The sequence below is a fragment of the Gobius niger genome (assembly GCF_951799975.1).
Source record: "Gobius niger genome assembly, chromosome: 10".
Lineage (NCBI taxonomy): Eukaryota > Metazoa > Chordata > Actinopteri > Gobiiformes > Gobiidae > Gobius > Gobius niger.
Genome location: NC_136861.1, coordinates 5,797,396 through 5,941,574, shown reverse-complemented (window position 1 = coordinate 5,941,574; position 144,179 = coordinate 5,797,396). Strand labels below are relative to the sequence as shown.

Sequence of the window (144,179 nt, the reverse complement as noted above, 5' to 3'; positions counted from 1 at the left end):
CTTGGCTGTAGATACTGTTTAAAGTGACGTTAGCCCGCAGTTAGCTTTGCCCGTTAGCCTGTGAGGGAGGGAGGGAGGGGCCTGGTGTTACCGAGGATGGCCTGGACCTTTCTCCCCATGCACCTCTCAACCAATGCCTCAGCAGAGTTTAAAACCGGTGGCCTGTTCCTTTAAGGGCCTGATCTTCCACCTGGTGCAACAACAGCATTGCTCAAGACGAAGTTGGTATATTGTGTACAAACAGCGGTGCCCCAGTGGTTTCGCCGGCACAGCACCGACTACAACGAGCGCTTCCTCTTCGCCGTCTCCATCTTTAGCATGAGGTATTTTGCATGAGGAGAATGAGCCACCCAGACCTAAATAAACCCTGAATTCATCCAACGTTGGAATCGTCTGTTTCACTGGGAAAGCATTGAAAACATTCGTCTATAAACTCTGCTGCCGATCGATCGCGGCTCTCTCTCTCTCTCTCGAATGTGGGTAAAACCTAAAAGCAGGTCAGGGAGGGGCCGGACCGGGGCGGAAAGCAGGATTAAAAGTGGACTAAGCGAGAGCGAGGTTTTAGTCTGGACTCCGCACAGAGAGCGGGAGAGGGTTTACTTGTCGAGTTAAGCTAAAGTCGATTATGCGGGAGCAGTTTCTGAGCTGAAACACAGAGTCTGTGACAAAACCAGGACTGGATCATGGAGCTGGAGGCTTTCATTGTTGTTCCGGTCAGTGAGTACGATACGCTGCAACGATCAATACATTGCACATAATAACCCGCCTGTGTTCTCGACCTCTGACTGAAAGCAGACGGGCGGGGCAACAGTAAAAAAAAAGTTTAGGTACGACTGGTTTAAAAGATATATGGTGTCTTTAGATCGAAGTTTTGATGCTGTCGTTGTTAAAGGAAGTGACTTTTTTCAGCTGTTTTCTGGCTCTAAATGACAAATATTTTAGCATAGATTTCGAAAAGGTTTTGTTCAGAACGGTGCCTCCTCCACAAGTGAAGCTGAACTTCCCCCAAAATGGCACAAAAAAATTGCAGGATGAAATAAATGTTATATTATAAATCCACTAGAGTGTGTTAACCTCTTAACTTCCACCTGAACGGATCCCATTTTCTCCAGTTTGGCTTTACCCTAATCAAAAAGCTTCTTGGGGAAAAAAGCACCAAAATAGCCACAAAAAAGGAGAAGAAAACAAGGATGTAACGCAACAAAAATGTGACAAAAACTCAACAAAAAATGTGACAAAAATTCAACAAAAATTCAACAAAATGTGACCAAAATTCAACAAAATGTGACAAAAACTAAACAAAAATGTGACAAAAACTCAACAAAAATGTGACAAAAACTCAACAAAAATGTGACAAAAATTAAACAAAATGTGTTTGGGATCTGTTCATTTCAAAGAGCCGCTCAAAAGATTGGCTCTTTTTAATGTTACATTTTAAATAACACCAGCCCAGATAAGTCACAATATCCAAGATGTGATAGACAAAAGGCATTTCTTTATTTAATAATCTAAAAATACATGGGGCTGATATTTCGCTCTGAAAAACCACTTATAAAAAGAAGTTGCAACTGTTGGACAAATACTTTTTTAAAGGGGGGGTATAAAGGATGGGTTGTAACACCCACCAGCTGGATGCTGATTGGCTGCCTCCACAACAAATGGGAAACAGCTCCTCCTCCTGATGCTCCTGCTCTGTATCTGACAGCAGCTTTAGCATTAGCATTAGCTTTAGCATTAGCTTTAGCATTAGCTTTAGCATTAGCTGCTGTCGCTGTGAAGCTACTCGAGGAAACTGAAGCTGCTGAGGCCAAACATGACAGGACTATGTTTCAGTCATGGAAAAGAGACTTTTGTGGAGACTAGCAAGTGTTTTCTGGAGTTAGCTCCTCCTGCTTTAGCTGCTATTAGCCACATACAGCTACATCATGACACAAACAGCTGAGAGTTAGTCCTGATGTGGACCTGGTTTCTTTGTTCCGTCCCAGTTTTGGGCTTGGTTTAGTTGCTGATGTAGGAATAGCCCACTGGAGATAAACTCGATATTGTAAATCTGCATATCGTCCAAACAGAAGTTCCGATGTGATCTTGTTGGCGATATATTGGAGACGTTCTGGTTTGTAAACCGTCTCCTCTCTCCAGGTGCTGTCCCTGGGCGCGGACGTCCTGCCCGAGTACAAGCTGCAGGCGCCTCGTATCCACCGCTGGACCGTCCTGCACTACAGCCCCTTCAAAGCCATGTGGGACTGGCTCATCCTGCTGCTGGTCATCTACACCGCCATCTTCACTCCGTACTCCGCCGCCTTCCTGCTCAACGAGGTGGAGGAGCAGCGGCGCAGGGTCAGTCACGGAGTCACGTTTACACAAGAAGCCACTGAATATCACAACATCTGAATATTTCCTGTGAGACGTGCACATGTGCTGCAAACTAAACCACATGGACAGTTTATATTAGTCTTTTTCCACAAATGTCTGCAGTGATCGATGATGAGACTTTTAGGTAAAGTAGACTCTGGAAAAGTAGTTCCGTTACTGTACTACTTTATTGTGAAAGTAGCGCGTTAGAGACTCATGCGTTACCACTAATAAACATCACATATGGCCTTCACTTTTTCCGATGCTAAAGGCCCTAACTGAGTAGCAAGAAAATCAAAGAATCTATAAATCTAGTATCCAATAAGTTTCAAAATATTCTAACCTACTCATTATGGGTTCTATAGGATCGTAAGGAGACTGGTAGTGATCACTCAATTATGAGCTTTAAGAACCCTCCAACCACAATTGAGACACTGACAACGACATAAGAAAGAATGAGATCTTGTATTCAACAGGTTGACTGCCTCAAAAAAACATGGGCATGAACAAAAATGTTTTTGTAAATCCCTCAATAATAATCCCAATACCTTCCCTTTAAGTGTCCACAAGTGCACTGAGAAAACTGTCCATTTCAGCTGCACCTAGTGCTCACTAGTTGGATGGTGATTCAAAGTTATTTGTTCAGTTTTTTTGTGTGGTGTCAGGCCTGACCCCAAAAAAAGTAGCAACACAAAGTGTCTGAGAAAAAAATAAAATAAAAAATCCTCCAAACAGCGGGAAATCCTTTTTGTCCTACCACCCCTCAAGGAACCAGGTGGTCTTCGGACTTGGAGCGCCCTGCGTGGACATCTCGAGTGGCATCCAGTCCTTAGATGGCACCTTAGCAGATCCTATCATAAAAAAACAGCCAGGATTTTCTTCAACAAACACACATATTCAAAATCCACTGCTCAACAGGTTACAGGACTCCACACAACTTCCACAACACCGTTGTGCATCTCGCTCCGTGCAGATGCCGTGAAAGAACACTACCTAGCTTTGAGCAGGGAGTTGCCGTGAGCAGCGCGGTGGTGCATTCACCGTGCATGGGAAAAAAACAATACTCCAAAAAACCTAACATTCGCGTAAAATAAAAAATAAAATAATAGTTTGACTATAAAATAACCATGGGTTACATGTGCAATAATCACACAATAAATCAATAATGTCTGTGTCGCTTCTTCATTCACAAATACTGACTGTTTTGGTATCCACGTGTAGCAAGAAAGGCTGTGATCGAGACGACGCTGTAATCCATATTTGGTCATTTCCTTTGTGGGAGGCAGCAGCGGCTAAAGACGGGAGGACTAAATAAATAAATAAATAAATAAAAGAAATAAACAACATCTGCACTTTAGTCGCTCTATAAGACTCCACACTTTACAGCGGGGTGGGCAAGTTTGTTCTTCATTGTAAAAAGACCAAGGGCCGAACCTGACAATTTTAGCCAAAAGTAAAGCTCACAAATATACAATATATGACCTCATTTGGTGTTCTGTTTGGAATTTTTTAACTATTTGACAGTATTTTTCATATTTTTCCAGTACTTAACCCCTTAAAGTAATAGGCCACCGTTTTTACATACTGAGATATGTTCTTACCTGAGCTTAGACGAGTTCTTTAGGACCTGTCTGATCTTCCCCCGTGCCTTCAGTCACGTAAACACAGCGCAGACGGCGTTAGCATTTAGCCTCTCCCTCTCTCCACTATAGCTCCAAAACAGGTCAAGATAGAAGCTACCAAGCTCTTCCACGTTTTCCCTATTTAAATATGGTTACGTGAAGTGTTCCACTACAAAGTATAATTACACAAAATTAAACAATGTGGATTTTCTAAGCGGATAAAAGGGGGGACTATATTGTAAGGCGTAATAATACCAGGAGTAATTTGGCATCCGCACAGTAATCTTCACTTTACTGCGCGGATGCCAAATTACTCCTGGTATTATTACGCCTTATATACGCCAATATAGTTTATCTTGACCTGTTTTGGAGCTATAGAGGAGAGAGGGAGAGGCTAAATGCTAACGCCGTCTGCGCTGTGTTTACGTGACTGAAGGCACGGGGGAAGATCAGACAGGTCCTAAAGAACTCGTCAAAGCTAAGGTAAGAACATATCTCAGTAAGTAAAAACGGTGGCCTATTCCTTTAATGTCAGTAATTGATCTCATCTCTACATGTAATATTTCCCCTGTTCTCCTCGCCTCACCTGAAAGCCTCCTGACGTTTGACTTTGTTTCCTGTTGTTGTTGCCAGGTCTGCGGTTACACCTGTAACCCGCTGAACGTGGTGGACCTGGTGGTGGACGTCATGTTCATCGTGGACATCGTGATCAACTTCCGGACGACGTACGTGAACGAGAACGACGAGGTGGTGAGCGAGCCGGGCCGCATCGCGCAGCACTACTTCAAAGGCTGGTTCCTCATCGACATCGTGGCCGCCGTCCCCTTCGACCTGCTCATCTTCCAGTCGGGCTCCGAGGAGGTGAGAGCCGGGGGGGGGGGGGGGGCATTTCCACGAAGATCTGTGCTGTACTCGCGTGTGAAGGGATGTGAAGGGAAGTGGGGGCGCATGATGATTTTGGAGACAATATTTTTGGATATTTTTGATTGAAAACAGCATACCCTAAATTCTCTAATACTGGCCTGTATTCCATTAGAGGCCGGGTCTCTGACAGAGGCCGGGTCTCTGACAGAGGCCGAGACTCTGACAGGGGCCGGGTCTCTGACAGAGGCCGAGACTCTGACAGAGGCCGGGTTCGCGGCTGGCGGAGGCAAATTAAAGCCGGTCTCTAAAACAGGCCGGGGCTTTTATTAGAAACTATAGCAGTAGAAATATTCCCCATGTTAGGAATTTGTCTCATACTGGTGTAAATGAAAACTCACGTGCAGGAAGTAACAAACGGGAACCCGGGCCGAGGGGGACGCTGCGGAGGAGCTGATCCGAGCGTAACTTTGACACAGATTTAGCCACTTTTCAAACCTCCAGTGACGAGATTTTGGAAACAGGGCAAACAAATGTTTCTGACCCTCCAGGGTTTTAATAAAGTCTCCATCACGTCTTCAAAGCACGTCCAGCTGCTCCGTGTGCAGGTCAGTCTCACGCCTCAAAATAACTCCTCCGATCAGCGCGAGCGTCTCGTCTTCTCTCGGGTCAGTCTCATGATCGATCACAAACACAAACGCTCCGTCTAAACTCGCCTTTTACACAAGATAACAACAAATAATCCGGTCTGAGGTAAAAACGAAACAGAAACCTGCAGTGACACTGATGTCAAAGCTCCGCTAACAGCAACGAAACACTTCCTGTTGTCCCGACAAAATAAAAGGCGTCAATGTTCCAGCCGCTGGGAGAGGGTTTGAAATGTTAATTAATAAATGAAACTAATATTTTAGGTGCAAATGGACACAAATCTAGTTTTTCTTCGTTTTCCTGGTCGTCCATTTTGCTCAAAAGGAAATAAAAGCCTGTCTCTAATTGTGGCCTGGTTCCAATAAAGGCCTGGTCCTAGATGCCCTTGAGTAAATAAAGGCCCCGAGCCTTAGAGCATTTACGGTACTTTATTTGTATATTCACCATACAGTATCTAAACCAACTCAATAAACCTGACTTTAAATGTTTGCGCCCTAACTTATTACATAATGCTAACTACATGTTGCAGACGGGGGTCCAGAGTTGTTGGTTGAGTGATTCTGGGGGTCGTGGCTTGAAAGGTTTGGGAACCCCTGGTGCACAGAATAATCTAAATCAATGCATTTAATTCTAACCAGGTTTATTTTAACATAGAATTGAGTTTCCCGAACATAATGATGATGTAATATTGCACATTTTCAGAGAAGACACATCATCCTTCCCTCGGCTGTACTTCCTCCAGAGACTAAGGTCTTAACATCTGTCAGAAGCTGCTGCTGATGTTTCCAGACTGTCCTCTCCATGGTCCTCTTTAAAGGGACTATACGGAGTTTAACCTCTTACCACCCGCCTGAACCGAATGTATTCTGTCCTCTTTGGCCATTATATAGGTCTGTGTAACACCTCATTTGAAAGCTAAGACCCACAAAACTGATCTTTTTCCTGCTGTGTTGTGTCACCTTTTTTATGTTTTTTTTTTTCTTTTTGGTCATATTTTAGTTGAATTTTTGTCACATTTTTGTTGAATTTTTGTCACTTTTTTGTTGAATTTTGTGACCAAAATTCACCAAAAATGTGACAAAAACTCAACAAAAATGTGACAAAAATTCAACAAAAAGTGACAAAAATTCAACAAAAATGTGACAAAAAATCAACAAAAAGTGACAAAACTTCAACAAAAATGTGACAAAAATTCAACAAAAAGTGACAAAAATTCAACAAAAATGTGACAAAAATTCAACAAAAAAATGACAAAAATTCAACAAAAATGTGACAAAAATTCAACAAAAAGTGACAAAAAATCACCAAAAATGTGACAAAAATTCAACAAAAAGTGACAAAAATTCAACAAAAATGTGACAAAAACTCAACAAAGAAATGACAAAAATTCAACAAAAATGTGACAAAAATTCAACAAAAAGTGACAAAAATTCAACAAAAAAATGGCAAAAATGTGACAAAAATTCAACAAAAATGTGACAAAAAATCAACAAAAAAATGACAAAAATTCAACAAAGATTCAACAAAAATGTGACAAAAACTCAACAAAAATGTGACAAAAATTCAACAAAAAAATGACAAAAATTAAACAAAAATTCAACAAAAAAGTGACAGCCTTGTGATTGGCCAGGCTGGAGAGGAAGGCGGGCTCTTTCACACCGCACTGACCGCTCTCTGTCCTCCCCAGCCTCAGACGACCACGCTGATCGGGCTGCTGAAGACGGCGCGGCTGCTGCGTTTGGTCCGCGTGGCTCGTAAGCTGGACCGATACTCGGAGTACGGCGCCGCGGTGCTGTTCCTGCTCATGTGCACCTTCGCTCTGATCGCGCACTGGCTCGCCTGCATCTGGTGAGGACGCCACAGGGAGTCCGTCACAGCGGGGTTCTCATGTTTCTTATCCTCCGCGCAGGTACGCCATCGGGAACGTGGAGCGCACCTCGTCCGCTCGCGTGGGCACCATGAGGATCGGGTGGCTGGACAACCTCGCGGAGCAGATCGGGAAACAGTACAACGACAGCGACATGAGCTCGGGCCCCTCCATCAAAGACAAGTACGTGACGGCGCTGTACTTCACCTTCAGCAGTCTGACCAGTGTGGGCTTCGGAAACGTGTCCCCGAACACCAACCCCGAGAAGGTGTTCTCCATCTGCGTCATGCTCATCGGCTGTGAGTCACACTCTCTTTCAATAGGTTGCATTCACGTGACATCACAACAGTTAACTTGAAGTATTGGTGACTGTGAAAATGCTGGTGTTTTTGGATTTGGTCTCCAGGTGATTCTAGTCCTGTACAAAGCGACATGGTAGAGTTTGGAAAGTTTTTAAACAGCGTAAGGAAGTCTAGGTAAGGCAACAACAACATCTGACCCAAATGCTGTTTGTTTATCCATCAAGTAGGTAAGAGGTGAGCTGGAAGCACGACCCTGTTGTCACGGCAACATCAGACAGACCAACATGGCGGCTCTGAGGGAAAGTTTAGACGGAGGAGGTTGTTTCAGAGCAAAAGAAGGAAGGAAACTGCTGGTTTATGAGAAGAACAAAATTCTAGAGACCTGACGTTGATGCCGTTCGTTTAACCCCTTAACTCCCACCTGAACCGAGCACATTTTCTCCAGTTTGGCTTTACCCCAGTCCAAAAGCTTCTGGAAAAAAGCTGTGAAAATAGCGACAAAACTGAGACGAAAACAATGATGGAAATGTGACAAAAAAGTGAGAAAACATTGATGAAAAAGTGACGAAAAATTTATGAAAAAGTGGCAAAAATGTCACTAAAATGTCACAAGAAATTGACCAAAAATTGACGAAAAAATGACAAAAATGTGACAAAAATGTGATAAAAATTTGACAAAAAATGACAAAAAATTAATTAAAAATTCACAAAAAAATTACAAAAATGTGACAAAAAATGACAAAAAATCTGATTAAAAAATGACGAAAAAAATGACAAAAACATGACAAAAATGTGACAAAAAATGACAAAAATTTTATTAAAAAATTGAAGAAAAAATCTGACAAAATATTGACGAAAAAATGACAAAATTGTGACAAAAAATGACTAAAAATGTATAAAATATTGACGAAAAAATGACAAAATTGTGACAAAAAAATTACAAAAAATGTACAAAAACATGACAAAAATATGATAAAAATTTGACCAAAAAAATTGACAAAAAAGTTACAAAAATGAGTTGAATACCCAACAAAAAAATGATGACGTGAGGAAAAAGATCCTCTCGGTTCAGGCGGGAGTTAAGAGGTTAAGAAATGGCTTTGTCGCAAAAGCAAAGCTCACATAAACAAACCTGACATCACAAATGAATAAAACGCTTGTTGTCATCATTTAGTGTTATCATTATCTTTCAGTCATTTCCAGTTCTAATCTTTCATAGGATTGTACTGACATTATGACATCATCACATCTGAGAACGTGAAGGCAGCCTGTTAATGAATGGAAACCCCCTTCACATTTGGCCTTGAGTTTTAGCAGATACTTTCTGACCCTGGTCTGGTCCGTCCTCAGCGCTGATGTACGCCAGCATCTTCGGGAACGTGTCGGCGATCATCCAGCGGCTTTACTCCGGCACGGCGCGATACCACACCCAGATGCTGCGCGTCAAAGAGTTCATCCGCTTCCACCAGATCCCCGGAGCTCTGAGGCAGCGGCTGGAGGAGTATTTCCAACACGCCTGGTCCTACACCAACGGCATCGACATGAACGCGGTCAGTGCAGAGGGCGAGGGTGCAGAGGGAGAGGGTGAGGAGGGAGAGGGTGAGGAGGGAGAGGGTGCTGAGGGAGAGGGTGAGGAGGGAGAGGGTGCAGAGGGAGAGGGTGCAGAGGGAGAGGGTGAGGAGGGAGAGGGTGCGGAGGGAGAGGGTGCAGAGGGAGAGGGTGCAGAGGGAGAGGGTGAGGAGGGAGAGGGTGCAGAGGGAGAGGGTGCAGAGGGAGAGGGTGCAGAGGGAGAGGGTGAGGAGGGAGAGGGTGCAGAGGGAGAGGGTGACGGAGGGAGAGGGTGACGGGTGTAGAGGGTGTAGAGGGAGAGGGTGCAGAGGGAGAGGGAGAGGGTGCAGAGGGAGAGGGTGACGGAGGGAGAGGGTGACGGGTGTAGAGGGTGTAGAGGGAGAGGGTGCAGAGGGAGAGGGAGAGGGTGCAGAGGGAGAGGGTGACGGAGGGATGCAGAGGGAGAGGGTGCAGAGGGAGAGGGTGCAGAGGGAGAGGGTGACGGAGGGAGAGGGTGACGGAGGGAGAGGGTGACGGGTGTAGAGGGTGTAGAGGGAGAGGGTGCAGAGGGAGAGGGAGAGGGTGCAGAGGGAGAGGGTGACGGAGGGATGCAGAGGGAGAGGGTGCAGAGGGAGAGGGTGCAGAGGGAGAGGGTGACGGAGGGATGCAGAGGGAGAGGGTGCAGAGGGAGAGGGTGACGGAGGGAGAGGGTGACGGAGGGATGCAGAGGGAGAGGGTGCAGAGGGAGAGGGTGACGGAGGGAGAGGGTGACGGAGGGATGCAGAGGGAGAGGGTGCAGAGGTAGAGGGTGCAGAGGGAGAGGGTGACGGAGGGAGAGGGTGACGGGTGTAGAGGGTGTAGAGGGAGAGGGTGCAGAGGGAGAGGGAGAGGGTGCAGAGGGAGAGGGTGACGGAGGGAGAGGGTGACGGGTGTAGAGGGTGTAGAGGGAGAGGGTGCAGAGGGAGAGGGTGCAGAGGGAGAGGGTGACGGGTGCAGAGGGAGAGGGTGACGGAGGGAGAGGGTGACGGGTGTAGAGGGTGCAGAGGGAGAGGGTGCAGAGGGAGAGGGAGAGGGTGCAGAGGGAGAGGGTGACGGAGGGAGAGGGTGACGGGTGTAGAGGGTGTAGAGGGAGAGGGTGCAGAGGGAGAGGGTGCAGAGGGAGAGGGTGCAGAGGGAGAGGGTGTAGAGGGTGTAGAGGGAGAGGGTGCAGAGGGAGAGGGAGAGGGTGCAGAGGGAGAGGGAGAGGGTGCAGAGGGAGAGGGTGACGGGTGCAGAGGGAGAGGGTGACGGAGGGAGAGGGTGACGGGTGTAGAGGGTGCAGAGGGAGAGGGTGCAGAGGGAGAGGGTGCAGAGGGAGAGGGTGTAGAGGGAGAGGGTGACGGAGGGAGAGGGTGTAGAGGGTGTAGAGGGAGAGGGTGCAGAGGGAGAGGGAGAGGGTGCAGAGGGAGAGGGAGAGGGTGCAGAGGGAGAGGGTGACGGAGGGAGAGGGTGACGGGTGTAGAGGGTGCAGAGGGAGAGGGTGCAGAGGGAGAGGGTGCAGAGGGAGAGGGTGTAGAGGGAGAGGGTGACGGAGGGAGAGGGTGTAGAGGGTGTAGAGGGAGAGGGTGCAGAGGGAGAGGGAGAGGGTGCAGAGGGAGAGGGAGAGGGTGCAGAGGGAGAGGGTGCAGAGGGAGAGGGTGACGGGTGCAGAGGGAGAGGGTGACGGAGGGAGAGGGTGACGGGTGTAGAGGGTGTAGAGGGAGAGGGTGCAGAGGGAGAGGGTGCAGAGGGAGAGGGAGAGGGTGACGGTGCAGAGCCAGGCTTTTAAGCAGTTTAAAGGAGGTCCAAAGCCATGTGGGAGCTTGTTTACCAAGTGTCTTTTGGAGTTTTTTGGCCACCAGGGGGTGGTATTACAGCAATGTCAGCTCCACTCACCCTCACCTGTTTTTTTATTAGAAAAGTATGTTCTGATTGGGTTTCAAAGATAATATCCACTGATACCAGAGAGTGTCCTCCGTGCTGTTTCATTGCCTTTACGAACCAGCTGTAAACCTCAGCGTGTCACTGATGAGGAGGGGGTCAGATGGAGCACAGGAGGACGGCGGAGTCTAAATGTAGTCCGCGTCCGAGCTGTAGCCCTGGGAGAGCGGGCCGTGCGTCACTGACTCTGCACATCGTCCCAAAGTCAATCACAAAAATCAGTACGAGCCGAACTCTGGCCCCGGCCCATCGACCCCGACTGCTCTCACGCGAAGGTCCGGCCTCGCGCTATCAGCGGCCTTTCAAAAACAAGCGCCGTTTGTGCTTCCTGGAGAATCACGGGCTCCACCTCATGACATCATCAGGTGGGACAGAGCGTTGGGGTCACTCATGTTTATTTGATGATGTTTTTGGCCGTGCTCCACAGTGTTTCCCTCGCCTGTTTTCTCAAAATAAGGCTTTTATTCCACTCTTCAACAACATCTCCACTTTAGTCGCTCGTACAGACTTTTGGGGGGAGATTATTCAATATCTAAATCCTGCCTGATGCAGTGAGTGTTGCTATTTTTGCAGATTTTTCCCTTAAAACTAGCGTGTGCGCGTGTTTTACAGTTCGAAGGTCCGGGGTCGATCCCCGGCCTGAAGAGGTTTTTCTGTGGTGTTCGTTCTCCCGTGTCTGCATATGTTTCCTCCTGTTTCCCAGACAACTAAAAACATGTACAATAGACCAGAGTGAATGAGAGTGTGTGAGTGAGTGGTTGGTGGTATAAAGATTATTTATAAAGAGCTTTTCTGTCACGGTTGTGGTGGAGTGAAGAAAGTAAAATCCAAAATGCAGGACTGCAACAAAACTGGTGAAGTTTAATAGACGATGAAAACCAAAATAACTAAAACCGGGGCTGACGAAGACATTAGGTGTGTTTAAGATGAAGTGCGCCTCGCCTCGATTCCAGACGAGACCTGGCGGTGGCGTCCGAGGGCGGAGAAAGGCGCCTCTAATCAAGGCAGACACATCTCAGCCCCGAGAACAGAGAGGAGCCTCAGATCACGCAGCGTCTCGCGTTTGTTAGAAAGAGTTTGGGAATAAAACTATTTTAAAAGTTTGTGACACATGTCTGCTTCTCCCACACACCAGACAGACCCATCACTACAGCTGAAATAACAGACTCTCCTCTTACAGATTAGAATAATAAACTTATGCATATTTAAAATGTAGGCCATTTGTTGAACACACGGCACTTTCTGTCAAACATGAAGACTCTGAAGCATTTCTGCAGATCTGAGTAGATCTGTGATGAGAAAAGATGAGGCAGGAGCTGCGGAGCGTCAGGGCAACACGTCTCCGATCTAAACACAACTCATATCCAATCATCTGTCAGTCCTCTGTCAGCGTACGTGTTTACAGCACTTCATTTCCCACAATCCCTTTGGCCTTTGTAGTTCAGGCAGCCGAGCGAGGCGGAGAAAAGCAACTTCGCTCGCCTACCCAAGGCGCTCCAGCCGCCTCGGTCTCTCGAGAATACGGGCACCGTCGCACAGGTGGCGTCAGAGCGATTCTGACCGGCCTGCACCGCTCGCCTGCAGCCGCCTGCAGCCGCCTGCAGCGCCTCGCCTGCAGCCGCCTGCAGCGCCTCGCTCATCTTAAACACACCTAATGACGCGACAAAGGACAAGGGAAACACAGGGGTTTAAATACAAGAGGAAACGGGGCACAGGTGAAACACATCAGGGCGGGGCAGGCAGGTAATGAGGGAAGTTAAGCAAAATCACAAGGACAGAACACATGTCAAAATAAAACACAGGACTAAACCAAACACAAGAAAACATACAAAAACAGATGAACAAAAGACGAATCATGACATTTCCACAGATAAAAATCACAAAGTGCTTCACAGAACATGGGTGAATCAAAACAGCAGAAGAAATAGCACAAAATGACAGACAATAGTAAAAAGTACAAAAGTATCAGCCAAAAGCTTTGCTAAATAATAAAGTCTTCAAATGCTTTTTTAAAAGAGATCTCTCCGGGTTTTGGATCTTCTGGAGACCCAATGATGTAATGGTCAAAGTTGTCTTACATTGTCGAGCTACATAAGGCACCATGGACAAGTAAACAATTGCCAATGGCCATGAGTGAGAGAGATAAGCTGAGGACAGAAATCCTCCGCCCTATCGCACCAACTCATACACAAACATGCACATGAACTCTAGTAAATGAGGTAATGCTCACTGAATATAGGTCACTGTATGTAATGCTCAAATTTCCATAAAGCATATGTGACATGATGAGAGGAATAAACAATTAATGGTTCAGATTTCCATAACAGACCGCAGGTGCGTCCTGAGGTCCAGGGGCACGACAGGTCAGTGGTGTCGGTCAGAGGGGCTGATTGGCAGCCTCGCTTTCCCCAATCAGGGGCGACTGTGGCTCTTTGAGAAACTCAGTAACACAGTTTATTTGTAGAGCACAATTCATACACAAGGCAATTCAAAGTGCTTCACTGTTGCATAAAATTACAATAAAACATCAACATAAAAATGAATCAATCACAGTAAAAGGCAAGTTTCAGTGTCATATTCACGGGTAAAAAGAACTGGATTTGAACATTGTCCGAGTTGAGGCCCGTCTCACATCCTCGTGAAGACTGTTCCAGATTTTAGCTTTAGCCTCAGCGTGTTTAGTCCTGACTCTGTGAGCCACCAGGAGGCCCCTCCCTGAAGTTCTCAGGGCCTGAGATGGTTCATACGGCTGTAACATGTCAGAGATGGACTTTGGTGCTAAACCATGAAAAGACTTGTATCAAGCAGAGCTGTTTAAAATTCTATTCTCTGAGTGACTGAAGCCAGTGCAGAGACCGGAGCACTGGACTCTGCACTGATATAGTGTCTGATATAGTGTCCATATAGTGTCCAGAACTAGGAAATACGACCGTATTTCCTAGTTCTGGATGTTCTGCAGCTGTTACAGTCGTCTAACCTGCTGGAGACAAACGCATGGATAAGTCTCTCTAAGTCTGGTTTTGACACTATATCTTTGTAACTAATATGTCACAAATAAAACCAGACATTTACACCGGGATCTATCCATTATTTAGATTTGTCGAGGTGGGATTTGCCCCTAATCCAAGCGTTCTCTGTGCAAACGCACCTGAAAGCGCCTGAACAACATCGATAATATCAGAGTTTTGTGACTGTGCAGGTGCTGAAAGGCTTCCCCGAGTGTCTCCAGGCCGACATCTGCCTCCACCTGAACAGAACCCTCCTGCAGAACTGCAAGGCCTTCAGAGGAGCCAACAAGGGCTGTCTGCGCGCCCTGGCCATGCGCTTCAAGACCACGCACGCGCCCCCTGGAGACACGCTGGTGCACTGCGGGGACATCCTCACCGCGCTCTACTTCATCTCCCGCGGCTCCATCGAGATCCTGAGGGAGGACACGGTGGTCGCCATCCTGGGTCAGTCTCTCTCTCTGATCTGTCCAGCACATTTGGCTTGAATGTCGTCTGAAAAACCTCTTCTATCACCGGTGCAGAAAGTCTGATTTCACTGAGTTTAAGTCCAGGCGCTGCAGCTGAAAACGAATCCATATCTGGTCATTTCCTTTGTGGGAGACAGCAGCGGCTAAAGACGGGAGAAATATACACATTCATACGCATTTTAGGTCAAATACACAGCAATATCAACTTCTTTCTCGCATAAAAAGTTTAGTAATGCATCTTTAAAGCAGTGCTAAGTAACTTTTTTTTTGCTGGATTTTTGTCATTTTTTTGCTGGATTTTTGTCTTTTTTTTTGCTGGATTTTTGTCATTTTTTTGCTGATTTTTTGTCATTTTTTGCTGGATTTTTGTCTTTTTTTTGCTGAATTTTTGTCTTTTTTGCTGAATTTTTGTCTTTTTTGCTGAATTTTTGTCTTTTTTGCTGAATTTTTGTCACTTTTTTTGCTGAATTTTTGTCTTTTTTGCTGAATTTTTGTCACTTTTTTTGCTGGATTTTTGTCTTGTTTTGCTGGATTTTTGTCATTTTTTTGCTGGATTTTTGTCACTTTTTTGCTGGATTTTTGTCACTTTTTTGCTGGATTTTTGTCATTTTTTTGCTGGATTTTTGTCACTTTTTTTGCTGAATTTTTGTCATTTTTTTGCTGGATTTTTGTCACTTTTTTGCTGGATTTTTGTCATTTTTTTGCTGGATTTTTGACACTTTTTTTGCTGAATTTTTGTCATTTTTTTGCTGGATTTTTGTCACTTTTTTGCTGGATTTTTGTCTTTTTTTGCTAGATTTTTGTCTTTTTTTGCTGGATTTTTGTATTTTTATTGCTGGATTTTTGTCACTTTTTTGCTGGATTTTTGTCACTTTTTTTGCTGGATTTTTGTCACTTTTTTTGCTGGATTTTTGTCACTTTTTTGCTGGATTATTGTCTTTTTTTGCTGGATTTTTGTCTTTTTTTGCTAGATTTTTGTCTTGTTTTGCTGGATTTTTGTCACTTTTTTGCTGGATTTTTGTCACTTTTTTGCTGGATTTTTGTCATTTTTTTGCTGGATTTTTGTCACTTTTTTTGCTGAATTTTTGTCATTTTTTTGCTGGATTTTTGTCACTTTTTTGCTGGATTTTTTTTCTTTTTTTGCTGGATTTTTGCCTTTTTTTTGCTAGATTTTTGTCTTTTTTTGCTGGATTTTTGTCACTTTTTTGCTGGATTTTTGTCTTTTTTTTGCTGGATTTTTGTCACTTTTTTTGCTAGATTTTTGTCTTTTTTTGCTGGATTTTTGTCACTTTTTTGCTGGATTTTTGTCTTTTTTTTTGCTGGATTTTTGTCACTTTTTTGCTGGATTTTTGTCACTTTTTTTGCTGAATTTTTGTCATTTTTTTGCTGGATTTTTGTCACTTTTTTGCTGGATTTTTGTCTTTTTTTGCTAGATTTTTGTCTTTTTTTGCTGGATTTTTGTATTTTTATTGCTGGATTTTTGTCACTTTTTTGCTGGATTTTTGTCACTTTTTTTGCTGGATTTTTGTCTTGTTTTGCTGGATTTTTGTCACTTTTTTGCTGGATTTTTGTCACTTTTTTGCTGGATTTTTGTCATTTTTTTGCTGGATTTTTGTCACTTTTTTTGCTGAATTTTTGTCATTTTTTTGCTGGATTTTTGTCACTTTTTTGCTGGATTTTTTTTCTTTTTTTGCTGGATTTTTGCCTTTTTTTTGCTAGATTTTTGTCTTTTTTTGCTGGATTTTTGTCACTTTTTTGCTGGATTTTTGTCTTTTTTTTGCTGGATTTTTGTCACTTTTTTTGCTAGATTTTTGTCTTTTTTTGCTGGATTTTTGTCACTTTTTTGCTGGATTTTTGTCTTTTTTTTTTGCTGGATTTTTGTCACTTTTTTGCTGGATTTTTGTCACTTTTTTGCTGGATTTTTGTCACTTTTTTGCTGGATTTTTGTCACTTTTTTGCTGGATTTTTGTCACTTTTTTGCTGGATTTTTGTCTTTTTTTGCTGAATTTTTGTCTTTTTTTTGCTGGATTTTTGTCACTTTTTTGCTGGATTTTTGTCGCTTTTTTGCTGCCCTTTTTTCACCTTTTTGTTGAGTTTACATCCTCATTTTCTTTTTGTCTTTTTTATCGCTGTTTTGAAGAAGCTTTTAGATTTGGAGAACTTGGAGAACAGGAGAAAACATGTTCAGGTGGGAGTTAAGAGGTTAAATATTATTTTGTTTTTAATTTACATTAAAATGTGGACAGGAAGTAGTTGTTTCCCTACACTGGCCAACAGGAAGTTCCGTGCACAGAAACGGTATGAGCGGTTCGGCTTCAGCAGAACAAGAAAACATGAACGCTCAAAAGGAGACGGCAAAAGCAATGTGTGTTTAAATGTGTTTCCTTCAGATGTTTGTGATGATTTACTCTTTACTCTCCAGGTAAGAACGACATCTTCGGCGAGGCCATCAGCGTGTTCGGGCGCCCGGGTAAATCCAGCGCCGACGTGCGAGCGCTGACCTACTGCGACCTCCACAAGATCCACAGAGAAGACCTGCTGGAGGTGCTGGACATGTACCCGGACTTCGCCGAGAGCTTCTGGATCAACCTGGAGGTCACGTTCAACCTGAGAGACGTGAGTCCCACACACAGGCCTGGGAACATGAACCAGATCTTAACCTCTTAACTCCCGCCTGAACCGAGAGCATTTTCTCCAGTTTAGCTTTGCCCAAATCCTGTAGGCCAGTGTAACGCCTCATTTGAAAGCTAAGATCTACAAAACTCATCTAAATGGATCTTTTTCCTCACGTCATCAGATTTTTTCCCCATCATTTTTTTGGGGGGGTTTCAACTCATTTTTGTAACTTTTTTGTAATTTTTTTGTGAAATAGTAAATTTTAGTAAACTTTTTATCACATGTTCATCATTTTTTTGTCAATATTGTTTTGTCAATTTTTTGTGATATTTTTGCCACTTTTTCATCATTTTTTTGTCAATTTTTTATCACATTTTTGGTCATTTTTGGTCATTTTTTCGTCCATTTTTTGTCACATTTTTGTCATTTTTTATCACATTTTTGTCATTTTTTTTGTCATTTTTTTGTCATTTTTTGTCAATTTTTTGGGATATTTTTGCCACTTTTTCATCAATTTTTCGTCAATTTTTTGTACATTTTTTTGTACATTTTTTATCATTTTTCCATCATTTCTTTGTTGGGTGTTCAACTAATTTTTGTAACTTTTTTGTCATTTTTTGTCATTTTTTCCGTCATTTGTTGGTCATTTTTTCGTCAATTTTTTGTCTCATTTTTCGTCACATTTTTGTCACATTTTTTGTCATTTTTTTATCACATTTTTGTCATTTTTTGTCAATTTCTTGTGACATTTTTGCCACTTTTTCAGCAATCTTTCGTCACTTTTTTGTCACATTTCCATCATTGTTTTCGTCTCAGTTCTGTCGCTATTTTGTCACCTTTTTTCCAGAAGCTTTTGGACTGGGGTAAAGCCAAACTAGAAAATATGTGCTCGGTTCAGGTGGGAGTTAAGGGGTTAACATAGCATCAATTTTTCCCTTTTTCTCCCATTATTCCCCCTCCATTTTTCTCCCTTTTCCTAATTTTTTCCTCTATTTTTCCCCCCATTATCCCCATATTTCTTCTCAATTTGTTCGCCCTGTTTTCGCCCTTTTTCTCCACTTTTCTTGACAATGGAGATGAACTCGTTATAGCTTGTAGATCTTGTAGACGACACATTTCCCGGCTCTGCCTGGAGTGTTTCTGTGTGTTTGTTTTTGAGTGTTTTTGTGGCTTGACTGGCGCTCGTGTGTCTCAGGCAGACGGGGTGGACCTGTCGACTCCCGCTGCCTCCGAGTGCGACCCGCCCCGACACAAGGAGCGGCCCAGGAGGAGGCGGGACTCTCTGCGCCGCCGCAACCGACCAGGTCAGTCCGGGTGACGTGTGCTTAAAAAGAAGAACACCTGAGGAATTTCCCAGGGCACTGAGGGGGGGAATGGGTCATACACAGACTTTAAACACTGAATTCAATTAAAAAACTATGGTCCAAAATTTGAAAAAAAAAAAATCAAGCAAACAAGCATACGGGGTAAATTCAAATTGATATGAGGATTTGTCAGCCTTTATTAGATCTAATAATAATTACTGTGCTGAAAATAAAGCAGTGCAGTGAATCTTATTACCATATGTTCCGGACTGTAAGTCGTTCCTGAGGATAAGTCAGCCGTGGGAACTACCAGGGCACGGAGGCATAACAGCACAGTTGACAAGCCTCTCCTGGCAGCACGTTCTTTCAAGCTCTCCTTTGCGAACTGAAACAGGTATTTCAGTCATTTGCAAGTTCGTTCCTTTAGCTGTGGCCATCTCGCTTTTACCTCTGCTTTTCGCTAGTCCCTCACAAGTTTCTCACTCACTCCACACTTATTTCTGCTGCTCCATTACCGTTTTTTAAATCTTCAGTGGTTCAGGAGTAGTAGACATAGGTATCATATAATAAAGCTAGATGTCTTGAGCCAGAGTCACACCGGCGGCCATCTTGCCACAGGGAAGCTTTCTGGCGAGCTCAAGTGAGTGAGTGATCAGCACGAACACAAATCCTCTTGTCTCACTTTTTGTTTGTTTGGTTACTTACAAACGTTATTAACGTGGCTATAATTGTGAATGCTGGAACATGTTGAAATTGCAGATTTTCTTTTTTTTTTCATGTGTTTGCAGTGTCACACCTACATTTCTGACGTTTATAACAAACCAAACCGTTTGAAAATCGGTGGAAAATTGAGCAAGTTATGGTTACCGTAAATGCTCTAATACAGGCCGGGGCCTTTATTTACTCAAGGGCATCTCGGACCAGGCCTTCATTGGAACCAGGCCACAATTAGAGACAGGCCTTTATTTCTATTTGAGCAAAACAGACGACCAGGAAAATGAAGAAAAACGAGATTTGTGTCCATTTGCACCTAAAATATTAGGTTCATTTATGAATTAACATTTCAAACCCAGAGGCCGGGTCTCTGACAGGGGCCGGGTCTCTGACAGGGGCCGGGTCTATAACAGAGGCCGGGTCTCTGACAGGGGCCGGGTCTATAATTTAGAAACAGGGAAAGCAACAAATGTTGTTTGACCCTCCAGGGTTTTAATAAAGTCACCGTCGCGTCTTCAAAGCACGTCCAGCTGCTCCGTGTGCAGGTCAGTCCCACGCCTCAAAATAACTCCTCCGATCAGCGCGAGCGTCTCGTCTTGTCTCGGGTCAGTCTCATGATCGATCACAAACACAAACGCTCCGTCTAAACTCGCCTTTTACACGAGATAACAACAAATAATCCGGTCCGCGGTAAAAACGAAACAGAAACCTGCAGTGACACTGATGTCAAAGCTCCGCTAACAGCAACAAAACACTTCCTGTTGTCCCGACAAAATAAAAGGCGTCAATGTTCCAGCCACTGGGAGAGGGTTTGAAATGTTAATTAATAAATGAACCTAATATTTTAGGTGCAAATGGACACAAGTCTCGTTTTTCTTCATTTTCCTGGTCGTCCGTTTTGCTCAAATAGAAATAAAGGCCTGTCTCTAATTGTGGCCTGGTTCCAATAAAGGCCTGGTCCGAGATGCCCTTGAGTAAATAAAGGTTCCGGCCTATATTAGAGCATTTGCGGTATGTACACAATGTACCAATGCTCTGCTGTGTTTCTCCTCTGCTCAGTTCAACACTAAGCCTTGTTTCGTCCTGGTTTAGTCCTGGTTTAGTCCTTGTTTAGTCCTGGTTTAGTCCTGGTTTAGTCCTGGTTTAGTCCTGGTTTAGTCCTGGTGTTTCAGTCATTTTGGGGCAGTTTCTACAAAAAATAAAAAGTGTGAAGGAGCTCAGGGGCAGCGTTTTCTCGTTTTGTTCATTTGTGCTGCAGTTTACGCTCTGCAGCCGTCAGAGAGAGAGAGCCCACACAGTCGCCCGTCTGAGGGGATTCACCGCCGGGTCCAAAGATCGGATCCACGGTTCGGGTCTGGACGGGTTTGCGAGTGGGTCCCGGATCTGGACCATGGTCGGTCATTTAGTGACCACTGCTCTAAACTTTACTGATTTCTGCTGCTAGCTTTGAGTTCGGCAGCTCCTCTTGAAGCCAGTGCTGTTTTCGTCAAAGATGATGATATTATTTTGTTGACGGACCTTTTTATAACGATCCGTAACAGTGACGAGCTAAAAATAGCCCTTTGGCGACTTAAACATAACAAGACGTTTGAGAGTTTTTGTTGACGAGACGAACAGTTGTTTGCCAGATGTTCAAAATCAGGGCTTGAGTGCAGAGTCCTCATTCCACATTTTAAACCTCCTCTAAACGGGACATGTCTGCTTTAAACTCTCTTGTTTCTGTCCTCAGACGGCATGGACCGTGAAGACCCGGACCAGCCGTGCCTGGGCTTCACCCTCTGTGCCCGGCCCTCTCACCCCGCCGTGCCCCCCTCGCACCCGCCCTCTCAGTGGGACGACCTGTGCAGCAGCGGCAGCCTGTACTCTCACTCCAGCGACGACGACAGACCGGGGCGCCACCCGCCGGGGAGAGACTGCCCCCCGGTGGTGACCCCGCGGCAGCACAGCGGGCCCTCGGTGGGACGTCCCATGGAGATCCAGGGGCCGCAGTGCACAGGTACAAGAGTGACAGGTCTTACGTCGTGGTTTTATTTACAGATGTTAATTTGAAACTTTCGCTGTAGATTAGTCACATGAATCTGTGTGTTGTAACAATACTAACATTACTGAAAATGAATATGTACACTATATTTGCTGTAGGAAACTTTTGTCTCTTTTTCCATCTGCCTTCATAGTCTGTGATGTTTTCTTGAACTATTCGTTGATTTGTGCAAGACATCGCTGATCCTTACTGGATAAAATAATCGCGACCTCCGGCGATCGCACTCGGAGTCACGTGTCACTCGCCGCATAGAGCCTATTGCATTCTTCATTAGGACTTAGGGATTAAGTAATTACAAAAGGTTTTATGCGATTAAAAACATCAAAATCACTCATTTACTTTAGCGGCACAGTTTCTTTTGTCCTGTAGATGTTGCTTAGATGAAAAAAGCCATTAACAATTTTACTGTCAAACTTGGTTATTCATGTAGTTAAAATGATTGTCTCTAAGTTTGCAAAATGAGGAGAGCAGGAACAGAATTTTCAAAAGTTAATGATCAAGCTCCTCCAGGGAACAGGCTGGTTCACAGAAAAGCTCGTCTCATTGTCGATGCGGAGGATACTAGACTCTGATTGGCTGCTGAGATCCGGGAAGGAGGGACTTTACAAAAAATGCTATATATACCATGGTCTGGGTGAATACTCGATTCTGATTGGCTGCAGGGTGTCCGCTAAAAAGTGATAATGTAAACCTATGCTGCGTTCATGTGGTCCTCGGGAACTCTGGCGAATTACTTCCACTCGCTCAGCTGAGGAAAACGACTGGGGAACTCGGGTCAAGACGAGATTCCCGACTTCCGCACCTGATGCGGAAATCAGCTGATTTGTTCTTTTATCGTCTAATGTGAGCTTTTTAGTTAAACATTGCTACTTTTTTGAGTTAATGTTAGCTGTCGTCATCCTCTTAGTAACAAAATTGCGAGTGAAATACCCGACATCAATGTTGAACAAAATTAACAAAACAGCAAACTAACGTTTAGCTTTTGCGATACTAACACATTTAAATGATTATCTCAACTAAGCGCTAGTCAATGATAAAAGACCGTTTTTATTTGATGACATCAAAATCCCCACTTTCCCACATAAAACCACATGAACATAAACCAACTGGGGACAATGACGTCACATCTCGGGAAAACGAGCTCCCCAGTCCACATGAACGCACCACTAGTTAAATCACGTTCTACATCACTCCACTGCAGCTCTTTCCATAGTAACGATAAACAATAGAGCTGGAACTACCTTCAGGTAACTCAGATTAAAAATTGAACAGTTTCAGTTTGTGGGACCATGTTTTAAGCGGGATAATGCACGACGATGTGTCCATTATTAGAATAACTGGACTGCGCGGACACTTCACATCTCTGCGTCGTCCAGTTATTTCTGATAATGGACACATCGTCGTGCATTATCCCTTACTTACCTAATGTGAAAATGCAAGACCACGTGGTCGATTTTGCACATTTTATAAAATGCGTAAAACATTTTGTAGCACGTGCGGTGCAGGTTAAATGCTACACATGTAATGGATCGTATAGGCGAGTGTCAGAAGGTATAGACTCGGCTCTAGAAGGGAGAGGCAGGAGACTGAAATTTAGTGGGCTTTTCTTTGATACCATATATTTGCAAATAAAAATGACATACAGTTGCAGTGCACAATATTTACAGTGAATAGAAACCTAATTAATAAACGTGGGCCCTTCAATAAGATCAATGAGCTCAATATGTTGACAAAAGTAACTGGAAGCTGTTTCACAAATACAGTCTGCGTTGTAGCCGCCACACAACCAAATCAACCCCACCCCGCCCAAAGTTCAATACAGAACCCTACGTCTGAGGTTCTGTGAGTATTGTCCAGGGGAATTGAGTGAAAGTTCGGGGAGGGAAGGTTTGCGTGTGTGTGGTGGACAAGGGGAAAAAGAGAGTTTGTGGGGTGAGAGGTTTGCGGCTGCAGAGCGCCCCCTACCAGCCTGGCAGGAATGAGTGATGCTTCAGCACAACGTGCCAATCTTTAGGTTCAGTTCAGTAGGCTAGGCCTCCTTCATAGCTCGCCATCAAATCTTGGGAACCTGGCCTGTAGAACAGCACCAAAGTCCCAATAAATCAAAAATGTACAGTATTATCATTATTATCTTCAGTGTGCACAACTCATAATTAAATAGCACTAATTGCACTACATTAGTTCCAAACAATAAACATATTTACATCTTATCCTTTATATTCACATCATACTAAATAATATGCGCTACATTATTTAGCAACCAACACATTGTTTACAAACCATGGTCAACGGCTCACAGCGTATCGCACATTCACTTAGAACAACAAACAATCAATAGGCAATAAGCTTCCTAACAAACATGGGGAATCGACTTTGACTTTATAGATTCCCTTTAACAGTCACCATTTTGGTAGAAACAGGCATTTTGTTGACGAACAGATTAGGCTAATAGGTGAGCTAACCGCACCCATATGAATGAATGAAGTGCGGCTAAGCAAATGCTAATGCTACGGCTAACACAACAAGCTTACCAGTTCCGCGCTTCCTATCTATCCGAAGCGCTTTCCTCACGGTCCCCCAAGGCACGGCGGAAGTTTACAAGAGAGTTTACAAATAACCGGGTAAGAAACAATACGATAGCAACAACAAACAAAACAGACCTGCAGCTCTCTCTCGTGTGGCTTCCCCACGGCTCCTACTCGCACTGACTACAGCGGCATATTTGAACGTAGGCGACTGGTGGCGCTGACCCACGTAACCGCGTGACGTCATACGCACAGCGAACCGTGATTGGCTTAGACAATACAATACAGGGATGGGCATGGCTCAGGTTTCCCACCTGGGTTACAATTTACTTTAAAACATCACTTTAAACTAATTTTAAAAGGTCATTCTCCAAAATAAACTGCTATTGTCTGTGAAGTGTTTCAAATTATCACATCTCCACCAAAAGATGTAGTAAATACAAAGAAGCATCTAAAATATACTTAATAAATTATGCTGAAATGTGTTTTTAAAAATGTCCATATTTTGCTCGGAGGGGTTGTGGATCATGCTGCTCTCCATCTAAACAAACTCCGCTGCCTCCGACCCCGTGGATGTAGTCGCCTGTCGGACATCTGCGCTCGTATCAGAAGAGACTGTTGTTTGTCGTGGTTTGTTCCTCTTTAAGCTTTAAGTGTAAAGGTATTCTCTGTTCTGTTCTCTGCAGCGGCCCCTCCTACTATGAGCGCGTCCGGCTGCTGCGGTTACCTGCCGGAGCGTAGACCCTCTCAGTTCTCAGATTGCCTCCCCAGACGTCTGTCCACCACGCGGGGCGGACTGTACCACCTGGACCGCCCTCCCACAGAGCTCCACACCCGCCTGGAGCTGCTGCAGTCTCAGCTCAACAGGTTTGAGAAGACACGGACCACGGGCAGCGGGCGCAAACAGCCTCACGGGCGCTAAAGCCGAAAACACATTAACAAACAAATAAAGCCTCTCCGGAGTTTCCAGACAGTGCATGAGTGCTCAAGAGCTGCACAGTTACATCTTCCTACATTATATTATTAAAGCAGAACTAAGAGGCCCTAGAGGACATAAGTTACGTTTTTTTACTCATTAATTGTCGGTGAGAGTAAATACTACGCTGACAGAAAAGACAAAGGGACAGAGGGATATTGTACATCCAATTTCACAACAGAGATATATTTTTTTACTCCAACTTGGCTGTAAATACTGTTTAAGTGGTGCTAGCCCACAGTTAGCTTTGCCTGTTAGCCTGTTAGCTTCTTCTTCGTGATTCCATTGGTGTGTATTAGTGACTCCGACCCAGTGGCAGCGAAGTTGCAATTGGGGTTTTCTGGCCAGAGACACCAGGGGGAGATGAAAGACCCCTCAATCATCCCATTAACACTTGTATTACCCCCAGAGGGACTACGAAGAGGATTTATTTAGGTAAACAAGTTACTTAGTAATGCTTTAAGCCGCTTTTACAAATTGGAAAGCATTGCCACTTATATTTGGAGATTACAAATACTGCATAATAATGAACATTATTATTTATAGTGCACTTGCACTGTGAGAGAGCTGCAGCGTCACACCCCTCACCCCTTGATCAATGTTGACATTTTTAGGGAGTTTTTGTGAATGTACTGTATGTGTGTGGGAAATACATGTTGGAGTGATTTCAGGCAAAATCCCAAGTCGACAAAACGTTACAAGAACTAACTTTGTAAAGGCAGAGGCTATTTTTTACTCTGAAGTTACAACTAATAAGAAGGTGCTTCCCCTCTTCAGGGCGGTGGGGCATTGTTACCTTAAGTGGAGGAGTTCAGGGGTCGAGTGAGGGACGGATTGGCGCCGCGTCAGCAGTGATGCGGTCGCTGTATTGGCCTGTTGTGGTGAAGAGGGAGCTGAGTCTGAGGCCCTCGATTTACCGATCGATCTACGTTCCCACCCTCAATCGGCCGAAATGAGTTTCCTTCACAGGGTGGCTGGGCGCACCCTTCGAGATCGGGTGAGGAGCTCAGTAACCCGGGAGGAGCTCGGAGTAGAGCAGAGTGGCTCGGGCATCTGTTTCGGAGCCTCCCTCAAGTGTTCCAGGCGTCTCCTATTTAGGGCTGTCACGGTATGAAAATTTTACCTCACGGTTATTGTGACCAAAATAATCACGGTTTTCGGTATGATCGCGGTATTTTTTTTAAATGTGTGTTAATATGTTCAGAAAGCATTGATAGTCCTACACAAACTGAAATAGTTTCAAAAAAGTTTAACAGTGCTTATTACGTTTAAAAAAAATACAGACAAAACCTTTTCACATCAAAGTTGTAGCAGCCATTTACTACAGAAAGCAGGTAAGTGTTGTACAGGTTCCAGACGCGCTGTGTGTGCCTTCCATTGAGTCCAGGAGAGCCGGGTAAGGTTACGTTAAAATAAATCTTTATTATGCAGTGCAGTTAACGTTACATAAATGCATAAAAACAACCTTCTTCAGTGCATAAAATCCTTCTCAAACTTGTACACACAAGCGGTTGAAAACCTGTTTGCTCTCGTAGGCTACCTGCTCACCATGGCCTGCGTGAGCCCCGCCTATATAACCTCCCCTCTATGCATCACGCTCATTCATTCACAGATTGGCTGTAACACACCGGCCCCTGAATTGTTGCCACGGGTTACCAACAATTCACAACATAAAATACATACAGCCAATATATGTGATGCAAATAACTAAACCTTTTAGACAAGTTCAATAGTCCATCAGTAGTTCAGTCCTTTGTTCACTCTTCTTTCCTTTGCTGATTCAATTGATAATACTAGGAGGTCCAGCATTTCATTTCTTTAAGCAATTTATCCGAGTCCGAGTGGTGTTCTCACCGCCTATGGTCCTTTGTCTCCATCAGGACAATTTTAACATGCAATGGTTCCATCAATTCTGTTACAATATTCCCAATTAGCAGTTCCACCTTGGCGTCAATACTGGGCACGTGTACTTGCTGTCCATTCCCTAGAATGGTTATGAAGAACAGTTGGGTGCTTCAGTCTGCACACTTCACAGGAGAGGCGATTACGACATTCTTTGCTTCGGTGTCCGACATTTAAACAGGCAAAACAAACACCGTTCTCTTTGATGAACTGAATTCTGTCATGATATTCCATTGTTTCCAAGTTGGGACACATGTTCAACTTATGATGTTCTTCACACAGCAGACAGGTCTTCTCATGCGAGTCCTCTCTACTGTGTCCGTCCGGTTCACACGTTTCAATTGATGTAGCAAAACTGCTTTAGTAAGGAACTATAACGATGTGTTGTTGATCGTTTCTAGGGTATTACATGTACTATTTATAGCGTCAGAAACGAAGATAAACCGTCTATATCAGGAAAATTGTTGTTGTCCTTCCAGTGAGCTTTCGCTTTGCAGATTTGGGAAAATGCATCATTCTAAAATTCATAAAACTGCGGCGAGAGTGAATCTATTGCAATCTGCCACTGGGAGCCCTGTAACGCATTGTGCCATCGTGCGGAGGTATCCGGACACGGCTTATGCTTTCGGTGGCGCTGCAGCCGCACTATGAGGCGACTCGTTACATTCTCCTCAGCCCAAAGTCCCACATCAGCATTTCAGCTAAAGCGCTAACGTTAGCTTCCTGCTATAGAGCTGTGGGAGACGGTCACGCTAACGTTAGCTTCCTGCTATAGAGCTGTGGGAGACGGTCACGCTAACGTTAGCTTACTGCTATAGAGCTGTGGGAGACGGTCACGCAGGAGAGTCAGAGGTTCGAAGTCTTGCTGCATTTGCTGACACTTTTTCCTGCACGCTCCGCAAACTGAACTCTGAGGCTGATCCTGCGCTGTCGTGTCGGACATGATTCCAGCTTCGAGAAAGTTTTGTTTGGGTTGCAAACAACAAAGTGCGCATGCGCGGAATCTGCAGCAGATGAGACGGTGGCTGGTGAGGCTCACCGTGCCTACACCGCGGGCGCGGTTATTCACCAAGATAATAATAAAAACACAAAACAAGACGGTCATTTTCACCGTCAACATTTTTACCGGGGTTTACCGCTACACCGGTTACCGTGACATCCCCAGTCCTATTGGGAGGAGGCCCAGACCCAGGACACGCTGGTGGGACTATGTCTCCGAGCTGGCCTGGCGTCGCCTCAGGGTCCCCCCAGAACAGCTGGAGGAGGTGTGCGTGGATCGGGAATTCTGGGCGTCTTTCCTCAGACTGCTGCCTCCACGACCCGGCCCCGGATAAAGCGGAAGAAAAATGGCTGGATGGAAAACAACTAAGATGTGACGCTCTTGGGTTTGTTTGTCCTGTTGCAGGTTGGAGAGTCGAATGACCGCAGACATCACAGTGATCCTGCAGCTGCTCCAGAGACAGATGGTTCCCCCGGCCTACAGCGCAGTGTCCCTGTCCCCGCCCAGCCCCCTCACCCCGGGGCTGTACGGCTCCGCGGCGCCCCCTGTGCTCTCCATGCCGACACTGCAGCCCGGGAAAACCACCGCCACCCAACAGGTGAGAAACAGTCGGGCGAGTACAGGGCGGAGCTGAAGTTATTAATCCTCTTCTTCCCTCCAGAGCGCAGACCCGAGTTTCCCGCGCAGATCCGGGGATTCTCTGTCGAGCGGCGGCGGCCTCAGCGATGGCTCCTCCCCCCCGACGCGCCTCCCCTCCGCCCCGAACGCCGCTGACCCCGGGGAGATCCACAAGCACCTGTCCGACCCCGTCCTGCCCGGGAGCTAGTGCGAGCGGCGGGGGGGGGCGGGGCCAAAGCGTTACGTGCAATCAGGACTTTACTACGAAGTGCAATGGACGGACTCGAGCCAGAGTTTACGACGAAACTGAGGAAAAGGAACTGCCTTAAAACGACTCACAGCCAAACGGGATTGACATGAGAGCGGAGAAGTGTCCGTGGGCATTACATCGTCTCAACAAACTTTCTATGCACTAAAAGATTCGCCCCCTAGTGTTCATTTCAGGTTCACGCTTCTATGTGGGAGAAGAAACATGACGCGCACAATGTCATTCAATATGATTAAATATGATGAAATTAATTAGGATTTAGTCGACTGAATTTGCATGAATTTTCCATGAAATAGGCTCAATGCTCGATGTAAGTGACGCCTGACTCCGAGTACGATGTCCTGAGGTCGAGGTCCTTCCTCTATATCGTTCCTCCAATTAGAACTAGTGATGTCTTGTATAATTCAACTAATGGTTCAAGAAAACATCACAGACAGTGAGATACTGATATTGTTTTTATATGAAAATGCTATTTTTTTCATATGAAAACATCAAATGCAGAAAACTTGCAGTACATTCTTCTCAGATTTGTATCAGTAACGTTCAGCAAAAGTTTGACATTCACATTACCTCTAAGTGTAATTTTTTCCATATTCACCTGCATCTCCTCGCCTTAAATGGACTATACAGAGTTTAAAAATGTTAAAATGATGTATTTTCCTCCCCCTACATGTCCTAATTCGAGCGATCGCTGTTATTTGTTTACTTCAGCAATTTTTGCCGGATGTTTTGGTTTGAATGGTCGGCAACAGCTGATGCATCCAGGCCTCTATCTCGGTTTTATAAAATGATAGCTCTGCTAAAGCGCAAGAGAAGCAATGCCCTGTTTATGGACATTGTTTTTGCTGATTATAGGATTTTAATAAAATGTTAATCAAATATGAAAATGTAAAATGCCGACCACGGCCAACGGATGTGACGACATCGCGATCGCTCGTATGTGTAGAATGAGCTCAGACCTGTTCACCACAGCTGCCTCTAAAATCCTGCACTGTCACTCAGAAAGGTGTCACTACAGGTCTGAAGCGCCGTCATGCACGAGCTTAATATAGAAGCTGCAGTTACGCGTATGACCTAAGGTGGCAGTAGTGAGTATAAAATGGTAGTCTGATAAACCACGCCCACCTCTTTCTGCGCGAAAGAAAGTGGGTGTGGCCACACACAGTAAACAAGTTGTTGATTGGCGGCTAAGGCCGAACCAATCACGACCGTCACAGAGAAATGACAAATCACTCGCTGCACCACAATGTTGTTAGTTCAATTAACGTTAACATGAGCCAAAACTAATCATGGATGAAGTAGTCGAGGATTTTGCCTCGCGTTCTCCGCGTGACTTTATATTCACTTCATATTTGTTTAATTGGACACAGCTGTCGTCACGTCCGCTAATCGCTAATTGGTTTATTTCACTGACAATCTGTGCGCGTTAGGCCCGCCCCTTTAAAGAGATTATTTTATGCTCACTACTGCCACCTCAGGTCATACGCGTAACTGCAGTCTCTATACATGACGCCACTTCAGACCCGAAGTAACAGCTTTCTGAGTGACAGTGCAGGATTTTAGAGGTAGTTAGGCTCATTAGGACATTTTTAAACTCTGTATAGTCCCTTTAAGTGTCTACACTGCACATTCATTTTTTACAGCTGTATGAACTGGGGTCCCACCGTTAAAGCTTTACAGACCCGCCCAACAATTTTGAGACAATCGACCTTGACAAACCAAATGCATTTTGTAGTTTTTCGTCTGTCAGATAAATAGAACTGCCTCCTGAGGATCCGCTCAGAGTCACGTGACGCTCGCCTGCATTTTGACAAATTTACCTCAGAATATATGTTTTTTTTTACTCTTATTCTTGGACAATCACAAAATGGAACTGGTGGGAATGTTCTGGGAATCTCGCTCCGCGCTCATGTCAATCCTGCACCTCTTCAGGCCTCACAGCGCCCCCTGCTGACGGACCTTCCACCATGTAAGAAACCAGCAGAGTGTGATGAAGACAACAGGGTGTTTTTTTTTTTTTTACGGAGACAAATCACAAACTTCAGGAGCCCACGCTGAGATGTAGCGCCACCGTGTGTTGGAATTGCAGTATTTCGGTAGAGTGACGTAGCTCTTTCACCGTTTCATGTAGAGTTTTATTTTTTATGCAGTAAATGTTGAGTGCATCTGGAGACGACTGGATGTGCGCCGACTGTGAAACGCACTGAAACGCGGAAGGACGGGCTCCAAACATCAACAAGCCGGAAAATAATGACGTGACTCGACTGTTTTGACGAGCTGTGTGAAGATAATCCCCCCAGAGTGTCCGACTCGCTCCAAAATGGCGTCTTAAGTTAGTGCTTTGTTAGTGCGCTTTCACACAATAATCCTAGGAAGCTCCTTCTCCTCATCGTTGACCCGGAGGTGCCTCATTGTCCACCGTGACAAGGAGCATCCAAATGTGTCAGTTGGAGTCAGGAGGTTCCTCAGATGTTTCAGCATAGTCTTTTTAAAAGGACCGGGAGACAGTGTGGTTCTGATGGTGAGGGGGATCTCGCTCCAGGTCCTGGTGAGCTCACAGAAACGTGACCTTTGGTTTGGGTAAGATTTGGTTTGTGGTGGATCTGGTTGAGCGTGCGGATCGAGAGCTGGGTCTTGGGACCAGAGCAGACAGTGAGGCCGTTGGGCAGTTGTTGAGCAGATGGAAGTAGAGCTTGATCCCATGGCTCAGGGCGTAGTTCTGGAAAGTCGAAGCCCCAGACTGTGATGAAGCCATGAGTGTAAACGATGTGGAAAATGGCTGAATCGTAAAATGGCGTCCGCCGCTCCATGTCCTCCATGTCACTGCAAAAAGTATTTAACTAGATCAGTATAAACATCTCAATTTGAGCATAATAATCCAAATTTTAGTTGTTTTGACTAGTTAAGAAGTTGTTGGGCATTTGTCCTGGATTATTTCACTTGTTCAGAGATGACTCGTTTCGAAACATTTCGTCCTTATTTCAAGTCATTTTCTTTGCCAATGGGGTAAGAAAATTGGTCTGATCTCATTGGCAATTTTACTTTCTTATTTCAAGCGAGATTTACCCTAGAACTGGTGTGAAATGTCCTCAAACAAGCAAAGTAAACTTGGTCCGATCAGGAAAAGTGTCTAAATGAGTGAAAACCGCTCAAAACAAGATACATTTCCTCAATTCAAGTCATTTAAGCCAATGCTTGATATTATGTGGAGAACCAATCGACTTTCTGATCTCTGCTGCTTTACAAAGGCCGTGTGTTGTGTTTTCGGAGAGCGTGATGGAGTTTTCTTCCATTAAAACAAAGTTTCCCCTGAGTCTGATCGTCTGTGTTTCTCCCACTCAGAGCGGAGACAAACATGGCGGAGCCAAAGCGCCATAACTCCTCCCCCTTGAGTCTCCATGGAGACGGTCACAGCAGAGCTCGAGGCATGAGGATGAGAAAACTAAAACTCTTTTGAAAACTCCATAAGAAGTTTTCCTTTTGAGAGCAGACAAGGAATATTTGAAACAGAAATGATCATTTTTAATGGGTCTAATTTTTGGCTATATTATGAATCTAAATATTAATGAAAAGAACTCATTTCATAAGAAAGATCAGGAGACTTTTTAAAGTTTATTTCCAATAAAATCGATTAAAATCGTGTGTAAAAAAATTGAGAATTTATTTTTTGGCCATTTCAGATTCAAAAATGAAGGTGACATTTTTAACCCCTTAACTCCCACCTGAACCGAGCACATTTTCTCCAGTTTGGCTTTACCCCAGTCCAAAAGCTTCTGGAAAAAAAGGTGTGAAAATAGCAACAAAACTGAGACGAAAACAATGATGGAAATGTGACAAGAAAGTGAGAAAACATTGACAAAAAAGTGACAAAAATTGATGAAAAAATGACAAAAATGTGACAAAAAATAAATAAAAAAATGATAAAAATTTGACAAAAAAATTACAAAAATGTAACAAAAAAGTGACAAAAAATGACCAAAAAAATTGACGAAAAAATGACAAAAATGTGACAAAAATGTGACAAAAAAGTTACAAAAATGTGACAAAAATGAGTTGAATACCCAACAAAAAAATGAATGAAAAAAAAATCTGATGACGTGAGGAAAAAGGCGGGAGTTAAGAGGTTAATTAGCTCACAGGAAATCATTTTGATTGATGTTTTTCAATAACAGGCTTGACTTTGAGGGCGTTTTAGCTTCATTTTAAACACAACCCTCGACTAAACACTGAAAAGTCCTCGAGGTGAAGGATGCTTGGAGTTTAAATGACAGGGCTGGGGAACCACTGAACTAAAAGTCAGGATTTAGTTGAATATTTGGCCAGAGCAGGTTATTTCCGTGACAGAGCTGAGGACAGCGTTTGCATCATCAGTCTGTGTAGTTTCATATCGATGTGGTTCATATTTGAAACATTCAGAGTCAGTGATTATTGAACAGTGTAGTTTATAAAGAGTTGTTTATTTCACATATTCTGACATTTGTGCAGGTGCTCAGATTATAAGCGGTTGGTGAATGTTGTTGCAGGAGGATTTGTAGCGTATATTGAGGTAACTTCCTGGTTGTTCCCTCCGCTGAGTGAGGAAGGTTCAGATTATCCTTGCCTGAAACTCATGTTCCTCACTGCAAACGGTTCCTCAAGGTCGGCCTCAGAGGTTTACCTTCACCACTGTGCCGATAACCGAGCGCCAGGGAGAAAACACAGAAAGAAAACACTTGCTGTAAAGTGAGAAGAGCACCGTCAACGAAGCACTAACACAGGACACCATTTTGGAATCATTATGGGGGGCTAACTTCACACAGGTACACAAGTTTTGGCTGAAATTTTATAAATGCTTTGGCTCAAAAGTTGCCTGTCGTGTCCAATTTGCTTTTAATATCAGCATTTTCTCTGATGGAATGAACTCTCAAAAATGCAAACATGCAGAGATTCTATGTTTTGTGTGCATTAAATATAGTGTATTGTATAAACACTGCTGACGGAGAGAAAACTTCATTGGTTTGATGAAGGACTAAACCAAAACTATACAAGGGCTGGATAAGAGTTTAACCTGGAGTAAAGCTAAAATAAGTTTAACCCCTTAACTCCCACCTGAACCGAACATAGTTTCTCCAGTTTGGCTTTACCCCAGTCCAAAAGCTTCTGGGAAAAAAGCTGTGAAAATAGCAACAAAAATGTGATAAAAAATTACAAAAATGTGATAAAAAATTTACCCAAAAAATGGCAGAAATGTGACAAAAAGTGACAAAAATGTGATACAAATTTGACAAAAATGTGACAAAAAAGTGACGAAAAATTGATGAAAAAGTGGCAAAAATGTCACAAAAATGTCACAAGAAATTGACAAAAAATGCACGAAAAAATGACAAAAAAATGACAAACATTTGATAAAAAATTTACGAAAAAATGACAGAAATTTGACAAAAAATGACAAAAATGTGACAAAAAAATTACAAAAAATGGACGAAAAAATGTCAGAAATGTGACAAAAAATGTAGAAAAAATTGACAAAAAATGACAAAAATGTGACAGAAAAATTACAAAAAATGGATAAAAAATTGACAAAAAAATGGCAGAAATGTGACAAAAAGTGACAAAAATGTGATAAAAATTTGACCAAAATGTGACCAAAAAAATTACAAAAAATTGATTTAAAAAAATTGACGAAAAAATGAAAAAAATATGACAAAAAATGACTAAAAAGTTACAAAAATGAGTTGAATACCCAACAAAAAATGATGGAGAAAAAAATCTGATGACGTGAGGAAAAAGATCCTGTCGGTTCAGGCGGGAGTTAAGAGGTTAAAAAAATAATCCGGTCCAAGCCAAGATTTGCGCTGGATGTTGATGTTGAGCCTGTCCGGACGCCGTTCACAGCTGAATGTAAACTGTTTATGAAGCACAAACTACTGTTATTTATATTTTATAGAATAAACGCCTCACTCTTCCGTGGTGTCTGTGTCTCTGTGGCAGAGTGGTTTTCTTCTTTCTCCTGTCCGTGATTTTCAAGCTGATTTTTTTCACCAACTTCTAAAAATGACCGGCTTATTTAGTGGACTTTGTTTTCCTGGATGACTGAGAGTTATTCTTCGATAAGTTGCAATGACATGAATCTAAACAGCCTTTTATTTAAAATGAAGTTGGTGCAGGTAACAATTCTACTGTGGTGACCATCAAAATGCTGAGTTTTCTGCTTTGTTTTTGGTTATTACCTCTGACTGGAGCGGGTCGTCTTATGATCGGGCGGTTAGAATCCCACAGGTGCACACTGATATTGTATCCTGGGGCAAGACACTTCACCCACATTTCCTCCAGTCCCTGCGTACACTGGTGTACGAATGAGCGAGTGAATGAGTGAGTGGTTCCTGGATGTAAAGCACTTTGAGCAGCGTTGAGGGTAAAGTATTACAAAAGTAACAAGTTACACAAATATATTACTGTTTTCTGTAACTAAGGAATTTCACAATTTCTCAATTTTCTCCTTAACCTCTTACCCCCCGCCTTAAAGTGATAGTCACAATGTCACAAAAATGTCACAAGAAATTGACAAAAAATGCACGAAAAAATGTGACCAAAAAAATGACAAAAATGTGATAAAAATGTGACAAAAAAATGACAAAAATGTGACAAAAACTGACAAAAATTTGATTAAAAAATGACAAAAAAATGACTGAAATGTGATAAAAATGTGACAAAAAAATGACCATAATTGGACAAAAAAATGACAAAAATGTGACAAAAATTGACAAAAATGTGATAAAAATGTGACAAAAAAATGACAAAAATGTGACAAAAACTGACAAAAAATTGATTAAAAAATGACAAAAAAATGACAGAAATGTGATAAAAATGTGACAAAAAAATGACAAAAAATGACAAAAATGTGACAAAAATTGACAAAAATTGACAAAAATGTGATAAAAATGTGACAAAAAAATGACAAAAATTTGATAAAAATTTGACAAAAAATGACAAAAATGTGACAAAAAAAGTACAACAATTTGATAAAAAATGGACGAAAAAAATGACAGAAATGTGACAAAAAAATTACCAAAATTGTATTAAAGCGGACTGGCCACATGTCCATTCTGGAAGAGCACAGAAGGGCCACTGGCTCTAGGGCCACCCATCTGGCCCCTCAATTTTCTCCTTAACCTCTTATCCCCCGCCTTAAAGTGATAGTCTGTAAGTTTGCAAAGTGAGGAGATTGAAATTTGAAAGTAAATTCCTCCCTTCTTGGACCAGAAAGCCCTTCTTAGTTTGCAAAATGAGGAGAGCAGGAACAGAATTTTCAAAAGTAAACCATCAAGCCCCTCCCCTCCCTCCTGATTGGCCCTGACAGGCTGGTTCACAGGAAAAGCTCGTCTCATTGGTCAACACGGGAGGATATTTGACTCTGATTAGCTGCAGAAATCTGGAAGTGTAACCTGTGAAAACTTTACAAAACCAGGCGGTCGATTTTGCACATATTAAACAAAATGCAAAACATTTAGACTATCACTTTAACTGAGCTTTACCCAAATCTAAAAGCTTAAAAGAAAAGCATCAAAATAGCAACAAAAACTATGATGAAAACGGAGCAAAAATGTGCCGAAAGAGCAACAAGAAAGTAAAAAAAAACATGACAAAAATACAACAAAAAAGTGACAAAAACGTGATGAAAACATGGCGAAAAGCCAGAAAAAAAAAGAAATGAAAAAGCAACAAAAAAGCCACAAGAAGAGTGACAAAAATGCGGCGACAACATGAAAAGAAGTTACAGTCGCTTGCTCTCAGTTGCTCTACAGTCGAGAAGCTTTTAGTTTTGGGTAAAGCCGAACTGGAGAAAATGCAGAGCCGTGGGAAGATATTTTAGTTAGGGGGAGCTGAGGGACAAAATTTACCCCCAAAATACTTTTTCTGTGTATAAATCCTATTTATTAACCTCTTAACTCCCGCCTGAACCGAGAGCATTTTCTCCAGTTCAGCTTTACCCAAATCCTGTAGTGCCGTGTAACACCTCATTTGAAAGCTATAGACCTACAAAACTAAATTGATCTTTTTGCTCACATCAGATTTTTTTCATCCCTTTTTTTGTTGGGCAGTCATCTCATTTTTGTCAAATTTTCGTGACTTTTTTGTCACTTTTTCATCAAATTATTCGCATGTTTTTGTCAAATTCTTATCACTTTTTCGTCCATTTTTTTCTCAATTTTTCGTCACATTTTTGTCCATTTTTGTCATTTTTTGTCATTTTTTTGTCACTTTTTTGTCAATGTTTTCTCACTTTTTTCCAACCCCCTGGAGGGTCTCACAGACACTACAGGCCCCCCCAAAGCTGTCTATAAAACAAGTACATTGAAAAAAGTACTATAGTGAACCAGATTTGATCTACAGACATTGCTATGTTGCTTTTTTATTTAATTTTGACTATAAAATTATGAGAAAATGCCTTTGCCTTTTCAATTATTATTGCTTGGGGGCCCTGAGAGAATTTAACATAAGTTAATGAATGAATAATGACGACAGTGTAGCACTTTAAGAAAATTATTATTATTATTATTATTATTATTATTATTATTATTATTATTATTATTATTATTATTATTATTAAAGTTACTTTTTAACAAATAAACGTGCATTTCCTTTCCAAATGTATTTATTTATTTTTTATAATTATTAGCATTTGGGAAGTGTGTGTGTCATGTTTGTAGCGGCCAAAGGCGTAAACAAAGCGAAAAAAACCCTGAAATTTCTCTATTCACTGGAACAAATGCTTTATTGTGAACACATAGAAACATGATGTTTCTAATAAATGAATGTTCAGCAAAATGGCGAGGAACAAAATGGTTTGACAATCCTTAAAAACAGACAACGCTAACAGGAAGCTTACGTTAGCTTTATGCCACGCTATGCTAACGTTAGCAAAGTGCCGTGTTTTGCTTCTACCGAACAATTTGCTGTGACAAAGCTCTCAAATGGACTCGGCTTTGGCCCGACTTTATTGGTGTGTGACAAATATGTTTATAGTCCGCCAGAAAACGGCAAAACGAGTGAAAAATCGTGATTTCAGTGAGATTTTCCTTCAGTTGTATGACGGTTGCCGTGGCAATAGCTAATTTAAATAATTCCATGTTTTTGATTCTAAAGATGACGGCATGTATGTGTATCTATAGCAACTATCAGATCCTGGCCAGCTTTACTCTTCAGGTGAGAGTAAACATCGCACGGTGGCACAGAAGTCGTTTTCCTGCAAACAATCTCAACAAAACATCGAAATTCAACCTTCAGAGGAGCCATGGACGGTAAGTGTCAAGTGCTAATAAGCGTTTGGCTTGGTTTTTCATCGAGATTTAGAGGGAAAGACGTCAAAATATGTTGTAGCATCGACCAGACCATAGTTTCTGGGTTGTATCTGTTAGCCCTGTTTCTAGAAACTATTGATAGTGTCAAAACATGACCTTGAATGATAGCAGAACTCAAGTAGGCAACTTTCCTTCGCTTTTATCAATGTTACCTCGACAAAAACATACTTTAAGATGATGTTTTGTGGTTTCACTGTCACTAACTCCATGGTGTCAAGTGCTAATAATCGTTTGCTTTGGTCTTACATCAAGTGAGGGACGGAAGGGGCATTAAAATATGCTGTAACATCTACCTGACCATAGTTTGTGGATTTTATGTGGATTTTAAACTATATGTGAGCGTATCTGGCTCTTGAGACCTGTTCGTGCTATTTCCAGACTTCAAAAACTATTGATAGTGTCAAAACATGACCTTAAATGATAGCAGAACTCAAGTAAGCAACTTTGCTTCGCTTTTGTCAATGTTACCGCGACAAAAACATACTTTATGATGTTTTTTGCTTTCACTGTCACTAATAACTCCTTGTTTCTTCACAGAGAGGCGGAGAAGCCCTCGTCTTCAAGAGAACGGATACTACAACGCTGATGGGAGGCCCTCGATCAACTACAGTGACCCTCTGCGCAGGTGAGTATCTTTGCAGCCATTTTATTGATGGTAGACTATTGTTATTTATATTACGACGCCTTTAAAGTTGAGACATGTTTTTATAAACCAATCCCTCTGGAGACTTGGTGTGTTAAAACTGTATTACGATACTTAGAAATGAGTGTGAGCTACAGTTAACAGTTTAAAATGCTGAAAATACTCTTTATTTCATTGTGAGCATAAAACAAATAGGTGTAGAGCCTTTAAACTGTAAAGGAATGCAAATCTGTTGATCCAGCCCCTAATAACACATGTTTCTCTCTCCCAGGTCACCAAAAAAGAGAGTCCAGAGGCCCCCTACAGCGCCCCCAGCTGTCGATGGCTTCCTGATGTGTCATGCATTCATCGTCTTCCTCTGCGCCATCGTCTGGGGTTCCTGCCTCAGCATGATCTACATCTCGTTGATCCCGCAGCCGAAAATGAAAAGCGACGAGTCAGTCCAGCTGTCGATCCCAGACCAATCGCTGAAAACGCCGAGCGACGAGTCAGTCCAGCCGTCGATCCCAGACCAATCGCTGAAAACGCCGAGCGACGAGACAATCCTGACGCCAAAGCCGGATGGACAGCGGAACTTCCCTGGAAAATCACAAGGTATATTCAGAGTAATGTTGTACAGTATTACAGGCATACAAAGCCAACTTTTTGGAGGTTTAAGTAATGTTTTAATATAGTTCCCTCGTCTAAAACGTACCGCGTCATTCATAGTGTTTTGCGTAATCCTGTCGTGATCCTGTTTAACTCTGTCACTGCTTCTTCTGCTGTTGAAGTGCCCCAATGTGTACACATTTTAAAACCCATAATACAACATTGGATCGGTTCTGAATAGATGGTAAATCGCTCTGTCTGAAAGTTTGTTTTTAGATTAGTTAAGTTATTCCTACTGCTGCCTGAGGGGGGAGCTCTAGACGAACGCTTGACCAGCTCAGTTGATTATAAAATATGAATTGTCTTATGTTTATTAACCCCTTGACTCCCTCCTGAACCGAGCACACACTGGCTTTACCCCAGTCCAAAAGCTTCTGGAAAAAAGCTGTGAAAGTAGCAACGAAACTGAGACAAAAACAATGATGGAAATGTGACAAAAAAAGTGACGAGAAATTGATGAAAAAGTGGCAAAAATGTGATAAAAAATAGACGAAAAAATGACAAAAAAATACAAAAATGAGTTGAATACCCAACAAAAAAATGATGGAAAAAGAATATCTGATGACGTGAGGAAAAAGATCCTCTCGGTTCAGGCGGGAGTTAAGAGGTTAAGCCTAAAGACTACACGTGTACTAATGAAAATCTTTTGTCTTCCTCAGATTTCACGATCCTGGGAACCCGCTCTTCAGACACGTACGCACGCATGGGCTACATCGAGAAAATGCTGAACTGGATGTTTCCCAAGCACGCCTGGATTCTTCACAAATGGCAGAATCTGGTGCCTGGGTTCTGCTGGCCATTCCAAGGATCTGCTGGCCAACTCCACGTCCAGCTGGACAAACCTACCCACATCAGCCACGTCACGGTAGGACACATCACCAAAGCCCAGTCCCCGACAGGAGAAAATCTCTCCGCGCCAAGACTGTTCTCCGTCTATGTAAGTATCTGAGACATTATTTAAAGCCAATGGAAAATTAATATTATGTTGTTTGTTAAATGTAATGTCTGTTTTTTTGTGCTTTCAGGGAGTGGAAAGCAGCGACAGCAGTGAGACGCTACTGGGTCGATTCGAGTTCGACGCGAGCGGAGAAGCCTTTCAGACGTTCCCCGTGGATCCCGCCGTCCAGAAGGCCTTCAAGGACGTCCGACTCAACGTGGAGAGCAACTGGGGAAACAGCGAGTACACTTGCCTTTACAACTTCAGGGTGCACGAGACCCCGGTGCAGCCTTAGGGGGCGAGTGTGACTCCAACGGCGCAGAGAAAATGGTTTTAGAGTTGACTCTGGACGAATTGGCTTTAGTCACAGAGTCGATGTAGTTTTCTGGACATGTGACAGTGAATGGACTTTGGAGGGGATGTCAGGAGTTTAGTTGGTGGGTTTATAGGTATAGGAGACCTGTGAAACCGCTTACAATCTGGAAGGATTTAGGTGGGTTTATAGGTGAAGACCTGTGAAACCGCTTAGAATCTGGAAGGATTTAGGTGGGTTTATAGGTGAAGACCTGTGAAACCGCTTACAATCTGGAAGGATTTAGGTGGGTTTATAGGTGAAGACCTGTGAAACCGCTTAGAATCTGGATGGATTTAGGTGGGTTTATAGGTAGGTTTTAGGTGTGTTTATAGGTATAGGAGACCTGTGAAACCGCTTACAATCCAGAAGGATTTAGGTGGGTTTATAGGTGAAGACCTGTGAAACCGCTTAGAATCCTGAAGGATTTAGGTGGGTTTATAGGTGAAGACCTGTGAAACCGCTTAGAATCTGGATGGATTTAGGTGGGTTTATAGGTAGGTTTTAGGTGTGTTTATAGGTATAGGAGACCTGTGAAACCGCTTACAATCCAGAAGGATTTAGGTGGGTTTATAGGTGAAGACCTGTGAAACCGCTTAGAATCCTGAAGGATTTAGGTGGGTTTATAGGTGAAGACCTGTGAAACCACTTACAATCTGGAAGGGTGGGTTTAAAGGTAGGTTTTAGGTGGGTTTATAGGTAGGTTTTAGGTGGGTTTATAGGTATAGGAAACCTGTGAAACCGCTTATAATTATGTATTGGTCTTAACGTGGTCTGACCTTTAAGTTCCATGGTACCCAAGTTTCTCAGTTTGTATCTCGGGGCGCCGTCGTACAAACAGGGAACATACAGTAGGTGCCTGGGAACGCAGGGCGGACACATTTGGGCATTTGCAGATTTAACAGCGCCGAGGTTCTCTGGAGGTTTGAGCAGGCCCAACACCTTAACTGTAGCCAATAGCGAGGCTTTGAATACTCACTGTTTGTCCCGCTGATGTATTGACCCAACCAGCAAGCGAGGTTACGAGAACTTCGCTGGCTGGTGACTCAATGCAGCAGCGGACCAACGAGTGCCGTTCCTTTGTGGATCACTTTATCTGATTCCACATCACTTTGATATCAAATTCATCCCTTGTTCACAAATGTCAATTCCACTTTGACATCATGCTGGTTGTTCGTAGCACTGTTCACATGTCCAGAAACGTACAAAATTATAGAGAGGGGTCATGTCCTTTTAATGTCATGTTAATGTCTATGTCGTGTTTACTAACGTCTTTTTGTCTCCCTTGTGTGTTTCCTCATTTCAGGTTTTCGAAGGTCCTTAACACTGTTTGTCTCTCACCATTAAGGGCGGCACAGAGGAGTTTGCATGTTCTCCCCGTGTCTGCGTAGGTTTCCTCCGGGTACTCCGGTTTCCCCTACCACAAAAAACATGCACAATCGGTTCCTCTCTGGGGCCGGGACTCCCCTGAAAAAGAGATTTAGTCGTCTCAGTGGGAATGACTTAAGGTCGAGGCGCTGCAGGTGAATAGGGAAAAACATTTATTTACTTCTCTCCTGTTTCATATAGAAATTAGACATTTAATACAATTCGTCAATATGTTTCACGTGATTGAATCTTCCTGTTTGACATGATTAGCTGTGAAAAATAAAAAGTTTATATTTTTACATATTTGACCTTGTACTGACCATTTTTTCGATTGTTCTTCATATCACATGGTAACATTCACTTTACAGCCTGATTAACGCCATGGTTAGTGCGAGCTTAACCCCTTAACTCCCACCTGAACCGAGCACATTTTCTCCAGTTTGGCTTTACCCCAGTCCAAAAGCTTCTGGAAAAAAGCTGTGAAAATAGAAACAAAACTGAGACGAAAACAATGATGGAAATGTGACAAAAAATGACAGAAAAAGTGATAAAAATTTGACAGAAAAATGATGAAATGATGGAAATGTAACAAAAAAGTGAGAAAACATTGACAAAAATGTGCTTAAAAAATGACGAAAATGTGATAAAAATTTGACAGAAAATTGACAAAAAATGACAAAGAAATGACGAAAAAAAGACAAAAAAATGATTAATAAATGACGGAAAAAAATTGATAAAAAATTGACAGAAAAATGTTACAAAAAATGTGACGAAAATGTGATAAAAAAAAATCGACGAAAAAAATGACAAAAATGTGATAAAACTTTGACAAAAATGACAAAAAATTGACGGAAAAATGACAAAAATTTGATTTAAAAATCACGAAAAAAAAATATAAAAAATTGACAGATAAATGACAAAAATGTGACAAAAAATGTGATAAAAAATTGGCAAAAAAAGACAAAAAATGTCATAAAAAAATGTGACAAAATGTGATAAAAAATTGACGAAAAAAATGACAAAAATGTGATAAAAAATTGACAAAAATGACAAAAAATGGACGGAAAAATTACAAAAATGTGAAGAAAAAATGACCAAAAAAATGACAAAGTTACAAAAATGAGTTAAATACCCAACAAAAAAACGATGGAGCAAAAAAATCTGATGACGTGAGGAAAAAGATCCTCTCGGTTCAGGCGGGCGTTAAGAGGTTAAGACCTTATGCCTCAGAAACTTACTCTGAAGCTGTTGTGTTCTGATTTGGTTGGTCTGCTGCCTCCTCTCTGTTTCCTCTTCTTTGCAGCAGAGCGGTTTGTGGCGAGGGGGCGTGGCCGACTCCTCCTGGCGCCGCAGATCAGCCTCAGTGTGATGTACCTGGATGTCTCAGCACCAGTCCGTCCTGGATCTCCTCGTCCAGCTCCCTGCCTCCGCTGCCTGCTCCAAGTCTGTGAGAAAAATAAACTGTTAAACTTACCTCTGGCTTCTGTCTCTGCTGTAGGGTCCAATAGTTAAACTCAACATGTTCTGATCCTTTCCCTTAAAATATAAACATGAAATACAATGAAATAAAAGCACTACATTAGAAAAATGGGGAAAAATGCAAATAAATGTACAGACGATAAATATTGACCCAAAAAATGTATTGTTTATCTGTCATTTGTAACATAGGGCCTACAGCTTCACTGGACTCTCGCAACACACTTTCCATTGCTATCAAAGTGCACATATCAGGCATATTTCAGGATCATTATTGAGATTTTAAGTTTGTAAAAATGTCTACTTTAGAGGAAGTGATTCATTATGACGTCGTGTTTGTTAAAAATATCAGCTTTCAGAAATGAATCGAAGCATCAGAGAAAGATCAAATATTTGAACTCATTTCATATTTATTTCTTTATTTGGTCGGGACAGTGCACGTTAATGAACACACATGGGACCCATGCATGTAAACGTGCCACACTGACCTTTACACTCTGACAACAACATCTACACTTAAGCTTCTCTAAACTTCACAAACATATAATAACGAGTTTATTCAAAAACTAAAAGAAAAAAACCTTCTGAGCAAATCTAATATGTCACAAAATAAAACATTAAAAGAACTTAACCTCATGTTTTAAACATTTAGGTCAGAATGTGATCACGGCCACAGAGTCACAATCACACGAACAAGAGAAAACACTTTGTGGGTTATTCAGATCCACAAATGTAAACTTCAGCATCAGGCTTATCTTTTCACAAAGTTGTTTTGCTGGAAATATCTGTAATTTTGTGGTATTTTTATGAATAAATGTCTGATTTTTATATGAAAAGGTAAAATGACTGAATAATACATTTTACATGAATTTACAAAACATTTTCCCTCGATTGTATCAGTGATTCTAGAAGCCAGCGGCCCTGTGCCACAAAGCCACTGGGATGCACCGGTTTGGTACAAGTTTCGGACGCGTGTTTGCTTCTTAAATGAGCCCAATACTCCAAATATGTGCAGCAAAATGTCCTTTATTTCCTCTTGTAACACGGTCAAAAGACTGTTTCTCCTCACAAGTGCAACAAATCACAGCCTATTGCACCCTTTAAATAGAGGAGGTCACACCCTTAACCCAGTAGTGACACCTATAGGCCAGGTGGTACATTTTGGCCACGACAGTTATGTTCAGGAAAAGGTTCTAATTAACCTCTTAACTCCCACCGGAACGGATCCCATTTTCTCCTGCCCTAATCAAAAAGCTTCTTGGGGAAAAAGCACCAAAACAGCCACAAAAATGTGACGAAAACTCAACCAAAAAGTGACGAAAACTCAACCAAAAAGTGACAAAAACTGAACAAAAAAGTGACAACAAAAATGTAAAAAAAAAATTGAAGAAAAAAAACAACCTAAAAAAAGGTGACACAACACAGCAACAACGCGAGGAAAAAGATCAGTTTTGTGGGTCTTAGCTTTCAAATGAGGTGTTACAAAGGCCGATAGCGAAAGAGGACAGCATGCATTCGGTTTAGGCGGGTCGTAAGAGGTTGATATACACTGCTCACAAAAATTTAGGGCACACTCAAAAAACACATCCTAGATGTCAATCAATTCGATTTTTCGGATGAAAATCTTTATTCATAGTGTAGGGCAATGTGTTGAGAACAAAATAACATAAGAATGATAAATGGAAATCAAATTCTCAGCCCCTGGAAGTCTGGATCCAAAATTATAGTCAAAATCAAAGTGACAACTCAGGTCACTGGTTGATCCAAATTCTGTAGAAATTCCTCCAAACGAGTCTGTATCATCCTCAGTCGTGTGTGTGGCCTCCACGTGCCTGAATGCACTCCCTACAAGGCCTGGGCATGCTCCTGATGAGACCACGGATGTCCTCCTGAGGGATCTCCTCCCAGACCTGGATTAGAGCATCAGTCAGCTCCTGGACAGTCTGTGGTGTGACGTGGCGTTGATGGATGGACCGAGACATGATGTCCCAGATGTGCTCTATTGGATTTAAGTCTGGGGAACGGGCAGGCCAGTCCAGAACATCAATACCTTCATCATGCAGGACCTGCTGACACACTCTTGCCACATGTGGCCTGGCATTATCAGGCATCAGAAGGAACCCAGGGCCACAGCACCAGCATATGGTCTTACAATAAGATAAGATAAGATAAGATGGTACTTTATTGATCTCACAGATGGAGAAATTGCATTCGATGAGAGAGCATCCGGCAGCAGTCAGTGCGCACAACTCTTTTTCCACTCTTTTTTTTCTTTGGTGAAAGATCGTTGTGTCGCGGCCGCCATTTTCACTGTTTTGGTCACAGGAGGAGCACTGGTTGATGGGAAATCCGTAGACGATGACCACGGCGGTGGAGCTCTTGCGCTTGGCCACGATGTTCTTGGCCACACAGGTGTAGTTGGCCGTGTGGGACAGACGCGCCTGCTTGATGATCAGGTTGTGTCCACGGTGATGTAGAAGTTCCTGTCCTCGGCCGGGTCCATGATCTCGTTGTCCTGCAGCCACTCCACCCGCATGACCTTGGAGGATGGAGAAACTGTAGCTGCCCTCTGTCTCCTCTGATCATCTGAAACGGTGCACCGCCTCCTGGGCTTGTCCCCGTTTCAGAGCGTGGTGTCCTGCACTGGTCAGCTCCACCTCGTCCTTCCTCTTCCTCCTGCACAGCTCCCTCCACAGTCTATCACCATCTCCTCGTTGGTCCCTTTTGTTGTTTCCTGTAGCTCCTCTTGTGACGCCTCCTCCGTGCTGCAGGTGTGGGGGCTCTTGGTGCCTCTTCACTGTCCAGTGTCTCAGAAGAAGATGTTCGTAGATCTCAAATGGGTTTAGCTGATAAGCTAGCAGTTTGTTTACCTTCAAAAAGCTGCTTTCTTCAGGACCATTTTGGACTCTCAAAGTAAACAAATCCATCAAACCTCCACAAAAACACGGTAAAGACGCACAAAAGTATCCAGAAAAACAACGTGGTTCGCTGACAAAGGCAAACAATTCAGCTGCACCAGGAGAGAGGGAGGTCACTTCCTGTTTTCATGTCGCCATGACGACATCATTATACCGGATCCAATAGGTCTGAGGATCTCATCCCGGTCCCCAATGCCAGTCAGGGAACCTCTGGCTCGCACATGGAGGGCTGTGCGGCCCTCCAATGAAATGCCTCCCCAGACCATCACTGACCCACCACCAAACCGGTCATGCTGGATGATGTTGCAGCAGCAGAACGTTCTCCAGGACGTCTCCAGACTCTGTCACGTCTGTCACATGTGCTCAGGGTGAACCTGCTCTCATCCGTGAAGAGCACAGGGCACCATTGGCCAATCTGCCAATCGCTGTGTTCTCGGGCCAATGCCAATCGGGCCAAACGGTGTTGGGCAGTAAGCACCGGCCCAATGCCAATCGGGCCAAACGGTGTTGGGCAGTAAGCACCGGCCCAACGCCCTCATACCCCCCTCATACCACCCTCATGGAGTCGGTTTCTGACCGTTTGAGGACCAACATGCACATTTGTGGCCCTCTGGAGGTCATTTTGTCGGGCTCGGGCAGTGCTTCTCCTGTTTCTCCGTGCACAAATGAGCAGATAGCGGTCCTGCTGCTGGGTTGATGATCTCGGTCGGCCCCCCCAGGTCTCCTGGTGTACTGGCCTGTCTCCTGGTATCTCCTCCATGCTCTGGACACTGCGCTGGGAGACACAGCAAACCTTCTTGCCACAGCACGAATGGATGTGCCATTTTGGATGAGCATCACTCCCTGAGCAGCTTCTGTGGGTTGTAGATGCTCCTCATGATCCCTCTAGTGGTGAGAACACTGGACAAATGCAAAAGTGTTCCAAAAATACGGTACAAAGGATGAAGACAGGGAAATGGTCTGTGGTCACCACCTGCAAAACCATTCCTCTTTTGGAGTGATCTTGCTAATTGCCTCTCATTTCCACCTGTTGTCTGTTTAATTTCCACAACACCAAGTGAAACTGATTCACAATAAGCGTGGCTTCCTAACTGGACAGTCTGATATCCCAGAAATGTGACTGACTTGGAGTTACATTGTGTTTTTTGAGTGTGCCCTAAGTTTTTGTGAGCAGTGTATATCTCTCTTTCACCTTAAATCACACGTGACGCGGCGCCTTCATTTTGACGCAGTTCTTATTTTCAGCTCGAAAAGCCACAAAGATGAGCTGATAAAGAGTTAAAACAGGATGTTCAGCCCAGTCCTGTTTCAGTGGCTCTTCAGACGTCTTTGAACATGTCTCCTCTCGTGCTCATCATAGTCTGTTCCCTCTGCACAGGTAAGAGCTTTAGAGTTTGTAATAACAGTTTAAAGTGTGATAAAAGGATGTGTGGTTTGTGTTGTGATAATGTGCTTCATTTGAACTCACTATAATGTGATAAATGATGACCTTTGTGAACATGTGAGAACCTCCAAAATGTTCCTTCATCTGAGCTCAGCTGCTGTGAGTCTGTTTGGTGCTTTTCAAGGGAAACAATCGGGGCAAAACTCACAGTTTGGTGTCGAGGAAATTAGTGCTTCTCAAACTAAACCATCGGTGCAGGGATTTCTCAGGAAATGTGATTTCCTGCATTCTGTTTTAGATGATAAGAAAAGTGTTTTCACCAAAAGCAACTGCAGATTACACATGAATCTACTTCTTTACTTCAGTTCAAAGTATCTGATTATTGGTACTTCAGTGTTTAGTTCTTTCTCACTTGTGAACGTCTTGTTTTGAACCGACAATAACCACAATATTCTCTGCTTTAGACGAGCTCAGCTCTAAATAACGTCTGTGTTCAGTTGTTTTTATAAATATGTGACATTTTAACAGAAATAAGACGTTTTCAGCTCAAATATGACAAAGTAATGAGCCCTGACTCGAGGTGGTAGAAAGAGGAGCAGAGTTTGTAAAAGTCCACCCTCAGAGCGATCGCAGACACACAACTTTGTTTGTTTGTTTGTTTGTTTACTTTATTGTCCCCGTAAGGAAATTTGTCCTCTGCATTTAACCCATCCTTCGATGCCGCTGGGGCGACCCGTCAGCAGTGGTCAACGGTAGTGCCGCGCCCTATTGTACATGTTTTTAGGGGTAGGGGAAACCGGAGTACCCGGAGGAAACCTACGCAGACACGGGGAGAACAAGCAAACTCCACACAGAAAGGCCCCGTCCTGGACCGTCTTCTTCCTCTTCTTTCAAAATGATGAAGTCGGACATTTTAAAACTGTGTCATGTGACCAACGGCCGCCATTTTGTGACGCCACTTTTCTGTTTCAGAAGCCGCGGCTGAAAACGGGAACTCGAGACAAACCGGTAAAAACACAGACACAGCTAACCACTCTGCCACAGACACACTAACCACTCTGTTACAGACACACTAACCACTCTGTTACAGACACACTAACCACTCTGCCACAGACACACTAACCACTCTGCTACAGACACACTAACCACTCTGTTACAGACACACTAACCACTCTGTCACAGACACACTAACCACTCTGCCACAGACACACTAACCACTCTGCTACAGACACACTAACCACTATGTTACAGACACACTAACCACTCTGTTACAGACACACTAACCACTCTGTTACAGACACACTAACCACTCTGTCACAGACACACTAACCACTCTGCCACAGACACACTAACCACTCTGTCACAGACACACTAACCACTCTGTCACAGACACACTAACCACTCTGTTACAGACACACTAACCACTCTGTCACAGACACACTAACCACTCTGCCACAGACACACTAACCACTCTGTCACAGACACACTAAACACTCTGCTACAGACACACTAACCACTCTGCTACAGACACACTAACCACTCTGTCACAGACACACTAACCACTCTGTTACAGACACACTAACCACTCTGTCACAGACACACTAACCACTCTGCCACAGACACACTAACCACTCTGTCACAGACACACTAACCACTCTGTCACAGACACACTAACCACTCTGTTACAGACACACTAACCACTCTGCCATAGACACACTAACCACTCTGTTACAGACACACTAACCACTCTGTTACAGACACACTAACCACTCTACTACAGACACACTAACCACTCTGTCACAGACACACTAACCACTCTACTACAGACACACTAACCACTCTGTCACAGACACACTAACCACTCTGTTACAGACACACTAACCACTCTGCTACAGATACACTAACCACTCTACTACAGAAACACTAACCACTCTACTACAGACACACTAACCACTCTACTACAGACACACTAGCCACTCTGTTACAGACACACTAACCACTCTACTACAGAAACACTAACCACTTTACTACAGACACACTAACCACTCTGTTACTGACACACTAACCACTCTACTACAGACACACTAACCACTCTGCTACAGACACACTAACCACTCTGCTACAGACACACTAACCACTCTACTACAGACACACTAACCACTCTACTACAGACACACTAACCACTCTGTTACAGACACACTAACCACTCTACTACAGACACACTAACCACTCTGCTACAGACACACTAACCACTCTACTACAGACACACTAACCACTCTGTTACAGACACACTAACCACTCTGCTACAGACACACTAACCACTCTGCTACAGACACACTAACCACTCTGCTACAGACACACTAACCACTCTACTACAGACACACTAACCACTCTACTACAGACACACTAACCACTCTACTACAGACACACTAACCACTCTGTTACAGACACACTAACCACTCTGTTACAGACACACTAACCACTCTGCCACAGACACACTAACCACTCTGTCACAGACACACTAACCACTCTGTTACAGACACACTAACCACTCTGCCACAGACACACTAACCACTCTGTCACAGACACACTAACCACTCTGTCACAGACACACTAACCACTCTGTTACAGACACACTAACCACTCTGTTACAGACACACTAACCACTCTGTTACAGACACACTAACCACACTACTACAGACACACTAACCACTCTGCCACAGAGACACTAACCACTCTGCCACAGACACACTAACCACTCTGTCACAGACACACTAACCTCTCTGTTACAGACACACTAACCACTCTGTTACTGACACACTAACCACTCTGCTACAGACACACTAACCACTCTGTTACAGACACACTAACCACTCTGTTACAGACACACTAACCACTCTGTTACAGACACACTAACCACTCTGTTACAGACACACTAACCACTCTGTTACAGACACACTAACCACTCTGTTACAGACACACTAACCACTCTGTCACAGACACACTAACCACTCTGTTACAGACACACTAACGACTCTGTTACAGACACACTAACCACTCTACTACAGACACACTAACCACTCTGCTACAGACACACTAACCACTCTGTTACAGACACACTAACCACTCTGTTACAGACACACTAACCACTCTGTTACAGACACACTAACCACTCTACTACAGACACACTAACCACTCTGTTACAGACACACTAACCACTCTGCTACAGACACACTAACCACTCTGTTACAGACACACTAACCACTCTGCTACAGACACACGAACCACTCTACTACAGACACACTAACCACTCTGCTACAGACACACTAACCACTCTGCCACAGACACACTAACCACTCTGCCACAGACACACTAACCACTCTGTCACAGACACACTAAACACTCTGCTACAGACACACTAACCACTCTGCTACAGACACACTAACCACTCTGTCACAGACACACTAACCACTCTGTTACAGACACACTAACCACTCTGTCACAGACACACTAACCACTCTGCCACAGACACACTAACCACTCTGTCACAGACACACTAACCACTCTGTCACAGACACACTAACCACTCTGTTACTGACACACTAACCACTCTACTACAGACACACTAACCACTCTGTCACAGACACAATAACCACTCTGCCATAGACACACTAACCACTCTGTTACAGACACACTAACCACTCTGTTACAGACACACTAACCACTCTACTACAGACACACTAACCACTCTGTCACAGACACACTAACCACTCTACTACAGACACACTAACCACTCTGTCACAGACACACTAACCACTCTGTTACAGACACACTAACCACTCTGCTACAGATACACTAACCACTCTACTACAGAAACACTAACCACTCTACTACAGACACACTAACCACTCTACTACAGACACACTAGCCACTCTGTTACAGACACACTAACCACTCTACTACAGAAACACTAACCACTTTACTACAGACACACTAACCACTCTGTTACTGACACACTAACCACTCTACTACAGACACACTAACCACTCTGCTACAGACACACTAACCACTCTGCTACAGACACACTAACCACTCTACTACAGACACACTAACCACTCTACTACAGACACACTAACCACTCTGTTACAGACACACTAACCACTCTACTACAGACACACTAACCACTCTGCTACAGACACACTAACCACTCTACTACAGACACACTAACCACTCTGTTACAGACACACTAACCACTCTGCTACAGACACACTAACCACTCTGCTACAGACACACTAACCACTCTGCTACAGACACACTAACCACTCTACTACAGACACACTAACCACTCTACTACAGACACACTAACCACTCTACTACAGACACACTAACCACTCTGTTACAGACACACTAACCACTCTGTTACAGACACACTAACCACTCTGCCACAGACACACTAACCACTCTGTCACAGACACACTAACCACTCTGTTACAGACACACTAACCACTCTGTTACAGACACACTAACCACTCTGTTACAGACACACTAACCACTCTGTTACAGACACACTAACCACTCTGCCACAGACACACTAACCACTCTGTCACAGACACACTAACCACTCTGTCACAGACACACTAACCACTCTGTTACAGACACACTAACCACTCTGTTACAGACACACTAACCACTCTGTTACAGACACACTAACCACTCTACTACAGACACACTAACCACTCTGCCACAGAGACACTAACCACTCTGCCACAGACACACTAACCACTCTGTCACAGACACACTAACCACTCTGTTACAGACACACTAACCACTCTGTTACTGACACACTAACCACTCTGCTACAGACACACTAACCACTCTGTTACAGACACACTAACCACTCTGTTACAGACACACTAACCACTCTGTTACAGACACACTAACCACTCTGTTACAGACACACTAACCACTCTGCTACAGACACACTAACCACTCTGCTACAGACACACTAACCACTCTGTCACAGACACACTAACCACTCTGTTACAGACACACTAACCACTCTGTCACAGACACACTAACCACTCTGCCACAGACACACTAACCACTCTGTCACAGACACACTAACCACTCTGTCACAGACACACTAACCACTCTGTTACAGACACACTAACCACTCTGCCATAGACACACTAACCACTCTGTTACAGACACACTAACCACTCTGTTACAGACACACTAAACACTCTACTACAGACACACTAACCACTCTGTCACAGACACACTAACCACTCTACTACAGACACACTAACCACTCTGTCACAGACACACTAACCACTCTGTTACAGACACACTAACCACTCTGCTACAGATACACTAACCACTCTACTACAGAAACACTAACCACTCTACTACAGACACACTAACCACTCTACTACAGACACACTAGCCACTCTGTTACAGACACACTAACCACTCTACTACAGAAACACTAACCACTTTACTACAGACACACTAACCACTCTGTTACTGACACACTAGCCACTCTACTACAGACACACTAACCACTCTGCTACAGACACACTAACCACTCTGCTACAGACACACTAACCACTCTACTACAGACACACTAACCACTCTACTACAGACACACTAACCACTCTGTTACAGACACACTAACCACTCTACTACAGACACACTAACCACTCTGCTACAGACACACTAACCACTCTACTACAGACACACTAACCACTCTGTTACAGACACACTAACCACTCTGCTACAGACACACTAACCACTCTGCTACAGACACACTAACCACTCTGCTACAGACACACTAACCACTCTACTACAGACACACTAACCACTCTACTACAGACACACTAACCACTCTACTACAGACACACTAACCACTCTGTTACAGACACACTAACCACTCTGTTACAGACACACTAACCACTCTGCCACAGACACACTAACCACTCTGTCACAGACACACTAACCACTCTGTTACAGACACACTAACCACTCTGTTACAGACACACTAACCACTCTGTTACAGACACACTAACCACTCTGTTACAGACACACTAACCACTCTGCCACAGACACACTAACCACTCTGTCACAGACACACTAACCACTCTGTCACAGACACACTAACCACTCTGTTACAGACACACTAACCACTCTGTTACAGACACACTAACCACTCTGTTACAGACACACTAACCACTCTACTACAGACACACTAACCACTCTGCCACAGAGACACTAACCACTCTGCCACAGACACACTAACCACTCTGTCACAGACACACTAACCACTCTGTTACAGACACACTAACCACTCTGTTACTGACACACTAACCACTCTGCTACAGACACACTAACCACTCTGTTACAGACACACTAACCACTCTGTTACAGACACACTAACCACTCTGTTACAGACACACTAACCACTCTGTTACAGACACACTAACCACTCTGTTACAGACACACTAACCACTCTGTCACAGACACACTAACCACTCTGTTACAGACACACTAACGACTCTGTTACAGACACACTAACCACTCTACTACAGACACACTAACCACTCTGCTACAGACACACTAACCACTCTGTTACAGACACACTAACCACTCTGTTACAGACACACTAACCACTCTGTTACAGACACACTAACCACTCTACTACAGACACACTAACCACTCTGTTACAGACACACTAACCACTCTGCTACAGACACACTAACCACTCTGTTACAGACACACTAACCACTCTGCTACAGACACACGAACCACTCTACTACAGACACACTAACCACTCTGCTACAGACACACTAACCACTCTGCCACAGAGACACTAACCACTCTGCCACAGACACACTAACCACTCTGTTACAGACACACTAACCACTCTGCTACAGACACACTAACCACTCTGTCACAGACACACTAACCACTCTACTACAGACACACTAACCACTCTGCTACAGACACACTAACCACTCTGTCACAGACACACTAACCACTCTACTACAGACACACTAACCACTCTGCTACAGACACACTAACCACTCTGTTACAGACACACTAACCACTCTGCTACAGACACACTAACCACTCTGCTACTGACACACTAACCACTCTGTTACAGACACACTAACCACTCTGTTACAGACACACTAACCACTCTGTCACAGACACACTAACCACTCTGTCACAGACACACTAACCACTCTGTTACAGACACACTAACCACTCTGTTACAGACACACTAACGACTCTGTTACAGACACACTAACCACTCTACTACAGACACACTAACCACTCTGCTACAGACACACTAACCACTCTGTTACAGACACACTAACCACTCTGTTACAGACACACTAACCACTCTACTACAGAAACACTAACCACTCTACTACAGACACGCTAACCACTCTGTTACAGACACACTAACCACTCTGCTACAGACACACTAACCACTCTGTTACAGACACACTAACCACTCTGCTACAGACACACTAACCACTCTGCTACAGACACACTAACCACTCTGTCACAGACACACTAACGACTCTGTTACAGACACACTAACCACTCTGTCACAGACACACTAACCACTCTGTTACAGACACACTAACCACTCTGTCACAGACACACTAACCACTCTGTTACAGACACACTAACCACTCTGCTACAGACACACTAACCACTCTGTTACAGACACACTAACCACTCTGTCACAGATACACTAACCACTCTGTTACAGACACACTAACCACTCTGCTACAGACACACTAACCACTCTGCTACAGACACACTAACCACTCTTTTACAGACACACTAACCACTCTGTCACAGACACACTAACCACTCTGCTACAGACACACTAACCACTCTGCTACAGACACACTAACCACTCTGTCACAGACACACTAACCACTCTGCTACAGACACACTAACCACTCTGCTACAGACACACTAACCACTCTGTTACAGACACACTAACCACTCTGCCACAGAGACACTAACCACTCTGTCACAGACACACTAACCACTCTGTTACAGACACACTAACCACTCTGCTACAGACACACTAACCACTCTGTTACAGACACACTAACCACTCTGTCACAGACACACTAACCACTCTGTTACAGACACACTAACCACTCTGTTACAGACACACTAACCACTCTGCTACAGACACACTAACCACTCTGTTACAGACACACTAACCACTCTGTTACAGACACACTAACCACTCTGCTACAGACACACTAACCACTCTGCTACAGACACACTAACCACTCTGTTACAGACACACTAACCACTCTGTTACAGACACACTAACCACTCTGCTACAGACACACTAACCACTCTGTTACAGACACACTAACCACTCTGTTACAGACACACTAACCACTCTGCTACAGACACACTAACCACTCTGTTACAGACACACTAACCACTCTGCTACAGACACACTAACCACTCTGTTACAGACACACTAACCACTCTGCTACAGACACACTAACCACTCTGCTACTGACACACTAACCACTCTGTTACAGACACACTAACCACTCTGTCACAGACACACTAACCACTCTGCTACAGACACACTAACCACTCTGTTACAGACACACTAACCACTCTGTTAAAGACACACTAACCACTCTGTTACAGACACACTAACCACTCTGCTACTGACACACTAACCACTCTGCTACAGACACACTAACCACTCTGTTACAGACACACTAACCACTCTGCTACTGACACACTAACCACTCTGTTACAGACACACTAACCACTCTGTTACAGACACACTAACCACTCTGTTACAGACACACTAACCACTCTGCTACAGACACACTAACCACTCTGCTACAGACACACTAACCACTCTGTTACAGACACACTAACCACTCTGCTACTGACACACTAACCACTCTGCTACAGACACACTAACCACTCTGCTACTGACACACTAACCACTCTGTTACAGACACACTAACCACTCTGCTACAGACACACTAACCACTCTGCTACTGACACACTAACCACTCTGTTACAGACACACTAACCACTCTGCTACAGACACACTAACCACTCTGTCACAGACACACTAACCACTCTGTTACAGACACACTAACCACTCTGCTACAGACACACTAACCACTCTGCTACAGACACACTAACCACTCTGTTACAGACACACTAACCACTCTGTCACAGACACACTAACCACTCTGTCACAGACACACTAACCACTCTGTCACAGACACACTAACCACTCTGTTACAGACACACTAACCACTCTGCTACAGACACACTAACCACTCTGCCACAGACACACTAACCACTCTGTTACAGACACACTAACCACTCTGCTACAGACACACTAACCACTCTGCTACAGACACACTAACCACTCTGCTACAGACACACTAACCACTCTGCTACAGACACACTAACCACTCTGTTACAGACACACTAACCACTCTGCTACAGACACACTAACCACTCTGCTACAGACACACTAACCACTCTGTTACAGACACACTAACCACTCTGCTACAGACACACTAACCACTCTGTCACAGACACACTAACCACTCTGTTACAGACACACTAACCACTCTGTTACAGACACACTAACCACTCTGTTACAGACACACTAACCACTCTGTTACAGACACACTAACCACTCTGTTACAGACACACTAACCACTCTGTTACAGACACACTAACCACTCTGTTACAGACACACTAACCACTCTGTCACAGACACACTAACCACTCTGTTACAGACACACTAACCACTCTGTCACAGACACACTAACCACTCTGTTACAGACACACTAACCACTCTGTTACAGACACACTAACCACTCTGCTACAGACACACTAACCACTCTGTTACAGACACACTAACCACTCTGTTACAGACACACTAACCACTCTGTTACAGACACACTAACCACTCTGCCACAGACACACTAACCACTCTGTTACAGACACACTAACCACTCTGTTACAGACACACTAACCACTCTGTTACAGACACACTAACCACTCTGTCACAGACACACTAACCACTCTGTTACAGACACACTAACCACTCTGTTACAGACACACTAACCACTCTGTCACAGACACACTAACCACTCTGTTACAGACACACTAACCACTCTGCTACAGACACACTAACCACTCTGTTACAGACACACTAACCACTCTGCCACAGACACACTAACCACTCTGTTACAGACACACTAACCACTCTGTCACAGACACACTAACCACTCTGTTACAGACACACTAACCACTCTGCTACAGACACACTAACCACTCTGTTACAGACACACTAAACACTCTGTTACAGACACACTAACCACTCTGCTACAGACACACTAACCACTCTGCTACAGACACACTAACCACTCTGTCACAGACACACTAACCACTCTGTTACAGACACACTAACCACTCTGTTACAGACACACTAACCACTCTGTCACAGACACACTAACCACTCTGCTACAGACACACTAACCACTCTGTTACAGACACACTAACCACTCTGCTACAGACACACTAACCACTCTGTTACAGACACACTAACCACTCTGTTACAGACACACTAACCACTCTGCTACAGACACACTAACCACTCTGTTACAGACACACTAACCACTCTGCTACAGACACACTAACCACTCTGCTACAGACACACTAACCACTCTGCTACAGACACACTAACCACTCTGCCACACTGTTGTTTCAGAGCCGTTCCTGAGGTTGGTCGATGGGAACAGTCGGTGTCAGGGGGAACTTCAGGTGCAGAGGGCGGGACAGAACTGGACTGACGCGAGACCCCGGTTCGTTCCTCGTTGGTTTGGAAACAGAGTCTGTTCAGAGCTGAACTGTGGACCTGCTCTGAGGCTGGAGTGGATAAAAGTTTCACAAAGAGAAATGGTTAATCTTGATTCTGACAGCTGTGACGACTCTTCCTTGATCGACTGTTTTGACTCTGACACACATCGCTCTGACGTCAGTCTGGAGCTGAACTGTTCAGGTGAGTTTGAAATACTACAGTAATAAATAATCCTATTCATAGTTCTCAGTGATGTAACGCCCCCATGTTCCAATCACCAGAGTACAAGGAGACCAAGACAATGAGAAATATTTGTTTATTTTGAGAAAGTATGAAAAAGTTGAATTGTTGGTTTGGGGAGTAGGAGGAGCTTGACATTGACATGGATGGATGGGCTCAGAGAAGGGCTCTTCTCCAGTGGCCAAAGCTCACACACTACAAAATACTATACAGAGTTTAATGTTAAAATGTTAAAACTAAGTATTTTCTTCCCCCTACATGTTCCTCCATGTCCTAATGTGTAGAATGAGCTCAGACCTGTTCACCACAACTGCCTCTAAAATCCTGCACTGTCACTCAGAAAGGTGTTACTTCGGGTCAGAAGTGCCGTCATGCACGAGCTTAAAGGAATAGGCCACCGTTTTTACATACCGAGATATGTTCTTACCTAACCTTAGACGAGTTAATATATCCCCGTCTGGTCTTTGTCCGTGCGCTCTGTCACGCAAACGGAGCACATACGCAGCCTCTCCCACATGTCATATAGCTCCAAAAAAGCTCACGATAGAAGCTACCAAGCTCTTCCACGTGTTCCCTATTTAAATAAAGTTACGTGAAATGTTTTCATGCAAAGTATATTTACACAGAAATGTAACATGTTGATTTTATAAGCAAATAAAAAGGGGGACTATATTGTGAGGCGTAATGATACAGGAGCACAGCGTCCGCGCAGTAACTCCTAAAGACTTCCCCCGCTCACTTCCGTCCATAGAAGCTGCGTGACTTGTAGAGAGCTCGCAGAGAACAGTTGAAGAAGCGTGGATAACTTGTGAACAAAGCCTTTTACGTGCATCGTGCCGGGCTGTGATAACAAGCAGAAAGTATATAGTGTAGTAATGTTTCACAGATTTCCAACTCACCCCGGACGACGACACAGGACTCAGGACCTCGACCATGAGGTAGGAATGCGAGAGCACTTTCCCAAAATATATTTTCTACTTGTTGTAAAAGGCTCTGTACAAGTCACGCAGCTTCTGTTGACGGAAGTGAGCGGGGAAGTCTTTAGGAGTTACTGCGCGGACGCTGTGCTCCTCGTATCATTACGCCTCACAATATAGTTCCCCTTTTTATCTGCTTATAAAATCGACATGTTACATTTCTGTGTAAATATACTTCGCATGAAAACACTTCACGTAACTTTATTTAAATAGGGAACACGTGGAAGAGCTTGGTAGCTTCTATCGTGAGCTTTTTTGGAGCTATGTGACATGTGGGAGAGGCTGCGTATGTGCTTTGTTTGCCTGACAGAGCGCACGGACAAAGACTAGACGGGGATATATTAACTCGTCTAAGGTTAGGTAAGAACATATCTCAGTATGTAAAAACGGTGGCCTATTCCTCTAATATAGAAGCTGCAGTTACACATGTGACCTGAGGTGGCAGTAGTGAGTATAAAGTGACCAACTTGCATCTAGCCCCTTCAAAGTCTGAATTTATTGTTATGAATGATGATTACTTTTGCTGTTTTGTTTAGTCTGTGCTGTTCTTGTTGTATGTTTTGATTATGTTAAAAATCCGATACAAACTTAAATACCATACTTACAATACTTTTTCATCATTACAATGTGTCACGGGTCAGCTGCCATCTTGTTTTGCCTACACACTGTAGGCAAATGTGCCATTTTTGCCAACATTGACACAAATGTTAGGAGACATTTGTGTCAATTTATTTTTCAAGAAAAGCCTTGTATGTTCATAGAAGCATATTTTAGTGTACAAAAAAAAAGGGAAATGAACGCCTGGATTTTTTCGTGTGATCATTGTCAAAAATAAAAACATTTCTACTGTATCTACAGTATATTCTACTGTACTGTCTTATTTTCCATCTCTTAGACCAGCTGGCCCCATACATTTCTTTTCTAATGTCTACATTCTTCATTACTGATATTTTACATTCAGGTGAAGACTGATGTGAGAAATTGAATTTTCGCCAAATTGTGTTGTTTTTTGCTTGTATCATGATTATTTCATTGATATGGGAACTACATGGAACTATCGTGGGAAAAAGCTGTGAGCCCACAGTTACCAAGTACTCATATTAAGTTTTTCCTCACCGTGCTGGAGAGTCTAACAACATTATGTTTATGTTTGCCTGGATACTTAATTTACCTGAACTTCATTGTCTTATTTACGGTTTTGTTTTATTGCCTTAATGTTCATGCAGTCCTGTGAGGCAACTGCTATTGTGATCTTGGGCGCTCAAACCCTCCACCACGCTGAGGTTCAAGGAGGGGCTTTTCAGAATGCATTGTGGGACATTTTGAGGGCATTAGTTTCTTCTTTCTGGAAATTAAGACTCGGACAAAATGACTTTGACATCGTCACTATAGGAACAGTGTCTCTCTCTCTCTTTTAAATGTCTTCGTAATGTCAAAGTAATGATTTTTCAATTAGTTTTGAAGTAAAATAAAAGTAACTTAAAGTAACTTACTGGTACTTTTGACTTTATTTTCCGCTGACGCTAGACCCACATCAGAGCCACTGAAACTCTAGGGAACATTATTTCTGACCTTTTCTACATAAAGGAGAGACTTACTGCAGAGCAGCTCACACTGTGACCTCATTTTCATACACAGACTCGGTGCGGCTGGTCGGGGGGCGGAGCCAGTGTTCAGGATCTCTGCAGATCCAGGACCAGTCCTTGAACCAGTCCTGGGCCGGGGTCTGTGAGGGGGCCTTGGACCGTCGCGGGGCAGAGGTGCTGTGCAGGGAGCTGGGCTGTGGGCCTCCTCTCCTCCAGGGGGCGCTCTCTCCTCTGGAGCAGACGTTCCACTGTGAGGGCCACGAGTCTAAGCTGATGGACTGTCCCCGGACCAGGACCGGCCCAGAGACCTGCCCCACTCTCAACCTCACCTGCACAGGTAAAGGGCGGGGCCTGTGAAGGGGCGTGGCCTGTGAAGGGGCGGGTTTAACCTGTGTTTGTGTCCAGAGCCGCTGAGGCTGGTGGGAGGGGCCAGTCGCTGTGAGGGGACGGTGGAGCAGAAGCTCAGAGAGTGGAGACGAGTGGTGGCCGATAACCACTGGGACCTGGAGGCGGCGGCCGTCATGTGTCGGGGGCTGGACTGTGGCTCGGCTGTTTATACAGACGAGAGACGCGGGTTTAACATCAGTGATGTGTGGAGCATCAACACTGACTGTGTGAAGGAGTACGCTGCTGTGAGAGACTGTGTCTACAATGGTTACTCAGGTGTTTCCAGCCTCTTCCTGGTTTGTTCAGGTGAATCTCTTCTCCAGAGTAATGAACTGTCAATTCATTGAATGTGGTGGTGCCCCCTAGAGGAGGAGACAGTGAACTAAAATAATCCTCTGCTCCCATTGGCCGAGGCATGGAGTACTCACTAACTTCTACTCAAGTTTTATTTAACTCATTCAACTAACTGCACATAGTGTATCACACAGTACTTTTACTTCTACAGGAGTGATTTATTTTGTGGTTACGGTGCACATAAAAAAAACACATTTCATCTTTTTTTGCTAACTATTTTCCTTGGTCTAATTTTTGTGGAATATTCTTTGCCAAAAACAATTTTCACATTGTGTTTTTTCTTTGGCCTTATTGAACCAGGAGTCACTTCTTTATAATTATAGTTTTAGTAAAATCATTTTAAAGTGACTCTTATTTCAGTAACTATTGTGGCTCCGCCTCTGCCCATTGGTCGGTTTAGTCACATGACCATAAGGTCTGAACATTTCCACGCTTTGTCTCCACAGAGCTGCTGAACGGTGTCCCGGAGGTGTCTGTGTCTGAGGGGGTGTGGGCACCGCGGGCAGAGGGGAGTATATGGGCGCCGCGGGCACAGGAGGGTGACTGGGCGCCGCCGGGAGAGGGCGGGGTCTGGGTGCAGACGGGGGCAGATTTCCGGGTCAGATGCTCTGTGGAGCCACAGTACCCGGGAGGCTCCTTCCAGCTGCTCTCTCCCACTCTCAACCTCACCCTGCCAGCTGAAAATCACTCCGCCCACTTCCTGTTCACTGACGCCGGCCCCGCCCACAGAGGGAACTACACCTGTGTTTACCTCCTGCAGATGTTCAACCACAGCTTCACCTCCAACAGCTCCCTCTACATCCATCCAGGAGGTAAGGCCACGGGTATGGGGCACCGTATGGGACAAAAATAAGACCATAATCGCACTCTGTAGTTTTCCTCTCGGGCTGGGTACACTTAAACAATACCAGTACAATATCAAAAATATAGTTTAGGCATAACTGCCATCGAAAAAATAAAAGTGAGCAGGTACAGAAAATAATCTTTAGAAACGATGTGTTCCAGTGTCTGACTCCCAGTTCTTCGTCCGAGCGCTGGTTCTTCTCCTGCTGATGCTGCTGAACTTCGTCCCGTACTTCTACTACCGCCAGGTACGAGGACACTTCCTGACTCCACTCCTCCCTAAACCTGTGTCCTCATTTCCTTGTTACCATGGCACCGCGGGTCTGATTCTTTTGTGTGGTGTCGTTTCAGGCCACCAGGGGGCGTCCGGAGACACAAAGAGCCAGGAGACGCAGAGCCCGCCCTGAAGAAGAACGCACTGACGTCGTTTTCCACCAGATGTGATCTGCAGTTCTATTGCTGACACAGGGTTCCTCCACACTTTGCACTCTTGCCTCTTACTGTTATTGATTAATTTTATGTTGATGTTTTTATTGATTCTATTTTCTTTCTTGTATTTATGCAACTGTGAAGCACTTTGAATGGCCTTGTGTATGAATTGTGCTCTACAAATAAACTTGCCTTGCCTTGCCACTTTACAATGTCACATTTAAGACTTTTTAAAACCTGGAATTACACAATTCAAGACCAAGAACCTAAAGACGAGGCACAGTTTATGCAAATTTAAATCCAACTGTATATTTAAAACAACAAAAACAGGGACAAGAAACCTACATTATATAAATTAACAAATGGGTTTGAAAATAATGGCAGGGATTCTATGTATTGCCTCAGTTTGAAATTGACATTTTATCTAAATATTGGATTGTCTCGTTCGATAAAAATAATGATAATTAAAGCCCTTGCGAGCTTCGTTGGCCGGGTGCCGCACGCCGTCGCACGCCACTGCAATAACCGGTCACTGTGTCATTTTGTATCATGTAGTGTCGCACGCAGCGAGCAGCAGGGGGCGCCAGTTGAACGAGAGCGTCGCCTGGCTCATGTTGTCATTTGGGATTTAAATACCACACGCCGATCCCGCAGGTGCTCCCGGGCTCGAGCGCCCAAATCTTTGGGCACGAGGCACTTCTGCCCTGATATCAAAATGATTGAATAGATGGCGAGTAAAGCACAAGAGCATCTCTTTCACGTCCATACTGAAGTGCTGACTGCCTCGTAGCTACATGAAGCCTTTGATGCACTGCTGGTGTAGCTCTGTAAGCAGAGCGTCCACTTAGGACTCAGGGGTCGTGAGTTCGAGTCAGATGACGGTCTGTGGTGGTTTAGTCTTTTGACTTGACATCCACTGGTAAACAACAGCAGAAATACTTCTGGTGTCATTATTATCACAGACACTATCCTTTATTAAATCGTGGTCAGTGACTTCATTTGTAGAAGGTTGTATCAGTGATACTTCTCATTAATGATCATTTATTTGTTTCTGTTCTCATTATCCGGAGCAGTTTTCCTCTTTCTAAATTCTCTCTCTCAGCTGTTAAACAGTTCAATCCTGACGATTTGGTTCATATTTGTGAATGAGAATCAATGAGCTCAGCCAGTGTTGAGTTCGCTCATTGCTGCAGTGCCTTTTCACCACCAGATGGCGCCTATAAGCCGACCAACACTGTGTGATACTGTGTGACGCACACACTGAGGCGTCATCTACCATCACTAGCACATGGTGTGGAGGGCCATGGATCGGTTGTCAGTGCAGTCAAACATTTGAGTTGAGTTTAACAGTGGTTTGAAACGTTCCCCACGCCTTTATTTAAAGTGATAGTCTGTAAGTTTAAGTATTTCACAAATTCAATAGATTGTGTATAATTGACCGTCTGGGTCTGAAGTTTAAGGTAGTGCAAGTATTATTAAATAACAGTATTTTTTCAAAAGTCCCTCCCTTTGCTGATTTCAGCAGCTAATCAGAATCTGCGGGAAACCACTTTGACCAATGAGCCGAGCTTTTCCTGTGAACTGGCCTGTCAGGTCCAATCAGGAGAGAAGGGGGAGGAGCTTGACTGTTTACTTTTGAAAATTCTGTTCCTGTGCTACTCATTTTGCAAACTGGGAAAGCCTTTACTTCCAAATTTCACTCCATCTCTCCTCACTTTGCAAACTGACAGACTATCACTTTAAGCTTGGAACCTTAAAGCTCAAAATAAAATGTTACTTTTTGACATTTTAGTCATGCTGAATGGTTAAAGTCGCAGCAAAAAATGATTATCTGTTTTGACAGCGAGGAGTAAAGACACAGACCGATTTGCTTGCGCGTTTTTTATTATGCTTAGGGTCAGAAAAAGAGAAAGCTTTCAGAGTGAATCAGAAGATGTAATCGTGACAAATCATCGTTTCAAAAATATAAACCACAAAAACCCCACATTTTTAAGCAACACTGTTATATTCCAAACATTTCATCACTTCCAAAATGGCCGCTTGTCTCTCCAGTTTCAGGGATGGTTATTTGATACAAAACGGATTAAGGAGGACGCAGCAAGATTTCACATTCTCGTCATCCTTTTCGTATGTCATTGGTAGATCATCGCGACAGTGTTGCTTGGATACAATACAAAAACATCACAATTCAACATTGATTAAGTATTGATTAGATGATTATAATGAGGAAACAAAAGCACATCTAAAATGAAGGCCCTCTCAGTGGTACTTTTATATTGTATTTTTATTTTTTTTGCCTTACTTTGGTATATCTTGCTCAGTATGGTGCGAAATGAGTCGTGCTGATGATTTTTGTCCACAGTTCTTGATGAAGAGCTTCCCTCTTCGTCGTAGGGGAGGGGGTGCACAACATCACCTCTTCGGCGCCCCCCTCAGGCCACTCCGTCTCGCCTCCCGCGTGGATCACTTACCCCATTCGCACCAAACAATTTAACAGTGAACCGAGCCGAAGCATCTGCAATCGGACAGTTGTGGATGGTGCATTTGACCAAGTAAAGCTTTGTTCCCTCCACCTTAGTTTAAAACCACGGGCGCTTCAGAAAAGAGACGGCGACGTGTGATCCTCCGCCTGGTCACCCTCCCAGGCACGTCAGTCAGAGCAGTCCTGGAAATAGAGCAGAGAAAATCAAACAACATTCTAAAAACGGTCTTTCCCACTGTTGCGTGTGAGAGATTAGGCCTCTTTTTATTCATTTCTTGTGATTTTGGAAGGAAAAGTCTCACCTTGGCGCAGTTGCCGTCAGCCAAGACGCACAGGTTGAACTCGCAGTGCATGTAGACGTCAGCACCGGCATCAATGAATGAAAATGCGTTAAACCTGAAAGTGGTGGATTTACCAACACCATTGGTCAACATCATCACTGAATTGTCTGTGGGAGCGGGACATCTGTGAAGAAATAAACAAATTCAGACGCCTCCAAGTGAAGCCTACAGTGCCTTTATGGACCGTCATGTTCTGAGACTGGGATCATATGTAAATGAGTTTATAATAATAATGATGGGTAGACAGGTTTTGTTAAGGGAAATTTACCTTAACTCCCGCCCGAACCGAGAGCATTTTCTCCAATTTAGCTTTACCCAAATCCTGTAACCCCATGAACTGCTACCTTAACGTGGTGGGGTTGTTTGAGTGCCCGAATGATCCGAGGAGCTATGTTGTCTGGGGCTTTATGCCCCTGGTAGGGTTTCCCATGGCAAACAGGTCCGAGGTGACGGGTCAGACGAAGAGCAGTTCAGAAGACCCTCATGGACGTACACTATACAAGGACCGTGACGTCGCCCGGCATGGCGCAGCCGGGGCCCCACCCTGGAGCCAGACCTGGGGTTGGGGCCCGAACGCGAGCGTCTGGTGGCCGGGTCTCTGCCCACGGGGCCCGGCCGGCCTGTGGACCCACCACCCGCAGAGGGATCCGTAGGGGTCGGGTGCGGAGAGGACTGGGTGGCAGTCAGAGGCAGGTGCCTCGACGACCTGGTCCGCATGCACAGCTTCTGGCATTCGGGACATGGAACGTCACCTCGCTGGGAGGGAAGGAGCCTGAGCTTGTGTGGGAGGTTGAGAGATACCGACTAGATATAGTCGGGCTCACCTCCACGCACAGCTTGGGTTCCGGATCCCAACTCCTGGAGAGAGGCTGGACTCTCCATTTTTCTGGAGTTGCCCGCGGGGAGAGGCGGCGGGCTGGGGTGGGTTTGCTCATATCCCCCCAGCTCAGCCGCCACGTGTTGGAGTTCACCCCGGTGGACGAGAGGGTCGCGTCCCTACGCCTTCGGGTCGGGGACAGGTCTCTCACCGTTGTTTCGGCCTACGGGCCCAACATCGGTGCAGAGTACCCGGCCTTCTTGGAGTCCCTGGGAGGGGTACTAGATAGTGCTCCGACTGGGGACTCCATTGTTCTGCTGGGGGACTTCAACGCCCACGTGGGTAACGACAGTGAGACCTGGGAGGGGGTGATTGGGAAGAACGGCCTCCCCGATCTGAACCCGAGTGGTGTTCTGTTATTGGACTTCTGTGCTAGTCACAGTTTGTCCATAACGAACACCATGTTCGAGCACAAGGGTGTCCATAAGTGCACGTGGCACCAGGACACCCTAGGCAGGAGGTCGATGATCGACTTTGTAGTTGTGTCGTCTGACCTCCGGCCGCGTGTCTCGGACACTCGGGTGAAGAGAGGGGCTGAGCTGTCAACTGATCACCACCTGGTGGTGAGCTGGATCCGCTGGCAGGGGAGGAAGCCGGTCAGACCTGGCGGGCCCAAGCGTGTTGTGAGGGTCTGCTGGGAACGACTGGCGGATCCCTCTGTCAGTGGGGTCTTCAACTCCCACCTCCGGAAGAGCTTCACCCAGATTCCGGGGGAGGCGGGAGACATGGAGTCAGAGTGGACTCTGTTCTCCTCCTCCATTGTCGATGCGGCTGCTCGTAGTTGTGGCCGTAAGGTCTCTGGTGCGGTCGCGGAGGCAAAAACTCGGGTCTGGGAGGAGTTCGGGGAGGCCATGGAGGAAGACTATCGGTCGGCCTCGAAGAGATTCTGGCAAACCATCCGGCGCCTCAGGAGGGGGAAGCAGTGCTTCACCAACACTGTTTACAGTGCGGGTGGGGGGCTGCTGACCTCGACTGGGGATGTCGTCGGGCGGTGGAAGGAGTACTTCGAGGACCTCCTCAATCCCGTCGTCACGTCTTCCAATGAGGAAGCAGAGGCTGGGGACTCGGAGGTGGGCTCGCCCATCACCGGGGCTGAAGTCACCAAGGTGGTGAGAAAGCTCCTTTGTGGCAAGGCTCCGGGGGTGGATGAGATTCGCCCCGAGTACCTTAAGTCTCTGGATGTTGTAGGACTGTCTTGGCTGACACGTCTCTGCAACATCGCGTGGCGGTCGGGGACAGTGCCCCTGGATTGGCAGACCGGGGTGGTGGTCCCTCTCTTTAAAAAGGGGGATCGGAGGGTGTGTTCCAATTACAGAGGAATCACCCTCCTTAGCCTCCCCGGTAAGGTCTATTCCGGGGTGCTGGAGAGGAGGATCCGGCCGATAGTTGAACCTCGGATCCAGGAGGAACAATGCGGTTTTCGTCCTGGTCGTGGCACACTGGACCAGCTCTATACCCTTCATCGGGTACTCGAGGGTTCGTGGGAGTTCGCCCAACCAGTCCACATGTGTTTTGTGGATCTGGAGAAAGCGTTCGACCGCGTCCCTCGTGGTGCCCTGTGGGGGGTGCTCCGGGAGTATGGGGTCCGGGGCCCTCTGCTAAGGGCTGTCCGTTCCCTGTATGAGCAGCAGGAGCTTGGTTCGCATTGCCGGCAGTAAGTCAGACCTGTTCCCGGTGCGTGTTGGTCTCCGCCAGGGCTGCCCTTTGTCACCGGTTCTGTTCATAACTTTTATGGACAGAATTTCTAGGCGCAGCCAGGGGCCGGAGGGTGTCCGGTTTGGGAGCCTCAGAGTCTCATCTCTGCTGTTTGCGGACGATGTTGTTCTGATGGCTTCAACGAACCAGGACCTTCAGCTGCACTGGGGCGGTTTGCAGCCGAGTGTGTAGCGGCCGGGATGAGGATCAGCACCTCCAAATCCGAGGCCATGGTTCTCCACCGGAAAAAGGTGGCTTCCCCTCTCCAGGTCGGTGGGGAGTCCTTGCCTCAAGTGGAGGAGTTCAAGTATCTCGGGGTCTTGTTCACGAGTGGGGGACGGATGGAGCGTGAGATTGACAGACGGATCGGTGCGGCGTCAGCAGTGATGCGGTCGCTGTATCGGTCTGTCGTGGTGAAGAGGGAGCTGAGTCGGGGCAAAGCTCTCGATTTACCAATCGATCTACGTTCCCACCCTCACCTATGGTCATGAGATTTGGGTCATGACCGAAAGGACAAGATCGCGAATACAAGCGGCCGAAATGAGTTTCCTTCGCAGGGTGGCTGGGCGCACCCTCCGAGATCGGGTGAGGAGCTCAGTCACCCGGGAGGAGCTCGGAGTAGAGTCGCTGCTCCTTCACGTCGAAAGGAGCAGCTGAGGTGGCTCGGGCATCTGTTCCGGATGCCTCCTGGTCGCGGGGAGGTGTTCCAGGCATGTCCTAGTGGGACAAGGCCTCGTGGAAGGCCCAGGACACGGTGGTGGGACTATGTCTCCGAGCTGGCCTGGTGTCGCCTCGGGGTCCCCCCAGAACAGCTGGAGGAGGTGTGTGTGGATCGGGAAGTTTGGGCATCTCTGCTGAGACTGCTGCCCCCGCGACCCGGCCCCGGATAAAGCGGAAGAAAATGGATGGATGGAAATCCTGTAGGCCTGTGTAACACCTCATTTGAAAACTAAGATCTACAAAACTCATCTAAATGGAGCCTCCATTTAGATTTTTTTTCCATTTTTTTTTTGTGTCTTTTTTTAATCCATTTTTTGTCTTTTTTTGGCACATTTTTAGTCATTTTTCCGTCACTTTTTTGTCAACGTTTTCTCACTTTTTTTCATTGTTTTCATCTCAGTTCTGTCGCTATTTTCACACAAAGGTGGGAAAATAGCGACAGAACTGAGATGAAAACAATGAAAAAAAGTGAGAAAACGTTGACAAAAAAAAAGACAAAAAATGTGACAAAAAAAAGACAAAAAATTACAAAAAAAATTACAAAAATTGACAAAAGATGACACAAAAATTACAAAACAAAATTACAAAAAAATGACAAAAAATTGACCAAAAAATGTCAAAAAATAAATTAATTACAAAAAATGTGACAAAAATTGACAAAAAAATGCCCCCCCAAAAAATGGAAAAAAAATCTGATGACGTGAGGAAAAAGCTCCATTTAGATGAGTTTTGTAGATCTTAGCTTTCAAATGAGGTGTTACACTGGCCTACAGGATTTGGGTAAAGCTGAACTGGAGAAAATGCTCTCGGTTCAGGCGGGAGTCAAGAGGTTGATGGATTTAATTACTTATCATCTTATTGGTTAATTACTGTTGTAAATATTGGGTATGCGCTGGTGTATGTGTTACTGCTTTTCCCCTGTGAGTGGCGCTACAGGCAGCAGATCAGACCTGTCGGTGATGAGCTCGTATTTCTTCTCCGCGTTGGCGTCGTCTGTCGGCGTGCAGTAGCATTTCTGCAGGACCAAAGCCAGGGCGTCCCCTCCGATGTCCGTGGTTTCGATCTTGGCGTAGACCAGTTGGTTGAGCGCCAGGGGGGTGTCTGATGCCACCGTTGTTGTGAAACCCTCGTCAGAGAACAGGCCGAAGGACACCGTGTATTCGCTGAACGCCACGCTCTCGACGGTCACGGAGACGGATCTGCGGAAACAAACTGGGCCGTTAGAGGAGCTGAGGGTTCGCTGTGGGGGGGAGGGGGGGGGGGGTCACAGAGGCGCCGCTCACCCGTCGGCGACCCGGAAGGAGGCTTTCTCCGTTCGAGGCGCGTTGTCGTAGGTGCACTCGAGGCTGACGCTCAGGGTGTCTTCGAAAGTGACCTCCCCATCGCCGCCTGTGTTCAAGATCTTGTTCTTGAAGAGGATGGTTTCTTCACCCGTCTGCAAAGAGTCAGAATGTAACATGACAGACAGGCAGATAGATAGATAGATAGATAGATAGATAGATAGATAGATAGATAGATAGATAGATAGATAGATAGATAGATAGATAGATAGATAGATAGATAGATAGATAGATAGATAGATAGATAGATAGATAGATAGATAGATAGATAGAAAGAGTTCCTCTCGTTAGTATTCATACACCTTGAACTTTTGCACATTTTGTCATGTTTACAACCTTAAACATGAAGATTTTATTGTGATTTTTTTACTGAACGTTCACACACAAGTAACCGACAACTGTGAAGTGAAAGCAAAATGATACATGATTCTGTTAATTTTCAAAAAATAGAAAAGTGAAAAGTGGGGCGTGCATAAGTATTCATACAGCATTTTCTGAGTGCATTAAATTGCCTTTAAAACATTTCTAATGACTCCAGAATGTTCACACCTTGGCCTAACGGTTAAATAGAGGCCACCTGTATGTAATCTACTCTCAGTTTAATTTCAGCTGTTCTTTGTCAGAGTGTATCGGTCACTAAACAGCATAATGAAGGTCAAGGAGCTCACCAGAGAGGTCAGGGATAAAGCTGTGGAGAAGTTTAAAGCAGCATTAAGTTATACAAAGATTTACCAAGATTTAAACATCTCCTGGAGCAACTGTTCAATCCATCATTCAAAAATGGAAAGAGTAAAGCACCACTGCCAACTAACCAAGGCGTGGTCCTCCACCTAAAATATCAGAGCGAACAAGGAGAACACTGGTCAGAAAGGCAACCAAGTGCCCCAAGATAACTCTGGAGGAGCTGTGAAGTCCTGCCGCTGATCTGGGGGAATCTGTACATGGGACAACTATAAGTCGTATTCTTCACAAATCTGGCCTTCATGGACGAGTGGAAGAAGAAAGCCATTATTGAAAGGAGGCCATAAGAAATCCCGTTTGAAGTTTGTAGAAGTCATATGGAGGACACAGCTCCATGTGGAAGAAGGAGCTTTGGTCAGATGAGACAAAAATTGAACTTTTTGGCCCAGATGCAAAACGTTATGTATGGAGCAAATCTGACACTGCTCATCGTCCTGAGTGCACCATCCCCAGTGTCAAATATACGGGGGGGAGCATCATGCTGTGGGGCTGCTTTTCCTCAGTGGGGACTGGGGAGATTGTGAGAATAGTTGGGAACATGGATGGAGCCAAATACAGAGACATTTTGGAGGAAAACCTGCTGGAGTCACAAGAGAACTGAGGCTGGGGCGGAGATTCACCTTCCAGCAGGACAATGACCCGGAGCACAAAGCTAAATCTACAATGGAATGGTTTAAAGACAAACATATTAATGTGTTAGAATGGCCCAGTCAAAGTCCTGACCTAAATCCTACTGAAAATCTGTGGAAAGAATTGAAAACTGCTGTTCACAAACGCTCTCCTTCTAATCTGACAGAGCTTGAGTTGTTTTTTAAAGAGGAATGGGATAAAATTTCAGTTTCTAGATGTGCAAATCTTGTACAGTCATACCCCAAGAGACTTGCTGCTGTTATTACAGCAAAAGGGGGTTCCACAAAGTATTCATTCATGCTGTATGAATACTTATGCAAGTCCCACTTTTCACTTTTCTATTTTAAAAAAAAATAACGGAATCATGTATCATTTTGCTTTCACTTCACAGTTGTCTGTTACTTGTGTGTGAACGTTCAGTAAAAAAATCAAAATAAAATCTTCATGTTTAAGGTTGTAAACATGACAAAATGTGCAAAAGTTCAAGGTGTATGAATACTAACGAGAGGCACTGTAGATAGATAGATAGAGAGAGAGAGACAGACAGACAGACAGACAGACAGACAGATAGACAGACAGACAGACAGACAGACAGACAGACCTCGTAGGTTCCATCGCACAGGTTACTGGCGCCATAGGTGAAATCAATCATTCCGTCCTCAACGGTCCCAGTGCAGGCGTCTGACAGCAGGTGTAGCCCGGCGGGGTCATAGCCCTGCTCCTCAAGCAAGCAGGTGTAGAGAGACACCGTGACAGAGCTATCAGAACAGGTGGGCTTGTCCCCTGAAGAAAAGACACGCAAAGAAGAGTCATCACCGAACGTTCTTGGTCCAGGGTCTCGTGGTGCCGAGCTGGGGCACGTGAATATTACTAAATCACACCAACGTATAGCCCAGAAACACTACAGATCAGAAGCGGCTGTACCTAATTGATTGGCTGTTCTGAGCGTGTTGATTGCGTCTTCATCGACTTTGCAACGGCACATGGTGTTACCGGCGTCCGACAAAGCACAATACTCATGGGAGGCACACTGATGAGTCACGCAACCCGAGACAGCTGAAAGAAGAACATTTCAAACTTTCAATCATTTCTTTATGTGGCTTTAGAAACCGGTGGAAATGTGGAATTTCAGCGTACGACAGCCAGCGGCGTCTCTCCAGCTGGTTATTCCACTTGACCGGGCGAAGGCGTCCAGCATGTGGCAGAAGACTCCGTCCACGTCAGGGTAAGACTCAAAAAGGTCAGTGCAGGCGGTTTTGAACGGCCTAGTGCCTGCACTGGATACGGCGGTCAGTTTGTCCTGGCATCTGAGACACACAAACATCCCAGTCTAAATCCTCTCTAGAATAAAAACACTTCTGGAGATCAACCACGGCGGCTCAGTTCGGGGTTTAGTGACGACATTTGGAGCGATACAAAACAAAACAAAACAATACAAGCGATTTAACCTCTTAACTCCCGCCTGAACCGAGAGCATTTTCTCCAGTGCAGCTTTACCCAAATCCTGTAGGCCAGTGTAACGCCTCATTTGAAAGCTAAGATCTACAAAACTCATCGGAATGGATCTTTTTCCTCACGTCATCAGATTGTTTCCCCATCATTTTCTGGGGGCTGTATCGGTCTGTCGTGGTGAAGAGGGAGCTGAGTCGGGGCAAAGCTCTCGATTTACCGATCGATCTACGTTCCCGCCCTCACCTATGGTCATGAGATTTGGGTCATGACCGAAAGGACGAGATCGAGAATACAAGCGGCCGAAATGAGTTTCCTTCGCAGGGTGGCTGGGCGCACCCTCCGAGATCGGGTGAGGAGCTCAGTTACCGGGAGGAGCTCGGAGTAGAGTCGCTGCTCCTTCACGTCGAAAGGAGCCAGCTGAGGTGGCTCTGGCATCTGTTCCGGATGCCTCCTGGTCGCCTCCCGAGGTGTTCCAGGTGTCTCCTCGGGGTCCCCCCAGAACAGCTGGAGGAGGTGTGTGTGGATCGGGAAGTTTGGGCATCTCTGCTGAGACGCTGCCCCCGCGACCCGCGCCCCGGATAAAGCGGAAGAAAATGGATGGATGGATTTTTTGGGGGGTTTTCAACTCATTTTTTGTAAAAAAAAATGTGTCACTTTTTGTCACATTTATCCTTTTTTTGTCAGATTTTTATCACATTTTTGCCACTTTTTCATCATTTTTTCAAAAATATGACAAAAAATTGACGGAAAAAATTACCAAAAAAAATGACAAAAATGTGACAAAAAGTGAAAAAAAAAATGAAGAAAGAAAATTACAAAAATTAGTTGAAAACCCCCCCAAAATCTGATGACGTGAGGAAAAAGATCCATTTAGATGAGTTTTGTAGATCTTAGCTTTCAAATGAGGCGTTACACTGGCCTACAGGATTTGGGTAAAGCTGCACTGGAGGAAATGCTCTCAGCTCAGGCGGGAGTTAAGAGGTTAAAGTGATTAAAAGTTAAAAAGCAAACACACCTTCAGGTATGTTTTGGACAACACGCTTACAGACTAAAAGGAAAGTTTTATTTTACTTTTTATTTTATTTCAGAAAATGTAACGTTAGGCTTACTTTGTGCTGACCGCGGTGCTGTCAATGCCGTCACCTTTGGGATCAGAATCCAGGGTTTCACAGCTGTAGAAAGGCAAAATGTTGTTTAAAAGCACAGCAATAAAAGCAACACTGCTGCCAAAACAAAAGGTCACACACTCTGATATTTAGCTTGGACTGTGGAACGCACTCGCTGAGGCGTTGTTTCACTCAGGTTCTCCAGGCGCACCAAGGTATTATTCAACAGTATGTGTCAAAGTGGAGTTATATTTTGTACTATGTGAAACAGCTGCTCAAATAAACATGAATGGTTATTTATATGGGGATAGGATCTCGACTCTGTGGGGGCCAAGTCATGTGTGAGTATGAGAAAAGTCCGTGGACCTCATTCTGTGGCCACATAATGTCTCTGAACCTAAACCTGAGCACCTGCATGGCTCCAAATCCAGGCGGATATTGGACAATCAAACACAAGTTAAACAGCAGTGTTGGGCAAGTGATGTCAAAATGTTCTATATTAGTGATAACAGCTCTAAAAAATGTATATGTTTGTATTTCACATTACTGTTTCAAAAATGTAGCTTATGTAGAATATTGTATATATATATATATATATATATATGATAATGCCACGTCTGGCAGGAGCAAAGGTTGTTCCGCGAGGGCCATGGAGCTCAATTTTTTCACAAATTTGTCATTTTTTTAAACAAGTACTATGTTTAAGAAGTTACTTCTGCATGTTCAAGTTTTAAAATCATTTATCCTTTAGACATACAGTATATGTACAGGTGTTGTTAAGGCGGTAAATAAATGAATATTGATTGATTATGGGGGGCCCTGGAAAGCCTTTAGGCCCGGGGCCCATTTTACTTAAATCCGGCCCTGACTACAACTGGTCCTGTCCAACTTGATCTTCAATTTATGTGGGTGGTTTGGCATTTCATACATTAAATGCACTTGAAATGTAATGAGTAATAAATTCCTGTATCTTGTGCTGTGTGTGTTATATTCCACAGTTATTGAAAAAAGTACTATATTTGTGTAACTCTTTACTTTGGTAATATGTTACCCCAACACCGTTAAACACAGAGTGTCAGTGTTTCCCAAGAATTCCATCTGAAAAACAGAGACGTACGTAGCTGCAGAGGAGGCTTCCTTGAAACTTCCTGCAGCGTCCCCACACAGGCCACTGACAGAGGCAGAGGATCCACTCTTCCCTGGGGATTGAAAAATAATATCAGATTAGACCCAGCTCTGTCACTCTGTTGAAGAATGTCGAAACATTTACAGTATTAACCTCTTACCACCCGCCAAAACCAAAAGCATTCTCTCCTCTTTGCCATTGTCGTCACTTTTTATTTCCCTTATGTGTTTTTGTCACTTTTTTATTACTTTTTTGCTGTTCTTTTGTCACTTTTTTGCAGATTTTTTGTCATTTTTTGCTGGATTTTTGTCTTTTTTTAGCTGAATTTCTTTCCTTTTTTTGCTGGATTTTTGTCACTTTTTTGTTGAGTTTTTCTCATTTTTGTCGCTTTTTTTGGTCACTTTTTAGTGCTTTTTTGTTGTGTTTACATCCTCACTTTCTTTTTCTCTTTTTTTATCGCTGTTTTGAAGAAGCTTTCAGATTTGGAGAACTTGAAGAACAGGAGAAAACATGTTCAGGTGGGAGTTAAGAGGTTAATAATAGTAATAATAATAATAATGATAATAATAATAATATCCGTAATTATGTGTCTGGTACAGAGGACTTTAGATGCTAAGTTTGCATCCTCTTTATCTTTATCTTCTCAAACCTTTTATTTTCTGCTCAGTGAATAATATTTACACAAGTTTTCTTGATTTTCTGATGCATTTGTTGTTTTTTGAGCTCCTTGATTGAGCTGATGAGGATCAGGGAAGTCTGTCCAATGCTATTCCAAGTATAGACCCTTTAATTGTTTGTAAACATTCAGGGCTTAAACTGGAGGCAGGAAGCTAGACTCCCATCTATTTCCATTGGAGCTGTTGTCACGGTAACGATAAACAAATGTTTAACTGTTTTTGGAAATATCAAATAAAGCTTATTTTACCGTCTCAAATGTCCTTCCTCTTGGTCTGGCACCTTAAGCCACAACAAGACCACATATTTTAGTTGTCGTTTTACACTGATTATCGCTAGTTTTAGTTTAATCTTCTTTCTCTTGATCACTTCCTGCCTCCAGATGATGTCACTGGTGATGTCAGCAGTTAAAGGGTCTATAGACTAAGCACATTTTTGACCAACTCTATGAATTATGACACAAATTCAGCGTAAAGGCGTCCAAGAACGTTGTGTTTTTAGATCAGCGTTTTCCATTGAGCCCCTTTGGAAAGTCTATGACACACACACTTGTTTGGGGCGTCAACAACAGGTTTTTTTCTGAAAGCTCGGCGCTTGGATCATGAACGGAATGCGCCCCCGCTACTCACCCCCATGAGTGATGTGCAGGAGGGTCCCATCGAAGAACATAGTGACTTTGATATCATTACTTAAGTCAGCCTTGAAGGTGAACCCCTCATCGCTCTTGGTTATCGCGACACCACCAATGGTTTTAGGTGCTGTGACAGCGCCATTCTCATCCTGTCAAAGAAAAGAGACAGACACGCAGATAGTTCCATCAGCAGAGAAAAACCTACCAGAAACCTAAAAACCCATTGAAACAGCACAATTCTTTCTTATTGTCGGCCATTTCTTTGCTTCCCCCATTTTGAATGTGACTGTTTTATGTTTTTTTCTGTCTCTTCTTCTTCTCTAAGTAACTCTTGCCCCCAGAGGCCATAAGCGCCACTGCAGGAGTCGTAGCGTGTTGCGATTTTTTAACTTATTAATTGTCTTTAGTCGAGTAAATTCACTTGCAATTTTAGTCGACTAAAACTAGACTAAAATTGAAGATATTCTTTTGACTAAATCTTGACTAAAATTGAACTACATTTCACACAACACTAAAAGTAAATTAACATGTGTCGTCAAAACAGTGTTCATTTTGACGACATATTCTATTTTAGCTTTAGTCTTAGTATTTTGACTAAAATGTCATTTAACCTCTTAACTCCCGCCTGAACCGAGAGCATTTTCTCCAGTTCAGCTTTACCCAAATCCTGTAGGCCAGTGTAACGCCTCATTTGAAAGCTAAGATCTACAAAACTCATCTAAATCTTTTTCCTCACGTCATCAGATTTTTTTCCATCTTTTTTTGGGGGGGGGGCATTCAACTCATTTTGTAGCTTTTTTGTCATTTTTTAAATTAATTTTTTGTCCTTTTTTGTCACATTTTTGTCACATTTTTTGTCATTTTTTGTCACATTTTTTGTCTTTTTTTTGTCCTTTTTTGTCACATTTTTGTCAAGGTTTTCTCACTTTTTTGTCACATCTTCATCATTGTTTTCATCTCAGTTTTGTTGCTATTTTCAGAGCTTTTTTCCAGAAGCTTTTGGATTGGGGTAAAGCCAAACTGGAGAAAATGTGCTCAGTTCAGGTGGGAGTTAAGGGGTTAATTTTAGATTTAGTAAAAAAAAAAAGAACTCTTCAATTTTGGTCTAGTTTTAGTCGACTAAAATTGCAAGTGAATTTAGTCGACCTATATTTATAATATTCATTTTAATCCTGTTTAATCTGGCTCCTCGGCTTCATGGAGCTCAGAGCTTATTAGAGTAAATCCTACGCTGACAGAAAAGGCGAAGGGACAAAGGGATATTGTGCATCCAATTATACAACGCAAATATTTTTTTTCACTCAAACTTGGCTGTAAATACTGTTTAAAGTGGCGCTAGCCCGCAGTTAGCTTTGCCCGTTAGCATGTTAGCTTCTTCTTCGTGATTCCATTAGTGTGTATTGGTGACTCCGGTCCGGTGGCAGGAAAGTTACAAACATGGTTTTCTGGCCAGAGACACCAGGGGGAGCTGAAAGACCCTCCAGTCATCCCATAAACACTTGTGGTACTTACAGTGGTACTTATGGTGGTAATTACAGTGGTAATTCTAGGTACTTATTGTGGTACTTATAGTGGTATTTATAGTTGTACTTACAGTGGTACTTAAAGTGGTACTGATAGTTGTACTTATAGTGGTATTTATAGTTGTACTTACAGTGGTACTTATAGTGGTACTTATAGTGGTACTGATAGTTGTACTTATAGTGGTATTTATAGTTGTACTTATAGTGGTATTTATAGTTGTACTTACAGTGGTACTTATAGTGGTACTTATAGTGGTACTGATAGTTGTACTTATAGTGGTACTTATAGTTGTACTTACAGTGGTACTTATAGTGGTACTTATAGTGGTACTGATAGTTGTACTTATAGTGGTACTTATAGTTGTACTTATAGTGGTACTTATAGTTGTACTTATTGTGGTACTTATAGTGGTACTTATAGTGGTACTGATAGTTGTACTTATAGTGGTACTTATAGTTGTACTTATAGTGGTACTGATAGTTGTACTTATAGTGGTACTTATAGTTGTACTTATTGTGGTACTTATAGTTGTACTTATAGTGGTACTTATAGTTGTACTTATTGTGGTACTTATAGTTGTACTTATAGTGGTACTGATAGTTGTACTTATAGTGGTACTTATAGTTGTACTTATAGTGGTACTGATAGTTGTACTTATAGTGGTACTTATAGTTGTACTTATAGTGGTACTTATAGTTGTACTTATTGTGGTACTTATAGTTGTACTTATTGTGGATTTTTGTCTTTTTTTGCTGCTCATTTGTCCCCTTTTTGTTGAGTTTTTACATTTTTGTCACTTTTTTTGGTCACTTTTCAGCGCTTTTTTGTTGTGTTTACATCCTCATTTTCTTTTTCTTTCCTTTTTCAATCGCTGTTTTGAAGAAGCTTTTAGATTTGGAGAACTTGGAGAACAGGAGAAAACACGCTCAGGTGGGAGTTAAGAGGTTAATATCGGATATCGGCAGATTCTCCTCTCAGTATCGGTATCGGAAGCCAGGCCCGGGAATAGCCAGACGCCACTTAAAAACGAAAATTAAAAAAAAACAAAAAACATATCATACTCACAGAAAGGCTCACGCCCTTCACGAAGAAAGTGCTGACCTTCGTTGAAAAGGTGAGATCGGTCAGAAAGGGCGTGTCGGTGAGGCGGCGCAGATCAAACCTGCCCACCACAGTGAGTTCATCGGCCATCTCGAACAATTTGTAATCGCAGGTCCCGGCCTGGCTGGCTGACCCGCCATTGAAGTCGATCACGACGGGCCCCAGGACGGAGCAGTACTTGAATTCCTCACACCTGACGGGACAGAGGGCGGAGTCAGCACAAAAACGCACAGTCACTACAGACACCGAGTCGAGTTTATTTGAGTCAGTGCCGGCTGATTGGCTGTTTGCACTTTGATTCAAGTTTTATTTTATTTTATAGAGTTCGGGAAAGTCCACAGTTACCATGGAGATCGGCCATCTTTGCAGCTGTTAGCGTAGACCCTTTAATTGTTGGTCAGTGCTAGATGGTATGCTCCGGAGGGACGGTCTGCTGTGAGTTTGTATAGATCTATGAGTTGGTTTGTCTAAAAATACAAATAATCCGAATCCTAACCCTAATCCTTAAGGTTAACCCCTTAACTCCCACCTGAACCGAGCACATTTTTTCCAGTTTGGCTTTACCCCAATCCAAAAGCTTCTGGAAAGAAGCTGTGAAAATAGCAATAAAACAATGATGGAAATGTGACAAAAAAGTGACGAAAAATTTATGAAAAAGTGGCAAAAAATGTCACAAAAATGTCACAAGAAATTGACAAAAAAATGACGAAAAAATGTGACAAAAAAATTACAAAAAAATTACAAAAAATTGACAAAAAATTACAAAAAAAATTACAAAAGAATTTATAAAAAAATGACAAAAAAATAACAAAAATGTGACAAAAAAATTACAAAAATGTGATAAAAAAGTGACAAAATTGTGACAAAAAATGTATTAAAAATGGACGAAAAACTGGACGAAAAAATGACTAAAATGTGATAAAAAATTACAAAAAAGTTACAAAAATGAGTTGAACACCCAACAAAAAAATCTGATGACGTGGGGAAAAAGATCCTCTCGGTTCAGGCGGGAGTTAAGAGGTTAACCATTTCCTTGGCCCTAACCTTCATTTGTGTCATGATATCTCACGTTTTCCCAGCAGACTGTCCCTCCGGAGCACACGATCTAGCACTAACCTTAATGGTCTGTAAACATTCCGGGCTTAGCTGGAGGCGGGAAGCTGGATTCCCATCTATTTCCATTGGAGCTGTTGCCATGGTAACGATAAACAAATGTGTAACTGTTTTTGGAAATATCAAATAAAGCTTATTTTATCGTCTCAAATGTCGTTCCTCTTGGTCTGATACCTTAAGCCACAACAGGACCACATGTTTTAGCTGTAGTTTTACACTTATAATCGCTAGTTTTAGTTTAATCTTCTTTCTCTTGATCACTTCCTGATGATGTCACAGATGATGTCAGCAGTTAAAGGGTCTATAGATACAGACGGCGTCTCTGGAATCGCCCATATATGGTCATGTTTGAAAACAGTTAAGGGGGAAAACAATTTGGAGAAAAATGTAAACTTTCTCTAATTATTCAAAAACTACTTTAACAAAACCTGAATTATGAATATAGTTTCTACTAAATAAAGATACAAACAAAGATACAACAGGCCATAAATACATGAATAATGGAGAATGCTATCCTGATGCTACATGTTAGCATCGGGCTAATGCTAATGGTTAGCTAGCACTTGCTACAACTGCCGTTTTTTTTCACTTCTACTGAACAATCTGTTGTGAGAAAATATCCATATGGACCTGATTTACACCTGACTTTACTTATGTGATAAATAAGTTGATATTCCACCAGAAACTGGCTAAAAAGAGGGAAAATTGTGTTTCTCTAAAGATTCTATTTTCCCCCTCGGCAAAGCCACGCCCCCTTCTATGACGAGAGGCCGCCTGTATCTATCCCTGCCAGAGGAGCAGCTCTGAGCTCCATGAAGCAGAGGAACAAGATTAAACAGGATTGTAATGAATATTATGAAGGCAAATAAATTAGTCTTAAATTTAGTCGACCTGCAATTTTAGTCGACTAAAACTAGACTAAAATTGAAGATATTCTTTTGACTAAATCTTGACTAAAATTGAACTACATTTCACACAACACTAAAAGTAAATTAACATGTGTCGTCAAAACAGTGTTCATTTTGACGACATATTCTATTTTAGCTTTAGTCTTAGTATTTTGACTGAAATGTCATTTAACCTCTTAACTCCCGCCTGAACCGAGAGCATTTTCTCCAGTTCAGCTTTACCCAAATCCTGTAGGCCAGTGTAACGCCTCATTTGAAAGCCAAGATCTACAAAACTCATCTAAATGGATCTTTTCCCCCACGTCATCAGATTTTTTTCCATCTTTTTTGTGGGGGGGCATTCAACTCATTTTGTAGCTTTTTTGTCATTTTTTTAAATTAATTTTTTGTCATTTTTTTCTTTTTTTGTCAATTTTTTTGTGACATTTTTGTGACATTTTTTGTCTCTTTTTTGTCACATCTTCATCATTGTTTTCGTCTCAGTTTTGTTGCTATTTTCACAGCTTTTTTCCAGAAGCTTTTGGATTGGGGTAAAGCCAAACTGGAGAAAATGTGCTCGGTTCAGGTGGGAGTTAAGGGGTTAATTTTAGTCAGGATTTAGTAAAAAAAAAAAGAACTTTTCAATTTTGGTCTAGTTTTAGTCGACTAAAATTGCAAGTGAATTTAGTCGACCTATATTTCTAATATTCATTATAATCCTGTTTAATCTTGTTCCTCGGCTTCATGGAGCTCAGAGCTGCTCCTCTGGCAGAGATTGTAAATGATCTGAGGCTTTTTCAGACGGTCAGTAGAAGTTTGGATGATTTTAGTCTCTTCTCTTCATTTATATTTAGTCTCATTTAAGTCGACTAAAATATCTGGACACTTTAGTCACAGTTTTCGTCTCATGAGAAACTTTTAATTTAGTTTTAGTCCAATTTTAGTCGTCCAAAATATCACTTTGACTAAAATTAAGACTAAATATTTTAGTCGATGAAATGAACACTGTGTCAAAAAGCGCTGCCCAGGACCCAAGTATAAAACTGAAGTATCACTGCTGAGGTGCCCTGAGGCCGGCTTATAAACTACAGTTATGCAGGTTATGTCCACCTCACGTTTAAAGAATGAAAAGGCTGTATATTTACCCCTCATAGGGAAAACAGCGTTCGGCTCCGTTGCAGTTGAATATGTCTTCGGTGCTCCCTGCTCCGAGGCAAATCGTGTCCGTGCACGTTTCAGCATTCCTAAATGTCATAGAGCCAACGCTATAGATTCTGTCTGAAAAGAAACATTTTGATCATTATTGACATGGTAACGTGAAGGACCCTGGAGGCACACGAGCTGAGGTCAGTGTAGACATGACCTTTGAATTCTTCCGCTTTAAACTGGACTTTATGAGTTTACAAAAGGCAATATACACACACAAATCGAGTTGGTGGGTCAAATCGATTCATATTTTTAAGAAAAATAGACTTTTTCTTAATTATTTCTTTATTTTTAGCTCTCTGCCCTCTGCTCAGAGCAGGGGTGCCCAAAGTGGAGCCCGGCCCACGGGAACAATTTCGTTGGCCCTGCACAGTGACCTACTTTTGCGCCGCATCTGGTTAATACTAACTCTGTCCCACTCATTCTCAATGGTAAATATGGATGCAGTACACTTTATGACCACCAGCGTCAAATTGGGGGCGCTGTTTCACTCCTTTTGCAAAGTTAAGGAAACACTGTTCTGGTGTCTTCGTATTTATCAATCACAGGGGGTTGTAGCATCAACTTTCACATTTTTCCCAATTTTTATTACAAAGGTCGTTGAATAAATGATAAATAATTTATGCTTGACACTGACACTTTCAAAATGATCTAATATCGCATTTTCTTTGAGTTCAAATGGATGAGGTAAAGTCACTGTAGGCACTGTAGATAAAGGTGTTGTTGTTTATGTTTTGCTCGATTTTGCTGCAATAATTGATTTTGTTCAACTAAAACTTGGCTTTTGACATAGTTGACATTTGTTTAATATTATTTGCATAGATAGAATTAAATGCAATAAATCTATATTTTTGAAATATATTTACAGTTCACAGTTATTTTGTTTTAAATGGGGGGGGGGGGGGGGGGGGGGGGGATCGAATCGAATTGTGAATCGTTTTCTTTTGGGGGGGGGAAATCGCCCAGCTCTAGGACTGAATCCCAAAAAATAATCAAATTGTGTTAGAGAGTGAGTCTATGTGTTCTGGATCACAGTGTTGTATACATACCAGAATCGTAACTATAACAGGCGTCCACGGAGAGAGTCTTGACAGAGGAAGCTGGGACATCCAGAGTATCAACTGGGCCTGAGGAACTGGCAGTGACCGACAGTGGATTCTCCGAGGTTTTAACAGCAACGTACCCTATGGATGCGTCTGTATATAAGTAGATGAACTATGAACGAGAACAGGAGAAGAATGAGTTGTGTTTGCACAGGCACACGAGTAACACAGTCATGTCAGAGGTCAAGGAGTTTAGAAAGGAAAGGAACACTCACGGCATCTCCACCCTTCACCAGTGTGAGCTTTATTTGGACGACACATGTTGGTTCACCAATTACATCCTTTACGTCCTGGGGCAAAGAGCTAATGTCTGTCACCTCGTCGACTTCATAGTCTGACGCTAAGTCTTCGTTAAAGGATATTTTTTCACTATCTGCATTCGCTTGAAGCTTAATCTGTTTCACCGAGGTCTCCACCTGTGAAAACAAGAGACAAATATTCAGACAATAAATTACGATCAGGAATCTTCAACCTGCCTGCTCTAGAGGCAGGAGACAGGACAACCACTCTGCCACAGTCGCTCACAGAAACATGACACTCACCACGACAGATAATTGATCTGAGCCATAGTAAGTCACTGGACAGTTCGGGAGTAAAACCTCTTCTACTGAGGTGTATTGCACAGCATCTAAACAGAAACATTATCAACATCTCCCGCGGTCAAACATTACATTTAGAGAATCCGTTTTCCACTCACCAGCCAACAGGCCCAGAGCTGAGATGCAGAGCAGCAGCCGGAACATGGCGGATGGTCGTGAGTTCCACAACAACAGCGAAGTCGAGGCGATGAGACGAGTCTGTGGAGGAAAGGAAAGCCTTTAGAGCTGTGTCTGCCATTAAAAGAGAGGAAAGAATGAAAGATTAGCTACCGGCCGGGCGACTGAGGAGGAGGCAGGTTCTCTTCTGAGGAGGAGGCAGGTTCTCTTCTGAGGAGGAGGCAGGTTCTCTTCTCGCCTCTGTCTGACTGATGCCGCGCTGCCTCTTTATTTAAGGGCATCCTCGCCGCGCCACACCCCCTCTCCATACCACAGCGGGAGGGGCGGAGACACCTGTTCACATGCGATGGGGCGAGGTCTTACCTAACTTGTGAGGAGGGAGACAAAGGTTCATCGCTCTGGGCAACACAGGCAGCATTACCTGACGAGATGTTTGAAATACCTTCCGGGACAGTATAGTATTGTCCAACATCGTTTTTTAAAAAGTTGAACAGTGATTTAACCTCTTAACTCCCACCTGAAAGAATCCCATTTCCTCCAGTTTGGCTTTACCCAAATCAAAAAGCTTCTTGGGGAAAAAACACCAAAACAGCCACAAAAAATGAGAAGAAAACAATGATGTAAACGCGACAAAAAAATGTGACAAAAATGGAAAAAAATAAAGAAAAAAAAACATGCAAAAGGTGACACAGCAACAATGCGAGAAAAAAGATCAGTTTTGTGGGTCTTAGCTTTCAAATGAGGTGTTACACAGGCCTATATAACAGCCAAAGAGGACAGAATGCATTTGGTTTAGGCGGGTGGTGAGAGGTTAAAGTCCTTGTCGTTCAGAAACCTGCTCCTCTGGCCACACTTCGTCCATAAACAGCATTCTTGAGTCGCACAGCTCCAGGGGGCGCCGCTCTGTCTTGAGTAAAAATGTCCAGATATTTCCATCAACTAAAACATGACTAAATAAAGAGATTGAAAGAGTGTCATTTCAATCCACTGCTAAAGGAGCGGCTCTGAGCTTTGTTCATGTGGGAGAAGCTCCACAAAGCAGGACCGGGAATAATACAGGTGCTCGTCATATAATTAGAATATCATGAGCCATAATAATCAGAATGAGTTAAGAGGTTAAATGCAAAATGGTTTAAATGTCTCTATGGACACAGACGTCTGGTGTTATAAGTGATTTGCCTCAGGTGCTCTGTGGAGCGGGTCACACTGTTTTTAATGCAGGCTAGCTGATACCATAGACATGCACTAGCCTTGCATTAGCCTAGCGCCACGAAACTCTTCAAACAGAAGAACTGCATGAATTACAAAAAAGAATAGCTCCAGAAATCAACAAGAGGCCCCATGTCAAAAATCCTGAAATATCCCTTTAAATATAGTCGAGTAAACTGACAAGCGTCTCAGTCGACAAACACTAGACTCAAATCGAAGAGAATTATTTGACTAAAAGTCTAAAATGAAACATTCTCATCCAAAGACTATGAGGGTGAGGTTCACACTGCAGAGGGGCCGCCGTCACCTGCCTCCAGGGAAGACACGGATTTGCATAAAGACGCTTCGACCGTACATTCCAACCCACATGTTTGGAACAAAGACTTGACTCTGCAATTACGCTCATTACCGCGTCGCACTGAGCTCACAGAATGTTCAAAATGTTCAAAATGTTCAAAATATTCCACAAAGATGACGTGAGCGGCACTGCAGGTTTAGCATGTTCCTCCATGACACGGGCCCCCGACGTTAGGCTCGGGTCACCCCCCCTCTCTCTCGCTCACTAGTGTCCTAAGATTATACTAATGACTCAATTAAAGCGAGATGCTGCAGGTTTAGAGATGAAAAGGCCTTTTAACCTCTTCCCACCCGCCTACACCATTCTGTCCTCTTTGGCCATTATAGAGGCCTGTGTAACACCTCATTTGAAAGCTAAGACCCAAAAAACTGATCTTTTTCCTCACGTTGTTGCTGTGTTGTGTCACCTTTTGTATGTTTTTTCTTTTTTTCCATTTTTGTCTTTTTTTTGTTGAATACCCCACTACAGGGGCAGGTGTTACAACCTACCCCACTACAGGAGCAGGTGTTACAACCTACCCCACTACAGGAGCAGGTGTTACAACCTACCCCACTACAGGAGCAGGTGTTACAACCTACCCCACTACAGGAGCAGGTTGTAACACATGTTACACAGTTTAATAAAAGAAATAAAGGGTCACGACACAGAGGCCACGTCATGTGATCTGCTTCAAAAACAGGTTTATTTAAATAAAAGAACAATGTCTCTGTCTCTAACCGGTCCTAAACTGACCCTTAATTCAACAAAAATGGGACAAAAATTCAACAAAGATGTGAAAAAAATGGGGGAAAAAAGAAGAAAAAAAAACATGCAAAAGGTGACACAACACAGCAACAATGCGAGAAAAAAGATCAGTTTTGTGGGTCTTAGCTTTCAAATGAGGTGTTACACAGGCCTATATAACAGCCAAAGAGGACAGAATGCATTTGGTTTAGGCGGGTGGTGAGAGGTTAAAGTCCTTGTCGTTCAGAAACCTGCTCCTCTGGCCACACTTCGTCCATAAACAGCATTCTTGAGTCGCACAGCTCCAGGGGGCGCCGCTGCCCCCTCAGTGCTGCTGCAGAGTCTTGTTTTACTCTCCTATTGTTCCTGTGCTCATGATATTAGGTGGGCTCTGGCCTGACAATGCCGCCATATGAGCGTGAGCCTGAGGTCAAGGGGCCGGTTCTCCACAAGGGGAGTATCGGCCCACGTACAGAAGAAGTCTTTCTGCTCTTCAAATGTCCAGCTCGGTGCACACGTGGCCAGCCGTGTTCATTTCTAAAATATTGAGTCATAATATCAGTCAAAGTCATGTTTTTGCTGACTAGAATTGGACGAAATCAAAAGCTTTTTTATGATCTGTGACTAAAAGGCAAGTTTATTTGTAGAGCACAATTCATACACAAGGCAATTCAAAGTGCTTCACAGTTGCATAAATATAAGAAAACAAATACAATCAATGAAAACATCAACATAGAGTTAATCAATTACAGTAAGAGGCAAGAGTGTGGATAAAATACTTTCAGGTATATGAATTTTTACGTTGTTTTGACTCGCTCTGTCTTGAGCAAAAATGTCCAGATATTTCCATCGACTAAAACATGACTAAATAAAGAGATTGAAAGAGTGTCATTTCAATCCACTGCTAAAGGAGCGGCTCTGAGCTTTGTTCATGTGGGAGAAGCTCCATAAAGCAGGACCGGGAATAATACAGGTGCTCGTCATATAATTAGAATATCATGAGCCATAATAATCAGAATGAGTTAAGAGGTTAAATGCAAAATGGTTTAAATGTCTCTATGGACACAGACGTCTGGTGTTATAAGTGATTTGCCTCAGGTGCTCTGTGGAGCGGGTCACACTGTTTTTAATGCAGGCTAGCTGATACCATAGACATGCACTAGCCTTGCACTAGCCTAGCGCCACGAAACTCTTCAAATACAAGAACTGCATGAATTACAAAAAAGAATAGCTCCAGAAATCAACAAGAGGCCCCATGTCAAAAATCCTGAAATATCCCTTTAAATATAGTCGAGTAAACTGACAAGCGTCTCAGTCGACAAACACTAGACTCAAATCGAAGAGAATTATTTGACTAAAAGTCTAAAATGAAACATTCTCATCCAAAGACTATGAGGGTGAGGTTCACACTGCAGAGGGGCCGCCGTCACCTGCCTCCAGGGAAGACACGGATTTGCATAAAGACGCTTCGACCGTACATTCCAACCCACATGTTTGGAACAAAGACTTGTCGCACTGACCTCACAGAATGTTCAAAATGTTCAAAATGTTCAAAATATTCCACAAAGATGACGTGAGCGGCACTGCAGGTTTAGCATGTTCCTCCATGACACGGCCCCCCCGACGTTAGGCTCGGGTCACCCCCCCCCCTCTCTCTCGCTCACTAGTGTCCTAAGATTATACTAATGACTCAATTAAAGCGAGATGCTGCAGGTTTAGAGATGAAAAGAACTTTTAACCTCTTCCCACCCGCCTACACCATTCTGTCCTCTTTGGCCATTATAGAGGCCTGTGTATCACCTCATTTGAAAGCTAAGACCCAAAAAACTGATCTTTTTCCTCACGTTGTTGCTGTGTTTTGTCACCTTTTGTATGTTTTTTCTTTCTTTCTTTTTTTCCATTTTTGTCTTTTTGTTGTTGAATTCCCCACTACAGGAGCAGGTGTTACAACCTACCCCACTACAGGAGCAGGTGTTACAACCTACCCCACTACAGGAGCAGGTGTTACAACCTACCCCACTACAGGAGCAGGTTGTAACACATGTTACACAGTTTAACAAAAGAAATAAAGGGTCACGACACAGAGGCCACGTCATGTGATCTGCTTCAAAAACAGGTTTATTTAAATAAAAGAACAATGTCTCTGTCTCTAACCGGTCCTAAACTGACCCTTAATTCAACAAAAATGGGACAAAAATTCAACAAAGATGTGAAAAAAATGGGGGGAAAAAGAAGAAAAAAAAACATGCAAAAGGTGACACAACACAGCAACAATGCGAGAAAAAAGATCAGTTTTGTGGGTCTTAGCTTTCAAATGAGGTGTTACACAGGCCTATATAACAGCCAAAGAGGACAGAATGCATTTGGTTTAGGCGGGTGGTGAGAGGTTAAAGTCCTTGTCGTTCAGAAACCTGCTCCTCTGGCCACACTTCGTCCATAAACAGCATTCTTGAGTCGCACAGCTCCAGGGGGCGCCGCTGCCCCCTCAGTGCTGCTGCAGAGTCTTGTTTTACTCTCCTATTGTTCCTGTGCTCATGATATTAGGTGGGCTCTGGCCTGACAATGCCGCCATATGAGCGTGAGCCTGAGGTCAAGGGGCCGGTTCTCCACAAGGGGAGTATCGGCCCACGTACAGAAGAAGTCTTTCTGCTCTTCAAATGTCCAGCTCGGTGCACACGTGGCCAGCCGTGTTCATTTCTAAAATATTGAGTCATAATATCAGTCAAAGTCATGTTTTTGCTGACTAGAATTGGACGAAATCAAAAGCTTTTTTATGATCTGTGACTAAAAGGCAAGTTTATTTGTAGAGCACAATTCATACACAAGGCAATTCAAAGTGCTTCACAGTTGCATAAATATAAGAAAACAAATACAATCAATGAAAACATCAACATAGAGTTAATCAATTACAGTAAGAGGCAAGAGTGTGGATAAAATACTTTCAGTTTTGTGAATTTTTACGTTGTTTTGACTCGCTCTGTCTTGAGCAAAAATGTCCAGATATTTCCATCGACTAAAACATGACTAAATAAAGAGATTGAAAGAGTGTCATTTCAATCCACTGCTAAAGGAGCGGCTCTGAGCTTTGTTCATGTGGGAGAAGCTCCATAAAGCAGGACCGGGAATAATACAGGTGCTCGTCATATAATTAGAATATCATGAGCCATAATAATCAGAATGAGTTAAGAGGTTAAATGCAAAATGGTTTAAATGTCTCTATGGACACAGACGTCTGGTGTTATAAGTGATTTGCCTCAGGTGCTCTGTGGAGCGGGTCACACTGTTTTTAATGCAGGCTAGCTGATACCATAGACATGCACTAGCCTTGCACTAGCCTAGCGCCACGAAACTCTTCAAATACAAGAACTGCATGAATTACAGAAAAGAATAGCTCCAGAAATCAACAAGAGGCCCCATGTCAAAAATCCTGAAATATCCCTTTAAATATAGTCGAGTAAACTGACAAGCGTCTCAGTCGACAAACACTAGACTCAAATCGAAGAGAATTATTTGACTAAAAGTCTAAAATGAAACATTCTCATCCAAAGACTATGAGGGTGAGGTTCACACTGCAGAGGGGCCGCCGTCACCTGCCTCCAGGGAAGACACGGATTTGCATAAAGACGCTTCGACCGTACATTCCAACCCACATGTTTGGAACAAAGACTTGTCGCACTGACCTCACAGAATGTTCAAAATGTTCAAAATGTTCAAAATATTCCACAAAGATGACGTGAGCGGCACTGCAGGTTTAGCATGTTCCTCCATGACACGGCCCCCCCGACGTTAGGCTCGGGTCACCCCCCCCCCTCTCTCTCGCTCACTAGTGTCCTAAGATTATACTAATGACTCAATTAAAGCGAGATGCTGCAGGTTTAGAGATGAAAAGAACTTTTAACCTCTTCCCACCCGCCTACACCATTCTGTCCTCTTTGGCCATTATAGAGGCCTGTGTATCACCTCATTTGAAAGCTAAGACCCACAAAACTGATCTTTTTCCTCACGTTGTTGCTGTGTTGTGTCACCTTTTGTAGGTTTTTTTTTTCTTTTTTTTCCATTTTTGTTGAATTTTTGTCATTTTTTGTTGAGTTTTTGTCACATCTTCGTTGCGTTTACATCCTTGTTTTCTTCTCATTTTTTGTGGCTTTTTCCCCAAGAAGCTTCTTGATTGGGGTAAAGCCAAACTGGAGAAAATGGGATCCGTTCAGGTGGGAGTGAAGAGGTTAAATGTTCCGGTTTGTTGTTCATGGTCGAGCTGAACTATTCACACAGTCTGAAGCTTGATCGAAAGATGGCGTCCGCCGCCGCCATGTTGGATCCATAAACAAACTACAAGCGTCCCTGCCCGCTCTGTGATTGGTCTCCAGGCTGCCGAGCATAGACATAACACACGTGTAATAAACGCACGTGCACCTGCAACTGGTGAAAGGTCTCAGCTGGGTCCGAGCGAACGGAACAGCAGTCTATGGGCGGTGAAGGTGCCGTGGTGGAGGAGGACGCTCTGGACCTGCCGTTGACTCCAGCGGCTAAAGGCATCCGCACAGTAAAGTGAAGATTACTGCGCAGTAAAGTGAAGATTACTGCGCAGTAAAGTGAAGATTACTGCACAGTAAAGTGAAGATTACTGCGCGGATTTCGAACCACTCCTGGCATTATTACGCCTTACAATATAGTTCCCCCTTTTATCCGCTTAGAAAATCCACATAGTTTAATTTTGTGTAATTATACTTTGTAGTGGAACACTTCACGTAACCATATTTAAATAGGGAAAACGTGGAAGAGCTTGGTAGCTTCTATCTTGACCTGTTTTGGAGCTATAGAGGAGAGAGGGAGAGGCTAAATGCTAACGCCGTCTGCGCTGTGTTTACGTGACTGAAGGCACGGGTGAAGATCAGACAGGTCCTAAAGAACTCGTCAAAGCTCAGGTAAGAACATATCTCAGTATGTAAAAACGGTGGCCTATTCCTTTAACGCTTTGGTGACGCAGATCAAATGTAGGAGACGGAGAAACCACAGAAAGATCGACAGTTTGGCTCATTCTGTTCCTTTTGTAAAATGACTTTTATGTTTTGGTTAATGTAAAAGACAAACAAAACAATAAAACAAAATAAAAACCAAAGCCAGGAGTGCTGTGTCTTCTTTTTCACTTCTTCCAAGTCGCTTTGGCTCATTTCTCTGATCAGAACTAGGGCCTGACCGATATAAGGGTATTTTTAATATCGGCTATCAGCCAATATCTCCGTAACTGAAAGTGATAAAGACGAGGCCTTTCCATATTTGATGACTTTTGCTTATCATTTCGGAAGCATAGAGATAGAGACTTTCAAACAAGCTTCCTCTGAAGAGCCTGAATATACGTGAATACACTGCCCCCTCTGCTGTCACAGGTCAACACCGACACATTTGGAGGTGTAGATCGGCATCGGCCTGAGGAAAACCCATCGGTCGACCTCTATTATATTCCATGTTTGGCTGTTGCTACCGACGACAGTCAACAATATTGTTCCCTGCAAAAGTGAAAAATGCTGAGCCTATAGTAGGGGAGACCGGGGATGGTTGTAACACTTTTTGCTTCAGCACCTGTAACTCACGGAATATTTGAGGTAGAGTTCTGAAACGTTTATACAAAGTACCCACATTTGTTAACTACAAATGGCACTTAGGGACATACTGAGAAACCCTGTAAAGGGGAAAACACAAAGAATAGGATGAGCTCGGTGCTCATTTTAATGCACCTCACTCTATGTAGGGACACACTGGGACCTACTGAATCAGGATTGGCGGGGGACCAACAGTGCGCAGCCGCGGGTGCTGGCCTGGGTGTCGCAGGCGTGGGGAACAGTGTGCGGACATTGCCCTTATCGACATGGCTAAACTAGGCATGTATGAGAAGAATGCCACACATTTAATGACAACCATATTATTTACAAGAAATAATTAATGGAACCCATTCATTTATTTATATGTATATATATATATACATATATATATATACATATAAATAATATATATATATTCGAAAAGAGGTTTGCTTAAAGAGGGGGTATTATTCTTTTTTCAGTCACATAGCACCAGTCTATATCACACTACAATGATGACCAAACCTTCTGTTGGTCTGTAAATGCAGTAAATTAGAATAACTGCCTTGTATAAAATGGCTGTAGTGAATGTCTTGAAATAGGCCTCTGTCTCTTTAAGAACCTCTGACTCTTTCCGACACGCCCCCTCCACACGCTGTCTGTGGCATCAGTGGGGAGGGGGTTCTGCTGAGCAGCAGTGGTTGGTTACTCGGCTGGTGACGAAAGCTCGGAGGCGTCTCCAGGAGGTGGGGGCGTTCCTAGGAGGACTCAGGCAAACCTATCCCTAAAATGGCCGCCATCAGAGTTTTTACAGATTACTCAAAAATACGTGAATGTGCCAAGGCAACACTTCAGGCATGTTTTTAATGAGGGAATGACAGAATAACATGATGTAAAGCTTGAAAAAGTCGATTTTGCATAATACCCCCCCTTTAAAGGAGCTATATCATGCTATTTTAGCCATTCCAAAGTTAAGTATAGGCATGTATATGATATATTGTACCTCTACCATTATGGAGCACTCATTTTTGTGATAAATATAAGTGTTTTCTGGAGGTATTTTTCAAACCCGGAAGACAAAACGCTTCGACTCAGTTAACTCCGCCCCCTCTCTCCGCACATACTTTACCGTAATATAAATAAACAACAATAAGTGAAGTTACTTCACGATGCAGTTATACGGAGTTGACATCTGCAACACGGCTTCATAAATGGCTAACACACAAGCTAATATGCTAACACACATGCTAATATGCTAACACACAAGCTAATATGCTAACACACATGCTAATATGCTAACACACAAGCTAATATGCTAACACACAAGCTAATATGCTAACACACATGCTAATATGCTAACACACAAGCTAATATGCTAACACGCGTTTGGACTGACTCACCCTCTGCTCCATCGCTGTTTACATTGTGGGACTTGCGTTGGTTATAAAAGTGAATCCACTTTGATTCTGGCGAAGGTTCCCCAAACATCCATCAGTGACAGTCACAGAAAAACAATATTTTGGTGAAAGTCGCTGAATCCCGGAGAAAAAAACAGCTGAGTGGCCTCTTCCTGAAAAAGGTTGAATAAACTCCGTAGCCAAACGCGCTTCTTTTTCTGCGTGACATGATCGTTAGTTAAGAATAAAGAACAGGTGTGTCCAGAGTAGGTTATAACGAGCTCCATCTTCACAGCTGCAGCGCAAACATGACTGATCTGTTCAGACGCTCAGGGATGTGTTTGTTTTGGCCTCAGCTGACCTGGAAGCACCTCGGGCACTTTTTTTCCCCCTTTTTTTTTCTCTCTTTGCATCTCTCTTACGACAGAAATAATGAAAAAGCTGTTTTACAAATTAAGATCAGGCTGTAAGACATTACATTACAGACGTCGAGCACTTCCGTTCCGCTGTGACGACACAACTGAACACTCAGTCGTTCACCAGGAGAGGGCGGAGCCTCAGAGAGCAGGATTCAGGAGGATTACTGAGAGCTGCGTGAATGAAGCCACAAACCACTCTGGGGGTGTTTTTGATAAGGAAATAGCATAACAACATGGCTAAAAGCTCCAAAAAGTCGATTTTGCATTATATAGGACCTTTAAGGTAAACAAGTTACTTAGGGCTGCTTTAAAGGGACTATAAGGAGTTTAAAAATGTTAAAATTAAGTATTTTCCTCCACCTACATGTTCCAGCCATGTCCTAATGTGTAGAATGAGCTCAGACCTGTTCACCACAACTGCCTCTAAAATCCTGTACGGTCACTCAAAAATGTATCACTTCGGCCCGAATTGCCGTCATGCACGAGCTTAATATAGAAGGTGCAGTTACATATATGGCCAGAGGTGGCAGTAGTGAGTATAAAATGGCGAACTTGCTTCCAGCCCCTTTAACCTCTTAACTCCCTCGCCTGAACCTTTTTCCTCACGTCATCAGATTTTTTTCCATCATTTTTTTGTTGGGTATTCAACTCATTTTTGTCACATTTTCGTACATTTTTTATCAATTTTTTGTCATTTTTTTCGTCAATTTTTGTCAATTTCTTGTGACATTTTTGTGACATTTTTGCCACTTTTTCATACTTTTTTTTAATCAATTTTTTGTCATTTTGTCACATTTTGTCACATTTTTGTAATTTTTTTGTCACATTTTTATCACATTTTCATCACATTTTTGTCAATTTTTTTGTCATTTTTTCGTCAATTTTTGTCAATTTCTTGTGACATTTTTGTGACATTTTTGCCACTTTTTCACCAATTTTTCGTCAGTTTTTTGTCGATGTTTTCTCACTTCTTTCTCACATTTCCATCATTGTTTTCGTCTCAGTTTTGTTACTATTTTCACAGCTTTTTCCAGAAGCTTTTGGACTGGGGTAAAGCCAAACTGGAGAAAATGTGCTCGGTTCAGGTGGGAGTTAAGGGGTTAAATAAGTGATTTTATTTGTCATTATACAATTGTACAACGAGATTGCGTAGCTCAGGTGTCAGGTTCGTCCTGAGCCACTGCGTGTGTTTTTGGAGGTCGGGGAAACCTGTCTGCCTTCAGTCTCCTCTGAAACGGTGCAACGCCTCCTGGGTTTGTCCCTGTTTCAGAGCGTGGTGTCCTGCACTGGTCAGCTCCCTCCGCCTCCTCTCACTCCTTCTGATCTTCATCTTTGTCTTCCTCCTTCTCCCCTGGCTCTGAGGACATTCTTCACCTGAGGGTCAGAACATTAGGGATAGAAGGCTTGTGTGGCTTGCCCAGATGTTGTTTGCCCCTTTTTTGTTTCATGTAGCTCCTCTTGTGACGCCTCCATTTTTGTCTTTTTTTTGCTGGATTTTTGTCACTTTTTTGCTGGATTTTTGTCACTTTTTTGCTGGATTTTTGTCCTTTTTTTGCTGGATTTTTTTCATTTTTTTGCTGGATTTTTTACAATTTTTTGGTGGATTTTTGTCATTTTTTTGCTGGATTTTTGTCATTTTTTTGCTGCAGTTTTTTCACCTTTTTGTTGAGTTTTTTGTCATTTTTAGCGTTTTTTTGTTGTGTTTACATCCTCATTTTCTTTTTGTCTTTTTTATCGCTGTTTTGAAGAAGCTTTTAGATTTGGAGAACATGGAGAACAGGAGAAAACATGTTCAGGTGGGAGTTAAGAGGTTAAATATTATTTTGTTTTTAATTTACATTAAAATGTGGACAGGAAGTAGTTGTTTCCCTACACTGGCCAACAGGAAGTTCCGTGCACAGAAACGGTATGAGCGGTTTGGCTTCAGCAGAACAAGAAAACAAGAACGCTCAAAAGGAGACGGCAAAGGCAATGTGTGTTTAAATGTGTTTCCTTCAGATGTCATTTTTTTTGCTGGATTTTTGTCACTTTTTTGCTGGATTTTTGTCATTTTTTTGCTGATTTTTCTTTTTTTTTTGCTGGATTTTTGTCACTTTTTTGCTGGATTTTTGTCACTTTTTTGCTGGATTTTTGTCACTTTTTTGCTGGATTTTTGTCACTTTTTTGCTGGATTTTTGTCACTTTTTTGCTGGATTTTTGTCATTTTTTTGCTGGATTTTTGTCACTTTTTTGCTGGATTTTTTTTTTGCTGATTTTTTGTCTTTTTTTTGCTGAATTTTTGTCATTTTTTTTGCTGGATTTTTGTCACTTTTTTGCTGGATTTTTGTCACTTTTTTGCTGGATTTTTGTCGCTTTTTTGCTGGATTTTTGTCACTTTTTTGACGGATTAAAAAAAAATATTTGCTGGATTTTAAAAAAAAAATTGCTGAATTTTTGTCACTTTTTTGCTGGATTTTTGTCTTTTTTTTGCTGATTTTTTGTCATTTTTTTTGCTGGATTTTTGTCTTTTTTTGCTGGATTTTTTTCATTTTTTGCTGGATATTTGTCTTTTTTTTTGCTGGATTTTTTTCATTTTTTGCTGGATATTTTTCACTTTTTTGCTGGATTTTTGTCCTTTTTTTGCTGGATTTTTTTCATTTTTTTGCTGGATTTTTTCATTTTTTTGGTGGATTTTTGTCACTTTTTTGCTGGATTTTTGTCACTTTTTTGCTGCAGTTTTTTCACCTTTTTGTTGAGTTTTTGTCATTTTTAGCGTTTTTTTGTTGTGTTTACATCCTCATTTTCTTTTTGTCTTTTTTATCGCTGTTTTGAAGAAGCTTGTAGATTTGGAGAACTTGGAGAACAGGAGAAAACATGTTCAGGTGGGAGTTAAGAGGTTAAATATTATTTTGTTTTTAATTTACATTAAAATGTGGACAGGAAGTAGTTGTTTCCCTACACTGGCCAACAGGAAGTTCCGTGCACAGAAACGGTATGAGCGGTTCGGCTTCAGCAGAACAAGAAAACATGAACGCTCAAAAGGAGACGGCAAAAGCAATGTGTGTTTAAATGTGTTTCCTTCAGATGTTTGTGATGATTTACTCTTTACTCTCCAGGTAAGAACGACATCTTCGGCGAGGCCATCAGCGTGTTCGGGCGCCCGGGTAAATCCAGCGCCGACGTGCGAGCGCTGACCTACTGCGACCTCCACAAGATCCACAGAGAAGACCTGCTGGAGGTGCTGGACATGTACCCGGACTTCGCCGAGAGCTTCTGGATCAACCTGGAGGTCACGTTCAACCTGAGAGACGTGAGTCCCACACACAGGCCTGGGAACATGAACCAGATCTTCAACCTCTTAACTCCCGCCTGAACCGAGAGCATTTTCTCCAGTTCAGCTTTGCCCAAATCCTGTAGGCCAGTGTAACGCCTCATTTGAAAGATCTACAAAACTCATCTAAATGGATCTTTTTCCTCACGTCATCAGATTTTTTTCCATCTTTTTTCTGGGGGGGTTTCAACTCATTTTTGTAACTTTTTTGTAATTTTTTTTGTCAAATAGTACATTTTAGTAAACTTTTTATCACATGTTCATCTTTTTTTTGTCAATTTTGTTTTGTCATTTTTTGTCAATTTTTTGTCAAATTTTTTTGTTGATTTTTTGTGATTTTTTTTGTCACATTTTTGTCATTTTTTCGTACATTTTTCATCATTTTTTTGGTCATTTTTTGTCATTTTTTCATCAATTTTTCATCACATTTTTGTCATTTTTTTATCACATGTTCATCATTTTTTTGTCAATTTTGTTTTGTCATTTTTTGTCAATTTTTTGTCAAATTTTTTTGTTGATTTTTTGTGATTTTTTTTGTCACATTTTTGTCATTTTTTCGTACATTTTTCATCATTTTTTTGGTCATTTTTTGTCATTTTTTCATCAATTTTTCATCACATTTTTGTCATTTTTTTATCACATTTTTGTCATTTTTTGTCAATTTCTTGTGACATTTTTGCCACTTTTTCATCACTTTTTCGTCACTTTTTTGTCACATCTTCATCATTGTTTTCGTCTCAGTTCTGTCGCTATTTCCTCACCTTTTTTCCAGAAGCTTTTGGACTGGGGTAAAGCCAAACTAGAAAAAATGTGCTCGGTTCAGGTGGGAGTTAAGGGGTTAAGATAGCATCAATTTTTCCCTTTTTCCCCCATTATTCCCCCTCCATTTTTCTCCCTTTTCCCATTTTTTTCCTCTATTTTTCCCCCCATTATCCCCATATTTCTTCTCAATTTGTTCGCCCTGTTTTCGCTCTTTTTCTCCACTTTTCTTGACAATGGAGACAAACTCGTTATAGCTTGTAGATCTTGTAGACGACACATTTCCCGGCTCTGCCTGGAGTGTTTCTGTGTGTTTGTTTTTGAGTGTTTTTGTGGCTTGACTGGCGCTCGTGTGTCTCAGGCAGACGGGGTGGACCTGTCGACTCCCGCTGCCTCCGAGTGCGACCCGCCCCGACACAAGGAGAGGCCCAGGAGGAGGCGGGACTCTCTGCGCCGCCGCAACCGACCAGGTCAGTCCGGGTGACGTGTGCTCAAAAAGAAGAAAACCTGAGGGATTACCCAGGGCTCTGAAGGGGGGAATGGGTCATACACAGACTTTAAACACTGAATTCAATTAAAAAACTATGGTCCAAAATTTGAAGAAAAAAAAATCAAGCAAAGGACCGGAACATACGGGGTAAATTCAAATTGATATGAGGATTTGTCAGCCTTTATTAGATCTAATAATAATTACTGTGCTGAAAATAAAGCAGTGCACTGAAACTTATTACCATATGATCCGGACTGTAAGTCGTTCCTGAGGATAAGTCAGCCATGGGAACTACCAGGGCACGGAGGCATAACAGCACAGTTGACAAGCCTCTCCTGGCAGCACGTTCTTTCAAGCTCTCCTTTGCGAACTGAAACAGGTATTTCAGTCATTTGCAAGTTCGTTCCTTTAGCTGTGGCCATCTCGCTTTTACCTCTGCTTTTCGCTAGTCCCTCACAAGTTTCTCACTCACTCCACACTTATTTCTGCTGCTCCATTACCGTTTTTTAAATCTTCAGTGGTTCAGGAGTTGTAGACATAGGTATCATATAATAAAGCTAGATGTCTTGAGGCAGAGTCCCACTGGCGGCCATCTTGCCACAGGGAAGCTTTCTGGCGAGCTCAAGTGAGTGAGTGATCAGCACGAACACAAATCCTCTTGTCTCACTTTTTCTTTGTTTGGTTTCTTACAAACGTTGATTAACGTGGCTATAATTGTGAATGCTGGAACATGTTGAAATTGCAGATTGTCTTTTTTTATTCATGTGTTTGCAGTGTCACACCTACATTTCTGACGTTTATAACAAACCAAACCGTTTGAAAATCGGTGGAAAATTGAGAAAGTTATGGTTACCGTAAATGCTCTAATACAGGCCAGGGCCTTTATTTCCTCAAGGGCATCTGGGACCAGGCCTTCATTGGAACCAGGCCACAATTAGAGACAGGCCTTTATTTCTATTTGAGCAAAACAGACGACCAGGAAAATGAAGAAAAACGAGATTTGTGTCCATTTGCACCTAAAATATTAGGTTCATTTATTAATTAACATTTCAAACCCAGAGGCCGGGTCTCTGACAGGGGCCGGGTCTCTGACAGGGGCCGGGTCTCCGACAGGGGCCGGGTCTCTGACAGGGGCCGGGTCTCCGACAGGGGCCGGGTCTCTGCCAGGGGCCGGGTCTCTGACAGAGGCCGGGTCTATAAGAGAGGCCGGGTCTCCGACAGGGGCCGGGTCTCCGACAGGGGCCGGGTCTCCGACAGGGGCCGGGTCTCCGACAGGGGCCGGGTCTCTGACAGGGGCCGGGTCTCCGACAGAGGCCGGGTCTATAAGAGAGGCCGGGTCTCTGACAGGGGCCGGGTCTATAACAGAGGCCGGGTTCGCGGCTGGCGGAGGCAAATTAAAGCCGGTCTCTAAAACAGGCCGGGGCTTTTATTAGAAACTATAGCGGTAGAAATATTCCCCATGTTAGGAATTTGTCTCATACTGGTGTAAATGAAAACTCACGTGCAGGAAGTAACAAACGGGAACCCGGGCCGAGGGCGACGCTGCGGAGGAGCTGATCCGAGCGTAACTTTGACACAGATTTAGCCACTTTCCAAACCTCCTGTAATTATATTTAGAAACAGGGAAAGCAACAAATGTTGTGTGACCCTCCAGGGTTTTAATAAAGTCACCATCGCGTCTTCAAAGCACGTCCAGCTGCTCCGGGTGCAGGTCAGTCCCACGCCTCAAAATAACTCCTCCCATCAGCGCGAGCGTCTCGTCTTCTCTCGGGTCAGTCTCATGATCGATCACAAACACAAACGCTCCGTCTAAACTCGCCTTTCACACAAGATAACAACAAATAATCCGGTCCGCGGTAAAAACGAAACAGAAACCTGCAGTGACATTGATGTCAAAGCTCCGCTAACAGCAACGAAACACTTCCTGTTGTCCCGACAAAATAAACGCCGTCAATGTTCCAGCCGCTGGGAGAGGGTTTGAAATGTTAATTAATAAATGAACCTAATATTTTAGGTGCAAATGGATACAAGTCTCGTTTTTCTTCATTTTCCTGGTCGTCCGTTTTGCTCAAATAGAAATAAAGGCCTGTCTCTAATTGTGACCTGGCTCCAATAAAGGCCTGGTCCTAGATGCCCTTGAGTAAATAAAGGCCCCGGCCTATATTAGAGCATTTGCGGTATGTACACAATGTACCAATGCTCTGCTGTGTTTCTCCTCTGCTCAGTTCAACACTAAGCCTTGTTTAGTCCTGGTTTAGTCCTGGTTTAGTCCTGGTGTTTCAGTCATTTTGGGGCCGTTTCTACAAAAAATAAAAAGTGTGAAGGAGCTCAGGGGCAGCGTTTTCTCCTTTTGTTCATTTGTGCTGCAGTTTACGCTCTGCAGCCGTCAGAGAGAGAGAGCCCACACAGTCGCCCGTCTGAGGGGATTCACCGCCGGGTCCAAAGATCGGATCCACGGTTCGGGTCTGGACGGGTTTGCGAGTGGGTCCGGATCTGGACCATGGTCGGTCATTTAGTGACCACTGCTCTAAACTTTACTGATTTCTGCTGCTAGCTTTGAGTTCGGCAGCTCCTCTTGAAGCCAGTGCTGTTTTCGTCAAAGATGATGATATTATTTTGTTGACGGACCTTTTTATAACGATCCGTAACAGTGACAAGCTAAAAATAGCCCTTTGGCGACTTAAACATAACAAGACGTTTGAGAGTTTTTGTTGACGAGACGAACAGTTGTTTGCCAGATGTTCAAAATCAGGGCTTGAGTGCAGAGTCATCCTTCCACATTTTAAACCTCCTCTAAACGGGACATGTCTGCTTTAAACTCTCTTGTTTCTCTCCTCAGACGGCATGGACCGTGAAGACCCGGACCAGCCGTGCCTGGGCTTCACCCTCTGTGCCCGGCCCTCTCACCCCGCCGTGCCCCCCTCGCACCCGCCCTCTCAGTGGGACGACCTGTGCAGCAGCGGCAGCCTGTACTCTCACTCCAGCGACGACGACAGACCGGGGCGCCACCCGCCGGGGAGAGACTGCCCCCCGATGGTGACCCCGAGGCAGCACAGCGGGCCCTCGGTGGGACGTCCCATGGAGATCCAGGGGCCGCAGTGCACAGGTACAAGAGTGACAGGTCTTACGTCGTGGTTTTATTTACAGATGTTAATTTGAAACTTTCGCTGTAGATTAGTCACATGAATCTGTGTGTTGTAACAATACTAACATTACTGAAAATGAATATGTACACTATATTTGCTGTTGGAAACTTTTGTCTCTTTTTCCATCTGCCTTCATAGTCTGTGATGTTTTCTTGAACTATTCGGTGATTTGTGCAAGACATCGCTGATCCTTACTGGATAAAATAATCGCGACCTCCGGCGATCGCACTCGGAGTCATGTGTCACTCGCCGCATAGAGCCTATTGCATTCTTCATTAGGACTTAGGGATTAAGTAATTACAAAAGGTTTTATGCGATTAAAAACATCAAAATCACTCATTTACTTTAGCGGCACAGTTTCTTTTGTCCTGTAGATGTTGCTTAGATGAAAAAAGCCATTAACAATTTTACTGTCAAACTTGGTTATTCATGTAGTTAAAATGATTGTCTCTAAGTTTGCAAAATGAGGAGAGCAGGAACAGAATTTTCAAAAGTTAATGATCAAGCTCCTCCAGTGAACAGGCTGGTTCACAGAAAAGCTCGTCTCATTCGTCGATGCGGAGGATACTAGACTCTGATTGGCTGCTGAGATCCGGGAAGGAGGGACTTTACAAAAAATGCTATATATACCATGGTCTGGGTGAATACTCGATTCTGATTGGCTGCAGGGTGTCCGCTAAAAAGTGATAATGTAAACCTATGCTGCGTTCATGTGGTCCTCGGGAACTCTGGCGAATTACTTCCACTCGCTCAGCTGAGGAAAACGACTGTCAAGGGTCAAGGGGTCAAGACGAGATTCCCGACTTCCGCACCTGATGCGGAAATCAGCTGATTTGTTCTTTTATCGTCTAATGTGAGCCTTTTAGTTAAACATTGCTACTTTTTTGAGTTAATGTTAGCTGTCGTCATCCTCTTAGTAACAAAATTGCGAGTGAAATACCCGACATCAACGTTAAACAAAATTAACAAAACAGCAAACTAACGTTTAGCTTTTGCGATACTAACACATTTAAATGATTATCTCAACTAAGCGCTAGTCAATGATAAAAGACCGTTTTTATTTGATGACATCAAAATCCCCACTTTCCCACATAAAAACCACATGAACATAAACCAACTGGGGACAATGACGTCACATCTCGGGAAAACGAGCTCCCCAGTCCACATGAACTTACCACTAGTTAAATCACGTTCTACATCACTCCACTGCAGCTCTTTCCATAGTAACGATAAACAATAGAGCTGGAACTACCTTCAGGTAACTCAGATTAAAAATTGAACAGTTTCAGTTTGTGGGACCATGTTTTAAGCGGGATAATGCACGACGATGTGTCCATTATCAGAATAACTGGACTGCGCGGACACTTCACATCTCCGCGTCGTCCAGTTATTTCTGATAATGGACACATCGTCGTGCATTATCCCTTACTTACCTAATGTGAAAATGCAAGACCACGTGGTCGATTTTGCACATTTTATAAAATGCGTAAAACATTTTGTAGCACGTGCGGTGCAGGTTAAATGCTACACATGTAATGGATCGTATAGGCGAGTGTCAGAAGGTATAGACTCGGCTCTAGAAGGGAGAGGCAGGAGACTGAAATTTAGTGGGCTTTTCTTTGATACCATATATTTGCAAATAAAAATGACATACAGTTGCAGTGCACAATATTTACAGTGAATAGAAACCTAATTAATAAACGCGGGCCCTTCAATTAGATCAATGAGCTCAATATGTTGACAAAAGTAACTGGAAGCTGTTTCACAAATACAGTCTGCGTTGTAGCCGCCACACAACCAAATCAACCCCACCCCGCCCAAAGTTCAGTTGAGTATTGTCCAGGGGAATTGAGTGAAAGTTCGGGGAGGGAAGGTTTGCGTGTGTGTGGTGGACAACGGGAAAAAGAGAGTTTGTGGGGTGAGAGGTTTGCGGCTGCAGAGCGCCCCCTACCAGCCTGGCAGGAATGAGTGATGCTTCAGCACAAGGTGCCAATCTTTAGGTTCAGTTCAGTAGGCTAGGCCTCCTTCATAGCTCGCCATCAAATCTTGGGAACCTGGCCTGTAGAACAGCACCAAAGTCCCAATAAATCAAAAATGTACAGTATTATCATTATTATCTTCAGTGTGCACAACTCATAATTAAATAGCACTGATTGCACTACATTAGTTCCAAACAATAAACATATTTACATCTTATCCTTTATATTCACATCATACTAAAAAATATGCGCTACATTATTTAGCAACCAACACATTGTTTACAAACCATGGTCAACGGCTCACAGCGTATCGCACATTCACTTAGAACAACAAACAATCAATAGGCAATAAGCTTCCTTACAAACATGGGGAATCGACTTTGACTTTATAGATTCCCTTTAACAGTCACCATTTTGGTAGAAACAGGCATTTTGTTGACGAACAGATTAGGCTAATAGGTGAGCTAACCGCACCCATATGAATGAATGAAGTGCGGCTAAGCAAATGCTAATGCTACGGCTAACACAACAAGCTTACCAGTTCCGCGCTTCCTATCTACCCAACGCGCTTTCCTCACGGTCCCCCAAGGCACGGCGGAAGTTTACAAGAGAGTTTACAAATAACCGGGTAAGAAACAATACGATAGCAACAACAAACAAAACCGACCTGCAGCTCTCTCTCGTGTGGCTTCCCCACGGCTCCTACTCGCACTGATTACAGCGGCATATTTGAACGTAGGCGACTGGTGGCGCTGACCCACGTAACCGCGTGACGTCATACGCACAGCGAACCGTGATTGGCTTAGACAATACAATACAGGGATGGGCATGGCTCAGGTTTCCCACCTGGGTTTCAATTTACTTTAAAACATCACTTTAAACTAATTTTAAAAGGTCATTCTCCAAAATAAACTGCTATTGTCTGTGAAGTGTTTCAAATTATCACATCTCCACCAAAAGATGTAGTAAATACAAAGAAGCATCTAAAATATACTTAATAAATTATGCTGAAATGTGTTTTTAAAAATGTCCATATTTTGCTCGGAGGGGTTGTGGATCATGCTGCTCTCCATCTAAACAAACTCCGCTGCCTCCGACCCCGTGGATGTAGTCGCCTGTCGGACATCTGCGCTCGTATCAGAAGAGACTGTTGTTTGTCGTGGTTTGTTCCTCTTTAAGCTTTAAGTGTAAAGGCTTTCTCTGTTCTGTTCTCTGCAGCGGCCCCTCCTACTATGAGCGCGTCCGGCTGCTGCGGTTACCTGCCGGAGCGTAGACCCTCTCAGTTCTCAGATTGCCTCCCCAGACGTCTGTCCTCCACGCGGGGCGGACTGTACCACCTGGACCGCCCTCCCACGGAGCTCCACACCCGCCTGGAGCTGCTGCAGTCTCAGCTCAACAGGTTTGAGAAGACATGGACCACGGGCAGCGGGCGCTAACAGCCTCACGGGCGCTAAAGCCGAAAACACATTAACAAACATGATCCCACAAGTGTTCCTAATGCTCGACGCTCTTTCTGCAGCGGATTTTCAAAATAAAGCCCCTCCGGAGTTTCCAGTTGTTAGCAAACAGCATGAGTGCTCAAGAGCTGCACACTTACATCTTCCTACATTATATTATTAAAGCAGAACTAAGTAACTCTTGCCCCTAGAGGCCATAAGCGCCACTGCAGGTGTCTAGCAAGTTACGTTTTTTTACTCATTAATTGTCCGTGAGAGTAAATACTACGCTGACAGAAAAGACAAAGGGACAGAGGGATATTGTTCATCCAATTACACAATGGAGATCATTTTTTCACTCAAACTTGGCTGTAAATACTGTTTAAGTGGTGCTAGCCCGCAGTTAGCTTTGCCTGCTAGCCTGTTAGCTTCTTCTTCGTGATTCCATTAGTGTGCATTGGTTGCTCCGAACCGGTGGCAGCGAAGTTGCAATTGTGGTTTTCTGGCCAGAGACACCAGGGGGAGATGAAAGACCCTCCAATCATCCCATAAACACTTATATTATCTCCAGAGGGACTACGGAAAGGATTTAAAGGTAAACAAGTTACTTAGTGCTGCTTTAAAGGGGGGGGTATTATGCAAAATTGACTTTTTCAAGCTTTGCATCATGTTATTCTGTCATTCCCTCATTAAAAACATGCCTGAAGTGTTGCAAATTTTTTCTGGTTTCTTTTTGAAAGACACTAGGTTGGAACAAACAAAAGCTGTTCAATTACCTTACGCGTTTCGACGGACAAGGAACCACTTCCGTCTTCATCAGAGGCGTCTCCCGACGTGCATGATGCGTCTCTTATTGGGAAAGTTGTAGTTCCCAAGCGTGGCCACACTGACATAAGCAATAAACCTGTCAGTGTGGCCACGCCTTCCGCCGAGTGCTGGTTAGTGGAGAAGTGCGTCCCATGTGTGCGCCAGGGTAAAGGCGCCCTCATCTCTGTTGATGGATCTTATTCCTCGCTTTCTGATCTCTATGGCCTCCCGGATCCAGCGCTTGTATTTGTGCTCTTCCTTCTTCTTCTGGGAACTACAACTTTCCCAATAAGAGACGCATCATGCACGTCGGGAGACGCCTCTGACGAAGACGGAAGTGGTTCCTTGTCCGTCGAAACGCGTAAGGTAATTGAACAGCTAAAGTTTATTACTCAAGAAGACACAATGAATGTAATAAAAGAATTACACTGAAGTGTTGCCTTGGCACATTCACGTATTTTTGAGTAATCTGTAAAAACTCTGATGGCGGCCATTTTAGGGATAGGTTTGCCTGAGTCCTCCTAGGAACGCCCCCACCTCCTGGAGACGCCTCCGAGCTTTCGTCACCAGCCGAGTAACCAACCACTGTTCCTCAGCAGAACCCCCTCCCCACTGATGCCACAGACAGCGTGTGGAGGGGGCGTGTCGGAAAGGGTCAGAGGTTCTTAAAGAGACAGAGGCCTATTTCAAGACATTCACTACAGCCATTTTGAGAGAGCAATTTTATACAAGGCTGTTATTCTAATTTACTGCATTTACAGACCAACAGAAGGTTTGTCATCATTGTAGTGTGATATAGACTGGTGCTATGTGACTGAAAAAAGCATAATACCCCCCCTTTAAGCAGCTTTGACAAATTGGAAAGCATTGCCAATTATATTTGGAGATTACAAATACTGCATAATAATGAACATTATTATTTATAGTGCACTTGCACTGTGAGAGAGCTGCAGCGTCACACCCCTCACCCCTTGATCAATGTTGACATTTTTAGGCAGTTTTTGTGAATGTACTGTATGTCTGTGGGAAACACATGTTGGAGTGGTTTCAGGCAAAATCCCAAGTCAGAAGATTAACTTTGTAAAGGCAGAGGCTATTTTTTACATTCTTGCCTTAAGTGGAGGAGTTCAGCTATCTCGGGGTCGTGTTCACGAGTTCAAAGCTCTCAATTTACCGATCGATCTACGTTCCCACCCTCGCCAATGGTCATGAGATCTGGGTAATGACTAAAAGGACAAGATCGCAGATACAAGCGGCCGAAATGAGTCTCCTTCGCAGGGTGGCTGGGCGCACCCTTCGAGATCGGGTGAGGAGCAGTTACCCGGGAGGGGCTCGGAGTAGAGTAGAGTGGCTCGGGCATCTGTTCCGGAGCTTCCTGGTCGCCTCCCTCAGTTGTTCCAGGCATGTCCTATTGGGAGGAGGCCCAGACCCAGGACACGCTGGTGGGACTATGTCTCCGAGCTGGCCTGGCATCGCCTCAGGGGTCCCCCCAGAACAGCTGGAGGAGGTGTGTGCGTGGATCAGGAATTCTGGCCATCTTTCCTCAGACTGCTGCCTCCACGACCCGGCCCCGGATAAAGCGGAAGAAAGAAAAATGGCTGGATGGAAAACAACTAAGATGTGACGCTCTTGGGTTTGTTTGTCCTGTTGCAGGTTGGAGAGTCGAATGACCGCAGACATCACAGTGATCCTGCAGCTGCTCCAGAGACAGATGGTTCCCCCGGCCTACAGCGCAGTGTCCCTGTCCCCGCCCAGCCCCCTCACCCCGGGGCTGTACGGCTCCGCGGCGCCCCCTGTGCTCTCCATGCCTACACTGCAGCCCGGGAAAACCGCCGCCACCCAACAGGTGAGACACAGACGGGCGAGTACAAGGCGGAGCTTAAGTTATTAATCCTCTTCTTCCCTCCAGAGCGCAGACCCGAGTTTCCCGCGCAGATCCGGGGATTCTCTGTCGAGCGGCGGCGGCCTCAGCGATGGCTCCTCCCCCCCGACGCGCCGCCCCTCGCTCCCCTCCGCCCCGAACGCCGCTGACCCCGGGGAGATCCACAAGCACCTGTCCGACCCCGTCCTGCCCGGGAGCTAGTGCGAGCGGCGGGGGGGGCGGGGCCAAAGCGTTACGTGCAATCAGGACTTTACTACGAAGTGCAATGGACGGACTCGAGCCAGAGTTTACGACGAAACTGAGGAAAAGGAACTGCCTTAAAACGACTCACAGCCAAACGGGATTGACATGAGAGCGGAGAAGTGTCCGTGGGCATTATATCGTCTCAACAAACTTTCTATGCACTAAAAGATGCGCCCCCTAGTGTTCATTTCAGGTTCACGCTTCTATGTGGGAGAAGAAACATGACGCGCACAATGTCATTCAATATGATTAAATATGATGAAATTAATTAGGATTTAGTCGACTGAATTTTCCATGAAATAGGCTCAATGCTCGATGTAAGTGACGCCTGACTCCGAGTGCGATGTCCTGAGGTCGAGGTCCTTCCTCTGTATCGTTCCTCCAATTAGAACTAGTGATGTCTTGTATAATTCAACTAATGGTTCAAGAAAACATCACAGACAGTGAGATACTGATATTGTTTTTATATGAAAATGCTATTTTTTTCATATGAAAACATCAAATGCAGAAAACTTGCAGTACATTCTTCTCAGATTTGTATCAGTAACGTTCAGCAAAAGTTTGACATTCACATTACCTCTAAGTGTAATTTTTTTCCATATTCACCTGCATCTCCTCGCCTTAAATGGACTATACATAGTTTAGAAATGTTAAAATGATGTATTTTCCTCCCCCTACATGTTCCAGCCATGTCCTAATACGAGCGATCGCTGTTATTTGTTTACTTCAGCAATTTTCGTCGGATGTTTTGGTGAATGGTCGGCAACAGCTGATGCATCCAGGCCTCTATCTCGGTTTTATAAAATGATAGCTCTGCTAAAGCGCAAGAGAAGCAATGCCCTGTTTATGGACATTGTTTTTGCTGATTATAGGATTTTAATAAAATGTTAATCAAATATGAAAATGTAAAATGCCAACCACGGCCAACAGATGTGACGACATCGCGATCGCTCGTATGTGTAGAATGAGCTCAGACCTGTTCACCACAACTGCCTCTAAAATCCTGCACTGTCACTCAGAAAGGTGTCACTACAGGTCTGAAGCGCCGTCATGCACGAGCTTAATATAGAAGCTGCAGTTACGCGTATGACCTAAGGTGGCAGTAGTGAGTATAAAATGGTAGTCTGATAAACCACGCCCACCTCTTTCTGCGCGAAAGAAAGTGGGTGTGGCCACACACGGTAAACAAGTTGTTGATTGGCGGCTAAGGCCGAATCACGACCGTCACAGAGAAATGACAAGTTACGTCACTCGCTGCACCTCTGTGTTTTCAGTTCAATTAACGTTAACATCAGCCAAAACTAATCATGGATGAAGTAGTCGAGGATTTTGCCTCGCGTTCTCCGCGTGACTTTATATTCACTTCATATTTTTTTAATTGGACACAGCTGTCGTCACGTCCACTAATCGCTAATTGGTTTATTTCACTGACAATCTGTGTGCGTTAGGCCCGCCCCTTCAAACTGCTCCTATCGCTCCGTGACCAGAATAATTCCCTGCGTGGAATGGACAGGGAAGAGTCTGGCAGAGCCAGGCAAATAAAATGGAATGGCCAACTTGCATCTAGCCCCTTTAAAGAGATTATTTTATGCTCACTACTGCCACCTCAGGTCATACGCGTAACTGCAGTCTCTATACATGACGCCACTTCAGACCCGAAGTAACAGCTTTCTGAGTGACAGTGCAGGATTTTAGAGGTAGTTGGGCTCATTAGGACATTTTTAAACTCTGTATAGTCCCTTTAAAGGAATAGGCCACCGTTTTTACATACTAAGATATGTTTTTACCTAACCTTAGCCGAGTTAATATATCCCCGTCTGGTCCTAAAGGTTATTGACGGAAGTGAGCGGGGGAAGTCTTTAGGAGTTACTGCGCGGACGTTTTGCTCCTCGTATCATTACGCCTCACAATATAGTCCCCTTTTTTATCTGCTTATAAAATCGTCACGTTACATTTCTGTGTAAATATACTTCGCATGAAAACACTTCACGTAACTAAATTTAAATAGGGAACACGTGGAAGAGCTTGGTAGCTTCTATCGTGAGCTTTTTTGGAGCTATGTGACATGTGGGAGAGGCTGCGTATGTGCTCCGTTTGCCTGGCAGAGCGCACGGACAAAGACCAGACGGGGATATATTAACTCGACTAAAGTGAGGTAAGAACATATCTTAGTATGTAAAAACGGTGGCCTATTCCTTTAAGTGTCTACACTGCACATTCATATTTTACAGCTGTATGAACTGGGGTCCCACCGTTAAAGCTTTACAGACCCGCCCAACAATTTTGAGACAATCGACCTTGACAAACCAAATGCATTTTGTAGTTTTTCGTCTGTCAGATAAATAGAACAGCCTCCTGAGGATCCGCTCAGAGTCACGTGACGCTCGCCTGCATTTTGACAAATTTACCTCAGAATATATGTTTTTTTTACTCTTATTCTTGGACAATCACAAAATGGAACTGGTTGGAATGTTCTGGGAATCTCGCTCCGCGCTCATGTCAATCCTGCACCTCTTCAGGCCTCACAGCGCCCCCTGCTGACGGACCTTCCACCATGTAAGAAACCAGCAGAGTGTGATGAAGACAACAGGGTGTTTTTTTTTTTTTACGGAGACAAATCACAAACTTCAGGAGCCCACGCTGAGATGTAGCGCCACCGTGTGTTGGAATTGCAGTATTTCGGTAGAGTGATGTAGCTCTTTCACCGTTTCATGTAGAGTTTTATTTTTTATGCAGTAAATGTTGAGTGCATCTGGAGACGACTGGATGTGCGCCGACTGTGACACGCACTGAAACGCGGAAGGACGGGCTCCAAACATCAACAGGCTGGAAAATAATGACGTGACTCGACTGTTTTGACGAGCTGTGTGAAGATAATCCCCCCAGAGTGTCCGACTCGCTCCAAAATGGCGTCTTAAGTTAGTGCTTTGTTAGTGCGCTTTCACACAGTAATCCTAGGAAGCTCCTTCTCCTCATCGTTGACCCGGACGTGCCTCATTGTCCACCGTGACAAGGAGCATCCAAATGTGTCAGTTGGAGTCAGGAGGTTCCTCAGATGTTTCAGCATAGGCTTTTTAAAAGGACCGGGAGACAGTGTGGTTCTGATGGTGAGGGGGATCTCGTTCCAGGTCCTGGTGAGCTCACAGAAACGTGATCTTTGGTTTGGGTAAGATTTGGTTTGTGGTGGATCTGGTTGAGCGTGCGGATCGAGAGCTGGGTCTTGGGACCAGAGCAGACAGTGAGGCCGTTGGGCAGTTGTTGAGCAGATGGAAGTAGAGCTTGATCCCGTGGCTCAGGCCGTAGTTCTGGAAAGTCGAAGCCCCAGACTGTGATGAAGCCATGTGTGTAAACGATGTGGAAAATGGCTGAATCGTAAAATCGCGTCCGCCGCTCCATGTCCTCCATGTCACTGCAAAAAGTATTTAACTAGATCAGTATAAACATCTCAATTTGAGCATAATAACCCAAATTATAGTTGTTTTGACTAGTTAAGAAGTTGTTGGGCATTTGTCCTAGATTATTTCACTTGTTCTGAGAGGTTTCTGACTCGTTTTGATACATTTCGTCCTTATCTCAGGTAATTTTCTTTGCCAATGGGGTAAGAAAATTGGTCTTCAATCAATCAATCAATCAATCAAATTTTATTTGTATAGCGCCCAACAACAACCAGAAGGTGCCCAGAGCGCTTTCCAGGATAAAAACAAGAATCATAGTAGACAACAATAAATACAAAAACACATAAAAACAGCAGTCGAGTCGGTGGCTATGTATCGAATGCTTTCCTGAAAAAATGTGTCTTCAACTGTGATTTAAAAACACTCAGCTCTGTGATGTTTCGAAGCTGGACCGGAAGTGCGTTCCACAGCTTGTCTCATTGGCAATTTCACTTTCTTATTTCAAGCGAGATTTACCCTAGAACTGGTGTGAAATGTCCTCAAACAAGCAAAGTAAACTTGGTCCGATCAGGAAAAGTGTCTAAATGAGTGAAAACCGCTCAAAACAAGATACATTTCCTCAATTCAAGTCATTTAAGCCAATGCTTGATATTTTACACAACTTTTTGTAGTGTGGAGAACGAAGCGACTTTCTGATCTCTGCTGCTTTACAAAGGCCGTGTGTTGTGTTTTCGGAGAGCGTGATGGAGTTTTCTTCCATTAAAACAAAGTTTCCCCTGAGTCTGATCTTCTGTGTTTCTCCCACACAGAGCGGAGACAAACATGGCGGAGCCAAAGCGCCATAACTCCTCCCCCTTGAGTCTCCATGGAGACGGTCACAGCAGAGCTCGAGGCATGAGGATGAGAAAACTAAAACGCTTTTGAAAACTCCATAAGAAGTTTTCCTTTTGAGAGCAGACAAGGAATATTTGAAACAGAAATGATCATTTTGAATGGGTCTAATTGTTGGCTATATTATGAATCTAAATATTAATGAAAAGAACTCATTTCATAAGAAAGATCAGGAGACTTTTTAAAGTTTATTTCCAATAAAATCGATTAAAATTGTGAGTAAAAAGATCGAGAACTAATTTTTTGGCCATTTCAGATTCAAAAATGAAGGTGACATTTTTAACCACTTAACTCCCACCTGAACCGAGCACATTTTCTCCAGTTTGGATTTACCCCAGTCCAAAAGCTTCTGGAAAAAAAGGTGTGAAAATAGCAACAAACCTGAGACAAAAACAATGATGGAAATGTGACAAAAAAGTGAGAAAACATTGACAAAAAAGTGACGAAATATTGATGAAAAAGTGGCAAAAATGTCACAAGAAATTGACAAGAAATTGACAAAAAATTGACGAAAAAATGACAAAAATGTGACAAAAAAATAATAAAGAAAATAGATAAAAATTTGACTAAAAATTACAAAAATGTAACAAAAAAGTAACAAAAAATGACCAAAAAAATGGACGAAAAAATGACAAAATTTTTACAAAAATGTGACAAAAAATGACAGAAAAAAATGACAAAATGTGACAAAAAAAGTTACAAAAATGAGTTGAACACCCAACAAAAAAATGATGGAAAAAAAATCTGATGACGTGAGGAAAAAGATCCTCTCGGTTCAGGAGTTAAGAGGTTAATTAGCTCGACAGGAAAGTTCATTTTGATTGATGTTTTTCAATAACAGGCTTGACTTTGAGGGCGTTTTAGCTTCATTTTAAACACAACCCTCGACTAAACACTGAAAAGTCCTCGAGGTGAAGGATACTTGGAGTTTAAATGACAGGGCTGGGGAACCACTGAACTAAAAGTCAGGATTCAGTTGAATATTTGGCCAGAGCAGGTTATTTCCGTGACAGAGCTGAGGACAGCGTTTGCATCATCAGTCTGTGTAGTTTCATATCGATGTGGTTCATATTTGAAACGTTCAGAGTCAGTGATTATTGAACAGTGTAGTTTATAAAGAGTTGTTTATTTCACATATTCTGACATTTGTGCAGGTGCTCAGATTATAAGCGGTTGGTGAATGTTGTTGCAGGAGGATTTGTAGCGTATATTGAGGTAACTTCCTGGTTGTTCCCTCCCCTGATTGAGGAAGGTTCAGATTATCCTTGCCTGAAACTCATGTTCCTCACTGCAAACGGTTCCTCAAGGTCGGCCTCAGAGGTTTACCTTCAAACTCCACACAGAAAGAAAACACTTGCTGTAAAGTGAGAAGAGCACCGTCAACGAAGCACTAACAAAAGACACCATTTTGGAATCATTATGGGGGGCTAACTTCACACAGGTACACAAGTTTTGGCTGAAATGTTATAAATGCTTTGGCTCAAAAGTTGCCTGTCGTGTCCAATTTGCTTTTAATATCAACATTTTCTCTGATGGAATGAACTCTCAAAAAAATTTGATAAAAAATTGCCCAAAAAATGACAGAAATGTGACAAAAAATGACAAAAAATTGACAAAAAATTACAAAAATGTGACAAAAAAATGACAAAAAATTGATGAAAAATGGACGAAAAAATGACAGAAATTTGATTTTTTTTAAATGGACGAAAAAATGACAAAAATTGACGAAAAAATGACAAAAATGTGACAAAGAATGACAAAAAATTGATAAAAAATTGATAAAAAATTGACAAAAAATTACAAAAATGTGACAAAAAAATGACAAAAAATTGATGAAAAATGGACGAAAAAATGACAGAAATTTGATTTTTTTTAAATGGACGAAAAAATGACAAAAATTGACGAAAAAATGACAAAAATGTGACAAAGAATGACAAAAAAGTTACAAAAATGAGTTGAATACCCAACAAAAAATGATGGAAAAAAAATCTGATGACGTGAGGAAAAAGATCCTGTCGGTTTAGGCGGGAGTTAAGAGGTTAAAAAAATAATCCGGTCCAAGCCAAGATTTGCGCTGGATGTTGATGTTGAGCCTGTCCGGACGCCGTTCACAGCTGAATGTAAACTGTTTATGAAGCACAAACTACTGTTATTTATATTTTATAGAATAAACGCCTCACTCTTCCGTGGTGTCTGTGTCTCTGTGGCAGAGTGGTTTTCTTCTTTCTCCTGACCGTGATTTTCAAGCTGATTTTTTCACCAACTTCTAAAAATGACCGGCTTATTTAGTGGACTTTGTTTTCCTGGATGACTGAGAGTTATTCTTCGATAAGTTGCAATGACATGAATCTAAACAGCCTTTTATTTAAAATGAAGTTGGTGCAGGTAACAATTCTACTGTGGTGACCATCAAAATGCTGAGTTTTCTGCTTTGTTTTTGGTTATTACCTCTGACTGGAGCGGGTCGTCTTATGATCGGGCGGTTAGAATCCCACAGGTGCACACTGATATTGTATCCTTGGGCAAGACACTTCACCCACATTTCCTCCAGTCCCTGCGTACACTGGTGTACGAATGAGCGAGTGAATGAGTGAGTGGTTCCTGGATGTAAAGCACTTTGAGCAGCGTTGAGGGTAAAGTATTACAAAAGTAACAAGTTACACAAATATATTACTGTTTTCTGTAACTAAGGAATTTCACATTATTTACACAAAATATGGTAATACATCAGTCATCAGGGCGGACTGGCCACATTCTGGAAGAGCACAGAAGGGCCACTGGCTCTAGGGCCACCCATCTGGCCCCTCAATTTTCTGCTTAATCTCTTACCCCCCCCGCCTTAAAGTGATAGTCACAATGTCACAAAAATGTCACAAGAAATTGACAAAAAATGCACGAAAAAATGTGACCAAAAAAATGACAAAAATGTGATAAAAATGTGACAAAAAAATGACAAAAATGTGACAAAAACTGACAAAAATTTGATTAAAAAATGACAAAAAAATGACAGAAATGTGATAAAAATGTGACAAAAAAATGACCATAATTGGACAAAAAAATGACAAAAATGTGACAAAAATTGACAAAAATGTGATAAAAATGTGACAAAAAAATGACAAAAATGTGACAAAAACTGACAAAAAATTGATTAAAAAATGACAAAAAAATGACAGAAATGTGATAAAAATATGACAAAAAAATGACAAAAATTGGACGAAAAAATGACAGAAATGTGACAAAAATTGACAAAAATGTAATAAAAATGTGACAAAAAAATGACAAAAATGTGATAAAAATGTGACAAAAAAAGTAAAAAAAATGGATAAAAAATTGACGAAAAAATGACAGAAATGTGACAAAGAAATTACCAAAATTGTATTAAAGCGGACTGGCCACATGTCCATTCTGGAAGAGCACAGAAGGGCCACTGGCTCTAGGGCCACCCATCTGGCCCCTCAATTTTCTCCTTAACCTCTTACCCCCCGCCTTAAAGTGATAGTCTGTAAGTTTGCAAAATGAGGAGAGTGAAATTTGAAAGTAAATTCCTCCCTTCTTGGACCAGAAAGCCCTTCTTAGTTTGCAAAATGAGGAGAGCAGGAACAGAATTTTCAAAAGTAAACCATCAAGCCCCTCCCCCTCCCTCCTGATTGGCCCTGACAGGCTGGTTCACAGGAAAAGCTCGTCTCATTGGTCGACACGGGAGGATATTTGACTCTGATTAGCTGCAGAAATCTGGGAAGTGTAACTTGTGAAAACTTTCCAAAACCAGGCGGTCGATTTTGCACATATTAAACAAAATGCAAAACATTTAGACTATCACTTTAACTGAGCTTTACCCAAATCTAAAAGCTTAAAAGAAAAGCATCAAAATAGCAACAAAAACTATGATGAAAACGGAGCAAAAATGTGCCGAAAGAGCAACAAGAAAGTAAAAAAAAACATGACAAAAATACAACAAAAAAGTGACAAAAACGTGATGAAAACATGGCGAAAAGCCAGAAAAAAAAAGAAATGAAAAAGCAACAAAAAAGCCACAAGAAGAGTGACAAAAATGCGGCGACAACATGAAAAGAATTTACAGTCGCTTGCTCTCAGTTGCTCTACAGTCGAGAAGCTTTTAGTTTTGGGTAAAGCCGAACTGGAGAAGATATTTTAGTTAGGGGGAGCTGAGGGACAAAATTTACCCCCAAAATACTTTTTCTGTGCATAAATCCTATTTATTAACCTCTTAACTCCCGCCTGAACCGAGAGCATTTTCTCCAGTTCAGCTTTACCCAAATCCTGTAGTGCCGTGTAACACCTCATTTGAAAGCTATAGACCTACAAAACTAAATTGATCTTTTTGCTCACATCAGATTTTTTTCATCCCTTTTTTTGTTGGGCAGTCATCTCATTTTTGTCAAATTTTCGTGACTTTTTTGTCACTTTTTCATCAAATTATTCGCATGTTTTTGTCAAATTCTTATCACTTTTTCGTCCATTTTTTTCTCAATTTTTCGTCACATTTTTGTCCATTTTTTGTCATTTTTTTGTCACTTTTTCGTCCATTTTTTGTCACTTTTTTGCCAAATTTTTGTCCATTTTTGTCATTTTTTTGTCACTTTTTTGTCAATGTTTTCTCACTTTTTTCTAACCCCCTGGAGGGTCTCACAGACACTACAGGCCCCCCCAAAGCTGTCTATAAAACAAGTACATTGAAAAAAGTACTATAGTGAACCAGATTTGATCTACAGACATTGCTATGTTGCTTTTTTATTTAATTTTGACTATAAAATTATGAGAAAATGCCTTTGCCTTTTCAATTATTATTGCTTGGGGGCCCTGAGAGAATTTAACATAAGTGAATGAATGAATAATGACGACAGTGTAGCACTTTGAGAAATTTATTATTATTATTATTATTATTATTATTATTATTATTATTATTATTATTAAAGTTACTTTTTAACAAATACACGTGCATTTCCTTTCCAAATGTATTTATTTATTTTTTATAATTATTAGCATTTGGGAAGTGTGTGTGTCATGTTTGTAGCAACCAAAGGCGTAAACAAAGCGAAACAACCCTGAAATTTCTCTATTTACTGGAACAAATGCTTTATTGTGAACACATAGAAACATGATGTTTCTAATAAATGAATGTTCAGCAAAATGGCGAGGAACAAAATGGTTTCACAATCCATAAAAACAGACAATGCTAACAGGAAGCGTTAGCATTATGCCAGGCTATGCTAACGTTAGCAAAGTGCCGTGTTTTGCTTCTACCGAACAATTTGCTGTGACAAAGCTCTCAAATGGACTCGGTTTTGGCTCGACTTTATTGGTGTGTGACAAATATGTTTATAGTCCGCCAGAAAACGGCAAAAAGAGTGAAAAATCGTGATTTCAGTGAGATTTTCCTTCAGTTGTATGACGGTTGCCGTGGCAATAGCTAATTTAAATAATTCCATGTTTTTGATTCTAAAGATGACGGCATGTATGTGTATCTATAGCAACTATCAGATCCTGGCCAGCTTTACTCTTCAGGTGAGAGTAAACATCGCACGGTGGCACAGAAGTCGTTTTCCTGCAAACAATCTCAACAAAACGTCTAAATTCAACCTTCAGAGGAGCCATGGACGGTAAGTGTCAAGTGCTAATAAGCGTTTGGCTTGGTTTTTCATCGAGATTTAGAGGGAAAGACGTCAAAATATGTTGTAGCATCGACCAGACCATAGTTTCTGGGTTGTATCTGTTAGCCCTGTTTCTAGAAACTATTGATAGTGTCAAAACATGACGTTAAATCATAGCTGAACTCAAGTAGGCAACTTTGCTTCGCTGAAATCAATGTTACCTCGACAAATACATACTTTAAGATGATGTTTTGTGGTTTCACTGTCACTAACTCCATGGTGTCAAGTGCTAATAAGCATCTTACATCAAGTGAGGGACGGAAGGGGCATTAAAATATGTTGTAGCATCTACCTGGCCATAGTTTGTGGATTTTATGTGTATTTTAAACTATATGTGAGCGTATCTGGCTCTTGAGACCTGTTCGTGCTATTTCCACACTTCAAAAACTATTGATAGTGTCAAAACATGACCTTAAATCAGGGGTGGCCAACCCGCGGCTCTCGAGCCGCATGCGGCTCTTGGCCAATCGGAGTGCGGCTCTTTGCAGGATTGGATATGTTTAATACAATGCGGCTCTTTGCAAAATAATTGGTAAATATTTCCCATAAACTGTAACAGTCTTTGACTAAAAATCCAACCATCGTCCTACAGACCCTGTTTCCATCTCTACACATGAATGAGAGTCCGTATCTCTCTCCTTTTCGAGGCGGCGTGTAAAAGGTGCCCGTGCGGCCTCACTCAAAGCGGGATGTAGGTTGAGTCAGGCAGATCGTGGCTCTGGATCAGCTTCTGTGCTTTTCAGGTTTCTGATCAGCTACTCTTTATTTGATGTAATTTGGCCTCATATTCACAGAAAAAGATCAAAATTAGGAAATGGAAAAAAGCGGAGATCTTTTGAAGCATATGATGCGAAGCGCGACATCGCAACGCGGAAATACGCAAAGTCATGACTTCTCTTTCACATGTGACAGTAGGCTAACTGTAACAGATGCAACTTAAAACAGAATCTCAGACGTCCCACAGAGGCTCCTGGTTAAAGTTCATAAACTTTGTGCAGCCTAGAGTGCGTTCTCTGCACAGTCCAGTCAGGACGAAGCTGCAGGCACTGAGGGCACAGGCCAGGGGCGGATCAGAGAAGGGGGCTCAGTGGGCAGGGCCCCACATACAAACACACCCCAGCATTAAAAAAAATAGTAATAATAATAATCTAATTCTGTCTCAGTCAGAGCAGAAAGCACAAAATTTCAGTTAACATACATGTATTTCAATCTTGTTGAGAAGTAAAACCATTCAATCTAACACAATTATTAAAAAAAAGAAAAAGGCATAAAATTATAGATTATTGTGATTAAATAAAACGGTCACATTCTATTTAATCACAATAAACTACCGCCCCGGAATCTTGCTAATGGTTGGTGCCTTTGTGGCTCTTCACAGGATCAAGGTTGAAAATTTCGGCTCTTGGTCTCTGACTAGTTGGCCACCCCTGCCTTAAATGATAGTTGAACTCAAGTAGGCAACTTTGCTTCGCTCTTGTCAATGTTACCGCGACAAAAACATACTTTATGATGTTTTTTGCTTTCACTGTCACTAATAACTCCTTGTTTCTTCACAGAGAGGCGGAGAAGCCCTCGTCTTCAAGAGAACGGATACTACAGCGCTGATGGGAGGCCCTCGATCAACTACAGTGACCCTCCGCGCAGGTGAGTATCTTTGCAGCCATTTTATTGATGGTAGACTATTGTTATTTATATTACGACGCCTTTAAAGTTGAGACATGTTTTTATAAACCAATCCCTCTGGAGAAGTGGTGTGTTAAAACTGTACTACGATACTTAGAAATGAGTGTGAGCTACAGTTAACAGTTTAAAATGCTGAAAATACTCTTTATTTCATTGTGAGCATAAAACAAATAGGTGTAGAGCCTTTAAACTGTAAAGGAATGCAAATCTGTTGATCCAGCCCCTAATAACACATGTTTCTCTCTTCCAGGTCACCAAAAAAGAGTGGCCAGAGGTCCCCTACAGCGCCCCCAGCTGTCGATGGCTTCCTGATGTGTCATGCATTCATCGTCTTCCTCTGCGCCATCGTCTGGGGTTCCTGCCTCAGCATGATCTACATCTCGTTGATCCCGCAGCCGAAAATGAAAATCAACGAGTCAGTCCAGCTGTCGATCCCAGACCAATCGCTGAAAACGCCGAGCGACGAGTCAGTCCAGCCGTCGATCCCAGACCAATCGCTGAAAACGCCGAGCGACGAGTCAGTCCAGCTGTCGATCCCAGACCAATCGCTGAAAACGCCGAGCGACGAGTCAGTCCAGCCGTCGATCCCAGACCAATCGCTGAAAACAACGAGCGACGAGACAATCCTGTCGCCAAAGCCGGATGGACAGCGGAACCTCCCTGGAAAATCACAAGGTATATTCAGAGTAATGTTGTACAGTATTACAGGCATACAAAGCCAACTTTTTGGAGGTTTAAGTAATGTTTTAATATAGTTCCCTCGTCTAAAACGTACCGCGTCATTCATAGTGTTTTGCGTAATCCTGTCGTGATCCTGTTTAACTCTGTCACTGCTTCTTCTGCTGTTGAAGTGCCCCAATGTGTACACACTTTAAAACCCATAATACAACATTGGATCGGTTCTGAATAGATGGTAAATCGCTTTGTCTGAAAGTTTGTTTTTAGATTAGTTAAGTTATTCCTACTGCTGCCTGAGGGGGGAGCTCTAGACGAACTCTTGACCAGCTCAGTTGATTATAAAATATGAATTGTCTTATGTTTATTAACCCCTTAACTCCCACCTGAACCGAGCACACACTGGCTTTACCCCAGTCCAAAAGCTTCTGGAAAAAAGCTGTGAAAGTAGCAACGAAACTGAGACAAAAACAATGATGGAAATGTGACAAAAAAGTGACGAAAAATTGATGAAAAAATGACAAAAATGTGATAAAAAATAGACGAAAAAATGACAAAAAAATACAAAAATGAGTTGAATACCCAACAAAAAAATGATGGAAAAAGAATATCTGATGACGTGAGGAAAAAGATCCTCTCGGGTCAGGCGGGAGTTAAGAGGTTAAGCCTAAAGACTACACGTGTACTAATGAAAATCTTTTGTCTTCCTCAGATTTCACGATCCTGGGATCCCGCTCTTCAGACACGTACGCACGCATGGGCTACATCGAGAAAATGCTGAACTGGATGTTTCCCAAGCACGCCTGGATTCTTCACAAATGGCAGAATCTGGTGCCTGGGTTCTGCTGGCCATTCCAAGGATCTGCTGGCCAACTCCACGTCCAGCTGGACAAACCTACCCACATCAGCCACGTCACGGTAGGACACATCACCAAAGCCCAGTCCCCGACAGGAGAAAATCTCTCCGCGCCAAGACTGTTCTCCGTCTATGTAAGTATCTGAGACATTATTTAAAGCCAATGGAAAATTAATATTATGTTGTTTGTTAAATGTAATGTCTGTTTTTTTTGTGCTTTCAGGGAGTGGAAAGCAGCGACAGCAGTGAGACGCTACTGGGTCGATTCGAGTTCGACGCGAGCGGAGAAGCCTTTCAGACGTTCCCCGTGGATCCCGCCGTCCAGAAGGCCTTCAAGGACGTCCGACTCAACGTGGAGAGCAACTGGGGAAACAGCGAGTACACTTGCCTTTACAACTTCAGGGTGCACGAGACCCCGGTGCAGCCTTAGGGGGCGAGTGTGACTCCAACGACGCAGGGAAAATGGTTTTAGAGCTGACTCTGGACAAATTGGCTTTAGTCACAGAGTCAATGTAGTTTTCTGGACATGTGACAGTGAATGGACTTTGGAGGGGATGTCAGGAGTTTAGTTGGTGGGTTTATAGGTATAGGAGACCTGTGAAACCACTTACAATCCAGAAGGATTTAGGTGGGTTTATAGGTATAGGAGACCTGTGAAACCGCTTATAATCTGGAAGGATTTAGGTGGGTTTATAGGTATAGGAGACCTGTGAAGCCGCTTACAATCCAGAAGGATTTAGGTGGGTTTATAGGTGAAGACCTGTGAAACCACTTACAATCCAGAAGGATTTAGGTGGGTTTATAGGTGAAGACCTGTGAAACCACTTAGAATCTGGAAGGATTTAGGTGGGTTTATAGGTGAAGACCTGTGAAACCGCTTAGAATCTGGAAGGATTTAGGTGGGTTTATAGGTGAAGACCTGTGAAACCGCTTAGAATCTGGAAGGATTTAGGTGGGTTTATAGGTGAAGACCTGTGAAACCGCTTAGAATCTGGATGGATTTAGGTGGGTTTATAGGTAGGATTTAGGTGGGTTTATAGGTGAAGACCTGTGAAACCGCTTAGAATCTGGAAGGATTTAGGTGGGTTTATAGGTGAAGACCTGTGAAACCACTTAGAATCTGGAAAGATTTAGGTGGGTTTATAGGTGAAGACCTGTGAAACCGCTTAGAATCTGGAAGGATTTAGGTGGGTTTATAGGTGAAGACCTGTGAAACCACTTAGAATCCAGAAGGATTTAGGTGGGTTTATAGGTATAGGAAACCTGTGAAACCGCTTAGAATCTGGAAGGATTTAGGTGGGTTTATAGGTGAAGACCTGTGAAACCGCTTAGAATCTGGAAGGATTTAGGTGGGTTTATAGGTAGGTTTTAGGTGTGTTTATAGGTAGGTTTTAGGTGGGTTTATAGGTGAAGACCTGTGAAACCGCTTAGAATCCTGAAGGATTTAGGTGGGTTTATAGGTGAAGACCTGTGAAACCACTTAGAATCTGGAAGGATTTAGGTGGGTTTATAGGTAGGATTTAGGTGGGTTTATAGGTAGGTTTTAGGTGGGTTTATAGGTGAAGACCTGTGAAACCGCTTAGAATCCTGAAGGATTTAGGTGGGTTTATAGGTGAAGACCTGTGAAACCGCTTAGAATCTGGAAGGGTGGGTTTAAAGGTAGGTTTTAGGTGGGTTTATAGGTATTGGAAACCTGTGAAACCGCTTATAATTATGTATTGGTCTTAACGTGGTCCGACCTTTAAGTTCCACGGTACCCAAGTTTCTCAGTTTGTATCTCGGGGCGCCGTCGTACAAACAGGGAACATACAGTAGGTGCCTGGGAACGCAGGGCGGACACATTTGGGCATTTGCAGATTTAACAGCGCCGAGGTTTGAGCAGGCCCAACACCTTAACTGTAGCCAATAGCGAGGCTTTGAATACTCACTGTTTGTCCCGCTGATGTATTGACCCAACCAGCAAGCGAGGTTACGAGAACTTCGCTGGCTGGTGACTCAATGCAGCAGCGGACCAACGAGTGCCGTTCCTTTGTGGATCACTTTATCTGATTCCACATCACTTTGATATCAAATTCATCCCTTGTTCACAAATGAATCAATTCCACTTTGACATCATGCTGGTTGTTCGTAGCACTGTTCACATGCCCAGAAACTTACAAAATTATAGAGAGGGGTCATGTCCTTTTAATGTCATGTTAATGTCTATGTCGTGTTTACTAACGTCTTTTTGTCTCCCTTGTTTGCTTCCTGATTTCAGGTTTTCGAAGGTCCTTCACACTGTTTGTCTCTCTCCAGGTTACACCAGTGATTCTTCTACAGGCAGAGGTGTCCAAAGGCACCATTAAGGGCGGCACGGAGGAGTTTGCATGTTCTCCCCGTGTCTGCGTAGGTTTCCTCCGGGTACTCCGGTTTCCCCTACCACAAAAAACATGCACAATCGGTTCCTCTCTGGGGCCGGGACTCCCCTGAAAAAGAGATTTAGTCGTCTCAGTGGGAATGACTTAAGGTCGAGGCGCTGCAGGTGAATAGGGAAAAACATTTATTTACTTCTCTCCTGTTTCATATAGAAATTACACATTTAATACAATTCGTCAATATGTTTCACGTGATTGAATCTTCCTGTTTGACATGATTAGCTGTGAAAAATAAAAAGTTTATATTTTTACATATTTGACCTTGTACTGACCATTTTTTCGATTGTTCTTCATATCACATGGTAACATTCACTTTACAGCCTGATTAACGCCATGGTTAGTGCGAGCTTAACCCCTTAACTCCCACCTGAACCGAGCACATTTTCTCCAGTTTGGCTTTACCCCAGTCCAAAAGCTTCTGGAAAAAAGCTGTGAAAATAGAAACAAAACTGAGACGAAAGCGATGATGGAAATGTGACAAAAAAATGACAAAAAATGTGACAAAAAATGACAAAAATGTGATAAAAATTTGACAAATAATTACAAAAAATGTGACAAAAAATGACAGAAAAAGTGATAAAAATTTGACAGAAAAATGATGAAATGATGGAAATGTAACAAAAAAGTGAGAAAACATTGACAAAAATGTGCTTAAAAAATGACAAAAATGTGATAAAAATTTGACAGAAAATTTAGCCTGGCTAACACCAGACTAAAATCACAAGTGATATTTAGTCTGGGGACCACCAATTCATTTTCTCGTAGGAGAGGTGTGGTTTACGATCGTCCATACTCGTTTATTGGGCGATACGAAAAAAAAAAAAAAAGTCTATCATGCGTCTGCACGTGGCCACAGCCAATCGTATCATCGTATGAGATGACGTATGACGTATCCGCTGTAAACTTTTGAGCTAAATTATTTAGAACAAGGTCTAAAGCTTGATCGAACAATAGCATCGCGTCTGCTGCTGTCATGTTGGATCCGTAAAAAACTTTTTTTTTTTAATCCGTAAATAAACTACAAGCTTTCGAATAGCTCGTCATCGTCTTGCCGTCCCTCCTCGCTCTGTGATTGGTTCCCAAATCCACCGGAAAATTGGGCCATGGTCTCCAGGCTGTTGTGCAGTTCGAAATAATTCGAGCGCACACAGCAGCCTGGTGTTAGCCAGGTTACAGAAAATTGACAAAAAATGACAAAAAAATGACGAAAAAAAGACAAAAAAATGATTAATAAATGACGGAAAAAATTGATAAAAAATTGACAGAAAAATGTTACAAAAAATGTGACGAAAATGTGATAAAGAAAATCGACGAAAAAAATGACAAAAATGTGATAAAACTTTGACAAAAATGACAAAAAATTGACGGAAAAATGACAAAAATTTGATTTAAAAATCACGAAAAAAATATATAAAAAATTGACAGATAAATGACAAAAATGTGACAAAAAATGTGATAAAAAATTGGCAAAAAAAGACAAAAAATGTCATAAAAAAATGTGACAAAATGTGATAAAAAATTGACGAAAAAAATGACAAAAATGTGATAAAAATTTGACAAAAATGACAAAAAATGGACGGAAAAATTACAAAAATGTGAAGAAAAAATGACCAAAAAAATGACAAAGTTACAAAAAGGAGTTGAATACCCAACAAAAAAACGATGGAGCAAAAAAATCTGATGACGTGAGGAAAAAGATCCTCTCGGTTCAGGCGGGCGTTAAGACCTTATGCCTCAGAAACTTACTCTGAAGCTGTTGTGTTCTGATTTGGTTGGTCTGCTGCCTCCTCTCTGTTTCCTCTTCTTTGCAGCAGAGCGGTTTGTGGCGAGGGGGCGTGGCCGACTCCTCCTGGCGCCGCAGATCAGCCTCAGTGTGATGTACCTGGATGTCTCAGCACCAGTCTGCCAGATAACTCCGTCCTGGATCTCCTCGTCCAGCTCCCTGCCTCCACTGCCTGCTCCAGGTTTGTGAGAAAAATAAACTGTTAAACTTACCTCTGGCTTCTGTCTCTGCTGTAGGGTCCAATAGTTAAACTCAACATGTTATGATCCTTTCCCTTAAAATATAAACATGAAATACAATGAAATAAAAGCACTACATTAGAAAAATGGGGGAAGAATGCAAATAAATGTACAGACGATAAATATTGACCCAAAAAATGTATTGTTTATCTGTCATTTGTAACATAGGGCCTACAGCTTCACTGGACTCTCGCAACACACTTTCCATTGCTATCAAAGTGCACATATCAGGCATATTTCAGGATCATTATTGAGATTTTAAGTTTGTAAAAATGTCTACTTTAGAGGAAGTGATTCATTATGACGTCGTGTTTGTTAAAAATATCAGCTTTCAGAAATGAATCGAAGCATCAGAGAAAGATCAAATATTTGGACTCATTTCATATTTATTTCTTTATTTGGTCGGGACAGTGCACGTTAATAAACACACATGGGACGCATGCATGTAAACGTGCCACACTGACCTTTACACTCTGACAACAACATCTACACTTAAGCTTCTATAAACTTCACAAACATATAATAACGAGTTTATTCAAAAACTAAAAGAAAAAAACCTGAGCAAATCTAATATGTCACAAAATAAAACATTAAAGGAACTTAACCTCATGTTTTAAACATTTAGGTCAGAATGTGATCACGGCCACAGAGTCACAATCACACGAACAAGAGAAAACACTTTGTGGGTTATTCAGACCCACAAATGTAAACTTCAGGCATCAGGCTTATCTTTCCACAAAGTTGTTTTGCTGGAAATATCTGTAATTTTGTGGTATTTTTATGAATAAATGTCTGATTTTTATATGAAAAGGTAAAATGACTGAATAATACATTTTATATGAATTTACAAAACATTTTCCCTCGATTGTCTTGTAATTCTAGAAGCCAGTGGCCCTGTGCCACAAAGCCACTGGGATGCACCGGTTTGGTACAAGTTTCGGACGCGTGTTTGCTTCTTAAATGAGCCCAATACTCCAAATATGTGCAGCAAAATGTCCTTTATTTGCTCTTGTAACACGGTCAAAAGACTGTTTCTCCTCACAAGTGCAACAAATCACAGCCTGATTGCACCCTTTAAATAGAGGAGGTCACACCCTTCACCCAGTAGTGACACCTATAGGCCAGGTGGTACATTTTGGCCACTACGGTTATGTTCAGGAAAAGGTTCAAATTAACCTCTTAACTCCCACCGGAACGGATCCCATTTTCTCCTACTCTAATCAAAAAGCTTCTTGGGGAAAAAGCACCAAAACAGCCACAAAAATGTGACGAAAACCCAACCAAAAAGTGACAACAAAAATGTAAAAAAAAACAACCTAAAAAAAGGTGACACGACACAGCAACAACGCGAGGAAAAAGATCAGTTTTGTGGGTCTTAGCTTTCAAATGAGGTGTTACAAAGGCCTAAAGCGAAAGAGGACAGCATGCATTCGGTTTAGGCGGGTCGTAAGAGGTTGATATACACTGCTCACAAAAACTTAGGGCACACTCAAAAAACACATCCTAAATGTCAATCAATTCGATTTTTCGGATGAAAATCTTTATTCATAGTGTAGGGCAATGTGTTGAGAACAAAATAACATAAGAATGATAAATGGAAATCAAATTCTCAGCCCCTGGAGGTCTGGATCCAAAATTATAGTCAAAATCAAAGTGACAAATCAGGTCACTGGTTGATCCAAATTCTGTAGAAATTCCTCCAAACGAGTCTGTATCATCCTGTGTGTGGCCTCCACGTGCCTGAATGCACTCCCTACAACGCCTGGGCAGCTCCTGATGAGACCACGGATGTCCTCCTGAGGGATCTCCTCCCAGACCTGGATTAGAGCATCAGTCAGCTCCTGGACAGTCTGTGGTGCGACGTGGCGTTGATGGATGGACCGAGACATGATGTCCCAGATGTGCTCTATTGGATTTAAGTCTGGGGAACGGGCAGGCCAGTCCATAACATCAATACCTTCATCATGCAGGACCTGCTGACACACTCTTGCCACATGTGGCCTGGCATTATCAGGCATCAGAAGGAACCCAGGGCCCACAGCACCAGCATATGGTCTTAGGATCTCATCCCGGTCCCCAATGCCAGTCAGGGAACCTCTGGCTCGCACATGGAGGGCTGTGCGGCCCTCCAATGAAATGCCTCCCCAGACCATCACTGACCCACCACCAAACCGGTCATGCTGGATGATGTTGCAGCAGCAGAACGTTCTCCAGGGCGTCTCCAGACTCTGTCACGTCTGTCACATGTGCTCAGGGTGAACCTGCTCTCATCCGTGAAGAGCACAGGGCACCATTGGCCAATCTGCCAATCGCTGTGTTCTCGGGCAAATGCCAATCGGGCTGCACGGTGTTGGGCAGTAAGCACCGGCCCAACGCCCTCATACCCCCCCCATACCCCCCTCATACCCCCCTCATACCCCCCTCATACCCCCCTCATGGAGTCGGTTTCTGACCGTTTGAGGACCAACATGCACATTTGTGGCCCTCTGGAGGTCATTTTGTAGGGCTCGGGCAGTGCTTCTCCTGTTTCTCCGTGCACAAATGAGCAGATAGCGGTCCTGCTGCTGGGTTGTTGACCTCGGTCGCCCCCCCCCAGGTCTCCTGGTGTACTGGCCTGTCTCCTGGTATCTCCTCCATGCTCTGGACACTGCGCTGGGAGACACAGCAAACCTTCTTGCCACAGCACGAATGGACGTGCCATTTTGGATGAGCATCACTCCCTGAGCAACTTCTGTGGGCTGTAGATGCTCCTCATGATCCCTCTAGTGGTGAGAACACTGGAAAACTGCAAAAGTGTTCCAAAAATACAGTACAAAGGATGAAGACAGGGAAATGGTCTGTGGTCACCACCTGCAAAACCATTCCTCTTTTGGAGTGATCTTGCTAATTGCCTCTCATTTCCACCTGTTGTCTGTTTAATTTCCACAACACCAAGTGAAACTGATTCACAATAAGCGTGGCTTCCTAACTGGACAGTCTGATATCCCAGAAATGTGACTGACTTGGAGTTACATTGTGTTTTTTGAATGTGCCCTAAGTTTTTGTGAGCAGTGTATATCTCTCTTTCACCTTAAATGCCTTCATTTTGACGCAGTTCTTATTTTCAGCTCGAAAAGCCACAAAGATGAGCTGATAAAGAGTTAAAACAGGATGTTCAGCCCAGTCCTGTTTCAGTGGCTCTTCAGACGTCTTTGAACATGTCTCCTCTCGTGCTCATCATAGTCTGTTCCCTCTGCACAGGTAAGAGCTTTAGAGTTTGTAATAACAGTTTAAAGTGTGATAAAAGCATGTGTGGTTTGTGTTGTGATAATGTGCTTCATTTGAACTCACTATAATGTGATAAATGTCAGAGTGACGCCTGCACACGATCAAAGACTTATTTCATCGTTTCAAACAGACAAAGCTTCAGTGTTTGTGTGGAAGTAGTAATGACCTTTGTGAACATGTGAGAATCTCCAAAATGTTCCTTCATCTGAGCTCAGCTGCTGTGAGTCTGTTTGGTGCTTTTCAAGGGAAACAATCGGGGCAAAACTCACAGTTTGGTGTCGAGGAAATTAGTGCTTCTCAAACTAAACCATCGGTGCAGGGATTTCTCAGGAAATGTGATTTCCTGCATTCTGTTTTAGATGATAAGAAAAGTGTTTTCACCAAAAGCAACTGCAGAATACACATGAATCTACTTCTTTCTGATTATTGGTACTTCAGTGTTTAGTTCTTTCTCACTTGTGAACGTCTTGTTTTGAACCGACAATAACCACAATATTCTCTGCTTTAGACGAGCTCAGCTCTAAATAACGTCTGTGTTCAGTTGTTTTTATAAATATGTGACATTTTAACAGAAATAAGATGTTTTCAGCTCAAATATGACAAAGTAATGAGTCCTGACTCGAGGTGGTAGAAAGAGGAGCAGAGTTTGTAAAAGTCCACCCTCAGAGCGATCGCAGACACACAACTTTGTTTGTTTGTATGTTTGTTTATTTGTTTACTTTATTGTCCCCGTAGGGAAATTTGTCCTCTGCATTTAACCCATCCTTCGATGCCGCTGGGGCGACCCGTCAGCAGTGGTCAACGGCAGTGCCGCGCCCTATTGTACATCTTTTTAGGGGTAGGGGAAACCGGAGTACCCGGAGGAAACCTACGCAGACACGGGGAGAACAAGCAAACTCCACACAGAAAGGCCCCGTCCTGGACCGTCTTCTTCCTCCTCTTTCAAAATGATGAAGTCGGACATTTTAAAACTGTGTCATGTGACCAACGGCCGCCATTTTGTGACACCACTTTTCTGTTTCAGAAGCCGCGGCTGAAAACGGGAACTCGAGACAAACAGGTAAAAACACAGACACAGCTAACCACTCTGTCACAGACACACTAACCACTCTGTTACAGACACACTAACCACTTTGCTACAGACACACTAACCACTCTGTCACAGACACACTAACCACTCTGCTACAGACACACTAACCACTCTGTCACAGACACACTAACCACTCTGTTACAGACACACTAACCACTCTGTTACAGACACACTAACCACTCTGTCACACACTAACCACTCTGCTACAGACACACTAACCACTCTGTTACAGACACACTAACCACTCTGTTACAGACACACTAACCACTCTGTTACAGACACACTAACCACTCTGCTACAGACACACTAACCACTCTGTTACAGACACACTAACCACTCTGTTACAGACACACTAACCACTCTGTTACAGACACACTAACCACTCTGCCACAGACACACTAACCACTCTGCCACAGACACACTAACCACTCTGTCACAGACACACTAACCACTCTGTTACAGACACACTAACCACTCTGTTACAGACACACTAACCACTCTGTTACAGACACACTAACCACTCTGTCACAGACACACTAACCACTCTGTTACAGACACACTAACCACTCTGTTACAGACACACTAACCACTCTGTTACAGACACACTAACCACTCTGCCACAGACACACTAACCACTCTGCTACAGACACACTAACCACTCTGCTACAGACACACTAACCACTCTGTCACAGACACACTAACCACTCTGTTACTGACACACTAACCACTCTGTCACAGACACACTAACCACTCTGCTACAGACACACTAACCACTCTGTTACAGACACACTAACCACTCTGTCACAGACACACTAACCACTCTGCTACAGACACACTAACCACTCTGTTACAGACACACTAACCACTCTGCTACAGACACACTAACCACTCTGCTACAGACACACTAACCACTCTGCTACAGACACACTAACCACTCTGTTACAGACACACTAACCACTCTGTTACAGACACACTAACCACTCTGTCACAGACACACTAACCACTCTGTTACAGACACACTAACCACTCTGCTACAGACACACTAACCACTCTACTACAGACACACTAACCACTCTGCTACAGACACACTAACCACTCTGTTACAGACACACTAACCACTCTGCTACAGACACACTAACCACTCTGCTACAGACACACTAACCACTCTGCCACAGACACACTAACCACTCTGTCACAGACACACTAACCACTCTGTTACAGACACACTAACCACTCTGTTACAGACACACTAACCACTCTGCCACAGACACACTAACCACTCTGTCACAGACACACTAACCACTCTGTTACTGACACACTAACCACTCTGTCACAGACACACTAACCACTCTGCTACAGACACACTAACCACTCTGCTACAGACACACTAACCACTCTGCCACAGACACACTAACCACTCTGCCACAGACACACTAACCACTCTGTCACAGACACACTAACCACTCTGCTACAGACACACTAACCACTCTGCTACAGACACACTAACCACTCTGTCACAGACACACTAACCACTCTGTCACAGACACACTAACCACTCTGCTACAGACACACTAACCACTCTGCTACAGACACACTAACCACTCTGTTACAGACACACTAACCACTCTGCCACAGACACACTAACCACTCTGCTACAGACACACTAACCACTCTGCTACAGACACACTAACCACTCTGCCACACTATTGTTTCAGAGCCGTTCCTGAGGTTGGTCGATGGGAACAGTCGGTGTCAGGGGGAACTTCAGGTGCAGAGGGCGGGGCAGAACTGGACTGACGCGAGACCACGGTTCGTTCCTCGTTGGTTTGGAAACAGAGTCTGTGGAGAGCTGAACTGTGGACCTGCTCTGAGGCTGGAGTGGATAAAAGTTTCACAAAGAGAAATGGTTAATCTTGATTCTGACAGCTTTGACGACTCTTCCTTGATCGACTGTTTTGACTCTGACACACATCGCTCTGACGTCAGTCTGGAGCTGAACTGTTCAGGTGAGTTTGAAATACTACAGTAATAAATAATCCTATTCATAGTTCTCAGTGATGTAACGCCCCCATGTTCCAATCACCAGAGTACAAGGAGACCAAGACAATGAGAAATATTTGTTTATTTTGAGAAAGTATGAAAAAGTTGAATTGTTGGTTTGGGGAGTAGGAGGAGCTTGACATTGACATGGGTGGATGGGCTCAGAGAAGGGCTCTTCTCCAGTGGCCAAAGCTCACACACTACAAAATACTATACGGAGTTTAAAAATGTTAAAACTAAGTATTTTCTTCCCCCTACATGTTCCTCCATGTCCTAATGTGTAGAATGAGCTCAGACCTGTTCACCACAACTGCCTCTAAAATCCTGCACTGTCACTCAGAAAGGTGTTACTTCGGGTCAGAAGTGCCGTCATGCACGAGCTTAAAGGAATAGGCCACCGTTTTTACATACCGAGATATGTTCTTACCTAACCTTAGACGAGTTAATATATCTCCGTCTGGTCTTTGTCCGTGCGCTCTGTCACGCAAACGGAGCACATACGCAGCCTCTCCAACATGTCATATAGCTCCAAAAAAGCTCACGATAGAAGCTACCAAGCTCTTCCACGTGTTCCCTATTTAAATAAAGTTACGTGAAATGTTTTCATGCAAAGTATATTTACACAGAAATGTAACATGTTGATTTTATAAGCAGATAAAAAGGGGGGCTATATTGTGAGGCGTAATGATACGAGGAGCACAACGTCCGCGCAGTAACTCCTAAAGACTCCCCCGCTCACTGCCGTCCATAGAAACTGCGTGACTTGTAGAGAGCTAGCAGAGAACAGTTGAAGAAGCGTCATAACTTGTGAACAATGCCTTTTACGTGCATCGTGCCGGGCTGTGATAACAAGCAGAAAGTATATAGTGTAGTAATGTTTCACAGATTTCCAACTCACCCCGGACGACGACACAGGACTCAGGACCTCGACCAGGAGGTAGGAATGCGCAGCACTTTCCCAAAATATATTTTCTACTTGTTGTAAAAGGCTCTGTACAAGTCACGCAGCTTCTGTTGACGGAAGTGAGCGGGGAAGTCTTTAGGAGTTACTGCGCGGACGCTGTGCTCCTCGTATCATTACGCCTCACAATATAGTTCCCCTTTTTATCTGCTTATAAAATCGACATGCTACATTTCTGTGTAAATATACTTCGCATGAAAACACTTCACGTAACTTTATTTAAATAGGGAACACGTGGAAGAGCTTGGTAGCTTCTATCGTGAGCTTTTTTGGAGCTATATGACATGTGGGAGAGGCTGCGTATGTGCTTTGTTTGCGTGACAGAGCGCACGGACAAAGACCAGACGGGGATATATTAACTCGTCTAAGGTTAGGTAAGAACATATCTCAGTATGTAAAAACGGTGGCCTATTCCTCTAATATAGAAGCTGCAGTTACACATGTGACCTGAGGTGGCAGTAGTGAGTATAAAGTGACCAACTTGCATCTAGCCCCTTCAAAGTCTGAATTTATTGTTATGAATGATGATTACTTTTGCTGTTTTGTTTAGTCTGTGCTGTTCTTGTTGTATGTTTTGATTATGTTAAAAATCCGATACAAACTTAAATACCATACTTACAATACTTTTTCATCATTACAATGTGTCACGGGTCAGCTGCCATCTTGTTTTGCCTACACACTGTAGGCAAATGCGCCATTTTTGCCAACATTGACACAAATGTTAGGAGACATTTGTGTCAATTTATTTTTCAAGAAAAGCCTTGTATGTTCATAGAAGCATATTTTAGTGTACAAAAAAAAAGGGAAATGAACGCCTGGATTTTTTCGTGTGATCATTGTCAAAAATAAAAACATTTCTACTGTATCTACAGTATATTCTACTGTACTGTCTTATTTTCCATCTCTTAGACCAGCTGGCCCCATACATTTCTTTTCTAATGTCTACATTCTTCATTACTGATATTTTACATTCAGGTGAAGACTGATGTGAGAAATTGAATTTTCGCCAAATTGTGTTGTTTTTTGCTTGTATCATGATTATTTAATTGATATGGGAACTACATGGAACTATCGTGGGAAAAAGCTGTGAGCCCACACAGTTACCAAGTACTCAAATTAAGTTTTTCCTCACCGTGCTGGAGAGTCTAACAACATTATGTTTATGTTTGCCTGGATACTTAATTTACCTGAACTTCATTGTCTTATTTACTGTTTTGTTTTATTGCCTTAATGTTCATGCAGTCCTGTGAGGCAACTGCTATTGTGATCTTGGGCGCTCAAACCCTCCACCACGCTGAGGTTCAAGGAGGGGCTTTTCAGAATGCATTGTGGGACATTTTGAGGGCATTAGTTTCTTCTTTCTGGAAATTAAGACTCGGACAAAATGACTTTGACATCGTCACTATAGGAACAGTGTCTCTCTCTCTCTTTTAAATGTCTTCGTAATGTCAAAGTAATGATTTTTCAATTAGTTTTGAAGTAAAATAAAAGTAACTTAAAGTAACTTACTGGTACTTTTGACTTTATTTTCCGCTGACGCTAGACCCACATCAGAGCCACTGAAACTCTAGGGAACATTATTTCTGACCTTTTCTACATAAAGGAGAGACTTACTGCAGAGCAGCTCACACTGTGACCTCATCTTCATACACAGACTCGGTGCGGCTGGTCGGGGGGCGGAGCCAGTGTTCAGGATCTCTGCAGATCCAGGACCAGTCCTTGAACCAGTCCTGGGCCGGGGTCTGTGAGGGGGCCTTGGACCGTCGCGGGGCAGAGGTGCTGTGCAGGGAGCTGGGCTGTGGGCCTCCTCTCCTCCAGGGGGCGCTCTCTCCTCTGGAGCAGACGTTCCACTGTGAGGGCCACGAGTCTAAGCTGATGGACTGTCCCCGGACCAGGACCGGCCCAGAGACCTGCCCCACTCTCAACCTCACCTGCACAGGTAAAGGGCGGGGCCTGTGAAGGGGCGTGGCCTGTGAAGGGGCGGGTTTAACCTGTGTTTGTGTCCAGAGCCGCTGAGGCTGGTGGGAGGGGCCAGTCGCTGTGAGGGGACGGTGGAGCAGAAGCTCAGAGAGTGGAGACGAGTGGTGGCCGATAACCACTGGGACCTGGAGGCGGCGGCCGTCATGTGTCGGGGGCTGGACTGTGGCTCGGCTGTTTATACAGACGAGAGACGCGGGTTTAACATCAGTGATGTGTGGAGCATCAACACTGACTGTGTGAAGGAGTACGCTGCTGTGAGAGACTGTGTCTACAATGGTTACTCAGGTGTTTCCAGCCTCTTCCTGGTTTGTTCAGGTGAATCTCTTCTCCAGAGTAATGAACTGTCAATTCATTGAATGTGGTGGTGCCCCCTAGAGGAGGAGACAGTGAACTAAAATAATCCTCTCCTCCCATTGGCCGAGGCATGGAGTACTCACTAACTTCTACTCAAGTTTTATTTAACTCATTCAACTAACTGCACATAGTGTATCACACAGTACTTTTACTTCTACAGGAGTGATTTATTTTGTGGTTACGGTGCACATAAAAAAAACACTTTTCATCTTTTTTTGCTAACTATTGTCCTTGGTCTAATTTTTGTGGAATATTCTTTGCCAAAAACAATTTTCACATTGTGTTTTTTCTTTGGCCTTATTGAACCAGGAATCACTTCTTTATAATTATAGTTTTAGTAAAATCATTTTAAAGTGACTCTTATTTCAGTAACTATTGTGGCTCCGCCTCTGCCCATTGGTCGGTTTAGTCACATGACCATAAGGTCTGAACATTTCCACCCTTTGTCTCCACAGAGCTGCTGAACGGTGTCCCGGAGGTGTCTGTGTCTGAGGGGGTGTGGGCACCGCGGGCAGAGGGGAGTGTCTGGGCGCCGCGGGCACAGGAGGGTGACTGGGCGTCTCCGGGAGAGGGCGGGGTCTGGGTGCAGACGGGGGCAGATTTCCGGGTCAGATGCTCTGTGGAGCCACAGTACCCGGGAGGCTCCTTCCAGCTGCTCTCTCCCACTCTCAACCTCACCCTGCCAGCTGAAAATCACTCCGCCCACTTCCTGTTCACTGACGCCGGCCCCGCCCACAGAGGGAACTACACCTGTGTTTACCTCCTGCAGATGTTCAACCACAGCTTCACCTCCAACAGCTCCCTCTACATCCATCCAGGAGGTAAGGCCACGGGTATGGGGCACCGTATGGGACAAAAATAAGACCATAATCGCACTCTGTAGTTTTCCTCTCGGGCTGGGTACACTTAAACAATACCAGTACAATATCGAAAATAAAGTTTAGGCATAACTGCCATCGAAAAAATAAAAGGGAGCAGGTACAGAAAATAATCTTTAGAAACGATGTGTTCCAGTGTCTGACTCCCAGTTCTTCGTCCGAGCGCTGGTTCTTCTCCTGCTGATGCTGCTGAACTTCGTCCCGTACTTCTACTACCGCCAGGTACGAGGACACTTCCTGACTCCACTCCTCCCTAAACCTGTGTCCTCATTTCCTTGTTACCATGGCACCGCGGGTCTGATTCTTTTGTGTGGTGTCGTTTCAGGCCACCAGGGGGCGTCCGGAGACACAAAGAGCCAGGAGACGCAGAGCCCGCCCTGAAGAAGAACGCACTGACGTCGTTTTCCACCAGATGTGATCTGCAGTTCTATTGCTGACACAGGGTTCCTCCACACTTTGCACTCTTGCCTCTTACTGTTATTGATTAATTTTATGTTGATGTTTTTATTGATTCTATTTTCTTTCTTGTATTTATGCAACTGTGAAGCACTTTGAATGGCCTTGTGTATGAATTGTGCTCTACAAATAAACTTGCCTTGCCTTGCCACTTTACAATGTCACATTTAAGACTTTTTAAAACCTGGAATTACACAATTCAAGACCAAGAACCTAAAGATGAGGCACAGTTTATGCAAATTTAAATCCAACTGTATATTTAAAACTAAAACAACAAAAACAGGGACAAGAAACCTACATTATATAAATTAACAAATGGGTTTGAAAATAATGGCAGGGATTCTATGTATTGCCTCAGTTTGAAATTGACATTTTATCTAAATATTGGATTGACTCGTTCGATAAAAATAATGATAATTAAAGCCCTTGCGAGCTTCGTTGGCCGGGTGCTGCACGCCGTCGCACGCCACTGCAATAACCGGTCACTGTGTCATTTTGTATCATGTAGTGTCGCACGCAGCGAGCAGCAGGGGGCGCCAGTTGAACGAGAGCGTCGCCTGGCTCATGTTGTCATTTGGGATTTAAATACCACACGCCGATCCCGCAGGTGCTCCCGGGCTCGAGCGCCCAAATCTTTGGGCACGAGGCACTTCTGCCCTGATATCAAAATGATTGAATAGATGGCGAGTAAAGCACAAGAGCATCTCTTTCACGTCCATACTGAAGTGCTGACTGCCTCGTAGCTACATGAACTACTTTGATGCACCGCTGGTGTAGCTCTGTAAGCAGAGCGTCCGCTAAGGACTCAGGGGTCGTGAGTTCGAGTCAGATGACGGTCTGTGGTGGTTTAGTCTTTTGACTTGACATCCACTGGTAAACAACAGCAGAAATACTTCTGGTGTCATTATTATCACAGACACTGTCCTTTATTAAATCGTGGTCAGTGACTTCATTTGTAGAAGGTTGTATCAGTGATACTTCTCATTAATGATCATTTATTTGTTTCTGTTCTCATTATCCGGAGCAGTTTTCCTCTTTCTAAATTCTCACTCTCAGTTCAATCCTGACGATTTGGTTCATATTTGTGAATGAGAATCAATGAGCTCAGTCAGTGTTGAGTTCGCTCATTGCTGCAGTGCCTTTTCACCACCAGATGGCGCCTATAAGCCGACCAACACTGTGTGATACTGTGTGACCACACACTGAGGCATCATCTACCATCACTAGCACATGGTGTGGAGGGCCATGGTTCGGTTGTCAGTGCAGTCAAATATTCATTTGAGTTGAGTTTAACAGTGGTTTGAAACGTTCCCCACGCCTTTATTTAAAGTGATAGTCTGTAAGTTTAAGTATTTCACAAATGCAATAGATTGTGTATAATTGACCGTCTGGGTCTGAAGTTTAAGGTAGTGCAAGTATTATTAAATAACAGTATTTTTTCAAAAGTCCCTCCCTTTGCTGATTTCAGCAGCTAATCAGAATCTGCGGGAAACCACTTTGACCAATGAGCCGAGCTTTTCCTGTTGAACTGGCCTGTCAGGTCCAATCAGGAGAGAAGGGGGAGGAGCTTGACTGTTTACTTTTGAAAATTCTGTTCCTGTGCTACTCATTTTGCAAACTGGGAAAGCCTTTACTTCCAAATTTCACTCCATCTCTCCTCACTTTGCAAACTGACAGACTATCACTTTAAGCTTGGAACCTTAAAGCTCAAAATAAAATGTTACTTTTTGACATTTTAGTCATGCTGAATGGTTAAAGTCGCAGCAAAAAATGATTATCTGTTTTGACAGCGAGGAGTAAAGACACAGACCGATTTGCTTGCGCGTTTTTTATTATGCTTAGGGTCAGAAAAAGAGAAAGCTTTCAGAGTGAATCAGAAGATGTAATCGTGACAAATCATCGTTTCAAAAATATAAACCACAAAAAACCCACATTTTTAAGCAACACTGTTATATTCCAAACATTTCATCACTTCCAAAATGGCCGCTTGTCTCTCCAGTTTCAGGGATGGTTATTTGATACAAAACGGATTAAGGAGGACGCAGCAAGATTTCACATTCTCGTCATCCTTTTCGTATGTCATTGGTAGATCGCGACAGTGTTGCTTGGATACAATACAAAAACATCACAATTCAACATTGATTAAGTATTGATTAGATGATTATAATGAGGAAACAAAAGCACATCTAAAATGAAGGCCCTCTCAGTGGTACTTTTATATTGTATTTTTTTTTTTTTTGCCTTACTTTGGTATATCTTGCTCAGTATGGTGCGAAATGAGTCGTGCTGATGATTTTTGTCCACAGTTCTTGATGAAGAGCTTCCCTCTTCGTCGTAGGGGAGGGGGTGCACAACATCACCTCTTCGGCGCCCCCCTCAGGCCACTCCGTCTCGCCTCCCGCGTGGATCACTAACCCCATTCGCACCAAACAATTTAACAGTGAACCGAGCCGAAGCATCTGCAATCGGACAGTTGTGGATGGTGCATTTGACCAAGTAAAGCTTTGTTCCCTCCACCTTAGTTTAAAACCACGGGCGCTTCAGAAAAGAGACGGCGACGTGTGATCCTCCGCCTGGTCACCCTCTCAGGCACGTCACTCAGAGCAGTCCTGGAAATAGAGCAGAGAAAATCAAACAACATTCTAAAAACGGTCTTTCCCACTGTTGCGTGTGAGAGATTAGGCCTCTTTTTATTCATTTCTTGTGATTTTGGAAGGAAAAGTCTCACCTTGGCGCAGTTGCCGTCAGCCAAGACGCACAGGTTGAACTCGCAGTGCATGTAGACGTCAGCACCGGCATCAATGAATGCAAATGCGTTAAACTTGAAAGTGGTGGACATACCAACACCATTGGTCAACATCATCACTGAATTGTCTGTGGGAGCGGGACATCTGTGAAGAAATAAACGAATTCAGACGCCTCCAAGTGAAGCCTACAGTGCCTTTATGGACCGTCATGTTCTGAGACTGGGATCATATGTAAATGAGTTTATAATAATAATGATGGGTAGACAGGTTTTGTTAAGGGAAATTTACCCTTTAACCTCTTAACTCCCGCCCGAACCGAGAGCATTTTCTCCAATTTAGCTTTACCCAAATCCTGTAACCCCATGAACTGCTACCTTAACGTGGTGGGGTTGTTTGAGTGCCCGAATGATCCGAGGAGCTATGTTGTCTGGGGCTTTATGCCCCTGGTAGGGTTTCCCATGGCAAACAGTTCTGAGGTGACGGGTCAGACGAAGAGCAGTTCAGAAGACCCTCATGGACGTACACTATACAAGGACCGTGACGTCGCCCGGCATGGCGCAGCCGGGGCCCCACCCTGGAGCCAGACCTGGGGTTGGGGCCGAACGCGAGCGTCTGGTGGCCGGGTCTCTGCCCACGGGGCCCGGCCGGGCCCAGCCCGAAGGGACGACGTGGGCCCGCCCTCCTGTGGACCCACCACCCGCAGAGGGATCCGTAGGGGTCGGGTGCGGAGAGGACTGGGTGGCAGTCAGAGGCAGGTGCCTCGACGACCTGGTCCGCATGCACAGCTTCTGGCGTTCGGGACATGGAACGTCACCTCGCTGGGGGGGAAGGAGCCTGAGCTTGTGTGGGAGGTTGAGAGATACCGACTAGATATAGTCGGGCTCACCTCCACGCACAGCTTGGGTTCCGGATCCCAACTCCTGGAGAGAGGCTGGACTCTCCATTTTTCTGGAGTTGCCCACGGGGAGAGGCGGCGGGCTGGGGTGGGTTTGCTCATATCCCCCCAGCTCAGCCGCCACGTGTTGGAGTTCACCCCGGTGGACGAGAGGGTCGCGTCCCTACGCCTTCGGGTCGGGGACAGGTCTCTCACCGTTGTTTCGGCCTACGGGCCCAACATCGGTGCAGAGTACCCGGCCTTCTTGGAGTCCCTGGGAGGGGTACTAGATAGTGCTCCGACTGGGGACTCCATTGTTCTGCTGGGGGACTTCAACGCCCACGTGGGTAACGACAGTGAGACCTGGGAGGGGGTGATTGGGAAGAACGGCCTCCCCGATCTGAACCCGAGTGGTGTTCTGTTATTGGACTTCTGTGCTAGTCACAGTTTGTCCATAACGAACACCATGTTCGAGCACAAGGGTGTCCATAAGTGCACGTGGCACCAGGACATCCTAGGCAGGAGGTCGATGATCGACTTTGTAGTTGTGTCGTCTGACCTCCGGCCGCGTGTCTCGGACACTCGGGTGAAGAGAGGGGCTGAGCTGTCAACTGATCACCACCTGGTGGTGAGCTGGATCCGCTGGCAGGGGAGGAAGCCGGTCAGACCTGGCAGGCCCAAGCGTGTTGTGAGGGTCTGCTGGGAACGTCTGGCGGATCCCTCTGTCAGTGGGGTCTTCAACTCCCACCTCCGGAAGAGCTTCACCCAGATTCCGGGGGAGGCGGGGGACATGGAGTCAGAGTGGACTCTGTTCTCCTCCTCCATTGTCGATGCGGCTGCTCGTAGTTGTGGCCGTAAGGTCTCTGGTGCCTGTCGCGGCGGCAATCCCCGAACCCGGTGGTGGCGCCCGGAAGTAAGGGATGCCGTCAAGCTGAAGAAGGAGTCCTACCTGGCCTTGTTGGCTTGTGGGACTCCTGAGGCAGCTGAGAGGTACCGGCAGGCCAAGCGTGCTGCGGCTCGTGCGGTCGCGGAGGCAAAAACTCGGGTCTGGGAGGAGTTCGGGGAGGCCATGGAGGAAGACTATCGGTCGGCCTCGAAGAGATTCTGGCAAACCATCCGGCGCCTCAGGAGGGGGAAGCAGTGCTTCACCAACACTGTTTACAGTGCGGGTGGGGGGCTGCTGACCTCGACTGGGAATGTCGTCGGGCGGTGGAAGGAGTACTTCGAGGACCTCCTCAATCCCGTCGTCACGTCTTCCAATGAGGAAGCAGAGGCTGGGGACTCGGAGGTGGGCTCGCCCATCACCGGGGCTGAAGTCACCAAGGTGGTGAGAAAGCTCCTTGGTGGCAAGGCTCCGGGGGTGGATGAGATTCGCCCTGAGTACCTTAAGTCTCTGGATGTTGTAGGACTGTCTTGGCTGACACGTCTCTGCAACATCGCGTGGGGGTCGGGGACAGTGCCCCTGGATTGGCAGACCGGGGTGGTGGTCCCTCTCTTTAAAAAGGGGGATCGGAGGGTGTGTTCCAATTACAGAGGAATCACCCTCCTTAGCCTCCCCGGTAAGGTCTACTCCAGGGTGCTGGAGAGGAGGATCCGGCCGATAGTTGAACCTCGGATCCAGGAGGAACAATGCGGTTTTCGTCCTGGTCGTGGCACACTGGACCAACTCTATACCCTTCATCGGGTACTCGAGGGTTCGTGGGAGTTCGCCCAACCAGTCCACATGTGTTTTGTGGATCTGGAGAAAGCGTTCGACCGCGTCCCTCGTGGTGCCCTGTGGGGGGTGCTCCGGGAGTATGGGGTCCGGGGCCCTCTGCTAAGGGCTGTCCGTTCCCTGTATGAGCAGCAGGAGCTTGGTTCGCATTGCCGGCAGTAAGTCAGACCTGTTCCCGGTGCGTGTTGGTCTCCGCCAGGGCTGCCCTTTGTCACCGGTTCTGTTCATTACTTTTATGGACAGAATTTCTAGGCGCAGCCAGGGGCCGGAGGGTGTCCGGTTTGGGAGCCTCAGAGTCTCATCTCTGCTGTTTGCGGACGATGTTGTTCTGATGGCTTCAACGAACCAGGACCTCCAGCTGCACTGGGGCGGTTTGCAGCCGAGTGTGTAGCGGCCGGGATGAGGATCAGCACCTCCAAATCCGAGGCCATGGTTCTCCACCGGAAAAAGGTGGCTTCCCCTCTTCAGGTCGGTGGGGAGTCCTTGCCTCAAGTGGAGGAGTTCAAGTATCTCGGGGTCTTGTTCTCAGTGAGGGACGGATGGAGCGTGAGATTGACAGACGGATCGGTGCGGCGTCAGCAGTGATGCGGTCACTGTATCGGTCTGTCGTGGTGAAGAGGGAGCTGAGTCGGAGGGCAAAGCTCTCGATTTACCGATCGATGTACGTTCCCACCCTCACCTATGGTCATGAGATTTGGGTCATGACCGAAAGGACAAGATCGCGAATACAAGCGGCCGAAATGAGTTTCCTTCGCAGGGTGGCTGGGCGCACCCTCCGAGATCGGGTGAGGAGCTCAGTCACCCGGGAGGAGCTCGGAGTAGAGTCGCTGCTCCTTCACGTCGAAAGGAGCCAGCTGAGGTGGCTCGGGCATCTGTTCCGGATGCCTCCTGGTCGCCTCCCGCGGGAGGTGTTCCAGGCATGTCCTAGTGGGACAAGGCCTCGTGGAAGGCCCAGGACACGGTGGTGGGACTATGTCTCCGAGCTGGCCTGGTGTCGCCTCGGGGTCCCCCCAGAACAGCTGGAGGAGGTGTGTGTGGATCGGGAAGTTTGGGCATCTCTGCTGAGACTGCTGCCCCCGCGACCCGGCCCCGGATAAAGCGGAAGAAAATGGATGGATGGAAATCCTGTAGGCCAGTGTAACACCTCATTTGAAAACTAAGATCTACAAAACTCATCTAAATGGAGCGTCCATTTAGATTTTTTTTCCATTTTTTTTTTGTGTCTTTTTTTAATCCATTTTTTGTCTTTTTTTGGCACATTTTTAGTCATTTTTCCGTCACTTTTTTGTCAACGTTTTCTCACTTTTTTTCATTGTTTTCATCTCAGTTCTGTCGCTATTTTCACACAAAGGTGGGAAAATAGCGACAGAACTGAGATGAAAACAATGAAAAAAAATGAGAAAACGTTGACAAAAAAAAAGACAAAAAATGTGACAAAAAAAAGACAAAAAATTACAAAAAAAATTACAAAAATTGACAAAAGATGACACAAAAATTACAAAACAAAATTACAAAAAAATGACAAAAAATTGACAAAAAAATGTCAAAAAATAAATAAATAATTACAAAAAATGTGACAAAAATTGACAAAAAAATGCCCCCCCAAAAAATGGAAAAAAAATCTGATGA

General features: G+C 43.6%; 3 protein-coding genes across 3 annotated transcripts in view; all 3 read left to right on the top strand.

The window, feature by feature from the left end:
- The window catches only part of kcnh6a (potassium voltage-gated channel, subfamily H (eag-related), member 6a), a gene marked incomplete at its 3' end in the record, with an annotated part of 68,822 nt that extends 40,284 nt beyond the window's left edge, over nt 1–28,538 (top strand). Inside the window, exons 8-19 of the mRNA XM_079564710.1 lie at nt 2,140–2,337; nt 4,608–4,835; nt 7,171–7,331; nt 7,393–7,649; nt 9,003–9,202; nt 14,359–14,611; nt 17,057–17,250; nt 18,446–18,554; nt 20,998–21,264; nt 24,521–24,701; nt 28,118–28,310; nt 28,374–28,538. Coding sequence (XP_079420836.1) covers nt 2,140–2,337; nt 4,608–4,835; nt 7,171–7,331; nt 7,393–7,649; nt 9,003–9,202; nt 14,359–14,611; nt 17,057–17,250; nt 18,446–18,554; nt 20,998–21,264; nt 24,521–24,701; nt 28,118–28,310; nt 28,374–28,538 — 2,406 coding nt within the window. The remainder of the gene's footprint in view (nt 1–2,139; nt 2,338–4,607; nt 4,836–7,170; nt 7,332–7,392; nt 7,650–9,002; nt 9,203–14,358; nt 14,612–17,056; nt 17,251–18,445; nt 18,555–20,997; nt 21,265–24,520; nt 24,702–28,117; nt 28,311–28,373) is intronic.
- A 30,122-nt stretch (nt 28,539–58,660) lies between these two features.
- LOC306969107 (uncharacterized protein) lies at nt 58,661–63,432 on the top strand (the record flags this gene model as incomplete). The annotated part of the gene is made up of 6 exons (XM_079564709.1): nt 58,661–58,763; nt 61,418–61,702; nt 61,771–62,058; nt 62,553–62,918; nt 63,112–63,197; nt 63,301–63,432. 6 exons carry the CDS (start codon nt 58,661–58,663, stop codon nt 63,391–63,393), a joined length of 1,221 nt encoding a protein of 406 aa, XP_079420835.1. The 3' UTR covers nt 63,394–63,432.
- Nucleotides 63,433–84,869: 21,437 nt separating this feature from the next.
- On the top strand, nt 84,870–108,721 carry LOC306969191 (voltage-gated inwardly rectifying potassium channel KCNH6-like; the record flags this gene model as incomplete). The annotated part of the gene is made up of 7 exons (XM_079564791.1): nt 84,870–84,882; nt 97,625–97,818; nt 98,960–99,068; nt 101,928–102,194; nt 105,432–105,612; nt 108,110–108,302; nt 108,366–108,721. 7 exons carry the CDS (start codon nt 84,870–84,872, stop codon nt 108,537–108,539), a joined length of 1,131 nt encoding a protein of 376 aa, XP_079420917.1. The 3' UTR covers nt 108,540–108,721.
- Nucleotides 108,722–144,179: the final 35,458 nt, after the last annotated feature.